General features: G+C 48.9%; 1 protein-coding gene across 2 annotated transcripts; it reads left to right on the top strand.

Annotated features, from left to right (window-relative positions):
• The first annotated feature begins 28,611 nt into the window (after positions 1–28,611).
• On the top strand, positions 28,612–81,975 carry LOC120388736 (butyrophilin subfamily 3 member A2-like). Of its 2 annotated transcripts, XM_039510778.1 has the most exons (18): positions 28,612–28,663; positions 37,680–37,770; positions 38,967–39,314; positions 41,141–41,416; positions 57,391–57,492; positions 57,718–57,774; positions 59,089–59,115; positions 60,960–60,986; positions 61,893–61,919; positions 63,985–64,011; positions 64,748–64,774; positions 67,642–67,668; positions 68,400–68,426; positions 70,649–70,675; positions 72,112–72,147; positions 77,035–77,061; positions 78,492–78,545; positions 81,957–81,975. In XM_039510778.1, the coding sequence occupies exons 2-17, from the start codon at positions 37,701–37,703 to the stop codon at positions 78,518–78,520; spliced, it is 1,161 nt and encodes a 386-aa protein (XP_039366712.1). In that variant the 5' UTR covers positions 28,612–28,663; positions 37,680–37,700; the 3' UTR covers positions 78,521–78,545; positions 81,957–81,975. The 2 variants fall into 2 exon arrangements, with proteins under 2 accessions (XP_039366712.1, XP_039366714.1); XM_039510780.1 differs by lacking the exon at positions 28,612–28,663 and having other exon boundaries at positions 37,677–37,770.
• Positions 81,976–133,920: the final 51,945 nt, after the last annotated feature.

Raw genomic sequence — 133,920 nt, 5'->3', positions numbered from 1 at the left:
CAGTGACCCTGGGCTATTTCACCCAAAGAGCAGAAAAGCCTGGATGGGGCGGGACAGGGAATGAGGGAAAACATCAGAGACACAAGCTGGGAAAAGAGATGTAATTGATCTCACAGAGCATCCCACCCCCTTTTACTTCTGGGCTAGATCCTGCCTTTCTTCCCCTGGCCCAAACCCAGGGCAGCCTGGGCAGAATTAGACCTGTCTCCCCAGCCCTGCAGGGGATATTGATGGAGTCTGATGCTGCAGGACTATAGAGCAACCAGCTGCTGCTTAGAAAAAGGGGAGAGATAGCTCAGTGGTTTGAGCATTGTCCTGCTAAACCCAGGGTTAAGAGTTCAGTCCTTGAGGGGGCCACTTAGGGATCAGGGGCAAAAATTGGTCCTGCTAGTGAAGGCAGGGGGCTGGACTCAATGACCTTTCAAGGTCCCTTCCAGTTCTAGGAGATTGGTATAACTCCTATTGTATATGAGAGAGAAGAATCAGTTCTGTGAGCAGCAGCTCCTGTTCAGCAAGTCTCTGCACACCCAGTCCAGCTGCTCTGTGCACCAGCACAGAGTGGGAACCACAGGAAGAGCTGAGAGCACCCTGTGCATCTGCAGAGTCTCCTGTGCAGACACCTCTTCTCCCTTCTAGCAGTGAGGTCTCCTCAGGCCTGACCCCAAGCTTGAAGCCCAGCAGGCTGGGGGCATATCACATGCTGTGATGTGGGATTGAATAACCCACTCATACAATGTTATTTTTGTCCTCACACGCTAACCTGTCTCATTCTCACTCTCTCTGTTCTCATGAGGTTTCCAGGGCAGTTTATTTTCATAGTTGTACATTTAAAGGTCAGAAGGGACCAATGGGACCATCTAGTCTGTGCATCTGCACAGCCCAGGCCATAGAGCCTCCCCCAGGGATCCCTGCATTGAGCTGCTCACTTCTGGCTGAGCTAGAGCATGTCTGGTAGAAAGAGACGTCCCCTCTGTTTACAGACTCCAGACCGGCTCCCATTTCTAAACCCTAAGGTGACTGTGGCTGATCAGTGCAAGAGGGGAACAGGGATAAGGGAGATTCTGGACTGGGACAGAGCAACTGGAGATGGGCCCTGAGGTTTAGCAGCAGCTGTGAGTCCTAATCTGACCTTCCCCAGAGTTTAGGGGTGTAGATTTGGGGTTCTGGTTTAGGCTTATGATAGACACAGTCCCAGGCAGGGGCGGCTCCAGGCCCCAGCACGTTAAGCGCGTGCTTGGGGCGGCAAGCCGCAGGGGGCACTCTGCCGGCGCAGCGAGGGCGGCAGGCAGGCTGCTTTCGGAGGCTTGTCTGCGGAGGGTCCGCTGGTCCCGCGGCTTCGGAGGACGTCCCGCAGCCGTGGGACCAGCGGACCCTCTGCAGGCAAGCCGCCGAAGGCAGCCTGCCTGCCGTGCTTGGGGCGGCAAAATGCCTAGAGCCACCCCTGGTCCCAGGCCACACAGTTCGGATCTAAACTCCCCCAACACCCGGATTTGGGGACTCTCCCTCTAAGACCAAAACTGCAATAGGTAGCAGAGATGATGAGTCAGAGTCTGACCGAGGAGGGGAAGAAGATTCTCTATCTGGGGTGGCTGAGCCACCTACCGGTGAACGGTCAACAGGGACAAGATGGAGCTGATGGTCTTGACATAGATTTCAGGAAGCTCAATGGAGCATACAAATCTGGTGTGTACCCACAGGCTGACACTGACAGACTGATTGAGTTGCTAGACCAGGCCATAGACCTATCCAGGATCTTTAGCAAGGACAATGGGAGTTTTTAACGCTCCAGTTCAGAGAATAAACCATGGCAGATTGTCAGGAAGGGACTATGCTGTATGATACCTGACAGTACAGCAACATGCAAACCAATGGCACTGAGGAAACAACATTATCATAATGACAATTGCACCAAGGCCCACTGAGAATTTGACATCAAAACATTTTCAATAGAAAGCTAGATTTGTGACTAAATAATTTTCTGATTTTGCTTATTTAGATATTTGTGGAGTCTCTGCTTTCTTTGAAATTTTTTATTTTTTTTTTTGCATCAGCCCCAAAATATTTCAGTTTTTTTAAAGTTTTCAGCTGAATATTTTCAATTCTCTGTTGCCAAAACTGGTATTTCACCCTCATTTTTCAGGTTTTCAGTTTTGACAGTGAAAAGTTAAAATTTTAGTGCTTAAAATTTCAAGGGAAATTCATCTGAATTTTCCACGGAGAACAAAATTCCATTTTACGTCCCGCTCCAGTGTGCACCATGTTTAAGCCCTCACTGGTTGCAGGTGAAATCTGGTAATGTTCTGTTTTGCCCTATGACTTCCCTATGATCTCTTAGAGCAGGGGTAGGCAACGTATGGCACATGTGCCGAAGGCGGCATGCGAGCTGATTGTCAGTGGCACTCACACTGCCTGGGTCCTGGCCACTGGTCCGGAGGGCTCTGTATTTTAATTTAATTTTAAATTAAGCTTCTTAAAAATTTTAGAAACCTTATTGACTTTACATACAATAATCGTTTAGTTATATATTATAGACTTATAGAAAGAGACCTTCTAAAAATTTTAAAATGTATTACTGGCACGCAAAATCAATTTGTCAAGGCATTTTCAATGCTAATACTGTCCTTCAGAGTGCTTGCAAACCCTCCCTGCTTGGTGTCATCTGCAACTTTTGTAAACGTACTTTCCACTTCATTATTCAAGTCATTGATGGTAACATTGAATAATAGAAACCCAGGACACACCTTTGTGGGACCTCACTAGATACACCCTCCCCACTTGACAGACTATTTGAGTACTGTCTTTCAACCAGTTGTGAACCGACCTTAAAATATCTTCATCTGTGTCACATTTCCCTAGTCTGTTTATCGGAATGCCATGTGGGATTGTGTCAAAATTCTTACTAAAATCCAGATGTATCACGTCTACCGTTTCCCTGCCATCCACTAGACCAGTAACTCTGTCAGAAAAGGAAAATTAGGTTGGTTTGACATAATTTCTTCTTGACAAATCCATGCTGGCTATTCCTTATAACCCTGTTATCCTCCAGACGCATATCAACTGATAGTTTAATAATTTGTTCTAGTATCTTTCCAGGTATCTAAGTTATGTTGACTGGTCTATAATTCCCTGGGTCCTGTTTCCCCATTTTAAAGCTAGGTGCTATGTTTGCCCTCCTCCATTGTTTACGACATGCAGGAAAAGAACAAGCACATCTGCCAGTTGCTCTTGGTACCCTTTGAACCCAGGCACGCAGAGCGCAATGAATTAGCAATGCAGCGCCGTCACCACTCAGTCACTTTAGCTGCCAAATAGGCCCTTTTGACTCTAGCTGGTCAGTCAAGGCCAGGCACTTAAGACAGTGTAGAGAAGTCACAGCAGGGGAGGCCTGCAAGCAGACTAGTGGTGTAGAGACTTCATCTATAAGTCACATTATTGAAGGCTGAATTTGAATCCTAGCTGGTGTAGGAAGTGCTCTGGCACCCAATTTGTGGGGAGCTTTTCTTCTTTTGGGGAGTGGGTGGAAGAGGCATGGGAGAAGGAGCCAGTAGGTGCCTCCACCAAAAGGAGAACAGATGGCCAACAACTAAGGTTATTCAAACACACGTGTGCAGCACACAAGAAATTATCACACAACCTTAGCCACTCAACCATTGTGCATGGTACAGCTGTGAGCTTGGTATCCTGGCAGGCCAGGCCTATGTTTTGTTCTCTACATTCACTTGGGTGCTGTGACGTTATTGATATAAATTGGGACCATATAGAACATGGGTTGCAACCAAGATCCTGTGGTGGCACCAAATCTTAGGTAAAGGGGGTCATATAAGGTGTCTACGACCAGGTTATGGGTTGCTGGTTATGATTATGCTGTCTGTGTGCTTGTATTATTTTTAGTTGAAGTTATGAATATTGTCTCTATACTGTCTGTATTTCAAGTTGGTGCTGTGCTTCTGGGAAACATCCCAGACAAGTTGGTGTTAGCTCTGCCTAGCCTGCTTGATGGCCCATTAAGGACCATCAGCTACACAATTGACCCATGGAGAGAAGGCAGACACGCCTTGTGACTCAGCAAAGTATGCAGGGACTGGCCCATGTGACTCCAGACTCCATTTTGCTGTAATTTTCCACAGTAAGGACAAAGAGGTTCTTACACCTTGAAGAGCCTATATAAGGCTGATGCCTCATCTCCATCTTGTCTTCAATCCTGCTTCTTACCTCTGGAGGGACTTTGCTACAAGCTGAAGCTCTGCACAAAGGACTGATGACCCATCCCAGCGGGGGATGTTCCAGAGACTTGATTTGAACCTGCAGTTTATGCCATCACTGCTGCAAGCCTGAACTAAGAACTTTGCCATTACTGTATGTAATTGACTCCATTTAACCAATTGTAGCTCTCATCTCTACCTTTTTTCCCTTTATGAATAAACCTTTAGATTTTGGATTCTAAAGGATTGGCAACAGCATGATTTGTGGGTAAGATCTGATGTGTATATTGACCTGGGTCTGGGGCTTGGTCCTTTGGGATCAAGAGAACCTTTTTCTTTTACTGGGGTGTTGGTTTTCATAACCAAGCATTCCCAGGATGAGTGGGACTGGTGGTGATACTGGGAGACTGGAGTGTCTAAGGAAATTGCTTGTGTGACTTGTGGTTTGCCAGTGGGGTGAAACCAAAGTCCTCTTTGTCTGGCAGGTTTGGTTTGCCTTAGAGGTGGAAAAACCCCAGCCTAGGGCTGTGACTGCCCTGTTTGAGAAATTGGTCCTGAATTGGCACTCTCAGTTGGGTCCTGCCAGAACCGCATTGTCACAGGTGCCTAGTCTCTACTGAGTAAATGACAGCTGATATGAAAGAAACCCCAGAGAGTGAAGAGGCGGCCAAGGCGTTAAGGCTGATCCCTTGTATTCAGCTTGGATACCTTTCAATCCCAATTTTGCTAATAACCAGTCTTTCCTTTCACAGTGTCGGCAACGGGCTTTTTCCTCTTCAGGCCCTCACTACACCACCATGTCTTATTGTAAAAAGAATTGTTCTCTGCAGTGAGTGGTGTCTCTCTCACCAGCAGAAATTGGTGCAATAGAAGGTTTGATCTCACCTGCCTTGTCTGGCTAATAAAAACCAGACACACCCAATAAACTCGAGGCCTTAGCAGTCCCTGGGCCAGCTGGACTCCAGGCCGGCTCACAAAGGTGGGAATTTTGCCTGGTGCCTCTCCAGCGCTGGCGCATCAGCAGGCAGAGCCCATCTCTTCCCCACACTCGCTCGGGCATCTGGCTGCGGCTGAGCAATGCCAGCGTAACCCCCGGGTTTGCGTTTCAGGGCGCGGTGATGTCACTAGGGGAGCAAACAGTCAGGGGCTACGTGGCCCTTTGCTCTGTGGGCTGGAGACTTGCTGGAGCCTGGTGGGGCCCTGCTGGGATGGGCCGAACCCTCCAGCCCTGGGTGCAGCGAGCTTGGGGGATGGGCCGGAGCCACCTGCAGAGACTTGGGAAAGTCCTGTGGGGGCAGAGGCCTGGCGAGCAGAGTCAGTGATGGGTCCGTCAAGGGGGGAACGGCCAACTGCCACCTGGGGGGATGGGGGAGCCCAACTGTCACCTGGGGGAGGATGTCACTAGGCTGGGGGTGGGGGATTGTCAGAAAAAGCCCTCAGATAAGATGGGGCCAGTGAGATGGATGGAGGGGATAGGGGTTGGGCAGAGGGAACCGGGGTAGAAATGGGGAGGAGAAGGAGAAGAAAAGGGGGAGGAAATGGGGAGGGGCAGAAGAAGGGAAGGGGATGGAGACGGGGGAGGAGAAGAGGGGATAGAAACAGGATGGGGGATGGGGGAGGAGCAGGATTGAAACAGGGCGATGGGAGCCCAGACAGGGCCTAGGGGAGTCGCCCCTTTTGTCCCTGGGTGACTGTGAGTGTCCCACACACTCACACATAATTCATGCCCTCATCTTTCCCAGCTCTCCCTGTTGTGGGGCAGGGATCTACTGACAGGGAAGGGGTGGCTCTGTCAGGTGATCCCTCATGTCACACGGGATATGCTGGGACCCCAAATGAACTCAAGAAGCCAGGGGAAGCCACTGGGAGCCATACGGCAGAGACCCCTCCTCACCCACACCCCACTCTGCCTTCAGAGGAAGTGACCCACACCCGAAGGCTTTAGAGCACGTCCTGGAGCTGAGCGGCCGCGCTCGGGTCAGTGTCTGCGGTTTCATCTGTTTCTGACTGGTATATTTTGCAGATGTTGGTGCTGGGTTTACAGGCTTCTGCAAAGTCGCTGCATCTGTGTGTTATTGCAGGTCACTTGTGGGTGGAGCTGGGTGAATAACTGATGTTTGGTCTAGTAGCAAACTGAAAACTCAAAGCAGGTATTCGGGTCAGTTCCCAACGGTTTTGGAATTTGTCAATAAATCAGGAAAGTCTGTTTCAGGTCGTAGAAAACTTTTCACTCAGGGCAGCTTCCTAACAGTGTCTGCTCCTCCCAACCTATCTCTGGGGTGAGGGAACTTGCCAGGGATGTGGGACACCCATATTTGCACCTCCATTTTGGAGCAGAGCCTTGAACTCAGCATGAGCATCCTCACCCCCACGGCACAGGCCACTCTGGGCTGGGCTGCTCTCCTGTGGTTTTTTTCTTTTTTTTCTTCAAGGTTTGTGACTACTGGGGTTCCATTTTGATTTATTTTTGTAGATTCCTCCATGAGCACTCCTGGGATATTTCCATGTGGGATTGTTATTGTAGGGTTGTTAATAAGTACTGAGACTAGTATTATGTTGGGATTGCAGGCTTACAGGTTTGTTATCATTGGGTCTTTTTTGTGAGCTCTGGGAACCACTTCTGCTGCTTAGTTATTGTAGGGTTGCTTGTGAGCACTGGGGCTGGGGTCACACTTGATTATTATTGTATAGTTGCTCATGAATGTTGGGTTTGTTGTTAATAATAAAAAGAGTGAAGTGGAATGAGAATCCCCATTTGTTTTCATATGTAAATTGCTGCCTTGTTCAGAGTGGAACTCCCAAGTGGGGTGGGATCTGAGTTACTACAGAGAATTCTTTCCTGGGTGGTGGCTGGTAAGTCTTGCCCACATGCTCAGGGTTTAGCTGATTGCCATATTTGGGGACAGGAAGGAATTTTTCCCCGAGGCAGATTGGCAGAGGCCCTGGAGTTTTTTCGCCTTCCTTTGCAGCATGGTGCACAGGTCACTTGCTGGAGGAGTCTCTGTACCTTGAAGTCTTTAAACCATGATTTGAGGACTTCAACAGCTCAGACATAGGTTAGGGGTTTGTTACAGGAGTGGGTGAGTGAGATTCTGTGTCCTGCATTGTGCAGGAGGTCGGACTAGACGATCATAATGGTCCCTTCTGACCTTAAAGTCTATGAGTCTATGATTCTAAGTGGGGTGAGGCTGTTCTATGGGGTGGGGGAGGTGACTTCACTGTTGAGGGGAGACATCCCTTATTTCTCTGCTTTGTTTCCCCAACTCTGTTCCAGAACAGAAACTCCTTGTTTCCCTCAAATTCATCCCTCAGGGGGTTGATTTTTTTTTTAAATAAACCCCACTGTTGGGATAAGGTGCAGTCTGTGGGTTTGGGCCTTGCCCCCAAAAGGGCCCTCTGTTTCTCCTACAGCAGAGTGAGTGAGAAGCTCAAGCCACCTATAATGGGGGAGGGAGCAATCCCATTGGGTGCCCCCTCACTTCAAGATCCCCACACTGTGACATGTGACTGAGGGGAGCAGGGGCAGTAACATCAATGGACACATCCTGAATGTGCTTCTGGAGAAAAGGAGGTGGTGCCCAATCCCAGAGTCTGTGCCCTGAGCAGAAGCCTGGGCCCTTGAATGTCAGGGAATGTTGGGGAGTGGCAATCTAGACCCAGGAGCGGGAGCAGACTGGATTTTTAAATCAATTTTTCTATTGGTTTTACACTTGGTGTGTTTGGCAATGTCAGTGCTAGTTTACAAATGTTTTCTTTTTTGCAATAATTTTGCTTCTTCTGTACACCGGCTTGTTTATATTGTGGGTGTCTTTTGGATGCTGGGGCTGCATGCACATGCTGCTTTGTTATTGTAGGGTCAGACACTGGGTCTGTGCACACACTGATGTGTTGTCATTTTCATGTCTGCTTTCAGATTTGCCCTGGTTGCTAACACCCATATGGTATTTGTCCTGGCTTAGAAGGGCAAACTGAGGCACCCAGACAGGAGGGGACTTACCAAAGTTCACACAGTGAGTTAGTGCCACAGCTGGGAATGGGACCCAGGAATCCACCAAGCACTGGGTGTTAGTCCCAAGATCTTTCTTCCCACCATCTGCAATGGGAAGTCTCATGACTTGTCAATTCACAGAACAGATACTGTTGGCAATGGAAACAAAACATAGCCCAGGTCTGGAATCTGTCTAGGTTATGTTTCAGTGGTAGTTACACCACAGCTAGGGTTGTGTTAAAGACATTTGTGTTTTGACAATAACAGGTGTCATAACTATAAAGGGAAGGGAACAGCCCTCCTGTGTACAATACTATACAATCCCTCCTGGCCAGAGACACCAAAATCCTTTTACCTGTAACGGGTTAAGAAACTCAGGTAACCTGGCTGACACCTGACCCAAAGGACCAATAGGGGGACAAGATACTTTCAAATCTTGGTGGGGGGAAGGGTTTTCTTTGTGTGCTCTTTGTTTTGGGATGGTTCGCTCTTGGGACTAAGAGGGACCAGACATCAATTCATGCTCTCCAAATCTTTCTGAACAAGTCTTGCATATTTCAAATTTGTAAGTACCAGCCAGGCAAGGCGTGTTACTTTTATCTTTGTTTTCTCAACTTGTAAATGTTCCTTTTTGCTAAGACGATTTATCTCTGTTTGCTGTAACTTTGAACCTAAGGCTAGAGGGGGTTCCTCTGGGCTCTATGAATCTGATTACCCTGTAAAGTTATTTTCCATCCTGATTTTACAGAGATGATTTTTACCTTTCTTTCTTTAATTAAAAGCCTTCTTTTTAAGAACCTGATTGATTTTTCCTTGTTTTAAGATCCAAGGGGTTTGGATCTGGACTCACCAGGAATTGGTGGGGGAAAAGAGGGGGATGGTAAAATTATCCTTGTGTTAAGATCCAAGGGGTTGGATCGGTGTTCACCAGGAACTTATTGACTCATAGAATCTCAGGGTTGGAAGGGACCTCAGGAGATCATCTAGTCCAGCCCCCTGCTCAAAGCAGGACCAAACCCAACTAAATCATCCCAGCCAGGGCTTTGTCAAGCCTGACCTTAAAAACCTCTAAGGAAGGAGATTCCACCACCTCCCTAGGTTACCCATTCCAGTTCTTCACCACCCTATTAGTGAAAAAGTTTTTCCTAATGTCCAACCTAAACCTCCCCCTCTGCAACTTGAGACCATTACTCCTTGTTCTGTCATCTTCTACCACTGAGAACAGTCTAGATCCATCCTCTTTGGAAACCCCTTTCAGGTAGTTGAAAGCAGCTATCAAATCCCCCCTCATTCTTCTCTTCTGCTGGCGAAACAACCCCAGTTCCCTCAGCCTCTCCTCATAAGTCATGTGCTCCAGCCCCCTAATCATTTTTGTTGCCCTCTGCTGGACTCTCTCCAATTTATCCACATCTTTCTTGTAGGGTGGGGCCCAAAACTGGACACAGTACTCCAAATGAGGCCTCACCAGTGCTGAATAGAGGGTAATGATCACATCCCTCGATCTGCTGGAAATGCCCCTACTTATACAACCCAAAATGCCATTAGCCTTCTTGGCAACAAGGGCACACTGTTGACTCATATTCAGCTTTTCGTCCACCGTAACCCCTAGGTCCTTTTCTGCAGAACTGCTGCCCAGCCATTCAGTCCCTAGTCTGTAGCAGTGCATGGGATTCTTCCGTCCTAAGTGCTTCCTCCACTTGTCCTTGTTGAACCTCATCATATTTCTTTTGGCCCAATCCTCTAATTTGTCTAGGTCCCTCTGTATCCTATCCCTACCATCCAGCGTATCAACCACTCCTCCCAGTTTAGTGTCATCTGCAAACTTGCTAAGGGTGCAGTCCACACCATCCTCCAGATCGTTAATGAAGATATTGAATAAAACCGGCCCCAGAACCAACCCTTGGGGCACTCCACTTGATACTGGCTGCCAACTAGACATGGAACCATTGATCACTACCTGTTGAGCCCGACCTTACCACCTTACCGTCTATCCACCTTACCGTCCATCCATCCAGCCCATACTTCTTTAACTTGCTGGAAAGAATACTGTGGGAGACAGTATCAAAAGCTTTGCTAAAGTTCAGAAATAGCACATCCACTGCTTTCTCCTCATCCACAGAGCTGGTTTTCTCATCATAGAAGGCAATTAGGTTAGTCAGGCATGACTTGCCCTTGGTGAATCCATGCTGACTGTTCCTGATCACTTTCCCCTCCTTTAAGTGGTTCAGAATTGATTCCTTGAGGACCTGTTCCATGATTTTTCCAGGGACTGAGGTGAGACTGACTGGCCTGTAGTTCCCTGGATCTTCCTTCTTCCCTTTTTTAAAGATGGGCACTGCATTAGCTTTTTCCCAGTCATCCGGGACCTCCCCCTATCGCCATGATTTTTCAAAGATAATGGCCAATGGCTCTGCAATCTCATCGGCCAACTCCTTTAGCACCCTCGGATGCAGCGCATCCGGCCCCATGGACTTGTGCTCGTCCAGCTTTTCTAAATAGTCCTGAACTACTTCTTTCTCCACAGAGAGCTGGTCACCTCCTCCCCATACCGTGCTGCAGAATGCAGCTGTCTGGGAGCTGACCTTGCCTGTGAAGACAGAGGCAAAAAGAGCATTGAGTACACTAGCTTTCTTCACATCCTCTGTCACTAGGTTCCCTCCCTCATTCAGCAAGGGGCCCACATTTTCCTTGACTTTCTTCTTGTTGCTAACACACCTGAAGAAACCCTTCTTGTTACTCCTAACATCTCCGGCTAGCTGCAACTCCAAGTGTGATTTGGCCTTCCTAATTTCACTCCTGCATGCCTGAGCAATACTTTTATACTCCTCCCTGGTTATTTGTCCAATCTTCCACGTCTTGTAAGCTGTTTTTTTGTGTTTAAGATGAGCAAGGATTTCACTCTTAAGCCAAGCTGGTCGCCTGCCATATTTACTTTTCTTCCCACACATCGGGATGGTTTGTTCCTGCAAACTCAATAAGGATTCTTTAAAATACAGCCAGCTTTCCTCGACTCCTTTCCCCGTCATGTTATTCTCCTTGGGGATCCTGCCCATCAGTTCCCTGAGGGAGTCGAAGTCCAGGGTCTCTGTTCTACTGCTCTCCTTTCTTCCTTGTGTCAGGATCCTGAACTCGACCATCTCATGGTCACTGCCTCCCAGGTTCCCATCCACTATTGCTTCCTCTACTATTTCTTCCCTGTTTGTGAGCAGCAGGTCAAGAAGAGCTTTTCCCCTAGTTGGTTCCTCCAGCACTTGCACCAGGAAATTGTCCCCTACACTTTCCAGAAACTTCCTGGATTGTCTGTGCACTGCTGTATTGCTCTCCCAGCAGATATCGGGGTGATTAAAGTCACCCATGAGAACCAGGGCCTGTGATCTAGCAACTTCCATTAGTTGCTGGAAGAAAGCCTCGTCCACCTCATCCCCCTGGTCTGGTGGTCTGTAGCAGACTCCCACCACGACATCACCCTTGTTGTTCATACTTCTAAATTTAATCCAGAGACTCTCAGGTTTTTCTGCAGTTTCATACTGGAGCTCTGAGCAGTCATACTGCTCTCTTACATACAACGCAACTCCCCCACCTTTTCTGCCCTGCCTATCTTTCCTGAACAGTTTATATCCATCCATGACAGTACTCCAATCGTGTGAGTTATCCCACCAAGTCTCTGTTATTCCAATTACATCATAATTCCTTGACTGTGCCAGGACTTCTAGTTCTCCCTGCTTGTTCTCCAGGCTTCTTGCTTTTGTGTATAGGCATGTAAGATAACTCACTGATTGTCCTGGTGTCCTAGAATGGGGCAGGAGCCCTCCCCTCTTGCACTCACCTACTTGTGCCTTCTCCCGATATCCCACTTCCCCACTTACCTCGGGGCTTTGGTCTCCTTCCCCCGGTGAACCTAGTTTAAAGCCCTCCTCACTAGGTTAGCCAGCCTGCTTGCAAAGATGCTCTTCCCTCTCTTCATGAGGTGGAGCCCGTCTCTGCCTAGCAATCCTTCTTCTTGGAAGACCATCCCATTGTCAAAGAATCCAAACCCTTCTCTCCAACACCATCTGCGTAGCCATTCATTGATTTCCACGATTCAACGGTCTCTACCCTGGCCTTTTCCTGCCACAGGGAGGATAGACGAGAACACCACTTGCGCCTCAAACTCCTTTATCCTTCTTCCCAGAGCCACGTAGTCTGCAGTGATATGCTCAAGGTCATTCTTGGCAGTATCATTGGTGCCCACGTGGAGAAGCAGGAAGGGGTAGCGATCTGAGGGCTTGATGAGTCTCGGCAGTCTCTCCGTCACATCATGAATCCTAGCCCCTGGCAAGCAGCACACCTAGCGGTTTTCCCGGTCAGGGCAGCAGATAGATGACTCAGTCCCCGTGAGGAGAGAGTCCCCGACCACCACCACCCTCCTCCTCCTCCTGGGAGTGGTGGTTGTGGAACCCCCATCCCTAGGACGGTGCATCTCATGCCTTCCAATCAGTGGAGTCTCCTTCTGCTCTGTTCCCTTGGATGTATCATCCACTCCACTCTCTGCACTAGTACCTGCGGAGAGAACATGAAAACGGTTGCTCACCTGTAGCTGTGTTTCTGGTACATGGACGTTTCTGGTACTTTTTCCTCTTCTGGAAGTCACATGCTGCCATGTGAAGAAGTCTCTCAAGACTATCCAGGGAAGGGAGTAAGTATTTGGGAGTGGTGGCAGCAAAATCAAATCTAAGCTGGTAGTTCAGTTTAGGGGTTCACATGCAAGTCCTAATATCTGTTCTCTAAAGTCCAGAGTGGGGAATGAATCTTAACAGAAGGGATGACACATGTACTGTGGGTTTGAGTGAGATTTAATGAAACAAAACTTGGGTTATAATCTTTAGCTAGTGATGGAATGTTTTGGGTATTGATTGTACAATTTGTGTCTCATTCTATATCCCATTGGGCCAGTCAGTTCCCCCAACCTGGGATTGGATCAGAGCCTGAGTCCCCTCTTCGGCGGCGGGTCCCGGAAGGAAAGGGCCCCCCGCCGCCGAAGACCCCGGGCTCCCGGAATCCTCTGGGCGGCCGTGTCCTCACGATGGAGAAGTTCATGAAACTCTGGTGTAGAGACAAAAACCATGACAAAATTTCATCGTTGCAATTATAGCTTTGGTCAGTAGATGTCGGCATTAATGGGTGACAAAAAATAATAATAATAACAGTGAGCCAAGGTCGGGGAAGTAATATCTTTTATTGGACCAACACAGGTAAGATGGAGATTTCCACTGGGACTGGTGCGAAGTGCCATCTGGTGGATGGGAAAGTGCCTTCACCAGGACAAAGTTGCAGGGGTCAGAGATTAAATATTTCCAGGGATTTCTTGTTATCTCTGTTCCCCTACTTCAAAAATTGTATAGGCAATTGTTGCAGGCAAGTGCATATCGCTGAAGACCTTGTATAGACATGAGAAATCCAAGGAGACGTGCTCTTCCCGTGGTGGGAAACACCCCCACGACCACCCACAGATTAGCCGCCATCACTGTTCTCTGGCCTGTAATCCTGTGATGGGGGCTAATCTGTGGGTTGCCGGTCCCGCGGCTACGGTGGACCTCCTGCAGACGTGCCTGCGGAGGGTCCGCCAGTCCCGCGGCTTCAGCGGAGCATCTGCAGGCACGCCTGCAGGAGGTCCACTGGAGCTGCCTGCCACCCTCCCGGCGACAGGCAGAGCGCCTCCCGCGGCATGCCGCCCCAAGGACGCGCTTGGCGCACTGGGGTCTGGAGCCGGCCCTGCTTCCCTGATGGAAATTTTACACTGATCTGAAAATAAAAACCAAGGAAACTAACAAGAGAAACCCAAATAATTAACTGGAGATGGGACCTTTCACTCAGACATTCTGCACTGTTATGACGTAACATTTCTACTATGGTAGCACCTAGAGACCAGCTGGGCATTGTACGAAGAGAGCAAATGACAGCCCCAGCCCCAAAGAGCTCACAGGCTAATATCTGAATCCCAAGCATTCACTGGAGACAGAAGAATACTCCAGTAGATACTGTTGACCAACATATGCTGTCCAACATTTATATCTCTCATATTAATAACATGTATTATCCTCACTATATATATATATATATATATATATATATATATATATATATATATATATATATATATGTATTTGTATGCATTAAGCACAAATAATATTAAGCACAAATATTAGAGCAATTATGTAGCCTAAGTTGACCTACACCTTTATTATAGTCCTGTTCACTTGTGCCAAGTATCCGATCACATTTTGCATTTGCTGAAGGAAGCTTTGGCTTATAAACAGGAAAACTGTCAGGACCAGTATATACCAATGTTTTATCATAGCATCAGGCAGGGAGTTACTCTTACAGGTCTGTATTCAAATGTCAAAGGAAGGGGACAAGACATATGATTATTTCAGCCTAGTACAGACCTAAGAGGCTCCGGTACGCTCTTTGGTACCATGTGTTCAGAACAAAGAAATAAGGGGTACACCATGGTAAAAAAGAAACAATGTAGAAAACTGATTGGCTAAATCTAGTGTCAGATGACATACACAGCACCTTGTACCTCTAAACAGATAGGGCAGTGGTCCCCAACCTTTTCGTCTGGCGGGCCCTAGACGAAAGACCGTGGCGGCGGTTGAGCATCCGCCGAAATGCCGCCGAATTTTGGTGGCGATGCCTCTCAATGACGCCACTTGTCAGAGGCAAGCGGCATCATCCAGAGGCGTCGCTGCCGAAATGCCACTGAATTTCGGCAGCATTTCAGCGGATGCTCAACTGCCAGCCAGGATGCGAGCGTCCGCGGGCACTGTGTTGGGGACCCCTGAGGTAAGGTATAAAAAGAGGGCTTCAGGGGTGAACTTGGGGAACACGCCTTTTGTATAAGGGGAATGTAACCATGCTGCATGAGATGGCTTCCCAGAGACTGGTATTCTATTGAACCTTTTCCCTATGTTTTATTGTTGTCTTAATGCAATAAACCTGACTGATAATGGCTATTTGGTCTCCTGAATACACTTCATAATGAATCAGAGTGTGGTCAAGCCACTGACTTTACAATTTATCCACAGGACAGAATATCAAATCAGAAACAGAGACCTTGTTCCTTAGCTCCTGTCCACAGAGCCCCCGACTGCAATTTCCTGTGACTATAGACGTTTCAGCAGCCCCTGGAGAATCCAGCCAAGCGCAGGGCCCCTTTGTGGTGGGTGCTGCACAGACACTAATGGGTTCTGCATGGGGAAATTGAGCAGCAGTACTATGCTGGCCTAGCTAAACTGCTACCGCTATCCTGGGATAACCCCCGGTGAGGACTCTCTTAGTATTACTGCAGTGTATGAGTGGCTTTTTCCAGTTTACCTCATGGTGAAAATTGTGTAAATTAACCCTGACCAAGGCTCTCTAATTCCAGAATAAGGGTGTCCCCACAGGGACTTATCCCAAGATGACTGTGGTCATTATTTACAACAGTGGTCCCCAACCTTTTTTGTCTAGCGGGCACCAAACAACGAGCCACGGAGGACCGTGGCAGCAGACGAGCATCCATCGAAATTCCGCCGACAAGTGGCAATGTCAATAGGCATCGCTGTTGAAATGCCGCCGACAAGCAGTGTCATCCAGAGGCATCAGCACTAAAATACCGCCGAAAATCGACGGCATTTAGGCGGCGATGCCTATGGATGACGCAGCTTGTCAGCGGATGCTCATCCGCCAGCCAATAAATGGGTGCACTTAGACGCCCTGGCAGGCGCCATGGCGCCCACGGGCACCACGTTGGGGACCCCTGATTTACAGTATAGTTTTGATGGTCAATTTCCTGTGCAGACAAACCCTTAGTGAGAGACAGTTCCGGAATGGAGGAGTTCACAGACTTGGGAAGAATTTTCAAAAGTACCTGAGGGCCTTGCAAGTACAAGGCAGTGGGCACAGAGCACAGCCATGCATCTGTGCTCCTAAATCTCTGAGGGGCTTTGAAAATTCTCCCCTGAAATAAGGCAGAATTGTTGTCTCCATTTCACAGATGGGGAGCTGAGGCCCAGAGAGAGGAAGTGACAGGTCCAAGGGTTCTATAGCAGAGCTGGGAATTGAACAATCTCTTAGGTGCCTTAACCTTGGTGCCTTAACCATTATCTCATCCACTTCCTCTAAATTAATAGCCCCTCTGCAGGAGGGATTATTTCTACAGAGGAAGGAGCTGGGGTGAGCTGTCTGATTGGGACAGTTCATGACAGAGCTAAGATCTGACAGAGCTCAGTGTGGCCCTGGCCTGGCTGGGAGTGAGCAAAGGTCTGCAGGCTGCAGGGCAGGGGGTTGCCAATGCCAGGTGCTTGGTCCAGATTCTCCAGAATGTCCGGTCAAAAAGGGGACCTATCAGTGTCCAGTCAGGTGTACTGATCGGACCCTGAAGGTCCAGTTACTGAGAGAGGGGGCGAGGCGCCAGGTCATCAACCCACACCACTCGCTGCTTAGTCTGGCTGCCTCCTACCTGCAGAGAGGGTCTGTGTCAGGCTGCAGCAGCTCCCATCCGAGCTCTGGAGCAGAGGGAACCCAGCGGGGCAGGAGACAATCCAGAGAGGAGGAATTGGTGGGAGAGCAGCAAGTGATGTGTGGGGGAGGTGAGGGAGAAGCAAGCACGGAATGGGGCCTGGGAAGAGGTGGCAAAGGGGCAGGGCCTTGGGGGAAGTGGTGGGCAGAGGCAAGGCCTCAGGGGTCCGGTTTTCAGCCAATAGAAAGTTGGCAACCCTAGTCAGTGACTGACAACGTCCCTGATAGGGGAAGGGAGGAGAACTGAAGGAGGCTGGAGGAGTTACCTGGGCAAAAACTGTTCCCACAGGGGCCTATTCTGCAGCAGTGACCAATGGTGTCTCCCCAACACTCTCTCAGAGTTGGTCACTGGTATCTCCCCAGCCCCCTCCTCACCCTCCCTCCTGCTCACAGTTGGTCAATGGGGATCCCCCGTTACCTACCCCCGCAAAATGCTCATGCTCCCCCCATGAATGTCCTCTAGCCCTGCAGGCTGGAGCAGGGCCTGTTTCTCCAGCATGAAGGTGATGACGGGCGCAGACACTAGGAGGAGAAAAACCAGGGTGCAGCGAGTGGCCCAGATGATGATGGACAACATGTCTGGCCCTGCAACATGGAAAGGGACATGGTGAAGGCTGTGTGCAAAGCAGCATCTGAGACTGCAGTGCTAGCACTAGACACAGAGCAGCAGCTCTGTAACAGGGACCCCGTGTGAGCACCCAGAGGCCTAGATCTAAAGGGGGGATCATGCTGCAGGGGGGCATGTTCCCTTGATGGGAGGCCTAAAAAATGGAGATTGTTGGGGAGGCTCCTCCCTTTCCCCCAGCACAGGGTCAGTCTTGCCCCAGTTTGTTCAAGAGGCACCAGGATTCTGTGCAAAGGCCTCACAAGAGGCAGCAACAGATGCAGCAGCCCAGACCCAATCGCCCCTCTCCAGTGTGGCTGGCAGTTCATCAAGGGGGTGACCCTGCCCTGGGCAGAGGGCAGCATGAGGCCTTGGCACCAATTGTACTTAGGACAGGATGGGTTGGTTTGCTGATGCAAATGCTTTGGGGAAGATGAGGCAAAGAATCAGGTTTGGGCTCTGCCAAAGTCAGTTCCTGGGGCACGGTTGTTCCCTGGGAACCACTCAGCTGGACTGAGATTCTTGAACAAGGGGTTTGCCCACATGCTGTTTGTGACATCTCTGTTCTAAGACAGGAGCATGGAGCATGATGATGCCTCTTGTGCCTTCTTTCAGAACAACACCAAATACAGTGAGTGCAGAGGGAGGAAATAATTCACTGACTGCCAGTTTAACAGAGGGAGTGAGTGAACTCCAGATGAAAGTCTTGCCCATCAGAAGGGTTTGGGATTCCCCCATTGACAGAGCCATTTTCCCTCCCTGAAAAGATGTTGCCCAGCTCAGCAATGCTGGTTAAAGCCTGAGAGAGCTGCATGGAGAAAGTGCCACATTGGACTAGCCTGTCACTCTGTTGTGTCATTGTGTGGTTCCTCAACATCCATCGTCATGGCGATCACACTCAGATTGGGAGCTCCCCAGCCCAGGACCCACCTTTCCCTAAATAACGTCCCCCAAATAAAGAAACACTTCACAAGCATTTACCTTGTGGGGAGGAACCCCCAACACCACCGCTGCTGGAGTCATCGCCTAGGCAATAAATACACAAGAGATCAGAGCAGAGCATGGCCCCACTCCAGGCCCATATGCTGCCCTAGCACAATTACACCATGGGCAATACCTGGCTGGTGGCCGTGCTGCTGAAAGGGGCCTGGGGTTAGAGTGGGTCACACACTGAATCTGAGTCAGCAGTGCGAGGTAGGTGTGAAAAGGGCTAGTATTGTATTTAAGACATGGGAGGTCATTGTCCCGCTCAGCTCAGCACTGATGAGGCCTCAGGTGGAGTACAGGGTCCAGTTCTGGGTGTGATACTTTAGGAAAGTTGTGGACAAATTTGGGAGAGTCCAAAGAAGAGCAACAAAAATGACCAAAGATTTTTAGAGAACCTGACCTGGGAGGAAAGGTTAAAAACACTGGGCATGTTTAATCTTTAGAAAAGAAGCCTGAGGGGGAACCTGATAACAGTCTCCAAATATGTTCAGGTCTGTTATAAAGTGGACGATGATCAATTGTTCTCAGTCCCACTGAAGGTAGAACAAGAAGTACTGGGCTTAATCTGCAGCAAGGGAGGATTAGGTTAGATAGTAGGAAAAGCTTTCTAACCATAGGCCTGGTGAAGCTCTGGAATAGGCTTCCAAGGGAGGTTGTGGAATCCTTGTCACTGGAGGTTTATAAAACAGATTGGACAAACTCCTATCAGGGATGGTCCAGATTTACTGGATCCTGCTTCAGTGCAGGGGGCTGGCTGGACTTGATGACATCTTGTGGTCCCTTCCAGCTCAACGTTTCTATGATGTCCCCATCTCCTATCTGTCAGGGTTGGGCTGTCTGAGCTAAGATGGGTGAAAATTGGGGGCGGGGTTCCCTATGTCAAATTTTGAACACAGATATTTTGTTAGAAATTTTTGTTTCAGTTTTTGATGAAATTCATAATTTGGATTTTCAGGTGTTTATTATTTAATTATCGTTCTCGCTCTGCCATTCCCCCTCCCCATTTTGTGTGATGCTGAATTACTGGGCAGGGCTGAGCTGCGATATAGCCTGACACACACATACACACAAACATACATACGCTTTACCAGTTACGATGAGACGCTGGGCAGGGCTGAGCTGGGATCTTGTCACCCGGTTGTCATAGTCCTTGATCTCATACCCACAGGTGTAATTCCCAGAGCTGACTCCAGACACCACATGGTCATAGTCGTAGGTGGGGTTCCTCTTTGTACCCCTCTGGGATGAAACCTCCTCCCCATCCTTGCAGAAGATAATGCGGGTGGCCAGGAACCGGGAGAACACGGAGCATTGGAACCGCATGGAGTCCCCTGGCTGGGCAGATGTCAAGCTCAGGTGGAGAATGGGGGCAGGGAGAGTGCCTGGGAAGGGGAATGGGTCAGAGCTGTCAGTGGGGTGTTGGTGGCATGCAGTGCTGTCATTGGGGCAGGAGGTAAATGGTGGGTGAGTCTGTGCCACATCTCAGATGGAGGCTCTGATTCCAGCCCAGCTGGGCAGACTGGGGAGCAAGCTCTCTCTGGGGACCAGAAGTTTTATTCCCTGGGATCATTTGGGTTATGGAAGAGCCTGGAGGCTCAGCTGGGCTTGGTTCCCACTGTCTGGCACCTCGCTGACCCAGATAGAGCAGTAAGGCCAGGAGTGAAGTGACCCCTCAGTGAGGCCGGCCTCTGGCCATTGAGGGCTGTCTAGGGAACGGCCAACAACTTGGCCTGCAGCCATGGTCCATGCATTGAAGCACAGTCGCTATCCCAAGGAGCTCGGCATCCGACTGCCAAGGAGCTGTGTCAAGTCCTTAAGCCCTCTGGGGTCTTCTCTAGCAGCCTCCCCATCCTTGTGTCCCTCCCACCCCCCAGTTCCCAGCTGGCACAGGGGAAACCGGGAGCAATTCTGGGCCCAGGCTATGGGAAGGCCCTGGAGCAGCAGCAGGGAGTGGATCCCCCTTTCCCGGGAATCACCAGGGAGATGGGTCCCAGCTCTAAACTTGCAGGGGAATTGCTGCTCCCACTGGCTAAGTCGATATCTACCCATCACCTTCCCCACCTCCGTGGTGCCCCCTGCTGCTGCCTTCCGCACGCAGCCAGCAAAGAAACAGCTCTGCCATCCCTTGCTGGGCTGGGCACAGGGTCACTAGGTGTGGCTCCCTGGTACGGGTCATAGGGGAGCTCAGTCTGGGTTATATAATGGTCCTTTCCGCCTGTACCTATTCAAACACCACCTGTCCTCCCAGGGCTGACTATTAACGGTGCTGCTGATTCTCTCCTCCCCAGGGGGTGGGACGGCGTGGATGTGACTCTCTGATCCCCATGTCATAGTGGTCCTGGGTCAGAGCAGAGCACAGCTGGGCCAGCCAGATTCCTGCTCAGATCCCACACAGCCCATTTGCCTTCCCATGCCATAGCCGCTGGCACCGCACTGGGCAGGGACCATCCCAAGGGGTGGTGGCTGGACAACTGGAGAGGGACGGGTAAATGCCAGGAGTAGATTGGGGACAGACAGAGAGACAGACTCACCGGGAGCTGAGCAGATCTCCTGGCTGCTGGAACTCAGTGCTGGGAACAGAAAGGTGCCGTGTGGTTAATGCTGGAGATAAAATCTCCCTATTAGGTCCTGCTTCAGGGTCAAAAACTGCCTTTAATAGGAAAAAAAATCCTGATTTCTGTTTTGATGAAGAAGCGAACCAGGCAGGACGTTAGATCTGGGGCAGGGCAGGTTCCTCGAGCACACAGACCTTGGCTGAGCTGGGACCAACTTTCCCTTCAACTGTCTAGAGGTCCAGATCCTCAAATGGTGTAAATCAGCATTCACTCCAATGGAGCGACACTGATTTACACCAACTGGGGATATGGCCCAGTAACTCTCACACTCAGTGTTTACACTGGTTCCCATTTCTCTCCCACTAAACAAGATTTGCCAACAGTCTGGGCCAGGGGCTGCTCTGGATTCTTTTCCTTCCAACCTGCTACAAATTAGCGCAGGATTCCCAGATACTCACTGGGAAGCAAGAGGCACAGAGACAGGAACATCGAGGTGGTGGCAGGAACAGATCAGGATGGAAATAGCCCATCAGCTTCTGCTCCTGGATGGGGTCGGGAAGGGACAATCCTCAGTCGCTCTCTGCTCCCACCTGCCCTACTGCCCTGTCTGACTTCAGCAAAAGGGAAGCGCCGGTCTCTCTCTCTGTGATCTGATCTGCCTCTGTCTGCTCTCCAGGGTTGGATTGTCCAGACAGCCCCTCTCTCTGCTCCCAGGCCCCTGGGGTCTGCAGGGCTCAGAAAGCAGAGACACTGCAGCCTCTCTCTGATCTGCTCTGTCCCCTTCTCAGGTTTGATATTCATCATTGCTTCCCGTTTCCTGTCCCACGCCATCCCCCTTCCCCACCCTGGCCACAACATCTCTATTTAAGGCTACACGATTGAGAACCAAAGGGGCTTTGTTTGCTTGTTTTAGTCTAAACATATCACTGAGGAAACACCGCTGTCGCATCTCACTGCCTAGGGACCGAGACAGCTCCCTGGCTAAACGCACAGCTGGGCCAGGATGAAATGTCACTAGGTGATTGGGAGGCCTGGGATGTAGGATGAGTCTGAACCTTTTGTTTCCTCCCTGGTGAGAAGGACCCAGCTCCCCCAGGGGCAAATTCACCCTCTTGGCTTAAGAGGGAAATAAATATGGCCTGGGCCTCATGTGGGGCCCTCTACACAGGGCTGAATTTCACCCCCAGAGAACAGTAACCACAGGACTGCACTGGCTTCCCCACCTGCTTAGTCTCCCCCAGCTCTATCCTCGAAACCCAGCTCCAGCCACTTTTGCATGCCCTGCACTGACTGCCCCCACTCCCCATTCTGGTTTCCGGAGGAGTCTGCTGTCCCTGCTGAGAGACGGGTACCAGGTCACTGCCGGATGGGGAAGAACATGAGACAGCTGAGAAAGAGCATCCAGAAGTGACCTCTGAGCAGGTGGGGAGCTGGAATCAGTGTGACTAAGCAAGTGGGGGAACCAGGGCAAAAGATCAGAGAAACATGTCGGAAAGAAAAAAAGTCTTGTGAACTGATGTTAACATCTCTGTAGGAAGCCAAACAATTGAGGTCCTCAAGGGAAATCTGTCAGGAGCACGAGGCAGAGCAGTTTTGCAGAGCAACTTTGCAGAGTAATTGATGCAGAAGTGGATTGTCCTGGGATGGTGGCTGGGCACATTTCACCACTGGGATAGAGTCAGCTCAGCAGAGTAACTGGACAGGAGATGTTTTGGGGAAGCTCAGATGTTCAGGTGAGAATCAGAGGAGCACAGTGTGAGACTCCCTGTTATAAGCAGTGCCCAGAAGCCGACAGAGTTAAAAGGGGTAAATATTTGTTGCAATTAATAAAAAAATATTGTTTAAAAACCTTATGTGAAAAATATTGTTTCCCATTTTTTTCCCCTCTTGTGGTGGCAAAATGGTAAAAATGGAGGGAGGGGAAACCAAAACCTGAAAACTATTAAAAAATTGTCTGAAAAAGCAGGGTTTTTAAATGTACATTTTCATTTTTTTCTTTTAATTTTCCAGTTTTGTTTTTACAAAACCCCCAAAACAGTTTTAATCTTTTTTTTTTAATGGAAACTTTGGAAAAAAGTGAAAATGTTTGACAAAAACTTTCACTTTGAAAAATGTGTCATTTTTAGATCATAACATTCTAGTGGCTCTAGCCCAGAGTGACCCCCCAGGGCTGTGGGTCAGGCTGAGCTGCTGGCACCCTTGGATGGCAGCCGGGCCCTGCTTGTAGCTCAGACAATGCTGCCCAGACAGGGCCTGGTCCAAAGCCCTTTGGTGTCAATGGAAAGACTCCACTGACTTCACTAGTCTAGTTCAAACAGGAATTATCTGGGGGCAGTTCTCTGGCCTGTGCTATACAGATGGTCAGACTATGTGATCACAATGGTCCCTTCTGGCCTTAGAATCTATGAATGAACCTGACAAAGACTCTGATTCCACAATAAGAGTGTCCTGTGGGAGTTATACCAGCAAAGCTAGAGCGGTTTAATTTTACTGGTAAATTTCTGTCTATAGAGAAACCGGGAGATAAAACAGGTATTCCCATCATTGCTCTCCCTCTCCTTCTACATCCCCTGTCATTGGAGTATCGGAGCCTCTCACAGTCATTTTATCCTCACACACACCTGAGAGCTAGGGAACTTCATTCTCATTTCACAGATGAGACACAGAAAGAGACTCAGTGACTGACCCCAGGGCACACGGGAGTCTACAGCTGGGTCAGGGATTGAAGCCTTGGATGTTGAGCACCAGTCCACTGCCCTTGCCACAGGATTGTCCTTCCTCCCTGCTGCCCCCAGCCCAAAAGCCTGGGTGACAATGAGCAACCTGGTACCTGCCTAGACGGCCAATGAGCCTGGGCTATTTCATCCAAAGAGTGGAAGAGCCTGGATGGGACGGGAGTGGGAGTGAGGGAAAACACCAGAGACACAATATATAGGGGCGGCTTCAGGCACCAGCGCACCACGGGCGGCAAGCCATGGGCAGGCGACCTGCTGGCTGCTGTGAGGGTGGCATTCAGGCTGCCTTCAGCGGCATGCCTGCATGAGGTCCCCAGTCCCATGGCTTCAGCAGCAATTCGGCGGTGGGTACGCCGAAGCTGCAGGATCGGCGGACCTCCCACAGGCATGACGACAAATCCACGTTACCAGCGGACCTCCTGCAGGCATGCCACCGAAGGCGGCCTGACTGCCGTGCTTGGGGTGGCAAAATACATAGAGACTTCCCTGACAATATGGGAAATATGCCACAGGGAATTTAATTTATCTCACAGAGTGTCCCACCCCCTATTGCTTCTGGGCTAGATCCTGCTTCTCTCCCACCAGCGCAAACCCCAGGGCAGCCTGGGCAGAATTAAACCCTTCTCCCAGCCCTGCAGAGGACATTGATGGAGTCAGATACTGCAGGAAGAGAGAGCGATTGGCTGCTGCTCAGAAGAGGGAAGGGAGAGGTGTGTTGGTGCCATCAGGGCCAAAAAAAAAAAAACCCTCCGGGAGCACAATTGCTGAAGCAAAAAAAAAAAAAAGGTAGGCAGAATGCTGCCCCTGAAATTGTACCGCCCCAAGCACGTGCTTGGTTTCCTGGTGCCTAGAGCCACCCCTGGGTGCTATGAGCATTAGCTTCTTCTCAGCGATCTTCTGCACACACAGTCCAGCTGCTCCATGCAGCAGTGCAGGGAGGGAACCACAGGATGAGCTGACAGCGCCCTGAGACTCTGGAGAGTCTCTTGTGCAGAAACCTCTTCCTCTGCCTAGCAGTGAGCTCTCCAGGGCCTGATCCCCAGTTAGCAACCCAGCAGGGTGAGAGCGTATCACACGCTAGATGTGGTTTGAATAACCTGCTCACACAATGCTATTTTTGTCCTCACACGCTAACCTGTATCATTCTCACTTTCTCTGTTCTCATGAGGTTTCCAGGGCAGTTTATTTTCATAGTCGTACATTTAAAGACCCGAAGGGACCAATGATTCCATCTAGTCTGAGTGTCTGCACAACACAGGCCAGAGAGCCTCCCCCAGGGATCCCTGCATTGAGCTGCTCACTTCTGGCTGAGCTAGAGCATATTGTGTAGAAAGAGACGTCCCCTCTCGGTTTAAAGACTCCAAACCGGCTCCCATTTCTAAACACTAAGGTGACTGTGGCTGATCAGTGCAAGAGGGGACCAGTGGGAAGGGAGATGCTGGACTGGGGCAGAGCAACTGGAGACAGGGGCGGCTCCAGGCCCCAGCACGCCAAGCACGTGCTTGGGGCGGCATGCCGCGGGTGGCGCTCTGCCGGTCGCCGGGAGGGTGGCAGGCAGGCCGCCTTTGGCGGCATGCCTGCGGAGGGTCCGCTGGTCCCGCGGCTCCGGTGGACCTCCCGCAGGCGTGCCTGCAGAGGGTCCCCTGGTCCCGCGGCTTCGGTTAACGAAATCTGGGTTATAATCTTTAGTCAGAGATGTACTGTTTGGTTTATTGATTGTACAATATGTAGTTCTGGAAAGTTTATGATAAACTGTTGAAAAATAGGTATGTTGGTGATTTGTTCCCCCTTGGAAATATCTCACATTTCTATATACTCCTCTAGCAAAAAGATCCAGTCAGAGATATGGTCCACATCTGTATATATCATGCCTTCTGTAATAGGAATTCCAAAAAAACTAGTTTTAGTTCAACATGTGGCATATTTGTTTTTAAAAAATACTTTCAAATTATAACTTTAAATTTGCGTGCCAGTCTGAAGCTGCCAAATTTTAATACGATGACAACAAATGTGGTGTGACTAAAATAGAGACAGAGATACCCAGGTCTCTAAGATAACTAAACCCCACACTGAGCCACTGGTACGTTACACCACCTTTCAGAGTGACTAACCCAGTTTGAATTAGCCTACTTCTAACCACTATATGCCACACTTCTCTCCCAGAACTAGGGGTAGAAGCCACGATTCCTGATCACCTGGGCCGGCTCCAGACCCCAGCTCGCCAAGTGTGTGCTTGGGGAGGCATGCCGCAGGGGGCACTCTGCCAGTTGCCGGGAGGGCAGCAGGCGGCTCCGGTGGACCTTCCACAGGCGTGCCTGCAGGAGGTCCACCGGAGCCGCGGGACCGGCGACCGCCAGAGTGCCCCCCGCGGTGTGCTGCCGTGCTTGGGGTGACAAAATTCCTAGAGCTGCCCCTGCTGATCACCAATATTCTACAGATGACAAGTGAATACTTGTGTAACCCATTGTGAAGCTGTTTGTCATGTCCTTCTCCATTAGCTGGCCTGGATTAAAAAGGGCCTAAATTGGGCATCTGACACCTAAGTGTTCAAATACTGCTGCTGATCTACCTGGTGGGTGACTGTTTTTATGTTCTGAGATTGTACAGCACCTAGCACAATGGGGTCCTGGTCTGTGACTGGGGTTCTAGGTGCTACTATAATGTAAATAATCAGAGCAGTCTGGGTTTATGTGATTCACAAAGTGAAGAGCCCATTTTAAAACAGGTTTTGTACTTAAATGCTGTGATAATCTGTCAATTATGGTATGAATCACCAAAATACTGCACCTGAATTACTTTGCTGGCTGGATTTGTGTATGGGGCACATTCACAGACAGCTCCTAAAGGGTGTTGTTGCTCCCAGAGGGGACGGCTCCCTCCAGTAAGGAAGTAACCATAAAAGAATGGGGAGGGTGCTTCCTTTGCTGCCTAGGGAAAGTGAAAGTGGTTTTGAAGTCAGCAGCACCAGCCACAGGAGGAGCGGAGCTGCCTCTGTCCCCTCACCCAGCAAGGAACACCTGTGCTGCTGTTACTGAGCTCATTCCAGGCACTCTGCCTGCTTGGGCCATCCCACCAAGCAGGAGACCCACAGTCTTGTAATAATGGGACAGCCCTGGGATCAGCCGCTAGCAGGGAAGGAAAATGGCAGATGACAGCAGGGAAGAGGGAGACGTGCAGCAGGGAGCCCCAGGAGTGGGAAGACTCAGACCAAAATGCCCAGATTTTGTGCCTGAACCATTTCCAGGGGCTGAGGGTGATTGGAGCACTTGGATAGAGCTAAATCAAATTAAGTTGACTTTAATTCTGAATAAGAGCATCCACACAGGTGTTTAATGTGGTTTACTTAAACCCCCAGAGCTTCTCAGCTTGTGATCAGGGACAGCTGAAAATTTTACATCAAGACCTTTTTTGATAGAATAGATTTTGATTTTAAGTGAGAGAGAGAGAGAGAGAGTAAAGTGTCTGCTTTCCTTGGACACTTTCAAGTGTTCATTACAAAACCAACCCTTCTACACACACACACACACACACACTCACACACACACACACACACACACACCTCCAAATATTATATTATTTGGAAGTTTACAGCTGAAGTTTCCCCCCTCTTTTCAGGTGTTCAGTTTTTTAATGAAAAGTTACAATTTTCTTATTGAACGTTTCAATGGAAATTCATCTCAGTTTTCCTTAGGAAAAAAAAACATCTCCACCTGCCCCAGAGTGCATCATGTTTACATCCTCATTATTGGAATCTGTCATCGTCCATCCTGCCCTTTGTCCTGCATGAGGCCCCTATGACCTCTTAGGGGTTAATGCATTGGCCAGCCAGGCTGTGGAGCTTTTCCCCTCCTGCTGGAAGGATGCTATGATTCCCAGGACACTTGGGAGGAACCTTGAATTGTTCTGGGGGCAAATATGAATTGGGGAAGGTGTACATGGGCCCGGCAGGATGCTCACTGTCCAGGCTGTGCGCTGCCCAGACCCCAGAGCCATGGAGATCCCAGTGTTCTTGCTGGCTGAGTCTCAGGGACAGGCGAGTTCCTGCAGGAACCTCACTGGATGGTTCAGATGTTTCATCCCCACCCAGCCTCCCTTCCCAGCAGTGAGCTGGTCACTGGGCCAACACTCTCATTTGCCTGGAGCAGGGTGTGTCTGGATCACAACAAACGCCGAGAATGGCTCAGCCAGCCAGTTCTAAACAGGCTCTCACACAAGATGAGCTGGATCAGGACCCAGGTGTAACTCCTGCTAGCCCAGCTGGGCTCCTATATTTATGAGAACAGAAATTAGGTTTCTGGGGTTGCTACAGGCAGGAAGGTAGCAACTTCTCCCTTTAGCCAGGTGATAGTAACCCAGGTATTTTGCTCTATAGGACTTAGGTTCAATGGATGCAGATAAGAAGTGCTAACAGAGCTCAAGTGCCAGAGGCCTGTGCTATGCCATGGCAGATCTTGAGTTCAAACCCTACTGATGACCCCTATTAAAAGCTCTTGTCCCCTCTGTCACAACAGCTCCTCCTTAGAAATCATTGGGACTGTTCTATCCTTTGCCTCCTGCCCACAATGAAGCCACTGGCATTGCTTTGCACTGAACTTTAGACCCTTGGGCTGCTGTTTTCTGTGCATCCCCCACCCTGCTAATGCCCCCACAGTGCTGCACTGGGACACAGGCTGGGACAGCGAAAGCAGCTTGGTGAGTAAAGGGGATGGGATGAGAGTGAGGAGCAGATTCAGTGCTTAGCTGCCATGGGCCTCCCGAGTGATGGGAGGATGAATGGGAACCCCAGTGGCACATAAATTCCTCGCTGCTCACCATGTCTCCACAGGTAACCGAACACCTGCCCTGGATCCTGGCCAGATAACACCTCTGGCAGGTTAATGTGTAACAGGTGCCCTGGTGCTTTCACTTTCCCTTGGTCAGAGTTCACACACAGCTCCGGGACTTAGTTCCCGTCTCCCCAGAACATCTATTCAGTTCCTTGGGCCCTCTGTGTGGCACCGGGACCCCTGGCTCGCTGCATGGCATCTTCTGGAACATGCTGAATCCTTAAGGTAGGTCCCTCCCTGTTATTATCCCTGTTCCTTCACTTTCAAGGGCTGCTCACATTCCTCCCCCTTGGGAGCACGTCCCCTCTGCCATGGCCTGTTCCCACCTCCCATCAGTGCTGGGCAAACCCCGATGGTGGGTGTGATTCACTGCTCAGCCTGTTACCCTCTCACTGCACAGTGTGGCCATTTGGGGATCCTTGTGGCCTTTCCTGGAGGGTGTGATGGGGCGCACAGGTTAATGGTGCCTCTTCAAAGGGCCTCACAGCCCTTCCTTACAGATGCCCCTAGGAGTGGGGCTGCCAGGCCAGAAGTGTGGCGGGGGCAGGCGGCGGTTATTATTTGGTTCAGAGATCTAAATAGAAGGTGCTTCCTGGTTGTTATTATGTGTAGTACAGGAGAACCGAGAGGCCCCAGCTGAGATCAGGGCCCCCTTGTGCCAGGTGACACATACAGACCGTGAGAGACCGTCCGCGCCCCAAAGAGCTCAGTCTGGCAATCAGGTGTAGCTGAGCCTAGCTGGGTTCAGACCCTTTCAAACCTCATCTCCATGGGACATTACATTGTGTTGGAACATGTGTTAACCCAGCACAGGAGGCTGAACACACAGGCCTTGTCTGTGCTGGAGGGATGTGTGGTGTTAAATAATGTATTAATTGTCAGACCTAGTAGTTCATCAAGTCATCAGCTCACACTCTGCCAACAATAGCATCCTTGAATGTCGGCCTGTCCTCGAGCACCTCCGCACTTTCTCCCACGCTGCCGCCATGCATGGGAACAGCTTCCTGCCAAAGTTCACAAAGCCACCATCTTCCCCTTCTCGAAATCCCCCTTTGGAGCCTACCTCTGCCATGGGGCCTATTGAGCGCTGCCACCTGATGCTGGCTAGGCTAGCAGCCAGTTGGGACTCTGCTTCCCTGCTATGCTTCCTCTTCTGACTTGTTACCTTGTCCTCCCAGCCTATCACCACCGAGGAGTTTGTCTATTTCACCCCCTGGCTCTGTCCTGTCTGACATTTAGAGTCAGATGGTGAGTACTCTGGGGCAGGGACTGTCATTGTTACATGTCTACACAGCACCTGACACAGCGGGACACTGACCCCTGTCTGGGGTTCCTCGTTAATACCATAATGCAAATCATGCACAACAGCAGTAAATAGCCTGGTGTGACGAGCACTGTGCTGAACATGGTTTTGTTCTTGGTGTGGAAAGGACAACCGGGGTCAGTATCATGTCGGCTGGCCACGGTGACCCCAGGAGTCACTCTAGTGTTGTTATTGTGGTGGCACCTGTGTCTTCACTGAGTCTTAAGTCCTGGAGAGACCAATGGGAACACGCCCAATGATTTCAGTATGGCCAGGATTTCACCCTGAGTGGTTAGTGCTGTTAACCCTGAGTGGTTAGTGCTGTTAGTGCTGAGTGGTTAGTGCTCTAGCACCAGGCAATTGTCGTGTGCAGGGAGGCCATAAGGGCCCTGGCTGGGCTACGTTCATCTGGGGAGAGCTGGATTTGCTGATCAGAAGTTGGGAAGCTCTGGGGGTTTGAGAGCTGTCCTGGATGTTGCTGTGTGTTGGTTTCTATTGTGTGTCTGGAGCTCACAGACTATTCATCTGCAGGAAGGTGGTGGGCGGGCGGGGGGGATCCGACTGTGCTGGCTGGTGGTTAACTTCTTCATAACCACTCAAGTGATTTAGGAGTTAGGGCTGGAGTCACAGGGTTGCATGGCCTGACTCCCAGGTGCTCTGCTGCCTAGGGGACTTCACAGCCCTGAGGTGGCACCCAGGCTCCTTGTGCAATGTCTAGGTAGAGCTGGGCAACTACCAAAGGGCCCTGGAAGCCAGCACAGTGAGCCGGCAGCTGCCTAAGCCAGCCAATGAAATGCAGAGGAAAAGGGGCAGGGCTTAGATTCCAGATATACAAAGGGATTTAGGCACCTCACTCCCATTGATCTGAGCCTTGGGTGCTTGACTGACTGGCTGGAGGAAGGTGCCTCCCTCCAGTTGGGATTCTCAGCAGTAAACCCTCACCTGGAGTAAGGCACCTAAACCCAGTCAGCCCTTCCTTGTACAGAGCCAGAGAGATAAACCCCTCCCCCTGCATTACAGCCAATAGCCCAGGGACCAGCTCCAATAGGATAGACTCACTCTGCAGCCTGTTACTAGGGGACTCCCCTGGGCACAAGACCTGGGGTCAAATCCCTGCCCAAAATCAGAGACAGGAAATCAATCCTGGTTCTCCCACAGTCCAGGTGAGTGCTCTAGCCAAGGACTCTTGGGCATTCTGGCCACATGCCCACATCCCTCACCTGATCCCAACTGTATTTAGCAGAGGACCTGAACTGGTAGGTGCTCTCAGAGCAGTTATCCCTTAATCTAGCTGTGTCCATTTGTGGATCTGGCCCTTAACTCCTATTGAAAGCCAATGGGACTTAGGTGCCTTTTCAGTATTTTACCCTGTGTCATTAGGCTGAACAAGAGCCCTGTAAAGAACCTGGAAACTAGAGATGGTCAAGAATGTTTAATGAAAAACGTTTGTAATTAAAAGTGTTTTTCAAAAGAATAGGGACATTTTCAACAAAATATTTCATTTAATTTGAAAATTGTCATTAAAATAATTCAGAATAAAAATGTCCATTTCGAGTCCAGTCTAATGGAATCAATTTTGTTTGTTTGTTTGTTTTTTGGCTTTTAAGAAGAAAAAAAGCTAAGAAGTGAACTTGAAAAAAATCATTCTGATACCATTTGATCTTAATTGAATTTCCAATCTATTTGAAACCATTATTGCTTTGTTTTGAGTCATTTTGTCAGACTATTGGATGATTTCAGGCAAACTTTTGAATGAAAACAAAATTTTCCTAAAAAAAAAAATCCCCATTTTCACCAGCCTCCCAGAATATTTAGTGCCTGCCAGGCCTCAGCTCTGTGGCTCTCTCAGAGCCCCGCTTTGCACAAGGGCAAATAGGTAATAAAATGGCTCAGAAACCTACGCTCGCCCTTTGCTTTGGGGCGGGGCTGGAGATGCAATGATACTAGAGAGCACTCGGCGTGGGGGGGGGTCAAACTCCAATTCCTCCTGACAGGGCCAGCTGGGGCTGGGAGCTTTGCTGAGGGTGGGGCTGGATTAAGGCAATGGCTGGTCTTAGGCTCTCCCTGGCATGCCCCCCATAGACCTGCCCCTACCCACTGGAGTGGCAGTGGCTGGGTCCTGCCTTCCCCTCCTAGAGAGACTGGCCAGCACATGGGCGACTTCTCATCCTCAGAAGGGTGGGAATTAACAAGGATTTTACCCCTCACCTCACTACTTCTCTCAGCACCTAGGTGTCAATTGTAGAGATATATTTGTGCTAGATTATAATGTAGAGAGGCTCCCTCATAAGGGACAGTGTTATGAACACAGAAATGTTGAGCCGTGCCTGGCAGGAGGGTGAAGAACACAGTGTAGCTATGTAGTAGTAGGATTTTATGTTTGTATTTTGTAAAATTTTGTATCTGAGCTGATTTCAAGGCAATAACAGACCTTTTAGGGTCACCATTTGTTGTAGGTTTAGCATTTTAAAATAAGTAAAGGAATGCAATAATTGTTTTCCTTTTCCATTGCAATTTAATGTTCCTGGTCAAAATGTTCTGTGTAAATCAGTTCTGTTTTGTATGTAAATAAACAATCTTTATGTTAAAAAAAATAAAATAAAAGCCATCACTGAACCAAGTGTTCTAAAAACATCCCCAAAACAAACACAAGGGCATCAAAAGGCTGCAACATGCCCCTATTAAAATATCAGAAAAGGGCAAATTATCAAATATAAAAATAAAAATAAAATAAGCACCTATCAATAAAAACCATATAGCTGTAATCAAAACCAGCGTAAAATAACTCCCTAAATAAATTAATAAAAAAAAAGTAAAAAAAACAATTTAAACAAACAAGCACTCATCAAACAACAATTAATTACAGAATAACAATGCAAAACTTGTTGGTTCCAATTAAAAAAAAAACACTATATAAACGGGGCACCTTGCCATAAAACTTTGGGTCCATCCTGCCAAGACTTCCCTGGAGCATCGTGTGGCGACTGACAAAACCCCGCTCCTACCTACTCATGATCAACCTAGCTGGCCACTAGACTCATTCAGACTCTAGTAATTATAACATCAACTGGCAGAACACAGTGTGTGTGTGTCTGTATAATTAAATTAATATGCTAATAGTTGTATCTTCAATAAACGCATTAAAGTCTCATAACAAACAGAACAGAATATTGAAATATTAAATGATCATGAACTACAATTATGTTAAAATTAAAAACTACCTAATAGTCTTTGTGCAGCTGTAGAAGCAGTAGTAATAACAGATGTTCATTCCATTGCCCTGCACCCAATGTTGCCGATTCCCCTAAAAAAAATCACGTGTGCTTCTTATAAGCATAACATTTTTGGTGGAGAATTGTGAAAGGGGGAAGACATGATTGTTGAAAATATTACTGACAGGTATACCATATGTATGAAGTGATCAATCATTCAGGTGTGCACACCCCCAGTTGTAGAAGTGCCGGGCAATAGGGGAAGAATTAGAGTCTGATTTGTGTCCATTTATCCTTTTCCTTAGAGACTGTCCAGTTTGGCCGATGTACATAGCAGAGGGCATTGCTGGCATATGATGGCATATATTACATTGGTGGACGTGCAGGTGAATGAACCGGTGATGGTGTGGCTGATCTGGTTAGGTCCTGTGATGGTGTTGCTGGTGTAGATATGTGGGCAGAGTTGGCATCGAGGTTTGTTGCATGGGTTGGTTCCTGAGCTAGAGTTCAAATCAGACATTAGGAATGGCAATATACAAAAACCTGTAGGAGAACACTTCAACCTCCCTGGCCACACAATAGCAGATGTTAAGGTGGCCATCTTACAACAAAAAAACTTTAGAACCAGACTTCAAAGAGAAACTGCTGAGCTCCAATTCATCTGCAAATTTAACACCATCAGCTTAGGACTAAACAAAGACTGTGAATGGCTTGCCAATTACAGAACCAGTTTATCCTCCCTTGGCTTTCACACCTCAGCTGCTGGAACAGGGCCCCATCCTCCCTGATTGATCTAACCTCGTTATCTCTAGCTTGCTTCTTGCTTGCTTATATATACACACCTGTCCCTGGAAATTTCCACTGCTTGCATCCGAAGAAGTGGGTATTCACCCACGAAAAAACATATAAAAGCAACAAATAAAGAAATGATTAGGAGTTGGGAGCCCTGAGGGGCATAGCTGCAGGAGTATGAAAAGGAGTAAGTACAGGCATGGGAAATTCAGATTTCTGATAAAATCCTTGGAATGGTGATATCTGAACTAATGAAGGTGTCATTTTAGGAAATGAGCAAGTGATTTAAGGAAAGAGAGTGAGAAGTTAACTCTGCAAAGGCTGGAGGGAATTAAGCAATTAAACTTTGTAAACATATTTTTAAAAAGTTATAAAAAAATCTTGGTTTCTTTGCAGCCATTCTGAAGGAAAAATGGGCCCTTTTCCAAAGGAATGTCTGTAAATAAGCTAGGCAAAAAAACAATCAAATTTAAATCATTTGACTATAATCAATTTAGTCAAATTTGCTAAAAAACCGTAAGTGTTTCTATTGGAACTTAACTGCCCGCAAACATATATATATAAATGTAATCTAGGTACAGCTGTGTGAAAATTAAAACAATGTAAAAACATTTTTTTAAATGTGTGTGTAAATATATTGTGTAAATATGTAAGGTTTTAAGAACCTAAATCAACACTCCTGGTTTGTAAAACTCTGTTTTGTATGTTTAAAATATATTTTTTGGTTTGTTTTTAAATAATACCACTAAAATCCATTTGAATCTTTCATTCAAAGTTGCAGAACTAAGAGACACTGTTTGCCAGACACAGGTAACTAGTGTTGTTTGGCTTTGGTATTTAGCATTTAACCCTTAAGGTACCTTAATGCTTTATAGCATTCAATATCTTTTAAAACCAAAGTCATGGCTGCAGTACGGCAATCAAACCCAGAAGACTAGGAAGAAATTCTAAATGTGTTTTTAATAACAAAATAGCAAATAAAAATTATAGTTAAAAAATAAAAGACAAAGCCTCTCTAAAGCAACAGCCAGGGTAAGGTGCATAAAGAAGCAAAGTTAAAAACACTGAGCCTTAAGATGGCTCTGTGTAATCAGACTGTCACTTTGATGAGGGTACATAAAAACTCTGTAAGCACAAAAAACCAGTTACACCTTGTGTAAAAAATAATATAGCTAATATAATGTTATAAAAGTTAAACTATGAAAAAAAAATGTGCATTTTTCCCAGGCCATGTGCAGTTTATATTGTAGAAGGAGTAAAAAAAAAAAAGCAAACAAAACATGCTACTTAATTAAAATCCTATTAGGGCTCCAAAAGGCGCCACAATAGATTGTTTTCTTTTTCAGATCTGTGTGTGTTTTGGAAGCAGGAGTTAAAAGTAAAAAGTAAGCAGAACTCTGTTGAAAGTTAATTGTGTCCCTTTTAAGACAGAGTCTCTGAGCTGCTAATGACTTTGAATCCAAAAGCAAGCCAGAAAGCATCTGTGTTAATGCAAATTGCCTAACTAATAAAAAAAGAAAAAAAATGTCCATAAATGGCAGCACAAAAAAGCTGCCAGTAAAACACATACCTGGTCAGCAAACAAACTACCTAACACCAAAAGGCTCAAATTATAACTGTCCAACAAAAGTTAATGTTAATAAGTACCCTGTAATAATATATAATATATATGATTTAAAAAACAACAACTTTAAAGTCATATGGTAATAATGCTTCTCAGCTATTACCTGTAAATAAACGTAAAGCTTAGCACAGGAAACAAAAAAAAGTGGAATAATTTCCCCTAAACCCTTAAAAGGTAAATGCCATTAAAACCTGGCCTGCCTATAGAACAAAAACACAAAAAAGTATGGGGGTATTGACTTTTCTCCTAAAAAAAAATCCTGTGTGCTTCTTATAAGCATAACAGCTGTGCCCAGTAGTTCACCACAGACACTCTCTAGTTTGTTTTTAACAACGTTTTATTCCTTTATTGTTCACTCGTTTGTTGTTTAATGAACCCCAAGATCATTACAGCAGTACTGGGGGCAGGATCCCCAACGTTCTTCACCTCTGTTACACACACAGTCCCTGCTGAGTGGGGTTGGTAGGACCTGCAGAGCAGCAGAACTGGCAGGAAAACTCCTGCTAGCTGCATGAGGCATTTCCCCTCTCAGAACTCTGCTCCCCAGACCTAGGGTTGCCAGGCGTACAGTTTTTGACTGGAACCCTGATCGAAAAGGACCCTGGCGGCTCTGGTCAGCACTGCCAACCTGGCTGTTAAAAGTCTGCTCAGTGGCAGAGCAGGGGCCCGGAGCTAAGGCAGGTTCACTACGTGCCCTGGCTCCACACAGCTCCCAGAAGCAGCTGCCATGTCCCTGCAGCCCCTGCCTTGAGTGCCAGCTCTGCAGCTCCCCCTGGCTGGGAATCGTGACCAATGGGTGCTGTGGGGAGGCGCCTGCAGGCACGAAGGCGGCACAGGGATGAAGCCTCCCTGGACGCCCATGCGCCTAGTGACCACAAGGACCTGACGGCCACTTCCTGGGAGCCGTGGTAAGTGCCGCTGGGACCCTGCACCCCCAACTCCTATAATGAGGCTTATAATGCTTAGGTTTTAACCCTGCCCTCAGGAACATCATGTCATTCTCAAGTGACCTTGGATGGGCTCAGAAGGGAGGTCTCTTTGTGGGAAGGATGTCCATTGTTATGCTCCCGGCACACACAGAGGAGTTGGATATAAACATAAATCCTCTGGCTGGAAGGTTGCAGCGGAACACGGCTTTAATGCTTAGAATCCAGAATGATAACACACAAGGACCCAAATCAGAGAGAGACAAAGCAGGCTGCTCTCTAAAGCTGAGAGGCCCAGGTCACCCTGTGTTGCTCTAGGCTGCTCTCTGTACAACTGCCTGCTGCTGGACCCAGATCACACACTTCCACACGGGCCCTCCTGCCAGCAGGACCAGGAATACCCCCAGAGCATTTACAGTGACAGTTTACAATTCTAATGCAATTTTTAATGCACCACACACATATACGGACAGTCTTTGAAGGATCTGGAACTGAAACAAAAATAGATTGACAGATGCGAAGGCCAGAAGATCCCATTGTGTCTATCCAGTCTGACCCTGTGTACACAGACCAGAGAATTGGAGATAGGATGCTTGAGGCTGTGAGCAGAGCTGAGACGATCCCTCCTGATCCCCACCGTATATCTTACTGTAATGTCTACTGATGTGATGGTCTCCCATTGACGTCAAGGGAGGAGGAGTAGGTATCTAAGAGTGCCCCCTGGTGTTTGCGATAGCCACTGCCAGCCCCATCCATGTCACTTGGCAGCATCACTTACAGAGGAGGGTGACTTTCGGGCAGGCTGACCTGTAGGAAGGTGCCCAGATGTCACCCAGTGGCCAGGGTGTGAGATGGGCCTGCCTGGGCCTGATCCACACAGCATGTGAGTCTGTCACAGCCCCAGCTGCACAGCCTGGCTCTTTAGCTCATGGTGTAGGGCCTCATGCGGTTAGCTGTGGAGAGCCCCGGTCACACATCTGCTGTGCTGTCCCAGGTGGAGGCAGGCACAGAGCCAGGCCTCTTCTGCAAGGGGGACAGTGATGTGGGTAATACTGGGGTTAGCTCAGAAGTGGCCCTGCTCTGCTGCAGGCTCACCTTGCACTGGAATCGGGGGGACACCTGCACCAATGGATGGTCAGAGAACCGACAAGGGAGGAAATGGGGGTGGATACACGGCACTGCCAGGGGGTGGAAATTCCTAGTGCCAGGCCTGGGCAGGTGGCAGGGCAGCCTGGGAGGGGTGAAATCCTCTCCTGTCCCTGGGAAGCTGTTCTGCCTGGGAGCAGAGTGGATCAGGTCAGACGATGGATGGGGCATGTTCCCTGCACTGCCGACCCCTCACACAGTCTGGGGAGTGTTAACCATCCCTGCTCTCTCCTTACAGATCCCTGCCTGGGGTGTCCCCATGGCGACATGGTGGCGGCTCTGTGTGTGCAGCCTGGGGATCCTCCTCCTGGCGCCATGTTCTCTATCTGGTAAAAACGTTTGAATCCCAATTATTTCCCTCCCTTTCCCCCATGTACACTGCCCCCTGCAGGGCTAGGGTAGGGGCATCAGAGGCCAATGACACCCCCACACACACCGGGGCCTCCTCAGTCCTGCAGTGTAAAAGGGCAAGGCCCAGGAGATTGTGGGCTGGGGATGTTAAGGTGACCAGGGCATGTCCTAGCTCTGGATGCCAGGATTGTTGGATCTTGCAGCAAGTCACTCAGTTACCTCTGCCCTTGAGAGAGGCTTCCAGAACCCTGACCCTGATCCCTTCCTGTCCTGCCAAAGGCACCGTGCTGCTAGACCTGCCCCACTGGGAGCCTGGATTCTCGTGGCATGCAAGGCAGAGATCTTCCCAGCTGCCTGAGGATGGGGTCCCAGGTCCCATTAGGATGAATGGGAGCTCATGAAAATCTCCTTGGTGGCTTTGAAAATCTGCCCCTTATGCCTCCCCACCATTAGCCACACAGTGAGTGTCAGGTGCTGCAGCTCAGTAGTTATTGCTCTATATGCCCCATGGTGGGATGGGCGAGCCTGGAGACCCTTCAGACACAGCTACTGTGCAGACATAAATCACCTTCAGATGCTTACTTTCCCCCAGACACCGACCACCAAAACGGTGAATCCACATCTGAGTTAGTTTCTGTTTTGGGTCTATTGAATCTATGGGAGGGACGTGCATCGGCCCAAAGATCCATCAAAGACTCAATACTTTCACGCCAGGCAGAAGTCTCCTGAGGTGGCCCCTCAGCAGCCATTTTGGCTCCACATGGATCTGAAACTGGTTCATCAAAGAAGTTGCTTGTAGTGGAAAGAGCTCATAACTGGGGCTGTTCAGGGTGCTATGACCTGGCAGGTGGCTTCCAGACGGGGCCACCCTTTGCCAACAGAGTGTAGGTAGGTTGCAAGACAGGCACCTTTGGTTGAGTTTCCGGGGGATTGTAGGACAGGATTGGTGGTATGACTGCACTGCCCTGTGTCCAGACTGAGTAACTCAGTTGAACAACACATGACTCAGCTTTGGGACCTTCTGCTATGAGCTATGCACCACTGAGGAAATTTTGATTAATTCAGTGCTGCCCTCTCCTCTTCACTCACTGTGTCTGTAGGGCTGGGGAAGGGCTCAGAGATGTCCCCTCCTTTTTCTTGGTACTCACTGTGGTCCTGGGGTGTTCTGGTTCAGAGGAGTTCTCCCTGGCTGGCTCCCTGCACCCTGTGGTGGAGGTAGTTGGCCAGGATGTGGTGTTACCCTGCCAGCTCTCACCCCCAACCCGGCTGCCCAACATGGACGTGCACTGGAGGAAAGCTGGACCAGGATTTATCCTAGTTCATGAGTACATGGATGTGGATACCCAGGACCTGCCGGGGGACGGTTACCAGACCCGGACGGAGCTGTTCCTGCAGGAGTTCAGCAGCGGGAACGTCTCCCTGAAGCTGAAACGGCTCCAAGTGGCAGACGCTGGGAAGTACCATTGCTTTGTGAGGAACCTACAGTGGAATCTGGAAGCCGTCACTGAGTTACAGGTTGCAGGTGAGACGGAGCACTAAGGGGTGTACAATGATGAAATGTTGCCTCGGTAACAATGTCCAGGCTGCTGGAGCTGTTCCAGCTGCTCAATGTTTCCATTCTTGGAGCTCCACTGTTATCAGTACTAGCAGTTAGTGCAGCCTGCAAATTCAACAGACTTGATGTTACTCATAAATAACAGCCATCAGAATAGTTTGGTGACAAAGGCACTCGGACAGATTTATTGCCCTCAAGGCACAGTCCTAGTGCCCTGTGTCTGTGGTTACCGGTACATTAACACATGAGTGCTGAGTGCCTCAGTCAGCAGAGGGAGTCCCTGCTGTCCCCTTGACCACACAAAGGGTTAAAGTGAGATACCCCAACATTTATAGACTGAGGCAAACAACTAGGATAAACAACTTACATACCACCTTATGTATTTCAGGACATCTCTTTGTTACCTCCCCTTGTTCCTGATATTTCAGACAGAACATCTCTATACATTGTTCTGTCAAGCCATCTTATCTTGCGCTAGATTCGGGTGTATCCGTACCAGCCTTCTGCAAAGTATTTACATAAATATCTCATGCCTAGTACTTCTTGGGAGTGCCTACGTTTTGGCAAGACTAGCAGCAAATTTGCTAAATTAATGTACTGGACAATGAACTTGGAAGCATCTACCTTAATACATGGCCTGACTTTGGTTTACATCCTCTGGTTCAGGTCTCAGATCTTGCATCAGGTCCAGATCTCCAGGCTCTCCCTCCACTACTGGGGTGACAGTGTCTGGGCATCCAGAGCTTCCTGTACCCATGCTGGTGCCCCTGTACTGAGCCCAGCACAGCAGCAGGGTCCTGTGCTGCAGGGAGCTGTGTGCAGGACTCAGTAGGGGGCGCTGCCCCCTCACACTCAGTGCTGACTCCACTGTGGTGCTAGCAGGGTCAGTGTTGCATTAAACAACCTCTTTTCAATGAGATGTAAAGCTACAGTCCTCAGCTCTCATGCTCATTACGGCACTGTATGAGGGAGTGGGACCTTTACTCCGATGTTCTGCCCAAATCCCAGGTGAGGTCATAAGTACATTTGGCCTCTCTTAAAACTCCCCCTGCAGTTTCCAAGGGCTGGGATATTCCTTTTTATTCCCTGGGCACTGACCCCGCGTTCAATGCTGCTGCACAAGGGCAGTGGAAAGGACGGTTTTTGCCCTTTTCGCTCATGTATCCCCAGATTAATACAATTCAGAAACATCAAGCCCCAAGTGAGGGGCCCTCCTGCGATAATGCAGAGCACTGAGGTTGTTTTAAATCATCTCCAGTCTTTGGTGGGTCCTAGTTCAAAGGCTCCACAGGATACATCTTCTTTTAGGGAGAGATTTAAATGAGGGGTGGGTGGTTGTGTGCAGCACAGGGAGAGGGAAATCCAAGCATGAGGGTGGCTTGGCCTGGGGCACTGCTACCAGTGTGGGAGAAGAACAGTATGTAGAAGGGTGGCACAGGCGGAGTGGGAGCAGAGATGTAGGCGGGGTCACCATCCCTCACTTCCTGCTCTGTATTGAAGTGCAGTGATCCTGACAGCTCCTGGGCTCCACCCCAAAAGTGGCTGAATTTCAGCAACAGGTGCAGAGATCTCTGTATAGCAGTTTCACCCTGCACATTCCTCAGTGAGATTTCAGGGCTCAGTGCTATATTGAAATGCAAGATGGTATTATTTAATTTCCCAAGTTGTCAAGATGAGAGGTCCCAGGGAGTTTTCCAGTCACAGCTCACTATACCCAGTGGAATCTGGGGAATCACATGGTGCTACCAAAGACACGATTTCCTGATACACAGACTCTCTGTCTCTCACTGTAGCTGTGGCTCCAGTATTCATTGACGTGCTGGGCCCCCGGGGTCAGGGGATCGGACTGGCCTGTAGATCTGCAGGCTGGTTCCCCAAACCTGAACTCCGGTGGGTTGGAAAGAACCTGGCAATGGAGATTGTGACCAACATGACTCAGGATGTGGAGAACCTGTATAATGTTGTGAGTCACGTCACTGTCACAGAAGGGGAAGACAATGGAGACATCAGCTGCATAGTGCAGAATGGCCTGCTGGAGACCGAGAGACAATCGGCCATTCACCTCTCAGGTGAGTCCTCACACACAGAAGGGGTCACCATGGGAGTGGGAGAGGGATGGGGTGCTGGGTCACCTGGGAATTGCACTTGACTAGGACCTGTTTCTGGTATCGAGACAGGAAATGTCCTTCTAATCTGATTTGTGGGGCTATTTGGGATGGAGGTTTCTGTGATCTGGATAAACTGCCTGTCAGAAGCTGAGCTGAATCTTGTGAAATGGGCTGAGGAGATGACACATTAAGTTGATAAAGGTACCTGGGCTGACCTAAGAGATGCAGGGTGTGTCTACACTAGAAATGCTACAGAAGCAACACTGTGGTTTAAACACTTGCTACAGGGACAGAAGGGGTTCTTCCATGGTTGTAGTAAATTCACCTCTTTAGGGGGTGGTGTCCTCTGTGATGTATTTAAGACGACCAAACTCTATAGTGTAGCACAGGTGTCAGACTCTGAAAGGGGTTTGACTTAGTGCTCATGAAACACCTATAAAATAATATCAAAATCAATGTAGCCCACATTAAATGGATTAAAAACTGGCTAATTGATAGCTCTCAAAGTAATTATAGTGGGAATCATCCTCCAATAGGGATATTTCTAGCAGTGTCCCACAAGGATCTATTCTGGGCCAATGCTATTCAAAAGCTTTATCAATGAGGGGGAAAGAAATATTAAATCATTGGTGGTAAAATTTGCAGATGACTCAAACATTGGTGGAGATGTAAATAATGATTGTGACAGGTTGGTATTACAGACTGACGTGGAGTGCTTGGTAAGGTGGATTCACCCTAACAACATGCTGTCACAGATCTAGAACCAGTGCAATAGCCCCAGTTTTAGAATAGTCTCTGGGAGGACCTTTCATTGTGACAGACCCTCTAGGGGTCCTACTCCCCCACCCCCCAGGGAAAACCACCTGGCTTCACCACCTCCTTAGATTCAACCCCTGGGCCTTCAGCACCCCTGTTTCCCACTGAGAGCTCCGTTCAGCAAGTCCCACAGAGACAGACCTCTAAAGGAGACTGGTACAATATTGGGGAGCAATGCGTCTCCTCTGTCAGCATTTGTAGTGACACTCAGCCAGTGTTGTAAAACAGAAGAGTTTATTAGTCGATTGACGCACATAGAATATCAGGGTTGGAAGGGACCTCAGGAGGTATCTAGTCCAACCTCAAAGCAGAACCAATTCCCAACTAAATCATCCCTGCCAGGGCTTTGTCAAGCCCGACCTTAAAAACCTCTAAGGAAGGAGATTCCACCTAGGTAACCCATTCCAGTGCTTGACCACCCTCTGTCATAAACAGTTAGTTAAGGGTTAAGGGTTTTTTTTCTACCTGTAAAGGGTTAACAAGCAGTACCTGTGGACACCTGACCAGAGGACCAATCAGGGACAAGATAATTTCAAATCCCTGTGAAGGGAAGTTTTTTTTTTCTGTTCTTTGTTTTTAGAGAGTCTCTCTTGGGAATTAAGGGAGTCCAGACATCTTAATCAAGTCCTCCCAGGTTTCTGCAATAAATTCTTCTATTCAAGCTAGTGAGTATTAGCAAGGAACTAGTATTCTTATACTTTTATTTCTGTATTTGCAATTCTGTGTTTTGCTATAGAATTTCTTTAATTCTGTACTGTTATTGCTTTTACTGAGAAAGAAAGGAGGGGGGATTCTCTCCAGAGATTGATAAGTTTAGACCCTGTATTTTTGCATCTTGGTAATACAGAGATAGTGTACTTTTTTCTTTCTTTAATAAATTCTTTTCTTTGGACTTGGTTAATTCCTTCTCTTGTGGAGATTCAAGGGAAGGGGAGGGGGGAAGAGTGAGTTCCTCCTGATGTTGATTCACAGGGTTGAATCGGTGTGAATCTCTCCAGAGTGGCTAGGAGAGAGGGAGGGGGGAAGTGGGCTGCTTCCCTATGTGTAGAGATTCAGGGAGATTGAATCTGTGTTCCCCAGGGGAAGTTTGGGGAAGGACTGTGTCCCAATACACGTACATTATTGGGTGGTGGCAGCTTTTACCAGATCTAAACTAGGATTTAAGTTTAGATAAATCCATGCAGGTCCCCATATTGGAACCCAACAGCTCCAAGTGGGGGTGAGACCTATGACACCCTCCTACTGAAAAAAGTTTTTCCTAATATCCAACCTAAACCTCCTCCACTGCAAACTCGAGACCATTACTCCAGCGCAGGACCTCCTTGGTTAGCACAGAAAAAAGAAAGTTACAGCACTGTCCATTCTGGACAGCACAGAGCCCAATGCCCTGCTCTCTGACCTCTCTGTCCCATTTCAGTTATGCCCCAGCTGCTTCCTGCAGCGCACATTTAGCTTCCACCTCACACACCCCAGTCCTTTGTTCCCCAGCGGGACAAACACTGCTTGGCTTCCTGCTGAGAGGTGGGCCAGCCATGGTCATTGGATAAATGACCTGGCTGTCCTATTCGGGGGCACTCCTTTGGCCCTTCACCATCTTCATTTTGGCTTTGTTGTCTAGGGTTTGGCTCTCCTGTCCTCTGGGGACCTGGGTCCTCCCCCTCAATGGGGCTGAGGGGTGTAGAGGTTGTGATGGGATGGATCACAGAAACCCCCTTGGGAACTGCCAACCGATGTGCCAAGACTACTTCTGCCCCTGCTTTCCCTGCCAGCCTGGGAATCTAGCACCCTGTCTTGTTAAGCCAGACACGCCAGTCTGCTCCAACACAGACCCAGGGTCTGAACCACATGTCCCAAAGCTGCAGACTTAACTGAAAGAAACTCTCAGAAGAGTTCCTGTCTTTAGCACTGAGATGCCCAACTCCCAATGGGGTCAAAACGCCAAATAAATCCATGTTACCCTGTATAAAGCTTATGCAGGGTAAACTCATAAATTATTTGCCCTCTATATCACTGATAGAGAGATATGCACCGCCGTTTGCTCCCCCCAGGTATTAATACATACTCTGGGTTAATTAATAAGTAAAAAGTGATTTTATTAAATACAGAAAGTAGGATTTAACTGGTTCCAAGTAGTAACAGACAGAACAAAGTGAATTACCAAATAAAATAAAATAAAACACACAAATCTAAGTTTATTACAGTAATAAAACTGAATACAGATAAAACCTCACCAGTTCCAGTAAGCTTCCTTTTACAGATTAGTCTCCTGCTAGTCTGGGTCCAGCAATCACTCACACTCCCTGTAGTTACTGTTCTTTGTTCCAGTTTCTTTCAGGTATCCTTGGGGGTGGAGAGGCTCTCTCTTTAGCCAGCTAAAGACAAAATGGAGGGGTCTAAATAGACTTTAATAGGAGATATACCAATCTCCTAGAACGGGAAGGGACCTTGAAAGGTCATTGAGTCCAGCCCCCTACCTTCACTAGCAGGACCAATTTTTGCCCCAGATCCCTAAGTGGCCCCCTCAAGGATTGAACTCACAATGCTGGGTTTAGCAGGCCAATACTCAAACCACTGAGCTATTGCTCCCCTACTGTCTTTCTCTTGTGGGTGGAGACCCCCTCCTCACTCCTATGCAAATCCAGCTCCAAGATGGAGTTTTGGAGTCACATGGGAAAGTCATCCTCCTCCCAACCAAGAATTTGTTGTCCCGACAAATCACACTCCCTATTATACCAACTCACTGATTCCCTCCAAAGGGCCTCAGATAGCTCACTTTAGCTTCCACAAGCCTGTGTGCTAAATGTATTGGCTCCTCACTAGTCACCTCAGGTGCATCATAAGCTAACCGTTTTACTGGTCTTATTACTCTGTCTTATCTATTGAGAATCTCTGTTGCCATGGTAGGGGGGACATTCTCTTGAGCAACAGATGGAGAGGTGTCCTCTGAGGGTCCCTCGGCTATTGACATAGGCCCCTGCGTTTCTAGTTCTAACAGTGGAGGGTCCAAGGTGCCCAGGACATCCTCCACCTGTATGTCTCCACTGTCCAATAACCTGTGTGTGTCATCACACAGGGGTCCCACCGGCGGCACAGAGGTGTCAGAAATGGGCTGAAATACTTCCGCCATGGGGTTTGGAGCAGAGGAGGGGGAGTCTCTTTTGGTTAAGCTGATCGAGACTGAAATCTTGTCTCCATTTCAGGATACACCATGGTTGTGTCTTCCTCCTCAGACTCACTCTTGGATGTGCTGCATAGGGGTAGGTTAGCTGCAGGGGGCTGGCTGTTCGTGTTGGATGGTGGCTTTGATCTAGCACCTTTGTTCTACCCGGTTACCCTATCGTGGCCCCTCTCATAAGGGGTGCCTACCAATTCCCCCACAAGATTTCAAATGCACTGAAATGCACAGTCTTTGTCTGCCCTGGACCCTCTTCAGGTTTGATCTTGTAGGCCGGCAGGTCTCCCAGCTTTTCCATCACCAAGTAGGGTATTGCCTTCCATCTGTCAGCTATCTTGTGTTTGCCAGCAATACCCAAATTTCGCAGCAGGACTCTGTCCCCCAACTGGAGCTCCTGCAAACGTACCCTAGCATCATATCAATGTTTGTTGCGGTCTGCATTTTTCTGAGCCGCAGATGTAGCTAAGTGATAAGCATCCTGCAGCTTTTTTCTTAGTTGGGATACATATTACTGATGAGTTTCATAGCTATCTCCATCCTCTGATACACCAAAGCACAGGTCTATGGGTAATCTTGGTTCTCACCCAAGCATCAAGAGATATGGGGTGACTCCCTAGCATCATTCTTTGTGGCGTTGTAGGCGTGCACCAGAAATGCGACATGTTGACTCCAGCTTGCCTTCTGCTCTGGTCGCAAAGTCCCCAACATATCTAATAGGGTTCAGTTGAACCTCTCTGGCTGAGGATCACCTAGCGGGTGATAAGGTGTTGTCCTAGACTTTCTAATTCCCGCTATCCTCAGCACCTCCTTCAGAAGGTGACTCTCAAAGTCCTGCCTCTGATCCGAGTGTATCCAGGCTGGGAATCCATAAACTGAGAAATATTTTTCTCACAGTACTCGAGCAACAGTGGTGGCCTCTAATCGCATGTGGGATATGCCTGTGCATACCGCGTAAAATGGTCAGTCATTACTAGAATGTTCCTAACATTCCTCTTATCTACTTCTAAAGACAAGAAATTAATGCATATCAGCTCCAAGGGTTTGTTGCTGGTGATGTTCTTCAGATAGGCAGCCCTCGTGGGCAGAGTTTTCCTTTGAACACATCAAGCGAAAGTCTCACATTTCCTGCGAACATCTTCAGCCATTCAGGGCCAATAGACCCTACTACGAATAAGTTCCAGGGTCCTCTCCATCCCTAAATGTCCAAAGTAATCATGCAGGGCCCTCATGGCCAGGGCTTTGTAATCTTTTGGCAGCACTAGTTGTGCTCGTTGCTTTTGTAAAGGGTCAGTGGTCATTCGGTGTAACAGTCCCTGAATCAATTTTAGTTTGGTCCATTCTCTCAATAGTAGTTTACCCTCCGGGTTAGATGGGACAACCACAGCTGGGCTTTGCCCCTTCCTTTTGACAAGTAGTGTATCACGAATGTCAATATCTTACAGCTGGGCTTCTTGCCAGTCAGCCGCATTGAGCATGGGCAAGGGAGATTGGTCCAATGCAATATAGTTCACTGAAGCAGAAGGCACGCATTCAGGGGGCAGGCCCAAAGCTTCAGCAACACATCCATGAAGACTCTCATGGGCCTCTGGCTCTCGGCGACTCACACTACAAATAGCTCTCATGCCATCCGTGGGTATCATAGCAACTTTGGGTGCCTGCGGACACCTGGACAATGCATCTGCATCTACATTGATTCTCCTGATCAGTATTGAATGCTGAACCCTTAGCTAGCCAAGGTGGCCACCCACCTCTGCCCTGTAGCATCCAACTTAGCACTTGTTAACACATAAGTCAGTGGGTTGTTGTCTGTACACACCTGGAACTGAGCACCATACAAGAAGTCTTGAAATTTCTCAGTGATGGCCCATTTCAAGGCCAAGAACTCCAGCTTGTGGGTGGGATAGCGAGTTTCACTATCAGACAGTCCTCGGCTGGCAAAGGCTATAGGTTAACGTTTGCCTTCCACTTCCTGGTACAGGACTGCTCCCAGACCCTCCAAACTGGCATCAGTATGCAGGATAAACAGCTTGCTTGGGTCAGCAAAGACTAGGACCGGAGCACGAGTTAGGCAAGTAATGATTTCTCAAAAAGCCCTTTCACATCTCTCATCCCACCATGGCCCAAATGGTTCAAAGAGACCATAGTGTCTCTGCACAGGAGACTTTGGGGACCTCCTCTTATTCTTGGTCTTAGATTTGTTCTTGCTGGATTGGTATCTCCTGGTAAGATCATTCAGTGGTTTTACAATCGTAGCATAGTTTTCACAACTCTGCAGTAGTAGCCACTAAACCCAAGAAAGGTCTTGAGTTCTCTGTAGTTACTTGGCCATGACCATGTAGTGAGTGCTTCTATTTTATTGGGATCAGTATTCACACCCTCTTGGGACATGATGTGACCCACATACTTCACTGAGGTTCTGAAGAACTGGCATTTGTCAATTAAAAGCTTCAAACCATAATCCTCCAACCTATCAAGCACTTTAAGAAGTCTTTCTTCATGTTCCTCCAAGGTTCTTCGAGACACAATCAGGTCATCCAAATAAACTAACACTTGAAGTAAATTCATGTCTCCCACAACTTTCTCCATAAGACGCTGAAATGTGGCAGGTGCTCCAGAAATCCCTTGGGGCATGCGTTCAAACTGATAAAACCCTAATGGGAAAATGAAGGCTGTCTTCTCCTTATCTTGTTCTCCCAGAGGAATCTGGTAGTATCCACTCCGAAGATCCAACATAGAGGACCACTGGCTTCCCAACAAACAGTCTAAGGTATCTTGGACTCAGGGCATAGTGTACTGGTCAACCACAGTACGGCAGTTTAGGGTGCGGTAGTCAATACACATCCAGATTTTCCCATTCTTTTTACAGCCCACCACAATGTGTGAGGAATATGGGCTGCGAGACTCCGTAATGATGCCATTTGCAGCCAGCTCCTGAAGATGTTGTCACACATCTTCCATCTCGGAGAGAGCAATCCTCCTAGATCTCTCCCTGAAAGGTCAAGAGTCATGTAGTCTGATGTTGTGCTCTATTCCTTTTGCACATCCCATATCCCACTCATGCAGTGAGAACACCTTGGATCTTTCACAAAGTTTTCTCAGGCGATCTTTCCACTCCTCAGACAATGGTGAATCTCCAAAGTCAAACTTTGCTGGGTCTATTGTCGGAACTTGAGTCTCACACTGGGGTTTTAAAATTGATTCAAGCTCGAAGAAGTCTGCTATCTTTTGCCCTTGCTTCACAACAACATCACGACTTGTTTCATTAGCAATCAGTATAGTCACCTTTTCCTGAGCTTCAGCAGGTAGGGTTATGACTCCACTGGGGACCAGCACTCCTTCCGGGAGCTCTCCTTCAACTGGCTGCCCTACCATTGCTAATGCCCCTTTACGGCCTTTCAGCCAGGTACTAATGACAAGCACTTCTTGCTCCATCCTTGCAGGCACTACTAAGGCGGTTGTGCCCACGTACTTCAGTGCCCCAATTGGTAGCTCAGATGTCTCCTTTTTAGTGCTTTCAATCTTCCTATAGGCTTCAGAACAAAGCATATGGATCATCAAGGTGTTCAGGTATTGGTCCCCAGCCCATTGTCTGCAGTAATTCGCAAGCACCTTGAAGAGACTGGAGTTGGTCCCTATCAGCACAGACACATCAGAGGTCCCTTTAGTGTCAGGGCATATTAAGGCAGCTGTGTCTACCCCTTCTCTTACCCCAGCAACCTCCTCTGAGAATTCCAGGTGCACTATGACATACCCTTGGTAGGGGTATTCATCCATGCTGAGGCCACACAGACCAATGCCAGTCAGTGGCTGTATAGGCAGGTGCCTAAGCATCTGTTGGTAGAATGACTGAAATATAATAGTCACTTGAGAGCCAATGTCAAGCACGGCTTTACACTCTGCCCCTTTAATCCTCACTGTGACCTCTGCTCAAGGTCCTATCAGTCCTACAGGGATCCCAGATGAACAGTCTTTTCTGGGGGGATCTTCAAATCCTGCAGGCCTGGGTGGTCCCCATCCCCAGACCCTCTGGCAGTTACCGGATCTCTACCAACTGATCCTCAGCTTTCCATACACTAAGGAGAGATTTTCTTCATTACGGTACTTGGCAGCACTAGATCAGACGTGATAGTTCGAACTCCGAGAAGTCGAACTCACCGTGTCGACCCGGACGGTAAGTGTAGACTAGCCCTAAGAGGCAATACTTCCCCTCTCACAAGCACGGAGTCTGAGTGTAGCAAAGGTTCAACAAGGACAAGTGCAGAGTCCTGCATTTAGAAGAATACCAGGCACTGTTACAGACTAGGGACCGAATGGCTAGGAAGCAGTTCTGCAGAAAAGGACCTAGGGGTTACAGTGGACGAGAAGCTGGATATGTGTCAACAGTGTGCCCTTGTTGCCAAAAAGGCTAACAGCATTTTGTGCTGTATAAGTAGGGGCATTGCCAACAGATCGAGGGACATGATCATTCCCCTCTATTCAACGTTGGTGACGCCTCATTTGGAGTACTGTGTCCAGTTTTGGGCCCCACACTGCAAGAAGGATGTGGAAAAATTGGAAAGAGTCCAGTGGAGGGCAACAAAAATGTTTAGGGGGCTGGAGCACATGACTTATGAAGAGAGGCTGAGGGAACTGGGACTGTTTAGTCTGCAGAAGAGAAGAATGAGGTGGGGTTTGATAGCTGCTTTCAACTACCTGAAAGGGAGTTTCATAGAGGATGGATCTAGATTGTTCTCAGTAGTACCAGATGACAGAACGAGGACTAATAGTCTCAAGTTGCAGTGGGGGAGGTTTAGGTTGGATATTAGGAAAAAAACTTTTTCACTAGGAGGGTGGTGAAGCACTGGAATGGGTTACGTAGGGAGGTGGTGGAATCTCCTTTCTCAGAGGTTTTTAAGGTCAGGCTCAACAAAGCCCTGGCTGGGATGATTTAGTTGGGAATTGGTCCTGCTTTGAGCAGGGGGTTGGACTAGATGACCTCCTGAGGTCCCTTCCAACCCTGATATTCTACGATTCTATGAAAATCCTTTTAATAAAGGAGGGAAAAAATGTAGCATTATATTGGGGGAACACCACAAACAGGATTCATAACACAAACCATGAGCAAAAGACCCACCCCCCATGTAAGTTTGGCAGTGTCCTTTTCCCCTCAGGGTCTTAAGTCCAGCAACCCAAAAAATCACCCAAAGTCCCAACAGTCCAACACCCCAAAAGTCTCTTGAGTCCAAGAACCCAAAAATCACCCCAAAGTCTCTGTCCCTGGTCAGTGCAGGCCCAGAGTTCAAAAGTTTATCTGCAGAGTTTTACCTCTCCATGTGGGTGGAAATGGGGGTGCCCCCGACGGGGGAGTTAAGGGGCACCTTATGTGGTCTGAGGCCGACTGCCCCACCTGTCCATGGAGTTCTGTTGCAGCCTTCACTGTGACCCACTCCGCTAGCTGTTCCGCTCCACCAGCTGTCCCGTGAGCTGCTCCAGCTATCCTGCAAACTGCTTTGCTCCGCCAGCCACTCAGTCATATATCTTCAGGCCCCCAACTACTTATCACAGCACTCAGTGATTTTAGTTTGTAGTAGGGGAGCCTCAGTGCTGGTGCATCATTGGCCCAAAGTGAATTCAGCTCAGCAGCCTATAACTAGACTCCTAATGGAATCAAAATTAGCTCTGATATTCCACAGTGAAGAGAGGAGGCAGTGCAATTGGTATTTCAGGCCCTCAAAGGGCACCTATACCATCCAATACAAATACCTGTCCCCAGCCTCTCTCCATTCAGTGGGTTTTGGCACCCATGTCCCTTGTCTAGTGAGTGCTACTTCGTTGATGGCAAGTCCCTCTGTCATAAAACAGTTCCACTGTACTTGAGTCATATAATCAGGGCAACAACACTTTATTCTTCCTGCCCCAATAACAGAGAAACTGGGGATTCCACAGCAGCCAAAGTGACCATTTGGGCTGCTGTGGGCTCATGCTAGGTAGGGTCGGTGTGCCTATGCAAACAAGATCAGCCCCTGGAGTTCTTTTGCACAACTCACCACAATTCACCACCAGATGTCAGAGTAGATCTCATCCTGAATCTGCTTACACATCCTAGGGTGCTGAGGGGGCTGGCTGATGTGATTTTAGAGCCATTGGCCATTATCTTTGAAAACTCATGGCAAACAGGGGAGGTCCTGGATGACTGGAAAAAGGTAAATATAGTGCCCATCTTTAAAAAAGGGAACAAGGAGAATCTGTGGAACTACAGATTGGTCAGCCTCACCTCAATCCCTGGAAAAACCATGGAGCAGATCCTCAAGGAATCAATTTTGAAGCACTTGGAGGAGAGGAAGGTGATCAGGAACAGTCAACATGGTTTTACCAAGGGCAAGTCATGCCTGACCAACCTGATTGCCTTCTCTGTGGATATGGGGAAAGCGGTGGACATGATATACCTTGACTTTAGCAAAGCTTTTGATATGGTCTTCCACAGTATTCTTGCCAGCAAGTTGAAAAAGTATGGATTGGATGAATGGACTATAACGTGGACAACAAGCTGGCTAGATTGTCAGGCTCAATGGGTAGTGATCAATGGCTTGATGTCTAGTTGGCAGTTGGTATCAAGCAGAGTGTCCCATGGTTTGTCTTGGGGATAGTTCTGTTCAACATCTTCATTAATGATCTGGATGATGGGATGGATTGCACCCTCAGGAAGTTAGTGGATGACACTAAGCTATGGGGAGAGGTCGATATGCTGGAGGGTAGGGATAGAATAATAGAACCATACAATCATAGACTATCAGGGTTGGAAGGGACCTCAGGAGGTCATCTAGTCCAACCCCCTGCTCAAAGCAGGACCAATTCCCAACAAAATCATCCCAGCCAGGGCTTTGTCAAGCCTGACCTTAAAAACTTCCAAGGAAGGAGATTCCACCACCTCCCTAGGTAACCCATTCCAGTGCTTCACCACTCTCTGAGTGAAAAACTTTTTCCTAATATCCAACCTAAACCTCCACCACTGCAACTTAGGAACATTACTCCTTGTTCTGTCATCTGCTACCACTGAGAACAGTCTAGATCCATCCTCTTTGGAACCCCCTTTCAGGTAGTTGAAAGCAGCTATTAAATCCCCCCTCACTTTTCTCTTCCGCAGACTAAACAATCCCAATTCCCTCAGCCTCTCCTCATAAGTCATGTGCTCCAGCCCCCTAATCATTTTTGTTGCCCTCCACTGGACTCTTTCCAATTTTTCCACATCCTTCTTGTAGTGTGGGGCGCAAAACTGGACACAGTACTCCAGATGAGGCCTTACCAATGTCGAATAGAGGGGAATGATCATATCCCTCAATCTGCTTGCAATGCCCCTACTTATACAGCACAAAATGCTGTTAGCCTTCTTGGGAACAATGGCACACTGTTGACTCATATCCAGCTTCTCGTCCACTGTAACCCCTAGGTCTTTTTCTGCAGAACTGCTGCCTAGCCACTCGGTACCTAGTCTGTAACAGTGAATGGGATTCGTCCGTCCTAAGTGCAGGAAACTGCACTTGTCCTTGTTGAACCTCATCAGGTTTCTTTTGGCCCAGTCCTCTAATTTGTCTAGGTCCCTCTGTATCCTATCCCTACCCTCCAGCGTATCTACTCCTCCTCCCAGTTTAGTGTCATCTGCAAACTTGCTGAGAGTGCAGTCCACACCATCCTCCAGATCATTAATGAACATATTGAACAAAACCAGCCCCAGGACCGACCCTTGGGAAACTCCACTTGAAACTAGCTGCCAACTAGACATGGGGCCATTGATCACTACCCGCTGAGCCTGACAATCTAGCCAGCTTTCTATCCATCTTATAGTCCAATCATCCAGCCTATACTTCTTTAACTTGCTGGCAAGAATACTTTGGGAGACCGTATCAAAAGCTTTGCTAAAGTCAAGGAATAACACATCCACTGCTTTCCCCTCATCCACAGACCCAGTTATCTCCTCATAGAAGGCAATTAGGTTAGTCAGGCATGACTTGCCCTTGGTGAATCCATGCTGACTGTTCCTGATGACTTTCCTCTCCTGTAAGTGCTTCAGAATTGATTCCTTGAAGACCTGCTCCATGATTTTTCCAGGGACTGAGGTGAGGCTGACTGGGCTGTAGTTCCCCGGATCCTCCTCCTTCCCTTTTTTGAAGATGAGCACTACATTAGCCTTTTTCCAGTCATCCGGGACCTCCCCCGTTCGCCATGAGTTTTCAAAGATAACGGCTAATGGCTCTGCAATCACATCCACCAACTCCTTTAGCGTCATTGAATGCAGTGCATCCGGCCCCATGGACTTGTGCTTGTCCAGTTTTTCTAAATAGTCCAGAACCACTTCTTTTTCCACAGAGGGCTGGTCACTTTCTCCCCATACTGTGCTGCCCAGTGCAGCAGTCTGGGAGCTGACCTTGTGTGTGAAGACAGAGGCAAAAAAATCATTGAGTACATTAGCTTTTTCCACATCCTCTGTCACTAGGTTGCCTCCCTCATTCAGTAAGGGGCCCACACTTGCCTTGACTTTCTTCTTGTTGCTAACATACTTAAAGAAACCCTTCTTGTTACTCTTAACATCTCTTGCTAGCTGCAACTTCAAGTGTGATTTGGCCTTCCTGATTTCACTCCTGCATTCCTGAGCAATATTTTTATACTCCTCTCTGGTCATTCGTCCAATCTTCCACTTCTTGTAAGCTTCTTTTTTGCATTTAAGATCAGCAAGGATTTCACTGTTAAGCCAAGCTGGTCACCTGCCATATTTACTATTCTTCCTACACATCGGGATGTTTTTTTCCTGCAACCTTAATAAGGATTCTTTAAAATACAGCCAGCTCTCCTGGACTCCTTTCCCCCTCAGGTTATTTCCCCAGGGGATCCTGCCCATCAGCTCCCTGAGGGAGTCAAAGTCTGCTTTTCTGAAGTCCAGGGTCCGTATTCTGCTGCTCTCCTTTTTTCCCTGTGTAAGGATCCTGAACTGAATCATCTCATGATCACTGTCTCCCAGGTTCCCATCCACTTTTGCTTCCCCTACTAACTCTTCTCTGTTTGTGAGCAGCAGGTCAAGAAGAGCTCTGCCCCTAGTTGTTTCCAGATGGACCTAGACAAATTGAAGGATTGGGCTAAAAGAAATCTGATGAGGTTCAACAAGGACAAGTGCAGAGTCCTGAATTTAGGACGGAAAAATCCCATGCACTGTTACAGGCTGGGGACCAACTAGCTAAGTGGCAGTTCTGCACAAAAAAGGAGCTGGGGATTACAGTGGACGAGAAGCTGGATATGAGTCAGCAGTGTGCTCTTGTTGCCAAGAAGGCTAACGGCATTTTGGTCTGCATGAGTAGGAGCATTACCAGCAGATTGAGGGAAGTCAATATTCCTCTCTATTTGGCACTGGTGAGGCCACATCTGAGTATTGTGTCCAGTTTTGGGCCCTCCAATGCAGAACGGATGTGGACAAATTGGAAAGAATCCAGCAAAGGGCAATGGAAATGATTAGGGAGCTGGAGCACATGACTTATGAGGAGAGGCTGAGGGAACTGGGATTATTTAGAAGAGAAGAGTGAGGGAGGATTTGATAGCAACCTTCAACTACCTGAAAGGGGGTTCCAAAGAGGATGGATCTAAACTGTTCTCAGTGGTAGCAGATGACAGAACAAGGAGGGATGGTCTCAAGTTGCAGTGAGGGAGGTCTAGATTGTATATTAGGAAAAAGTATTTCAAACTAGGAGGGTGGTGAAGCACTGGCATGGGTTACCTAGGAGGTGGTGGAATCTCCATTCCTAGAGGTTTTTAATGCCTGGCTTGACAAAGCCCTGGCTGGGATGATTTAGTTGGGTTTGGTCCTGCTTTGAGCAGGGGGTTGGACTAGATGACCTCCTGAGGTCTCTTCCAACCCTTATCTTCTATAATTCTATGATTCCGTGTTTTCTGTGAGGCTCTGCAAACCCCATGTCCACCAGCCCTCCTGAAACTTCTGTTGGTACTTTTCCACTGACAACCCCATCCTTTCTAGGACAGCCACCTTTACCACATCGTAATCCTTGGCCTGTTCATCACTGAACTCCATATAGGCAGCCTGCGCCTCGCCATCCAGATAGGGGGCCAGTTGCAGGGCCCAAGTTGCCTTGTCCCACCCGGCGCCCACGGCCACCCACTCAAACATACACAGGAAGGTGTCAGGGTCATTGGCGGGTCCCATTTTACATAAGCCCAAGCCTGGCGTGCGACTGCCATCACCTCCCTGGGGACTCACCAACCTGTGCAGGAGCTGCTGTGGTACCTTAGCCTGCTCCCTGAAGAAGTCCTGGAGGCTCTTCTGTTGCTCGGCCTGCCAGGCGAGTAAGGCCTGGCTCTCCAGATCGTGGGATTGCTGGAAGGCCTACAGTGCTTTCTGCATCTCCTCTTGTTGCTTGGCTAGCCATTGCATGGTTCCTCCATCTTCAGGTACCCATGCCCTGGTGGTGGCTGGAGATCCCAGACAAGACCCCATATGTAATGGGGTACATACTGCACCCCTCTGGATTCAGTCCCTTGGCCCCTCTCCTCCATGAATCAGGGACACTTCAGTCTGGTGCCACACCCGTGTTCTTTATTAGTGATCAGTTTCCCACTACCAGTTTCCCACTATATACAGGCTACCACAGGCTGGACCAGAAACAGACTAGGAGGCTCCTACTCCCTCTGTGCCTGATATCCTGCCCTTATTCTCTGCCCCCCCCCGCCGCCTTTCTCTCACTTCCTTCCAGCCTTAGAGCTTCTGCTAATGAGGCTGACAGGTGTGGTCAGTTATCTTAATCCAGCCCCAATCCATTCTCCTGATTGGGGCTGGAGTGGCAGGCGCTAATTAAAGACTTTTCTAGCAGCGCCCTGCTACACAAGTTTACACGTCTATGAACAAAGAGTGTAGGTCACAATTGCAGGATGGGAGACTATCCAAGAAAGCAGTTACTGAAAAGGACTTGAACGTGAGCTCCCAGAGTGATGCTGGAGCTAAGATGGTGAATGCAACCCTTGAATGTATAAAATGAGAATATCTAGCAGGAGAAAGGAGGTGACATCACCCCTGTGTGTGGTGTTAGCCAGACCGCTGCTGGGTACTGTGTCCAGTTCTGGTGTCCACACTTTAAAACAGGATTTTGACAAATTGGAAACTGCTCAGCTACAGGAACAATTAGAGGTCTGGAAACCTGCCTCATAGTCAGAAACGTAGGAGCTCAAGTTATAGAGCTTATCCGAGGGAAGGTTAAAAGGTGACTTGATCACAGTCTGTAAGTACCTACAAGGGAAGGAGATTTCTGACAGTCAACAGGTCTCTAATCTAGCTGACAAAGACAGAACAAGATCTGATGGCTGCAAGTTGAAGCTGGACACATTCAGACTAGAAATAAGGTGCAGATTTTAACAGTGAGGGAATTAACCATTGGAAAACTGCCCTAGGTACGTGGTGGATTCTCCATCACTTGGAATCTTTCAACCCAAACTGGGTGTCTCTTTCTATAACATCCACTTTGGCTGGAACAGAAGTTCTGGACTGGATGCAGAGATCACAGGGGAGGTCTCTGGCCCGGGCTATACAGGAGGTCAGACTAGATTATCATAATGCCCCGTCAGGCCTTAACATCTATGAATCCATGAACTCATAACACACTGGGGCCAGCTAGGGAATTAACTGTTCTCTGCTGAACAGGCAGGTCTGGGTATGGAGCTGTTGGCTTGTAGCGGCGAGAGAGATTTGGGCAGAGCAGAGTGCTGGGTCTTGGAACAGATGATGCGCTAGTGTCTCTGGTTCCAATGTTCCCATTTGTGGCTATGATTAGAGCATGAAGGGGACATTCCCTTCAGTCCTGGGAATTTCTGGGGTCCCTGAGCCAGGACTCAGCTGTCAAGCCAAATGCAAATCCCATTCTCCAGCTCTAGAATGGGACCTTGCTCCTCACACTCCGCGCTCTCTGTTTGCCAGGTGACATCTTCCCCCGGGTTTATCCCTGGCTGGCTGCTTTCTGGGTATTGTTCACTCTGGTTCTCATTGCTGCTGGAGCTTGTGCATATCTTGGATACGCAGGTAATGGGAATGTGTTATTTGTATGTTTAGAGCCCAGCTCTAGAGGGCACTGGGCTGGGGCATGGGAGTGTCTTATTGTTCAGATAGTTACCTTGTTTTTGTTTTAGGAAATAAACCAAACTAACAAACACACCGGGGTCCCCAGCCCCACCTGTATTAGTGCATTGCTCTGTGTTTCCCCTTCCTTCCCTATCACACTGCAATGTCCAATTCTCTGTCTTACAGCGAAGCGAAAAGCCTCTCAGAAGAAACTCTCTAAAGAAGAGGCTCTGTTAACTCTTGGTAGGTCTCCTGCAGTATCTCTTGCTCTGTCTGTTGAGATGTGTGAGCTCTGTGACTGCTTGGTGTTATCTGTGGGCTCAGTGCAATGAAGGGATGGAGCCAGGAGGTCTCTGCCCAGTAGTTCCTCATCTCCCCCACGTTCTCAAACAAGCTGATGGTAACAGGTTGACAAATGTGTATTTTGCAACAGAAACCCAAAGGTTCGTGTTTGTGAGATTCCCTGCACGTGGCTGCGGCAGGAGATGGGCTTGCAGTGACAAATCTGAATCATATTCTGTCCCACTAACCCTGGGAAATTGTTCAGTGGCTAAAGGAAACGACACGGCAAGATCAATGACGCTCTGTGAGATAATTCCATCCCTGTGACTGTTGAATGCACAGGACACAGGGAGGGTGTTTAACCACTAGAGGAAGCTCGTAATCGCAGTGATGAATTCTCGATCTCTTGATGGCATCAGATACAGATCGGGCACCTTTCTATAAGCTGCTGTAGTCAAACCTGAGTTATTGGGCTCAGTGCAGGGAGAACTGGGTGAGATTCTCTGGCCTGTGATATACAGCAGGTCAGAGCAGATAAACTAATGGTTCTGCTTGGCCTGAAACTCTACAAATCGGTGACATTCCTCTCTCATATGGGCCAATAGACGGAGCAACAACATTTTATTAAATGCACACTTCTAATTTATTCCAATGTGAAATTTTCAATATTTAGTAACAATATTGGTTTGCACTGTGATGGTGCTGACCCGTTCTGCTGGGCACTGCACACACATGCAGGGAAATACAGATGAAAGGTGCAGAGAATGGATACAACACGCCAGGATAGTGACTTGCAATCACAACCCGGAAAAGGTCTGAAGATCCTCCTCTTTCATCTTGTCTCTGCCATGCCCTCTCGTGGCCACATTCCTCCAGCTAGGAGGGCTGGATAAGACTCCTTAGCAATCAGTGCTGTTCTGTAACTAGCCACAGGGTCGCTGTGGAGTAACTGACCCTGCCCCATGGTTCTACCAGGCCTGTGCTACACACAGCCCTGAACCAGTTTAACTCAAGGTGCGTTTTGAAACCCAATTAATTAAATTGGTGAAAGTGTGTGTGTAGAAAGGGGCTAAGGAGTGAGATACTTCCCCATGTCTCCTGAGTGCTGGTGCATATCACTAACCACTAGCCCTGCTCCTGTCAAACTGCCAGTTCCTGCACTTGGGGTGGGAGTGTGGGCGTGGGATGTTTGTGACTAATCCCAGTCGTCAGGGAGTGTACAGAACCACCCAGTGTGTGTCTTTGGGTCTGACCCTTTTCTCTTCCCCATTTCAGAGACTGAGAAGAAGACCTTGGACACAGGTAGTTGGCTAAACCCCTAGTAAATGTGTGTCTGCGCTTTCATATTATAATGCAATAGAGATATCATCACATGCATTGTATGGACCTTAGTCATCTTCATGATCATCCCTCCCTGCCCTGGAAATAGTCAATCACTGCACAGTTTACAGCTCAGATTTCAGTGTCATCCTGAACAACAGAGAGTGAATTTAATGCATATAGGATAGCAGGCAGGGCCGGCTCCAGGCACCAGCCTACCAAGCACGTGCTTGGGGCGGCACCTTGGGACGGGGCGGGCACTCGGGGTTTGTTTTGTTTTGTTTTTTTGTTTGGATGGGCGCGCTGAGGAGGCGGGGCTTAGGAGGCGTGGCGCCGTGTTGGGGGCAGCGACTTGGCGGTGCGATGTGACACTCGGAGGACGATGCTCGGGGCGGGGACTTGGGCGATGTGGTGCTCGGGAGGGTGGAGACTTGGGCAGCACAACGCGATGCTCGGAGGGGTGGGGCCTTGGGCGACGCAAAGCGCGGGGGCGGAGACTTGGGCGGGGCGATGCTCGGGTCGGGAGTGGGCGGGATGACACTCGGGGCGGGACTTGGGTGATGCGATGCTCGGGGCGGGACTTGGGTGGGGCGATGCTTGGGTGCGGGAGTGGGCAGGGCGACGCTGGGGCGGGGACTTGGGCGACGCGACGCTCAGGGGTGGGGCGGCGTGACGCTCGGGGCGGCACTCTTGTTTTCGCAGGGTGCCAAAATGTTAGAGCCGGCCCTGATGGCAGGACTCAGGCTATGTCTACACTGCCCAGTGTTCAGATTACAGGAGTGTGAATAGCAACACACACTAATGCGCTGCATTGTAACAACCCTGTTTTGATGCTCTGGGTGTGAACTAAAAGATTCCTAGTTTACATTTCCAATTGTCATATTTGAAGAGGACCAACTAGGTGATGTTTAGACAGTAGTTACAGTGTAGCACTTTAGTGCATGATGCAAATCATATCCCCAAATGCCAATCTATGGAGCTGTGTAAACAAGCCTGAGCCGGGGCTGGGCAAATTTCCTCCATGAAGGTTTGTGGGTATTTCTCAGTTCTGACATGCAAAATGGCTGCTATCCCAATGCCGGGCACCCCACTTACACACAATTCTGGCAGTGCCCCTCTGTGTTCACCCATTGCATCCCGGCTATGGGTTACTTAGGGAGGTGGCGGAATCAATTTCTTTAGAGGTTTTTAAGGTCAGGCTTGACCAAGCCCCGGCTCGGATAATTTAGTTGGGGATTGGTCCTGCTTTGAGCAGGGGGTTGGACTAGATACCTCCTGAGGTCCCTTCCAAGCCTGATATTCTATGATTCTATGGTTCTATATCAGTGCTGGGCTCCCCACAGCACTGCCAGTGCCCCTCAATCCCCATCCACTGCCTCCCTGTAATCCAGACCAGAGCTCCACAATCCTGTCAAATTCTATAACTTCCCCCGCTCTCATATACATCATACATGCAAAGTCAGTGGAAGGGATTCTGGAATTGATTTTTGCAGTGGGTCCTCATGGGACAAACACCGCCCCTGGGCTTCCTTCCTGAGCTCCAGCTCTGTTGGCATCCCACAGTCCCCACCCACAGCTTCCCTACTATTCCAGCCCTTAGCCCTGTCCTGATCCCTCTCTCCTAGTCCAGGCCTGGCCGTCAAATGAATAGAATTTCAAAACCCTACTACGCTCTGGGTGGGCTCTGTGAGGTGCACTCTGATGGGCCCCACCACCCACATTGTTCTGACAAGCTGTTAGACCCAACATTTGGAAAAGCCCCATGTCACTGTTCTTGGAACAACACACACTGAACCCACAATGGTCTCCTTTTCTTCTCTCCCCAGAATGCCAGGATCTGCGTAAGACGATTGGTAAGTTCATCCACCTTCCCTTAGAGAGCCCTGGGCAGAGGCTCCGAGCCATACATGGCTCAGAGCAGATCCAGAAGCACCAACACTGCAAGGCAGGGCTGAGTGAACAGTTTGGGCCAAAATTTGAGTTGCATTAGTCATCTAGGGAGGTTGTGAAATCTCTATCTCTGGAGATATTTAAGAGTAGATTAGATAAATGTCTATCAGGAATGGTCTAGACAGTATTTGATCCTGCCATGAGGGCAGGGGACTGAACTCGATGACCTCTCGAGGTTCCTTCCAGTCCTAGAGTCTATGAATCTATGAATCTCAGTCCCATCACAGCACTATGATTTCTCTGCAGCAGACACAAGGTCACCTGCTCTCAAGTCTGGGTAGACAGACAGGTGTCACCTGGCCTTTGACAATCCAATGCCATCACATTGTTCTGATGCAGCAGAAGGGGGCTGGCCACTCTCTATAGATGGCTGCTGCAGTGCAGGCTATTCTGGGCCCCTCCCAGAACATGGTTCATGTTTCCATGCTTTGTTGCCAAGCCCAGATCCCAGATTTGTGCCCCAAACATCAACACATCCATCCCATAGTTACACCTAGAGTGCATAGCTTTGATGCTACAAAGGGCTGTTAGTAACACAGAAAAGGAATTCCCCTTAGACAGAAGAGTTGTGAATGCCAGAGCTGTAGTTGGATACACACTCACATCTTTCAACAAGGTTAGATGCTTTGCAAATCCCAGGTCTGCTGCATGTTGGTGTGTTTTACAAAACAACAGCCCAGCTCCTATCAAAGCTGCTGGCTCCTGCACTGGGACTGGGAGTGAGGCTGTGGGGGTCTGTTATTAACCCCAATGGTTATGGGGCACACAGCCCCAGGCTGTGTCTAACTCTTTTCTCCTCTCTATTTCAGATGCTGAGAGGAAGGAATTGGAATCAGGTACTTGTGTCTGTGCTTTCACAGTAAACAAGATAGAACCCCCCCCAGCGAACATGTGTCTGTGCTTTCACACTGTAACAAGATAAAAAAATCCCTTATACAACGTAGGGACTTCAGTCACCTTCATGATCATCTCCACAGGCACCAACTTTTATTGGTGTTGGTGGGTGCTCGCACCTCCCCTCCCCTGGCCTGAAGTCCCTGCCCAAACTCCGCCCCTACCTGCCCCTATTGAACACCTCTCCAAATCCCCGCTGTGGCCCTGCCTCCTCCCTGAAGCATGACACATTCCCCCTCCTTCCCTGTCCCTCCCAGGCTTGCCATGTGAAAAAGCTGTTTTGTGGCACAAGTTCTGGGAGAGGGGAGAAGCAGGAGGCAGTGGAGCACTCAGGGGAGGAGGCAGAGGTGGAGCGGGGGTGAGCTGGAGCAGGGCAGGTAGTTGCCAGTGGGTGCTCTGCACCCACCAATTTTTCCCCATGGGTGCTCAAATCCCAGAGCACCCATGGAGTCGGCACCTATGATCATCTCACCCTGCCCTAGGAAGTAACAAACACTGCAGAGTTTGCGGCTCAGATTTCAATATCATCCTTAACAATGGAGAATGAATGTAATGCACATAGACTGGAGGGACTCAGGCTATGTCTACACTGCCCAACAAGTCAGATTACAGGAGTGTGAATAGCAACGCACACCAACATGTTGCACTGTAACAACCCATATGGATGCTGTGGGGATGAATTAGAAGGTTCCTACTGTGCATTTATAAAGTCCTATTTGAAGAGAACTGTGTTAGTACGAACTAGGTACTGTTTAGTGCACATCAGCCGCATCCACACAGGACAGTTACAGAGCAACACTTTTGCGCATGCTACAAATCACAACCCTATATGCTGAACTATGGGACTGTGTAGAGAAGTCCTCAGTCTGGGGCTGAGAAATCTTCCTCCATCCATGTCTGTGGATATATCTCAATTCTGACCTGCAAAATATCTGTGCTCCCAGCATGCTGCTCTGCTAGTGCCCCTCATTCCCCAGCCACAGTCCCTGACCTCTCCAAGCCCTGGGCTCCCCATGGCACCACTGGTGTCTCTAATTCCCCACCCACTACCTCCCTGCTATCCCAGCCCTGAATTCCGCAGTCTAGTCCAGTTGTGTTCGCCTCCTTCGTTCACCCCCCTCCCACTCTAGGCCTGGGCTGCAAATTAACATAAACTCCAAGCCCTTCTACACTCTGTACATGCTCAGTGAGGTACATTCTGAGCCACAACCCACAGTGTTCTCATGAGAGCCAAGACAGAACCTGACCCCATGGCTCGAGGAGTGGACATTAATCCAGTGCCACACAGCCCCATGGACACTTCCCCAGCTAAGCTCCTGCCAACCACTAACCCTACAGTTACATACTTCTGCAAATCAGCACCACAAAGGGATTGCACAGCACAGAAATAGGAGGCCTGAGGCCCAGTGACAGGCTGCAGCAGTGCAGGCCTCTCTCCACCTGATACATGTTCTTATGTGATGCTCCCTCCCCTCATTCCCAGCAGTGCCAGCAGCTAGTGGTGCTGCCTCCCAGGGACATTTGTGGGCTCTTTTAGGGGCTGATCTGAGACTTTTTTTTCCTTCATTAGCAACAGTTTTGTGTGACGTGCTGTCAGTTCTGATGCCCTTGGCTCATTGGGTACATCTACACTGCAGCTGGGAGCGAACGTCCTATCTTGGGTAGCCAGAGACTTGCTAGCTCTGCTTGAACTAGTGCAGTAACAGCAGTGTGGGTGGGGTAACAGGGGCAGCAGCTCAGAGTAGAAGTCCAAGTACGTACCCAGGGGATCCAAGTGAGTTTGTATTTAAGCAGCTAAGCCAAGCTGCTACACATGCTTCCCCCAGCTACATTCCTGCTCTTAGCACTTCCTCTCAAGCAGAACTAATACCTCTCTGCCTGTCCAAACAGGGAAGCTCACTCCCAGCTGCAGTGTAGATGCACCCAAAGTTTGGAACAACCCCATGTCACTGTTCTTGGAACAACCCACACTGAACCCATGATGGTCTCCTTTTTTTCTCTCCCCAGAGTGTGACAAACTGCGTGAGACGATTGGTGAGTTTATCCACCTTCCCTTGGAGAGCCCTGGGCAGAGGCTCCCAGCCACACACAGTGCTGAGCAAATCCAGAAGCACCAACACTGCAAGGCAGGACTAAAAAATCTGGGCCAAAATCTGAGTTGCATTAGTCATCTCAGTCCCATTGCAGCACTATGACCTCTCTGAAGCGGACACAGGTTCTCCTGCTCTCAAGTCTGGGTAAACAGACAGGTGTCACCTGGTCTTTGACAATCCAATGCCAATCACATGGTTCTGATGCAGCAGAAGGGGGCCAGCCACTCTCTATAGATGGCTGCTGCAGTGCAGGCTCTTCTGGGCCCTTCCCAGAACATGGTTCATGTTTCCATGCTTTGTTGCCAAGCCCAGATCCCAGATTTGTGCCCCAAACATCAACACATCCATCCCATAGTTACACCTGGAGTGCATAGCTTTGATGCTACAAAGAGCTGTTAGTAACACAAAAAAGGAATTCCCCTTAGACAGAAGGATTGGGAATGTCAGAGTTGTAGTCGGATCCACACTCATCTTCCATCAAGGTCAAATGCTTTGCAAATCCCAGGTCTGCTGTGTGTTGATGTGTTTCACTAAACGACTGTCCAGCTTCTGTCAAAGCTGCTGGCTCCTGCACTGGGACTGGGAGTGAGGCTGTGTGGGTCTGTTACTAACCTCAGTGGTTATGGGGCACACAGCCCCCGGCTCTGTGTCTAACTCTTTTCTCCTCTCTATTTCAGATGCGCAGAGGAAGGCCTTTGAAACAGGTACTTGGCTAACCCCAGTAAACATGTTTGTGCTTTCACACTGTAACCAAATAGAAAAATCCCCTGTGCAATGTAGGGACTTCAGTCACCTTCATGATCATCTCCTCCTGCCCCGGGAAGTAACAAACACTGCAGAGTTTGCGGCTCAGATTTCAAGCATCATCCTTAACAATGGAGAATGAATGTAATGCATATGGACTGGAGGGTCTCAGGCTATGTCTACGCTGCCCAACAAGTCAGATTATGGGAGTGTGAATTGCAATGCGTACCAAAGTGATGCACTGTAACAACCCATGTGGATGTTGTAGGCATGAATTAAAAGGTTCCTAGTATGCATTTATACAGTCCTCTTTAAAGAGAACTGTGTTAGTGCAAACTATGTTCTGTTTAGTGCATACCAGTCACATCCACACAGGATAGTTACAGAGCAACACTTTCGCGCATGCTACAAATCACAACCCTGTAGGCTGAACTATGGGACTGTGTAGACAAGTACTGAGTCAGATAGAAGTGTCGCTAGAGGAAGTTTTGGAATTAATTGATAAACTCAACATAAACAAGTCACCGGGGCCAGATGGCGTTCACCCAAGAGTTCTGAAAGAACTCAAATGTGAAGTTGCGGAACTATTAACTCTGGTTTCTAACCTGTCCTTTAAACCAACTTCTGTACCCAGTGACTGGAAGATAGTTAATGTAATGCCAATATTTAAAAAGGGCTCTAGAGGTGATCCTGGCAATTACAGACCAGTATGTCAAACCTCAGTACTAGGAAAATTAGTTGAAACAATAGTAAAGAATAAAATTGTCAGGCACATGGAAGAACATAAATTGTTTGGCAGCAGATTTAAAACAAATAAAAGGAAGTTCTTCTTCACACAGCTCACAGTCAACCTGTGGAACTCCTTACCTGAGGAGGTTGTTAAGGCTAGGACTATAATAGGGTTTAAAAGAGAAGTGGATAAATTCATGGAGGTTAAGTCCATTAATGACTATTAGCCAAGATGGGTAAGGAATGGTGTCCCTAGCCTCTGTTTGTCAGAGGGTGGTGATGGATGGCAACTTGATCATTACCTCTTAGGTTCACTCACTCGGGGGCACCTGGCATTGGCCACTGTCGGTAGACAGATTCTGGGCTGGATGGACCTTTGGTCTGACTCAGTATGGCTGTTCTTATATAGGGGCTGAGCAAACTTCATCCATCCATGTCTGTGAATACCGGTATATCTCAGTTCTGACCTGCAAAATATCTGAGCTCCCTGCATGCCACTATGCTGGTGCCCCTCAGTCCCCAGCCACAGTCCCCAACTTATCCAAGCCCTGGGCTCCCCATGGCATCGCTGGTGCCCCTCATTCCCCACCCCTACCTCCCTGCTATCCAAGCCCTGAACTCCACAGTCTAGTCCAGTTGTGTTCTCTTTCTCCATACACCCCCCTCCTACTCTAGGCCTGGGCTGCAAATGAACATAAACTCCAAGCCCTTCTACACTCTGTACATGCTCAGTGAGGTACATTCTGAGCCACAACCCACAGTGTTCTCATGAGAACCAAGACAGAACCGGACCCCACAGGTCTACGAGTGGACATTAATCCAGTGCCACACAGCCCCACAGATCCTTCCCCAGCTAAGCTCCTGCCAGCCACTAACCCTAGAGTTACACAGTTCTGCAACTCAGCACCACAAAGGGATTGCACAGCACAGAAATAGGAGGCCTGAGGCCAGGTGACAGGGTGCAGCCATGCAAGCCTCTCTCTACCTGATGCATTTTCTTATGTGATGCTCCCTCCCCTCATTCCCAGCAGTGCCAGCAGCTGAAGGTGCTGCCTCCTCAGGGCAATTGGTGGGCTCTGTTTAGGGGCTGATCTGAGATCCTTTTTTGCTTCATTACCAACGGTTTTGTCTGACATGTGCGGTCACTTCTGAGACCCTTGGCTCATTGGGTACATCTACACTACAGCTGGGAGCGAACTTCCCAGCTTGAGAAGCCAGACACTTGCTAATTCTCCTTGAACTAGTGAAGTAACAGCAGCAGTGTGGGTGGGGTAACAGGGGCAGTGGCTCATGGTAGCCCTCCAAGTACATACCCAGGGGATCAAAGTGAGTTTATATTTGAGCAGCTAAGCCAAGCTGCTACACATGCTTCCCCCAGCTACATTCCTGCTTTTAGCACTTCCTCTCAAGCAGAACTAATACCTCTCTGCCTGCCCAAACAGGGAAGCTCACTCCCAGCTGCAGTGTAGATGTACCCAAAGTTTGGAACAGCCCCACGTGACTGTTCTTGGAACCAGGGCCGCCCAGAGGATTCCGGGGGCCCGGGGTCTTCGGCGGCGGGGGGCCCTTCCGTTCCTGGACCCGCTGCCGAAATGCCCCGAAGACCCGCGGCGGGGGCCCCCCCGCTGCCGAATTACCGCCAAAGTGGGACCCGCCGCCGAAGCGCAGCCTGGTCTTCGGCGGTAATTCGGCAGAGGGGGGCCCCCGCCGCGGGTCTTCGGGGCACTTCGGCAGCGGGTCCCGGAACGGAAGGGCCCCCCCCCGCCGCCGAACTACCGCCGAAGACCGAGCTAAACTTCGGCGGCGGGTCCCGCTCCGTCTTCGGCGGTAATTCGCCAGCGAGGGGTCCTTCCGCCCCGGAGCGGAAGGACCCCCCGCCGGCGAAGACCGGGAGCGGCAGAAGCTCCTGCGCCTGGCCGCACAAGAGTTTGCCGGGCACCCCGGAGCGAGTGAGAGACCCCGCTCCAGGGGCCCCGAAAAACTCTGGTGGGGGCCCCCGTGGGGCTCGGGGCCTGAGGCAAATTGCCCCTCTTGCCCCCCCCTCTGGGCGGCTCTGCTTGGAACAACCCACACTGATCTCCTTTTCTTCTCTCCCCAGAATGCCAAAAGCTGCGTCATATGCTTGGTGAGTTTATCCACCTTCCTTTAGAGAGCCCTGGACAAAGGCTGCCAGCCACACATGGTGCTGAGCAGATCCAGAAGCACCAGCAACCCAGGGCTGAGTTAATAGCTTGGGCCAAATTCGTTGCCTTAGTCACCCCAGTCTGAATGCAGCACTGTGAGCTCTCTGAAGCAGACACAGGGTTACCTGCTCTTGTGTCTGGTTAGACTGACAGATGTCACCTGGTCTTTGACAATTCAATGCCAATCACATTGTTCTGATGGAGAAGAAGGGGGCCGGCCACTCTCTATAGATGACTGCTGGAAAGCAGCTCTTCTGGGCCACTCCCAGAACTTGGTTCATGTTTCCATGATTTGTTGCCAAGCCCAGATCCCAGATGTGAACCCTAAACATCAGCCCTCCCATCCCCTAGATACACCTGAAATGCACAGCTTGAATGCTCCAAAGGGCTGTTAGTAACACAGAAAAGGAATTCCCCTTAGACAGAAGAGCTACAAATGTCCAAGCTGTAGTCAGATCCAGGCTCACATCTTCTGTCAAGGTTAGATGCTTTGCAAATCACAGGTCTGCTGTGTGTTGGTGTGTTTTACTAAATGACTGTCCGGCTCCTGTCAAAGGTGTTGGCTCCTGTACTGGGACTGGAGTGAGGCTGTGGGGTCTGTTACTAACCCCAATGTTTATGGGGCACACAGCCCCCGGCTCTGTGTCTAACTTTTTTCTCCTCTCTATTTCAGATGCTGAGAGGAAGGCCTTTGAATCAGGTACTTGGCTAACTCCTGTAAATGTGTCTGTGCTTCCACACTGCAACCAGATAGAAAAATCCCCTATACAATGTAGGGACTTCAGTCACTTTCATGATCATCTCTCCCTGCTCTGGGCCGTAAGAAACACTGCAGAATTTGCGGTTCAGATTTCAGTATCATCCTTAACAATGGAGAATAAATTTAATGCACATGGACAGCAGGGACTCAGACCGTAGAGTTGCCCACTTCTGCAAATCAGCACCACAAAGGGATTGCACAGCACAGAAATAGGAAGTCTGAGGCTGGGTGATAGGCCTGCACTGCTGCAGCCTATCTCTACAGGATACATGTTCTGGTGTGACCCTCCCTCCCATCATTCCTGGCAGTGCCATCAGCATGGGATGCTGCTCCCCGCTTCCTCCCATGGGGGGTGGGGGAGGCAATTTCTGTACTCTGTTTAGCAGCTAATATGGAACTTTGTTGTTTGTTTACAACTGTTTAGTTTGACACATGCTGTGAGTTCTGAGACTCTTGGCTCATTGGGTACCTCTACACTGCAGCAGGGAGCGAGCTTCCCAGCTCGGGGAGCCAGACACAGGCTAGCTCTGCTTGAGGATCATGACCCGGATGTGGGGGGTCAGGCCTAGTTTTGGAGCAGGTGTCAGGTGTGATGAGGCAGCAGGATCAGGTTACCAGGAGATCAAGGAGAAGGAGCAGGTAACACAAGGGAAACAGTCATGAGCAGGGAAAACCCCAGTTTCTTTGACAACTTCCTGGGCCTGTGCTTCATTTAAATACAAGCAGAGAACCAATCAGAACCCACAGCATTCCACCAATCAGATAACAGAAAGGGAGTTTTCTGTCAAAGGTGAGATTGTAGGTCTGGTAGCTGTCAGCAAGTCAGTGGCAGGTGGGCTGGTGCATACTGGCTCCTAACAGCCTGTGGACCAGGTTCCAGGACATCTCCCTGGTATCAGTCCTTTGCCATGTGAGGCCCTCTGGGCAGTGCTGGACCGGGCTTTTTTTATTATGCAATGCTCATACTACTGCAGGGGTAGTATATTTTCCACCAGCCCTCTGTTGTGATGGGGGCCGTATCCCTCCCAGATAAGATACCAAAGCCTGCCAAAAGAACAACATAAGAACGGCCCTACTGGGTCAGACCAAAGGTCCATCTAGCCCAGTATCCTGTCTTCCGACAGTGGCCAGTGCCAGGTGCCCCAGAGGAAATGATCAGAACAGGTAATCAAGGGTTTTCCAGGTAGGGTTTCAAAAGTGAGACATGAAACACTGGGTGAAACTCCTGGGAGTGAGTAGTTGATGTTCAGAAATGACTGAGTTAACCTTTGAGTAGGGGGTTGGACTAGATGACCTCCTGAGGTCCCTTCCAACCCTGAGATTCTATGATTCTATGATTATTGCTGAATCCTAAAGGGCCAGGGAACTGAAAGGCCAACTTGTGAGTGGATCTGTCTGTATGGAGATGCTCCATGGGGAGCCATACATTTTGTCACACTGAGTAGGTGAGGCCTTGCTGTCGACAATGGTCTGTGTACCGTTTATAGGCTTCACTTACCTATTCATGCCTCATGGGCCTGATAAATCCACTGTAATAGGGACTGAGGAGGCAGGAGTATGAGAAGACATAGGTAATTGCAGGTGGAATCAGGAGTGGTACCCTTAGTTTGTGGAAAATGGTCTTTGATCCATGGATGAATGGTCTAGATTGTTATATGCAAACTCTGCAGAAGGGAGTAGTGAGGCCTGGTTACTCTGGTGGTGGCTGATGTAACATCACATCTATTGTTCCAGAATCTGGATGGTCTTTTTTTTTTTGGCTACTGGATGTTGGAGAGTATGTGGAAAGAAGACACATGGATCCTGGCAGTCTCCAGTGAGCCATATGCCGTTGTTGGCAGCCTTATCAATAATAATAATACCAATAATAGCCGCGTAGCTAGGAGTGTCGGAGCAGTGGCTCAGGGTAGCTTCCCTACTACGCACCCTGCAGATCTGAACAGGTTTAAAGTTGAGCGGCCACCCCAAGATACTGCATGTGCCACTCTGCTACTTTAGCACACACTGGCTTAAGCAGAACTAACATGTCTCTGCCAGCCCGAACTGGGAAGCACCGTCCGAGCTGCAGTGCAGATGTACCCAAGTCTGGAAGAGCCCTATGTGACTGTGCTCAGAACACCCCACACTGAACCCATGATACTCCCCTTTCCTTCTCTCCCCAGAGCGCCAGGAAGTGCGTAAGACAATTGGTAAGTTCATCCACCTCCCCATTGGAGCCAAGTAATGATGTGCAGACTCACCTGGCGGCGCCTCCTGCAGCTCTCTCAGGGAATTAGCTCTTCCAGCCTCCAGAGCCTGCTATGAAGGCCGGTGTCCCACTTGCCACTGGGCCCGAGTCCCTCCTGGACCCCAGTGCCCCTTTACTCTGGGTTCTGCCCCCTGGCCATAAACCCACACTCTCGGGGTCTCCCCATCCAGGGGAATCCTCCACCCACTATCCCCACCTCGCCTCAGTCTTGGCTACTGCCAGTCATTGCTTAGCCCCACTCCCTGAGCAGACTGCAGTGTATCCGCCACTCATCACAGGCAAGGGGGTTTGGACCTGGGGCCTCTGCCTACCTGTAGGCTGCCCCCTGCAACTCCTGTACCCAGTAGGCCTTAGGCTAGGCCGCAGCCTGGGGGGTTTCCAGACCAGAGCTCCCCAGCTCCCCTTGGCCTTCCCCCACCCCTGCTCCACTCCAGGTATCTTCTCAGCTCCCTGCAGCCAGGTCCCTCCCTCTCAGAAACTAGAGAGAGAATATGTGCCTGAGTATCTGGCTCACAGCCCTTTTATAAGGGCCAGCTGGGTCTGTTTGGGGCATGGCCTCAGCTGAGCCTGCTTCCCCTATCAGCATAGCTGCTTTTCTTTCTGCCACAGCCCCCTCCTGGACAGTTGTAAGCCCCTCAGGGCAGGAGCGGGTAACCACCCCGTTACAAGCCCCCAGGCAGAGGCTCCCAGGTCACACACGGTGCTGAGCAGATCCAGAAGCACCGACACCATATGGCAGGGCTGAGTGAAGAGTTTCAGCCAAAATCAGTCACGTTAGTTACCCCAGTCCCAGTGCAGCACTGTGAGGTCTCTGCAGCAGACTCAGGGGTACATGCTCTCATGTCTGGTTAGACAGACAGGTGTCACCTGGCCTGTGTCAATCCAATGCCAATCACATTGTTCTGATGCAGCAGGTGGGGCCAGCCATTTTCTATAGATGACTGCTGGAGTGCAGCTCTTCTGGGCCACTCCCCAGAACGTGGCTCAGGTTTCCATGCTTTGTTGCCAAGGCCAGATCCCAGATGTGAGCTCCTATCAGCTGCACGTCCATCCCCTAGTTACACCTGGAGCATGTAGCTTTGATGTTCCAAAGGGCTGTTAGTAACGCAGAAAAGGAATTCCCCTTGGACAGAAGGGTTGTGAAGGTCAGAGCTGTATCGGGATCCAGACCCATGTCTTCTATCAAGGTGTGATGCTTTGCAAATCCCAAGGGTCCTGCGTATTGATATCTATCACTAACCATGAGCTCTGCTCCTATCAAAGCTGCTGGCTCCTGGAGCTGGGAGTGTGGCTGTGGGTGTGTGTTACTAACCCCAGTTGTTCTGGGGCACACAGCTTCTGTCTCTGTATCTAACTCTTTTCTCTTTCCCATTTTAGCATCTAAGGAAGAGAAGATCAAGGAACTGGAATCAGGTACTTGGATAATCCCTAGTAACTGTGTGTCTCCGCTTTTACGTTCTAACGTGATATGAAAATCACCACACTCAAAAGTATGGACTTCAGTCACATTCATGATTATCTCCCCCCTCCCGTGGAAATATTCAAACACTGCAGAATTTGCAGATCACATTTAAATATCATCCTTAATGACAGAGCATGAATTTAGTGCCTATGAACTAACAGGATTTAACCAGGGATGGGCAAACTTCCTCCCAGCAATTCTATGCATATATCTCAGTTCTGACTTGCTCTGCTGGTTCCCCAGTGCCCACAGACAGCTCTCTGCTATCCTTGCCCTGGATTCCCATGGACAAAGCTCTGCTGGTGCCACTCAATCTTGACCTGCATCCCCCTGCTATCTCAGCCCTGGACTCTCCAGTCCCACAGCTCTGCGGTGACCCTCGATCTCAATGTGCAGTTAGTGGTGGCATTACATTCCTGCAAGCCGTACAATTCCAGGGAACCCCAAGGCAGTGAGGGGCCCCCTGAAAGCCAGAGCTGGTCCACCAGGAGTCAGCTGCTCCATCTTACTCAGTGCTGCCCAGCGTCCTGAATTGTGTCCTCCACACAGGGTGACCTCACACACACTATACATGCCAGGTCACTGGTAAGGGCCCCAGAAATGAGCTGTGCAGCGAGGTCCCCATGGGATAAACACCACCCCTGCCTGCAGCCCTCAGTGATCCCAGCCCTGGGTTTCCTCCCTCAGCCCCAACTCTGTTGCCATCCCTCAGTGCCCATCCACCGTTTCCCTGCTATCCCAACCCTCAGCTCCTCAGTCCTGTCCAGTTTCCTCACATCCTAGTCTAGGCCTGGGCCTTGAATGAACAGAGTATCCAAAACCTACTATGCTTTATATGGGCTCCATGAGGTGCACTTTAATGGGCCCCACCACCCACCTTGTTCCACTAGGAGCCGAGACAGGACCTGACCCCATGTCTCTAGGGATGAACTGTAACTCCAGTGCCACACAGCCCCATGGACCCTTCCCCAGCTAAGCTCCTGCCAACCGCTAACCCTAGAGTCACACAAATCAGCACCACAAAGGGATTGCTGGACACAGAAATACCAGGTCTAAGGCCAGGTGACAGGCTACAGGACTACAGGCCTCTCTCTATGCAATACATGTTCGGGTATGACACTCCCTCCCCTCATTCCCAGCAGGGCCATCAGCTGGAAGTGCTGCCCCCAGGGGCAAGTTTTTTAAAGATGATCTGGGACTTTGTCTGTTGTTCATTAACAACAATTTTGTCTGACGCATCCTGTCAGTTCTGAGAACCTTGACTTGAATGAGCGTTCCAGCTCGGATATCTGACTCATGCTAGCTCTGCTCGAGTATTATGAGTGGTCAGCCTAGTAGTCGGAGCAGGAGCAGGAGTCAGGTGTGAACATTCAGCAGAGTCAGGTTCCCAGGAGATCAGAGTCAGGGAGAAGGAGCAGGTGGGAGAAGGGAACCAGTCCTGAGCAAGAAATACCCCAGTTGCATGGAAAAAATTCCTGGTCCTGTGCTTCATTTAAATAGAAGCAAAGAACCAATCAGGACCCACAGTGTTCCACCGATCAGATACCCGAAATGGAGTCCTCTGTTACAGTTGAGGTTGTAGGTCTGGTCAGCAGGTCAGTGGGAGGTGAGTTGGAACTTACTGGCTGAGAAGAGCCCTGTGGGCCAGGCTTCAAGACATCTCCCTGGTATCAGTCCCTTGGACCAGGACTTTTGGGGTGATTCTTATGGAATGCTCATACTACCGCAGGAGTGTGTATATTTTCCACCGTCTCTCAGGTGTTCTCAGGGCCGTATCCCTCCCAGATAAGGTAGCACAGCCGGCCAAAAGGGTTTCCCATGTAGGGTTTCAAAATTGAGACATGAAACACCGGGTGAATCTCCAGAGAATGGGGTAATTGATGTTCAAAAGTGCCTGCGTTAACCTGTTGCTGTATCCTAAAGGGTCCAAGAAACTGAAAGTCCAGCTTGTGAAAGGGTCTGTCTGTTCAGAGATTCTTCATGGAGAGCCATACTTTCCCCTCCACTGAGTAATCCACTGTACTAGGTCTGAGGTGGCTGGGATGGGAGAGGACATTAGTAATTGCAGTTGGAATCAGGAGTGGTACCTTTAGTTAGTGGAAAACGGTCTTTGATCCACAGATGTATGGTCTGTGTTGTTATATGGAAACTGTGCACAAGGGAGAAGCGAGGACCAGTCACCCTGGTGGTGGCTGGTGTAACATCACAGCTACTGTTCAAGGATCTGGTTGGTCCTTTTTTTTGGCCACTGGATGTTGGAGAGCATGTGGAGAGAAGACCTGTGTGGACCCTCATCAGGCAAAGGGCACCAGAGGCCATGAACTGAGGCCACTGATCAGAGATGATGGGTTCTGGAAAGTCATGGAGGCGGACACAGTTTATATATAGTTAGACCATCCCTTCAGTGGAGGGTACGCCCGTGCAGGAGACAAATGGGGCCATTTTAGGAAAGTGTTCCGCTACTGTCCATATTACTGTGAATTTGTTGGACTCTGGTAATTCTACAATAAAGTTCACACAATAGCTGCACGGTTGAGATAGGATGTCCAAGGAATGGAGGAGACCTCTGGGTGTGTGTCTGCTTGGCATAGGCACAAATATCACAGGAGGCAATGAATGGGTTGCATCCGGGGCCACCAAAAGAGACGGGATATTAACCATTAGGACTTACAGTTCCCCATGTGTTCCACTAAAAAAAATCATGGCAGACCACAACTGTTGCTGGGCCTTGAAAAACACAAAAAGGTTCCCCCCTGTTCCTGATCCATTTCTGGGAGTTGTGCTGCTGTTTGTTGACAATGATTTGTTCATCAGGTGGAATTCCTGAGGCAGAGGTAGAGCGTATCAATATGAGTGTATCCCGGTGAGGAGCTGTGCTGTGAATATTATGGGATAGGGCTTCGGCCTTGCTGTTTTTGGTTCTGGGACAATATGTGATGATGCAATCAAACCTTGAGAAGAAATAGGGTCCAAGGGAGGTGCAGTTGGTTTAAGACTTTTGCCCTTCATAGGTACTCACAGGTATAATCAGTGAATACCTCATACCAACCTGTATCAGCAGAGAGGTGGTGGAAATGAACTGCAGAGAAGGTTGTGGTGCCCTGCCCCTGTGGGATCTTCCCTAGGACAGCCTGAACAGTTCAAACTTGGTGCAGATCATCCAATAGAAGTGACGTGGCTCAGAGGAAGACTTCCCAGTTTGACAAAACCAGGATGTTGCCCTCCAGAAAAGAGAGGCCCAAGTCTTCGGCTTCCCCTGATACCAGGCTGATAACCACCTTTGCACAATTGGTAGGTTAGGACTGAGGACACATCATGAACCAAAAGTAACATTGGTTATAAACCCCTGGAATTGCTAGCAGTTACATCTGCCTGAATGGTTAGATGGTATCAGAAAACAGGGCTCCATGGGCCATGGCTGGAGAGTGGTATTTTCCATTCACAGCTGTCTTACTCACTCCTGCAATATTTGGTTCTGCAAAGTCAGGTGGGTAGCCCGAGCCTGCAGGGCTTGGTGTCTGCCTGAAGGCAGGCAGCCCACTCTAGCATGTCTGGTGCTCCAGAGGGCAGAAGTTGGGTAGCTGAATCCATTCTGTCAGCACCAGGCCCACTCCTGTAGCCTATGTAGTCTGTGCAGACGGTCACAACTGGGACATGGGTGGTCAGGCCTAGTGGTCAGAACAGAGGTCAGAAGCCAGGAGCCAGGCCAGGCTACCAGAAGAACAGACACCGAGATAGTGCAGAAGGGCAGCCGGAAGGTCAGGAGGCAGCAGGTCATGTTACTGGGAGATCAGAGTCAGGCAGCAGAAGCAGGTAGCACAAGGGAGGCAGCACTAAGCAGGGGAAGCCCAGTGGCACAGGTGACTTCCTTGTCCTGTGCTTAGTTTAAATAGAAGCAGGGAACCAGTCAGGACTCCCGGAGATCCACCAATCAGCTTCCAGGACTGGAATCCTCTGTCAGAGCTGAGCTTCGCATTCTGCGGGGGTGCCTGGAAGACACTGGCTCCTGCTAGTCCTGTAGACAAGTGTACCACACTCGAGGGCTCTGCTGTTCATAGACTCATAGACTCACAGAGTTTAAGGTCAGATTGGACCATCATGAGTATCTACTCTGACATCCTGCACATCGCAGGCCACTGAACCTCACCCACCCACTCCTGTAGCAGACCCCTAACCTCTGGGTGAGTTACTGAAGTCCTCAAATCATGATTTAAAGATTTCAAGTTACAGAGAATTCACCATTTGCACTAGTTTAAACTGGTAAGTGACCCATGCTGCAGAGGAAGGTGAAAAAAACTCCAGAGTCTCGGCCAATCTGACCAGGAGGAAAATTCCTTTCCAACCCCAAATATGGTGATCAGTTAGACCCTGAGCGTGTGGGCAAGAATCACCAGCCAGACACCTGGGAAAGAATCCTCCATAGTAATTGAGATGGTGAACCATCTAGTGTCCCATCTCCAGCAGTTGGGGATTTTTCCTCTGGGCAGTCTCCAGTGAGCCACATGCTGTTGTTGGCAGCCCCATCAATAATAATAATATCAATAATAGCCATAATGCTAGAAGTATCAGGGGCGGTGGCTCAGGGTAGCTGCCTTACTACGCACCCTGCAGATCTGAACAGGTTTGAAGTTGAGCGGCCACCCCAAGATACTGCATGTGCCACTCTGCTACTTTAGCACACTGGCTTAAGCAGAACTAACATGTCTCTGCCAGCCCGAACTGGGAAGCACAGTCCGAGCTGCAGTGCAGATGTACCCAAGTCTGGAAGAGCCCCTTGTGACTGTGCTCAGAATGCCCCACACTGATCCCATGATGGTCTCCTTTTCTTCTCTCCCCAGAGCGCCAGAAGCTGCGTGAGACAATTGGTAAGTTCATCCACTTCCTCATTAGAGCCCTGTAACGGTGTGCAGACTCACCCGGCGGCGCCTCCTGCTGCTTTCTCAAGGAATTCGCTCTTCCAGCCTCCGGAGTGCGCTCTGCAGGCCAGTGTCCCACTTGCCGCTGGGCCCGATTCTCTCCTGGACTCCGGTACCCCTTTACTCTGGGTCATGCCCCCCTGGCCATAAACCCACAGTCTCTAGGTCTCCCCACCCAGGGAAACCCCTCACCCACTATCCCCACCTCGCCTCAGTCTTAGCTACTGCCAGTCATTACTTAGCCCCACTCCCTGAGGAGACTGCAGTGTATCAGCCACTCATCACAGGCAAGGGGGTTTGGACCTGGGGCCTCTGCCTACCCATGGGCTACCACGTGCAACCCCGTACCCAGTAGGCCGTAGGCTAGGCCGCAGCCTGGGGGGTTTCCAGGCTGGAGCTCCCCTTGGCCTTCCCCCAGCCCTGTTCCACTCCAGGTACCTTCTCAGCTCTCTGCAGCCAGGTCCCTCCCTCTCAGAAGCTAGAGAGAGAATATGTGTCTGAGCATCTGGCTCACAGCCCTTTTATAAGGGCCAGCTGGGTCTGTTTGGGGTGTGGCCCCAGCTGAGCCTGCTTCCCCTATCAGCATAGCTGCTTTTCCTTCTGCCACAGCCCCCTCCTGGACTATTGTAAGCCCCTCAGGGCAGGAGCGGGTAACCACCCCGCTACAAGCCCCCAGGCAGAGGCTCCCAGGTCACACACGGTGCTGAGCAGATCCAGAAGCACCAACACCACGGGGCAGGGCTGAGTGAAGAGTTTCAGCCAAAATCAGTCACGTTAGTTACCCCAGTCCAAGTGAGCACTGTGAGCTCTCTGCAGCAGATGCATGGGTACCTGCTCTCATGTCTGGTTAGACGGACCGGTGTCACCTTGCCTGTGTCAAGTCAATGCCAATCACATTGTTCTGATGCAGCAGGTGGGGCTATCCGTTTTCTATCAATGACTGCTGGAGAGCAGCTCTTCTGGGCCTCTCCCCAGAACATGGCTCACGTTTCCATGCTTTGTTGCCAAGGCCAGATCCCAGATGTGAGCTCCTATCAGCTGCACGTCCATTCCCTAGTTACAACTGGAGCATGTAGCAGTTCCAAAGGACCGTTAGTAACACAGAAAAGGAATTCTCCTTAGACAGAAGGGTTGAGAACGTCAGAGCTGTATCAGGATCCAGACCCACGTCCTCCCTCAAGGTTAGATGCCTTGCAAATCCCAGGGGTCCTGCGTATTGGTACCTATCACTAACCATGAGCTCTGCTCCTATCAAAGCTGCTGGCTCCTGGAGCTGGGAGTGTGGCTGTGGGTGTCTGTAACTAACCCCAGTTGTTATGGGTCACACAGCATCACACAGCATGTCTCTGTGTCTAACTCTTTTCTCTTTCCCATTTCAGCATCTCAGAAGAAGGGTTGGTTCGGTTAATGTCCCTGCAGGAGCTCCACTCCAGGTGAGCTAGTGCCCCCTGTGCCTTTGATTGGAGATTTCTCCTAGCAGTGTCCGTTCAGCCCCTGTGTGTGTGCTAGTCGTCTCATGCCCCCTGCCTTTCCTCCTTAGCAGTTTTACAAAGTTCAACTGCTGTTCCCTCCAGCAACTATAGAGTGAACTTCTCACTTCTTCCTTAAATCACTTGCTTGTCTCCCAATAGCCACTTTTATCAACTCAAATCACCATTTCAAGTATTGTCCTGGGTATTTTAAATCCCCATGCTTATACTTACTTACTTACTCCTTCCTTCCACTATGCCCTCAAATTTTCCAACCTGTTTTCCAACCTCTCTATCTGTTGCCTGCCCGCTTGGGCCCAATCCTGCTTTTCTCACTGAATCGTCCCTTCCATGAGCACCGGCTTTGTTCCACTACCAGTTTACCTAGAAGGGTGGGCTTCTCAACTAGCCCCACCGTTCCTGGTCTCTTCCCTTAAACATTCTTACTCACCAGGCTACCCAAGTCCTCCCCCATGAGTCTTGCGACCTGGGCAAAAATGTATGGCCCATTGGCGTTTAACTATTTAATTTCCTCTTGTGGCAAACACACTGCTGTTACGGCATATGCTGAGCACAAATGGTTAAATTTTGACAAGTCCCTGAAGGACCGATACTTGCTTAGCCAGGGCTTCCTTTTCTACCTGGAAGTCCTGTCTCAAGGCCTGCAACTTGCCCTGGGCATAGGTTTGAGTTGCTGCCTCGTTCATGATCTATGCTCTTAATTTGCTCAATTCTAGTTATCAAGTACACATCTCTTCCCTTTTCTCCAACTTCTCTATTGCCCAGTCCTGCTATGACTAGGGGTAGATCCACCTGCCACCCTTCCTGGTCAACCACGGTGGAGAGAGGAATGCTAAACCGCTCTCCAGTTCTCAGACTCACTGTGGCTGAATGGGCACACCTTTAATCATGCAATCCTCAACATATAACACCAACAGTACCAAGCAAAGCAAACATAAAAATAACAAGGCAAAACAAATAGATGGTGTGAATTCTGCAGGGCTCCCCACTTTTCAATTGCCCACCAAACTGTGACAAATTTCTGTTACCAATCTATCCCTCATGTCAGGTGAACAGGCAGACACTGCAGGATCGTTGGAGGAAGATAAAGAAAACACACCATATGACTGAATTTTAAAGCTTCATTAATAAAATAATAAAACAACAGAGAGTGTTGGGAACGCTCCCACATCACTCAGGGGAAAAAAAACATTAATACCCCAAGCCCTAAGCCACTTTCATACTCACGCACGTACGTCCAGACTGGCCACATCTGTGTATAACATCCAGAGAAGGCACTGTGCGATCTCCAACTTGCTTCCGCTCTTGGGAGGGCTGTTCTTTTACGCCCTGGGATCTCCTGGGGCATCTCTTTCAGAGATTTCAGTCCAGACCGGCTGTCTGTGGCTTCTTCAGTGTCACCAAGCCACACCGGCTCCAGGATTGAAAAGGCATACTATTGGATCTCACCGGACAGTTAAGCTTTGCAAATGTAATCTCAGACCTGTAACTTGTATTGCCTTTGGTTTCCTCTGTCTATGTTTTTTCACAGCCAGCTGGGGCCGAAAGCAGTCTTTCTTTGCACTTAGCATGGTCTGCGTTGATTCTTGACCTTGAACACAAAGCGACTTTCTCTTTATCTCTGGGCAAAGCTGAATTTCAAATTATCCCGTTCCTTTCCTCAATAGACAAATTGCTCCCACTGTGTGTCAGAGGCTTTTTTGTGATTAAAAGCGCCTCTGAGATGTATGATCTTATCTAGATTGAAGATACATTCTAGTGGGCATTGTTTAGATGGATTTTCACACGTGCAAAGATTCCAATTGTCTAAATACCTGCAGGTTTTAGGACCATAAAGTACATACATGTAATATGCTGGGGTACCCTTAGGGGGTGAGAGGGAATACTTAGACTGTCCCCCACCCATTTTCCAATCACACACAGGGAGAACACCCTATTCGCTAGTGGCTGATAAACTAAGGATCTCACCCTACAGGGCACTCACACAGGAGAGACACACAGAGAGAAGAAGGGGGAGGGAAGATGGGTTGGATCTTCTACAGATTCTCTAGGTGGAGTTACCGGGCTTGCTTTAGAATAATTCTGGTCACGAGCTTACACTTCACAGAATACTCTGGGCATCTTCCGGCAACTCTCATTCACACTGGTGTACACACACATACACACCAAGGCCTCTATTTCTAAATACCACGATGCATCTATACCTTACGTCCAGACGCAATACACTTTCCCTTATGAGGCAGTAACAACCCCTCCTGAGGCGGTAAAAACCCCTCAGCACCGGTGCATACCTAATGCATTTCCCTTATGCATCAACCTTATTAGGGGCGGCCAAACTAACAGTTTCCCAGCACCGGATACAACTACCTTATTGGGGGTGGCAAAACTAAGTCCCCAGCACCACATAAATTAACCTTATCGGGGCCAGCGAAACAGTTCCCCAACACCGCTCTGCATCTGATTGTGCTGCACAGTCAATAAGTTCAGATGGCATAAGCCCAACAGGGACAGACGGCCCCACGGACAGTCCTCCTCTGATACCCCAATAGAGATTTCAAAAGGTCTCATATCTCTCTTGTGGTGCCATGGAGTTCGAAGTGGAACGATCCATAGCAGCTCCCTGTGTCTCAGTAGGCGTTGCCATCCCGGACGAGCCCCCAAATTGTCGGAGAAAAGCTTAGTTCTCACTCTTTGGTTGGGTGCAGCAAAATCAGATACTTTATTATTCTCAAGCAATTGCAAAGAGGGAGGGAGTGCGCTAGGACACAGGGTTTCCCCCTCCTAGGCAGGTCTCTCTACAGGTAAACAATTACAGCGAGCATTTATACTCTTTGTTACATACAATATAAGCAACAGCTGCATTTTGTTTATACGTAGGCCATCTTGATATCTTATTTTTCTCACTTCTATTTAGACGCTAGTCTACATTCCTCATTATCGACACAATGTTGCAACCACTTCTCACACAGTTCTTTCCCATTCGCCGCACACAATCCTTGCTTCTACAAATCTTGTGTTATTAGGGTTACAGCTAGCCTGACTCTTGCTCACAGAGGTGAATGTTTGCATTGCAATCCCTGTCAGTTCTTGCTCTACTTCCACAACAGGGACAGTACCAATTTTGGGGTCTTTTTCTTATATAGGCTCCTATTACCTCCCACCTCTGTCCCGATTTTTCACATTTGCTGTCTGGTCACCCTACCTGTCTCACAGTTCAAAGAGCCGGGACATTTCTCCTTCAGCAGCGAGGGCCCATGAACTATGTGTAAAGTGATCACACGGTCACAGAGCAGCCCCCAGAACTGAGTCCTCTGCCTAAATGAGAGGAAATAACTCCATCTCTTTCCATTTCAGGCAGGGCGGTCACAGTGCTAGGTAAGAGAACGTGTTTTCGTGTCACATTTCAAATCACTTGGTCTCTTTCTATTTGCCAATGACCTCTCTCCCAGAACAGCACCTCCCATGGGAGCAAGTTCCCTGTGTTTGCTGTGGCCCTGACCATGTTTGTTTCTCTTCCCTTGCAGATTTCAGGAGGGCTTGGAGCTACATGGGTGAGTGGGGCTGCGAGGGGCTGAGCAGATGCTGCACTGGGGTTAGTGGTGTTGGCATTACGTAGCTGAGCTGTCAGAGGTGTGGGGTCCCCGTGGGGCAGCCAGGGCAGGGCAGGGCAGGGCAGGGCAGGGCAGGGCAGGGCAGGGCAGGACTGGCTGCAGAGCCATGGGGCTGGATGTTGCGAATGGTCCTGAACATGCTGCCCTGAGCTGTAAATCTCACCTCTGGGCAGTTCCCTTGCAATCCCCCCCTCAGCTAGTCCTGACACCCCCCCACATCTCCACTGGCCCTTCAGTGATGATCCATCCCTACCCCATCAGCTCCCCCAACAGCCCCACTCAGCCCTCCCTCCACAGCCTGCAGAGTCTTCACTCCCTGGGCATCTTCCATGGACTCCCAGAGCCCTAGTGCCTCTCAGGGACTGATCCTGTGCAGGGGGGGCGTGAGAGGAAGCAAGGAGCCCAATCCCCATTCCAACTCCCCCCACCTCCCCACCAGCTCAGTGACTTGGCCCAGGCTAGCGGTGCCAGTCCCACTAGTCACCCCCAACTTAATACTCTGTTCTTCACTCTGGCTATGTTGGCTGGAATCTCTCCTGTTGGATCATGGGGTCCATGATGGGCCCGTGGCTAATGGGAATATTTTGGATTTTCTCCCCAGTCTGCATCACCCTGGAGCCAATTTGGAAACACCCTGAAATCACCGTCTCTGGAGATGGCAGAAGAGTCCAACATGACCCCCAATCTCCATGGCCGGATGGCCTACCTGGAGCCCTGATAGCCCTGGGGAAGGAGGGGTTTGTGTCCAGGAATCATTATGCTTTAGGCCTTGTCTACACTGCCACTTTACAGTGCTGCAACGTTCTTGCTCAGGAGTGTGGAACACCATCACCACCCCCAGCAAGTTTCAGCGCTGTAAAGCATCAGTGTAGACAGTGCACCAGCACTGGGAGCTATGCCCATCCTGGGGTTGGGTATTTTACAGCGCTGGGGGAGCTCTCTCCTAGAGCTGGTACCACAACTACACATCCATGTTAAAGTGCTGCTGCAGCAGCACTTTAACATTGTTAGTGAAGACATACCTTTAAAGATGGCGTTTGCAGGGGATACTGGGAGGTGGAGGTGGGGGACAGCCTGGACTGGGAGCTGGGGATGCTGAGTGAGACTGTGAGGGGCAGAGTGAGACAGGAGAGGCTGGAGAGACTCCATGAGGGGGGGGTGCTGGGCACTGGGGAGATCTGGGGGGTGCAGTATCACCCCAGGGAGGCCGACACTGTGATCTGGAACTGTGGTGTGACATCGACAGTAGTTGGGGTGTATCTGGATCTAGAAGGGGGGAGTCTCTCATTCTATAGTGTCAGTTCAATTGCCCTTATCCTGGAGATTCCTGTGGAAGGTTCTGAGAGATTGTTCCCGTTCCTCAGCCCTGGTCATGCTGCAGGGAGGGACCAGGGAAAACCCCTCAGCATCTCTTCCCCCCACCCCCCCAGCGACTGGGATTTCCACAGTAATTAGGAGTTAGTGGATCTGTTATTCAGGGAGATCCCACAGCCTCTGCACAACCCCCTGCCCTTAGGGACAGGGAGGGCCAGGAAAAAACACAGGGACACCTGCAACCTGAGAAATAGTCTCAGCACCTGGACAGCACTTGGCCCTGGAGACAAGGAAGTGAAAGAAAACAGCTCATGGGATACAATAAATCCAAAAGCATCTACCCACCAACCTGCGTCCCAAGTTGAGGATGGGGAATAAAACTGAGCAGGAGCCTCCACAACTGCAAACAGCCCCAGAGAGAAGGGGGGAAAGAAACACCAATATCCTGAGTTCTGAACCCCTCCTGTGGGGCAAAGGGAATCACACAGAGAGAAACACTCAGAACTTGACTCCCAAGGGGTCTCTGGAGCTGACTCTTGTTCCTGGGATACCAGAGCCAGGAAATATGATGGGAGGAATCAGACACAAATGCCAACACCTGGGAAAGAACCTCGCCCCACAGGGAACATGGGGAAATGGCAACGTCAGAAGTTTTCTGCCCCCTGAACTCAAAAGGAAACTGCAGCGATTTGTGACAATGTTTTGACCCAACCCACAGTTACATCGGAATGTGCTGATTGGAGGGAACTACAGTAACAACTGTTAAATGTAGGACATTCAGTACACACCAGTCGGGGGATGCAGAAGGGAAGGGTCTTGCAGTGGCACTGACTCACTCCCATTGCAGACACACGCACAATGCTCCTGCCAGCCTCAGGCCATGTGAATGGGTGACAGGATAGGGCCCTCTGTGTATCAGATTGGACTGTGAAAGCCTCACACTGAGCAGCACCCTGAGTGCTGAACCTGCCCCCCAACCACCAGAGCCCTCCCCTGGGCTCTAGCAGGGCTGGCTGGACTCAAGGTTCAGATGCTGTTGGAAATTGTAGTGAGGGGGCTGGAGTGCAGGAGGGGAACAGGCTGCCAGCTGCAGCATTGTCAAGTCTCATGGTGACACAGAGTGAGAATTTTTCATAATATTTTGGATAAATATGGTGTGTGCCTCATTTTCCCCATGAGATACATGGTTAACTAGGTGTGGGCAGGGAGGGTGTTTGGTCTTTGCAGAGGCCCAGAGACACAGGTGTGACTGATGCCCAGCTGCCTGGGCCTGGAGCCCCTGGAGACTCTTTGAAGACAATGGCCACTGCAATTGCCCAGATATTCGGCACCTAGCAACATGACCATGGATGGCCCCACCCACTTTGGGAAGCCAGCTGGATATGACCAGCTGGAGGACAAAGGATGGGGGAGGGGCCAGGTGGGGTTGTTAAATTTGGACTATTGAAGGCAGAGAGAAGCTCCTGGATTGGGACTAAAGAAGGGTCTGATGTCTCTGGACTAGGGTGACCAGACAGAAAATTTGAAAAATAGGGACGGGGGTGGGGGGTAATAGGAGTCTATATAAGAAAAAGACCAAAAAGCTGGACTGTCCCTATAAAATCGGGACATCTGGTCACCCTACTCTGGACTGACCCAGATGGATTATGCTGGAACTTTTGATTCTCTGTGTTAACTAACAACTTCCTACACTGTGTTCTAAACACCCAATAAACCCTCCTGCTGTTACAGTGCTGGCTGAGAGTCACTCCAGAGTCGGGGGTGCACTTCTCCCTTTGGGTGTGCAAGTCTCCCCCAGGTGTCCAGCTCAGACAGACTCACTGAGGGGAGCTCACAGCATGAAGCGGGGGGCTAAAAGCTCTGAGATTTGGTCCCAGGAGGTGGTGAAGCCAAGTGGCTTACCCTACAGAAAGTGTGACCCTATATGAGCCGACACACAGAAGGGGACCTCCTAGGGACTGTTCCAGAGCACCAGACCTGTGGATCCATGACACATGGTATTTGCTATTTTCTTTAAAGCCCCAGCTCCTGGGATTGTGGGAGAATCTCAGTTTTGGCTTAAAGCAAATAAAAAGTAAGTTTCTAGCCCATGGCTGTGGTGAGGATCTGTAAAGTGTGACCCCAATACCCTGTGCTCCATGTCTGTCTTACTGCTGGGTGTGCTGCATTTAAACTCTAGGGCCTGGCTGTTGGTTAATGCAGGTCGTGATAGGACCCAGCAGTGAATGGGGGGTGGGGAGCCCTGGGCAGTGCCACGCACAAATGCTGGGTCCGCGCTGGGTAAAAGGTGTGAATACGATGATCTGGCTGGGCCCAGACAGTGCTCTCAGCGTCAGATTCCAGTGGAGACAAGGCCGCCTGTGCCATGGGCTTTTTAACTCTCTGTAGCTGGTGGAGGTGAACCCCAGGGAGGTGTTATGGTGTGAGAACACTGTTTTCAAGGCGTAACCAGCGCCCAAAGCAGCCATTTCCACCCTGGCGCTGGGAGTTAGGGGAACAAATGAGGGTCACTGGGTGTGACGGGTTGGAGCTGCCCTATAATAACCTCTGAACATTGTCTGCTCTGTTTGTCTGTTCTGCGGGGTCACTGCATGAACTCAAGGGGTTAAGGGGTTAATTGAAGCTGGGGTTGGCTGCCCCCCCCACCTCCTGGCAAACACTGCAAGGGATCAGAGACACTGCAGGGCCATCCGCTGTGACATCCCCTTTGCCCCCCTGCTGAGCCACCCGCGGTGAACCAGGCTCAGGACTCAAGAAAGGACAGAGACCTTGTGCTGCACTGACACACACCTGGAAGGACGGGGAGGGGAGGCAGAGAGTGTGGGGATCAGATGGCCCCAAAGGGAAGGGCCTGGGGTAGGACAGGCTGCCTAGGTGTAGGGATGAGATAGACCTGCAAGGAGCCCTGTTATTGTGTTAAACCCTGTTCTCTGGCTGTGCCTGGCTCCTGCTGTGGAGATCAAACAAGACTTTGTAAGAAGCTGTTTGAGTCACTGCTGTCATGGCTGGTCACCGCTCCAGTAGGTGGAGCTGCAGGTATGAAGTCCAGACCTGCTGGGGGTCAGCACGGCCAGTCCATGGGGGGCTGTAGCCCAGGGCTGGTCTGAGAGAGGAAGGCCTGAAGAGTCACCCAGTGAGGGAACAGAGGAGCAGCCGCCCTGGAACTAACACAATATTTGTGCATTAGCCCGGCTAGAGCTGCCGGGAAAGGAGGATTCTTCTCCAAGTGATGCCCATACGCATTCCACTCTACGGATGTGCGAACCCCATGCATGGTCACCAGAAATATTTCCTTCAGTGGGACCTGTCAGGGCAGCTCGAGCACCCTCTGCTGCTGCACGCTGTTAGCACTGATATAAAGCGCCCAGCCGACTCCACGCCCCTCAGCTCCTTCTTACCATCTGAGACATTTGCCGGAACTGCTCTCCTTGCATCTGCCATTTCTCTCAGAGGACTTTCTTGTTATTGTACATAGTAAGTCATAGTTTGTTTTAGCTCATGTGAGTTAATTTTAGTGACATTTAGTAAATTAGTTATCGTGATTTAGCTTTAAGCCCTGCACCTTCTGCCACAAACTGTGCCCCTGAGGAACCCGCACTCCAGGTGCTTGAGATGCCTAGGAGAAGTTCATATTGGGGACCACTGACAGATCTGCAGGAGTTTAAGCCTCACACAAAGGACTGAGAGGCCAGGCTCAAGTTCCTGCTCATGGAGGTGGCACTGAGACCTGCATCTGAGCCAGGCTGGTCAGACTTGGCACCAAGTGCCTCAGCTTTGGTAAGGAGAGCTGCTATGTACCAGAGTCCTGGCACCAATCACCATCCCCAGTGCCTAGAAACAGGTATAAGAAACAGCCAGCCAAAAGAGGGTGATCCCTGGCACTGAAGACAGCCAGGCACGGGGTTCAGAGTAGAATGAGTTCTGAGCCAAAGCACTCCTCTGCCTCGGTACTGCAGCAGTCAGCACCTTTCACTCCGGCATCTAGACAACCACCATCAACTCTGGCACCAGAAGAGCCTTCTATATCTGCAGCCTTGTGCAGTACCTCTACTATCTCAGTACCAACCACACTGAAGGCATTTGCTACTGCCAGGGACCTTCTCTTGCTGTCAGTACCGGTATTGTCAGCAGTCCAGGAGTCAGCATTATTGGTGCTGGTGGAGAGGACTGAACCCACTGGGTCATTTCAATATTCAGTACCGCACCTTTCGGTACTGTCAAAGGGGGAATCAGCTATGTTTGCCACTGTGCGAATCTCTCCACCATTGCAGCAGTCTCTAGCACTGGCAGGAATGGCACCCCGGTGGTCACCGGACAGAGTCGCGTCCTCTTCCAAGTCGGAGATCAGGTCATATTCCTCCCATCCGAGGAGCTGCTTTCACTGCTGCTCCTGGCATTTCCATCCTTCCATGGACTCGGGCACAGGAGTAACATCGAGTGACCAGGAGGTCACTGGGGATCTACGACGGTGCAGTGGCCCATTTGGAACCCGTGGGTTTTCCCCCAGTTTCCAGGTGCTCCTATTTGGTTGCCTCGGAAAGAAGGCGGCACCTGGTCCGTACTCCGGTACTGAGCCTGGTACCAAACTACTGGAGCTGGCTAAAGATCGTGCTTGTGCAGAAAGGAAGCAAGAACATCCACAGCTGGTGCTGGCCTCCTCTTCCACTTCCCCGATGAGGCAGCCTCGGGAGATGGGGGATGTCGCTTCCCCCGGAAGACTATAACGTGCACCAGGAGTTGTTAAAGAATCATAGAATCATAGGACTGGAAGGGACTTCAAGAGGTCATCTAGGGCAGCCCCCTGCATGCATGGCAGGACTAAGTATTAGACCATCCCTGCCAGGTGTTTCTCTAACCTGCTTTTAAAAAGCTCCAGCGATGGAGATTCCACAAACTCCCTAGGCAAGTTATTCTAGTACTTAACCACCCTGACAGGAATTTTTTCCTAATGTCCAACCTAAACCTCCCTTGCTGAAATTTAAGCCCATTACTTCTTGTCCTATCCTCAGAGGTTAAGAAGAACAAATTTTCCCTTCTCCTTGTAACAACATTTTATGTACTTGAAAACTGTTATCATGTCCCCTCCCAGTCTTCTCTTCTCCACACTAAACAAACTCAATTTTTTTCAATCTTCCCTCATGGGTCATGTTTTCTAGACCTTTAATCACTTTTGTTGCTCTTCTCTGGACTTTCTCCAATTTGACCACATCTTTCCTAAAATGTGGCACTCAGAACTGGACACACTACTCCAGCTGAGGCCTAATCAGCGCAGAGTAGAGCAGAAGAATTACTTCTTGTGCCTTGCTTACAATACTCCTGCTAATACATCCCAGAATGATGTTTGCTTTTTTTGCAAGTGTTATACTGTTGACTCATATTGTGATTCACTATGATGCCCAGATCCCTTTCCACAGCACTCCTTCCTAGGCAGTCATTTCCCATTTTGTATGTGTGCAACTGATTGTTCCTTCCTAAGTGGAGTACTTTGTATTTCTCCTTATTGAATTTCATCCTATTTACTTCAGACCATTTTTCCAGTTTGTCCAGATCATTTTGAATTTTAATCCTATCCTCCAAAGCACTTGCAACCAGTCCCATCTTGGTATCATCCACAAACTTTATAAATGTACTCTCTATGCCATTATCTAAATCATTGATGAAGATATTGAACAGAACCAGAACCAGAACTGATCCTTGCGGGACCCCATTCAATATGCCCTTCCAGTTTGACTGTGAACAACAGATAACTACTCTATGGGGATGGTTTTCCAACCAATTTTGCACCCACTTTATAGTAGCTCCATCTAGGTTGTATTTCCCTAGTTTGTTTATGAGAAGCTCATAAGAAGAGGGTGACCTTAAATCTAGGCATATAGAAGGAGGTAGTGAAGGAGTCCTCCCACAGCCTAGTCGATACTTGAGCCACTGCAGGCCCTTCAAAAGTTCCCCTGCCTCTCAGTGACACCATTATGGACCCAGTTAAGACTTTGAAGGAGCTCTCCATGTCCCTTCCTCGGACTTCAAATACTTTGTTTCTGCCTGGGGTTATGAGTTCCTTTACACCCCCTTTTCTCCCTCCAGGATACCTGGTGGTATTCATTGCCCATGAGAGAGAAAGAAAGGCTCTTCCCTGTGCAACCCCAAAATCAATGGCCTCAAATAAATTAGACTCGTTCAGTAGGACACAAAGTGGGCGCTTTATACCAGTGCTATGAGCGCGCAGCAGCAGAGGGCGTTCGAGCTGCCCCACCAGGTGCCATTGAGGGCAAATTTTCCAGCAACTGTGTGTGGGGTGTGTACACACCTGGAGTGGAATGGAGACGTGCAACACATCTCGAAGAACAGCAGTTACAAGTGGTAGCTAACTTGTATTCGGGGTCTGGGGCACAGGCCAGGCTGGGGGATGGGTTTACTTTCCTAAAGTCCACAAACCACCTCATGGTTTTATCCTTTCTAGGAGCCATCACAACAGGCAACATCCAGGGGATTTTGGTCTGAGCACGGTGAGACTCTCCCACTTTCCCGCACTCTATGAGGGCTGCTCTGTCACTGCTCAGATCCCCAGCTCTTGGACTTCAGAGCCAGACTCCCCTGGAGAATGTCAGAGACAGAGAGAACGAACAACAGAGACACCGGCTGGGCCAGAAATATCACAGTGTGAGAGCGGGTTCTTCCATCCCACATCACAGCCTGTGACTCACCCCCGCCCCGCTGGGCTGCAAGCTTGTGGTCAGGCCAGGGTGAGCTCACTGCAGAGCCAGGGAAGAGGTGTCTGCACAGGATACTCTGTAGATGCTCAGGGTGCTGATGGCTCATCCTGCAAGTACAGCCAGACTGTGTGTGCAGAGAGTCACTGCTTGTGGCACCGACTCTCCTCTCCCTTCCCTCTTCTGAGCAGCAGCGGGTCGCTCTCTAGTCCCACAATATTTGGGTCCATCAATATCCCCTGCAGGGCAGGGAGATGGGTCTAATTCTGCCCTCACTGCCCGGGGGGTTGGGCTGGAGAAGGGAGGCAGGATTCAGCCCAGGGTCCAGGCGCAGGAGGGGGTGGGCCACCTGTGAGATCAAAGAAGCCCCTGCAGCCTATTTCCCAGCCTGTGTCTCTGACACTTGTTCTGTGTTTTCAGGCCCATCCCAGCCAGGCTCTCTCCACCATGGGACACAAACAGCCCCTGTGCGTTGGCTTCCAGGGCTAGAAGGGACGTTAGCTCAGCCAGTCTGACCTGGACAGCCCAGAGACTCCCCCAGCCCCCTGCATTGAGCCAATAGCTCATGTGGGACCAAAGCCTCTCCCAGGAAGGCCTCCAGCCTGGCTCTGACACCGTCAGGGATGGAGAATCCCCCCTGCCCTGGATGATCTGTCCCAGAGTTAATCAACTGCCTGGACAGAAATTGGCCTCTCAGTTCTCACTGGGACTTGTCTTGCGTCAGCTGGGCCCAGGATTCCCAAGGCTCAGCCTGTTCCCAGCGTTAGAGGGGGAGGGACATGATAAGGAGGGTTTGTGGGAGGCGGGAGCTTTGGGTGAATAGCCCCAAGTCATTGGAGCCCTGGGCTGTGGGCTCAGCTCTGACGTAGCATTGTCAGCCCTGGAGCTCAGAGCCCGTCGCCAAGGGGGGCTGGACAGGTGGGGATTGGCTGCCCCAAGCACTCCCGCAAGGGAGCAGTGTGGGGGATGGAGCCCAGCTTCCCTATCGCCTGGGGACTGCATGGCGCAGCATCCCCACAGTCAGCAGCGTGTGGCCCTGAGGTGAGGGCTGAGAGCTCCTCAGGTGACACACAGCCACAGCTGCAGTCCCAACAGTGACCTCCCAGCACCCCTGCAGGGCACAGCTCACACACGAGGGCAGGCGGCTTAGGGGCTGCCTGGCCCCACTCTGCACAGAGAAGGAGCTGCCCTTTTTCAACTGCTTCGGGTCCTTCATCACCTGGGGCCAGATTCAGGAGCCCAGCGATGCAGACAGGTGCCTCGTGCGACTGACAGAGTGTCCAGGGGAGTGACGTGCCTAACTTTCATTGGCTGCCAACAGGAGTCGTGCACCCAGACTGCCCAGGAGCGCTAGTGAATACCACTAGGCACCTGGCTGCAGCACTAGGTGCCTAAATACCTTTATCACGCTGGCCCTGGGGTAAAGAGAGGCAGTGTGGCCTAGTGGACAGAGCACTGGCCTTGAAATCAGGAGTCCTGGCTTCTGTTCCTGGTTCTGCCCTCCTGGGTGACCTCAGGCCATTCATGTCCCCATCTTCCTGTGCCTCAGTTTCTGCATCTGTTTCCCTCCTGCCTAAAGCACTTGGAGCTCTATGGATGGGCGAGGTGTGGTTAATGTTAAACACTCCAGCCAGGCTAGGCCTGTGCTCCCCTCTGTTACTAAATCAGAGGAGGGTTTTTAAAGATGCAGTTGATGTGTGTTTAATTCTCAGGCTTCCGGCGTTAAATAAAGATACTGTGGGTGGCCAGGAAACGGGGAGCGGTGACGCTCAGATGTGAGGACAGGACGGGGCAGAGCAGAGAGGGGCTGTGGTGTCCCTGCTGCCTCAGTCATGTGGCCCTGATGGGGGCTCAGAGCAGCGACAGCATCTGGGTTCACAATTTAACCCTGAGAGGCTGGCAGAGATGCTGAACAGGGAGAGGGTCCTTCCACCCTGAGCCCTGGGGGAGAGGGGGGCAGGGGCAGGTCGGAGCAGGGAACGACTGCAGACTGTCCCCACCCGACCCTATCAGGAGCAGTCATTGCTGGGCCATTTCCATCTATCTTGGCTCCGCTACCGCCCCGATGATCCTGTCTCTGTGCCTCTTGCTGCCCGGTGAGTATGTGGGAAGTCGGTGCTAATTCATAGCAGGTTGGGAGGAAACAGAACTGAGAGCAGCCCCCAGCCCAGTGAGTTGGCAAATCCCCTTCAGTGGCAGAGAGGTTTGTGCTATTGCGATGTTCGAGGGAGTGGGATGTCCCAAACCAGCACAGGGCCAGCGCTCGGTGCTGGGGACAGGCCGGGGCTAGCAGTCGGCCCACGCTGGGGTTACAGTCACAGCTTCACAGAGTTTAAGGCCAGAAGGGACCATTCACCCATCCAGTCTGACCCCCGATAGCCCAGAGCAGAGAACTTCCCCCAGCAACCCTGCACTGAGCCCAGTCACTTGTGCTTGACTAAAGCATCTTCCAGAAGGGCCTCTGGCCTGGCTGTGACTCCCCCACTTCCCTGGGGAGCTGGAGCCGGGGGTTAATCCCCAGCACGGTGAGAAACTGCTGCCTCCTTTCTCACTGGAGTTTGCCCAGATTCAGCATCCAACCCTTGGGTCTTGTTCTGCCTGTCTCTGCTGCACTGAAGAGCCCATTGAACACCGTGACCAGCCCAGCTATCTGACCAGCTACACACAGTTCTGGATTCCTCCAGAATTCAGGGGTTCTAGGTCTGGGGCTCAGGTCTGACTCATTATAGGACCAAGCCCAAGTCACACAGCTTGGATCTAACCCCCGATCTGTGTTTTCAGGACAGGTTGGGATCAGGGGTTCTGCTTTGGGCCCGTGTCTCAAACGTCCCTATCAAGTCTGGGCCCAATTCTCTGTCTGTCCATAGCGTGTTTCCTGCTGCAGGCTCATCTGGGGAAGTGAGCTCAGTTATCAGGGCTGGGGATGAAAGTTGGTGCTGCTGGGCTGTTAGCAGATCCCTGTACAGAGACACTCAGTGCTGATCCCTGGGGGCATGGGAACCCTCCAGAGGGACCTTGGGGCGGGGGGGGGGGGTCAGGGCTCTGCATAGTGCCTGGCACAGACTCAAGGAGTGTGGGGGAGGGTGCCCCTGATGGGATGGGACGGGTCGGGCAGAAACAGGGGCCTGTGCTCATGCAGGGAGCAGAGACCTCATCAGCTATTTGGGGCGTCTCACAGCAGGGGAGATTCTAGCCCGGCACTGAACACACGTCACCTTTCTGTTCCCAGCGCTAAGTCCCAGCAGCGAGGAGATCTGCTCAGCTCCCGGTGAGTCTGTCTGTCTGTCCCCAATCTACTGAGGGCCTTTACTCCTCCATCTCCAGGCCTCCAGCCACCACCCCTTGGGCTGCACCCTGCTCAGTGCAGTGCCAGCGGCAATGGCAGAGGAAGGTGGATGGGGCTGTGTGAGATCTGAGTGGGGCGCAGGTCTCCTGGCTGACCCCTTCTTGCCCTGATGCCTCTCTCCTGTGACCGGGCCAGTGTGACACATAGGTAAGAAGAGAGTCACATCCAGGCACTGGGCCTGGGAAGCAGAGAACACCACGGCTCTGACCCCAAGGGATTTACCTTCCCCTGGTACCGGCTCCCAGCCCCTCCTGGCTGCAGGACTGTCTCTGGAGCCCCCTCCCTACCCCCTCTCCCCAACACATGGAGACAGCCTGTGCCTTGTCCTTAAATATCAGCAGCACCATTAACAGTCAGCACTAGGTGGGCAGGCAGCATTCAAGAGGGAACGACCAGAAGGAACCATTAGGTCACCTAGACTGAGCTCCCATATGACCCGGGCCAGTGAGCTGTGCCCAGCAGGGTCTGGCTGAGCTGGGATGTGGTTTTTTGGTCATGGCCGAGTTTCTTTGCTGGGTGCCTGGGCAGTAGGGGCAGAGGATGCCAGCCAAGGCAGCAGCAGGGAGCACTGCAGGGGTGGGGAAGGTGGTGGGCAGATATTGACCTGCCCAGCGGCAGCAGCAGCAATTCTCCTGCGAGTTCAGAGCTGAGTCCCATCGCCCTGGTGATTCCCAGGAAAGGGGGACCTGCTCCCTGCTGCTGCTCCAGGACCTTCCCTTAGCCTGGGCCTGGAATTGCTCCCGGTGCCCCTGTGCCAGCTGGGGATTGTGGGGCAGGAGGGGCACCAGGACAAGAAGGATGTTACAGCAGATGTCAGAGGGGTTAGGGACTGGACACAGCTCCTTGGCAGTTGGCTGATGAGCTCCATGGGGCAGTGACTGTTCTTCACTGCATGGGCTATGGGGGTGGGCTGAGGTCTTGGCCAGGCCCTAGACAATCCCCAGCAGCCAGGAGCCGGTCTCACTTAGGGGTCACCTCTCTCCCGGCTGTACTGCCCCAGCTGGGTCAGCGGGGGTGCCAGTGCTTGGGTCCCTTGTACTAGGAGAATGTGCAGTGCCAGACGATGGGAGCCCAGCCTGGCTGAGCTCTTAGGCTCTTGCACAACTTAAATGATCCCGGGGAATGAAACCAGAGAGAGCTGGTCCCCGTCTGCCCAGCTGGGCTGGAATCAGAGCCACTATCCAAGACGTGGCACAAACCCAGAAGCCATTTACTTCCTGCCCCACCCACAGTGTCGGGCACCACCGACAATCCCACTGACAGTTCTGACCCATTCCCCTTCCCAGGCGCTCTCCCTGCCCCCATCCTCTACCAGAGACGGACGTTCGCCCGGCCAGGGGACTCCGTGCGGCTCACGTGCTCCGTGTTCTCCCGGACGCCAGCCACCCGCGTCATCTTCTGTAAGGACAGGGAGGAAGTTTCATCTCAGACAGGCTTAGTGGGGAAACTCACCTATGACTGTGACCTTGTGGTGTCTGGGCACAGCTCCGGGAATTACTCCTGTGGGTACGAGATCAAGGACAGCGACAGCCGGATGACCAAATCCCAGCTCAGCCCTGCCAAGCACCTCAGCGTCACTGGTAAGGTGTGTGTGTGTGTGTGTGTGTGTGTGTGTGTGTGAGTGTGTCTCTGTGTGTAACCATATCAGCTCAGCCCTGCTCATCCCGGGAAAGTGAGTGGGGGTCAATGGCAGAGCAAAGATAGGGCTTTCGAAAGGGTATGGTCAGAAGGGAAAATTAGATCACGCAGACTGAGCTCCCATATGACCCGGGCCAGGAAGCCGCGCCCAGCAACCCGGTGTCCAGCCCTGCAGGGGCTGGCCAAGCCAGGAGGCAGCTTTTCAGTTGTGGCTGCCTGTCTTTTCTGGCTGCCTGAGCCGCAGGGGCAGGGGATGCTGCCAGCCAGGGCAGTAGCATTGGGGTGGGGAAGGTGTTGGGAAGACATTGACCTGCCCAGCAGCAGCAGCAATTCCCCTGCGAGTTCAGAGCTGGGTCCCATCGCCCTGGTGATTCCTGGGAAAGGGGAATTCGCTCCCTGCTGCTGCTCCTTAGCCTGGGCCTGGAATTGCCCTTGGTGCCCCCTGTGCCAGCTGGGGGGCGGGAGGGGCACAAGGACAGGAAGGATGTTAGAGCAGATGTCAGAGGGGATAGGGACTGGACACAGCTCCTTGGCTGTTGGCTGACGAGCTCCATGAAGCAACAACTGGCCTTCACTCCATGGGCTATCGGGGCAGGCCAAGGTGTGGACCATGCCCTAGACAGCCCCCAATGGACAGTGGCCACCCTTCCTGAGGGGTCACCTCTCTCCTGGCCGTACTGCCCCAGCTGGGTCAATGGGGTGCCTGTGCCAGGGCCCTTGGTTCTAGGAGAGGGCACAGTGCCAAACAATAGGAGCCCAGCCCAGCCGAGCCCTTAGGCTCTTATGTAACCCAAAAGATACCGAGTAATAAACGTCCTGGGCACTGGAGAGAGCTCGTCCTCCCATCTACCCAGCTGGGCTGGAATCAGATCCTCCATCCCAGACGTGGCACAGACTCACCCACCATTGACTTCCAGTGCCACTAACAACACCGGGTGCCACCATTGGCTCCATTCTCCTTCCCAGGTGCTCTTCGTGCCCCCACCCTCTACCTGAGCCAGACGTCTGCCCAGCCTGGGGACTCTGTGCAGCTCCAGTGCTCCGTGTTGTCCCAGACCCCAGCCACACAGGTCGTCTTCTATAAGGATGGGGAGGAGGTTTCATCCCAGATGGGTTCGGAGGAGAAGGTCACCTATGACTATTACCATGTGGTGTCCAGAGACGGCACCGGGAATTACTCCTGTGGGTACGAGATCAAGGACAGCGACAACCAGGTGATCAGATCCCAGCTCAGCCCTGCCCAGCAACTCAGCGTCACTGGTAAGGGGTGTGTGTGTGCATGTGACCGTATCCCAGCTCGGCCCTGCCCAGCAACTCAGCATGGTGGGAAAGGGGTGGTGAACAGACAATTAAATAACAAACACCTGAAAATCTTAAAGCTAAAAATCATCCATTTTCAAAATCTGAAATGAAAAATTTCCAACAAAGCATCTTTGTTCAAAATTTGTCACAGGGAACCCCTCTCCCCTCCCTACTTTTCACTCAGCTCAGCTCAGATGGCCCAGTACAGATAGGTTGGGGACAAAGACATCATAGAAATGTCAGTCTGGAAGGGACTTCAAGATGTCATCAAGTCCAGCCCCTGCCCTGAGACAGGACCAAATAAACCTAGACTGTCCCTGACAGGGGGTTTGTCCAACCTTTTGTTAATAACCTCTGAAGACGGGGTTATTGGAAGCTGTTCCAGTGATTAACTACCATTATTGTTAGAAAGTTTTCCCCAACATCTAATCTAAATTTCCCTTGCTTCAGATTAAGCCCTTTACTTCCTGTCCTACCTTCAGTGGACATGGAGACCAACTGATCCCTGTCCTCTTTATGGGCCTGTAGTGGGGCCATGGTCTGGTTCTGGTCTCTTACATATTTATTGCCTAGGTAGTGAATCCAGCAGTGTCATAGAGTCATAGAGTCATAGACTTTAAGGTCAGAAGGGACCATTATGATCGTCTAGTCTGACCTCCTGCACAACGCCGGTCACAGAATCTCACCCATCCACTCCTGTAACAAACCCCTAACCTGTGTCTGAGTTATTGAAGTCCTCAAATCGTGGTTTAAAGACCTCAAGGTGCAGAGAATCCTCCAGCAAATGACCCGTGCCCCATGCTGCAGAGGAAGGCAAAACCCCCCAGGGCCTCTGCCAATCTGCCCTGGAGGAAAATCCTTACCTAACCCCAAATATGGCGATCAGCTAAACCCTGAGCATGTGGGCAAGACTCACCAGCCAGACACCCAGGAAAGAATTCTCTGTAGTAACTCAGATCCCAACCCATCTAACATCCCATTGCAGGCCATTGGGCCTATTTACCTGCTAATAATCAAAGATCAATTAATTGCCAAAATTAGGCTATCCCATCATACCATCCCCTCCATAAACTTATCAAGCTCAGTCTTGAAGCCAGATATGTCTTTTGCCCCCACTACTCCCCTTGGAAGGCTGTTCCAGTGGTGATATCAGGGTTCCCCCCCTCCCCCAAGGTAACTGATTCTGAAGCATTTCTTTATCCGGTAGATTCTATTTGGGGAACCTTGAGTCCTGGGCTGGGCAACCCTAGTCTGAGTGCAATCGCTGTGACGATTGATGTAGAGGAAACACCCAACAGGCGTCATGCATCTTTGCAGGGCAGGAAAATGTCTCTTTCAAAGGGGGAATCCCAAACCCTTCTGATGGGCAAGTTTCATCTGGAGTTCACAGACCCCCTCTGTTAAATTGGCAGTCAGTCAATTATTTCCTCCCTTTCCACTCACTGTATTTGTTGTTGCTCTGGCAGGAGGCACTATATGCATCATCACACCTGGGCTCACATATTCTTTTTCTCCATGTAATTAGTTATTTACGCTCTGTGCTTGAGTCCTAGAACAGAGGTGTCACAAACAGCATGTGGGCAAAACCCTCTTTCAGGAATCTCGGCCTAGCACCAGTGCCCTGTTCCCAGGGAGCAACAGAGCCCCAGGAACTGATGTTAGCAGAGTCCAAACCTGGCTATTTGCACCAACTCCCCCCAAAGCATCTGCATCAGCAAACCAATACCTACACAATATGTTTGCAAAGGCTGTGTGGACCCCTCCCATTGCAAGGAAAATATTGTGTCAAACTTTGTGTAACATCGCCACCTAGTGACTCCTGCCAGGAATTTCATTCAACACTTAGGAAAATTCCAATGTTTTGATGAAAATGTATTCATGAAATTCAAGAAAAAAAAATCATGTGGCCTCATTTCAACTAGACATTTTCCTTTGTTTTGGGTTTTCAGAACAAAAATGAGACAAAACTGTCAGTTAGAAACACAGAGAGTTTTGTTTTGTTTCCTTTCAAAAGAACATTTTCTTTCCATTTATGGCTTTTGAAAACCAAAATGAAAAAAAAAAGTCAATTCAGAACTAAAGAAAACATTGTTTTTAATTTCATAATTATTTTTCTGGAAAGACTAAAAAGGTCCTTGCATGTGAATTGTCTAGGGAAAAGTTTTTGATTTCAGTTAAACAGTGTTTGGATTAAAATAATGTTGGGTCAAAAAAAAATTGTGGAAAAATTTCAACCAACTCTACTACCAAAGAATAGCCACTAATGTCGCCTTGAAGATAACTGTGGGGTGAGCTCCGTGGTATGCTCATGAGGATATTAGGGGTCACCACTTACCACAGGACTCAGTCAGCTCCAGCCAGTGGGGACTTGCCGGTGGCTGCTTGGAGAGGCCATTCACATTGAGGTTCTTTCCTAGGGCCGGATCTAAAGCTCCTGTTGGGAATTACAATCCCTGCTATCCTGGTTCTGGCTGTGGTGCTTTATCTGCTGGGAAAGAAAGGTGGGTATGACAGTGAGGCCAAGCTGTGTTAGCAAATGTACAGACAGATGTGGCAGAGACAACCCCTGAGATCCCCTGTACCAAGTGTGTCCAGGATGGGGGGAGAGAGATGAACAGAGACACAATGAAATCAATCATTCGTTTTTGGGAGGATAGGTGGGTAGAAAGATCAAAGAGATGATGAACTGGATTATCATTGTGATTAATTATTTATATTATGGTAGCACCTTGGAGACCCAGTCAGGGATCAGAGCCCCACTGTGCTAGGCACTGCACAGATCAGTAATGAAGGAGACAGCCCCTGCTTCACAGATGGTCCCAACCTAAGACTCAGTCAAGGGCGTGTGTCTGGATGGAATATCGACACACAGGTACCTAAGGCTGCAGTTCAGGAAGGCATGCCCTAGTCAGGAAGGGCCCTTACGCCTGTGCCCGTGTGTAAGTGCTTTTCTGAATCAGGGCCTAAGAACTCTGAAAACAGAGCTCTGGACACAGCTCTGTCCTGCCAACCTTTCCTCACACAGCATCCCCAGCCTCAAGCTTTCACAGCACTCGAGTCACCCCAACAATCTCGAGACTGGCTTAAAACTCATGGGATTTCCAACAAGTCATCAGTGTGAGTTCTTTGTATTTGCCTGGGGGATTTGATCTCTGGGGGCCTTTGGGTCACATCTTCAGGCTTTTCTCCCCAAACAGGAGGGTTATAAAATTATTTGTTTTTTTTAATGAAAGCCAAGATTCTCACTGAATCCCCTGACTCTCAGACCTGAGGCTTTACATAGAATATCAAATGCCATGGGACCAGAACTAAAGTTCTGATGGAGGAGAGCGCTGGGCTGGGCCGGGCCATGTGGACGGGGCTCTGCTTCAATACCATGATGAATTGGGGCCATGTCACTTAGTTTCCCTCTCTCTCTGTCTTTTTCTGCCCACAATGAATCGAGTCTACAATCGCATTGTTTCACTGCCTTCCAGTTGTGTCTCTACCAAGGGATCAAAGGTAGGAGGAGATTATTCCATCTCCAATCTCATTTCCATTCTGGTTCCTTTCTCTCTGTCTCATGGAAGGGCTGGCAGCCACTCCACCTTCTAAGTGGAGCTCAGCTCTGCTGCTGCAGGGGGTTTCAGTCTGCTTGTTGTGCAGGAATTTTTGAAAAGTCCAGGCCAGGATGAACTCCCTGGTCGGAATGGGATCCAGGGGTTACGAGGAGATGCTTTAAAGAATGGGTTTGCCAAAGTGGCATGTTCCCATCGAATTTTTGGGCAGCAGAGTGAGTGTGTTGGAAAAGGGTCTCTACGTGTGTGAAAGAATGAAAGTCACCCTGTTTTACATTCAGGGAATGTTGGGGCTGGTCGGCCACCAACTGACCCCACCAGTTCCCTAGAACTGGGTCTGTTCTTCTGCGGTGGGGCTGGGAGTGGCCGGGCCTGGCTGGGATCCAAAAGTCTCCAATCCATCCAGCTGCAGTGGGTAACACCCAACATTAGCTCCATTGGCTGAAGCTGGTTTAGTGCCACGCTCAGCGCGTCCACACACGAACTTACCCCGAAACACCAACAGCAAGTTTCCTCAGAGTGGCTGTGATTTCTCTGCTGGGGAGAGCCAGGCAGCAGGGACGCCCGTGGGGATTCAGAGTGCGCTGTACACATACGCTCCCCCTGCCCACCACACACAGAGACTCTGCAGGGGCCCTGCAGAAGGTGTCTAAGGGTCACTCCCTATTGCTCTGAAGCCAGCTCCTGCCACTCAGGGCTCCCCCCAACTCCTGCTCCCCTCTCCCTCTAAGTTCCCAGTCACCTTCTGTAGCCCATCAGGCCTGCTGCAGCCCTTCTGAGGGCCACAGGGCCGATATGCTCGTTCTAAGCCCTGCCTGGTCCATGCCGGCCTCACAGCCCCGGAGCTCAGAGCAGATTTATCAGCTGCGCATTGCCCCAAGAGGGACTCCAGTAAATCCTAATGGCCCCAGCCCAGGTGGACATGACGGGGGGAGCAACCAGCCCTGGTTCAACATTTTCACAGAAATTGTGGGTGGGGTTTGACAAAAAACTCAAAGTGAAACAAAACAAAATGTCCATTAGAAAGAAAACAAAATAAACACTGTCTCTTTAAGATATTTTTATTGAAAAGTTAATTTAAAATCCAACTGTTTTTGGCTAAACATTAGATTTGGGTCAAACTATTGTGAAAATCATTTCTGTTGAAAAATGTCACCCAGTTCTAACTTTGTGAAAATGACAGTGTTCTTTTCAACTTCTGTCCTGAGATATCAGAGATTTTCAGTTCCCTCCAAGCTTAATTCCATGCTGGCTAGTGAGGTTTTGGTTAGTTGGTTTCTTGGCCATTTTGCTGAAGTAGAACAAGATGTTCAAGTCTCAGCTTTATTAGACTTTCCCTGCGTAAATGGCGAAGCTACCATGTTCCCTGATTACCCAGACATAGGGTTTGCTGAGCGTGAGCTGAATGGAGACGTAAGGTTCTAGCAGCAGAACCAGCCATAGGAAGAAACCTACTTACATAAGCTGGATCTCTGAAAACAGACTCAGTGTCACCAAGGTGACAGAGAGAGAGCACATGGCATTACTAATACCCCCTGATCTTATTACTCCCCACAGGGAACGAGTCCAGCATAACACCAGCAACACTCATGTATATCATATTGAAAGTAAGAACTTTTGGAGAGTATTGGGGTTACCAGCTTCACCTACACATGAGGGAGAAATGCGGGGACTGGGAGTAAATGTGCTAATTGGTGGAGGATGGAGACATCCTAGATCAGACTGTCTGACCAAGAATTAGACCAACAAACTGCCTCTGATAAAAGTGAATGTGGCAAAAGAGTTCTCAGGGTCCCAGGGCTCATGCATCTGAGTCCTTGAGATTCCTTCATCCCTCTCTTTCCCTGTTATACGCAGTTGTGCATTGTAATGGATTAGGGGATTGAGCCAAAGCGTTACCACTTCCCTTCCTTCATTGAAAGGGCACATCCTGGGGAAAGCTCCCCTTGGAAAGTGTTCCACCCCCTTCACTGGGAGCTGGCTCTGCCCATGCTGACCAGTCCTTCCTGCTCTGTGCAAATGTGGACCAGGATGTGACAACACAGCAATAAGTCCCAACAGACTGTGCCTTGTCTGGCAATTGGTGCCCACCCGTTGGCTGTATTGTGAGGCCCAAGGCTGAAGGCCAAGATAAGTATGTGCGGGATATTCTTATCTCAGAGTGTGTGAGGTTCAAAGTATAAATAGAGAAAAATATTGTTTAAAAAATCCATAAATGCTCAAGGTGTTTGGAAGCCCTGAGGAGTGTCACTTCCCAGAGGGAGCTTTAGCCCCCTGAGAAGTACAGTCACACACAACCTTTGTTCCACTTACAGTCTGGCTTGTTAATTTTATATTTTCAATTAAAATATTAAAATTAATCTGGGGATCATTAAGTCTTCGACCTGGTTGGAAAATAGGGTTTTTCTCCTGTGGAACATAAAGATAAACATGAATTTGTTTTATTTTTCACAAAATTTCTGTGGGAAATTTCAACCTTTCAGTGAAGTATCAAAAATCAAAATACTTGAGCTTTAAAAGAAAAAAAATCAATTCAAATTGGTGCAAGAGTGCCTCATGGGAGCTGTAGTTCATGTGCCTCATGCTCCTGGTCTCTTTGATCATAGAATCATAGAATCATAGAATATCAGGGTTGGAAGGGACTTCAGGAGGTCATCTAGTCCAACCCCCTGCTCAAAGCAGGACCAATTCCCAACTAAATCATCCCAGCCAGGGCTTTGTCAAGCCTGACCTTAAAAACCTCTAAGGAAGGAGATTCCACCACCTCCCTAGGTAACCCATTCCAGTGCTTCACCACCCTCCTAGTGAAAAAGTTTTTTCCTAATATCCAACCTAAATCTCCCCCTCTGCAACTTGAAACCATTACTCCTTGTTCTGTCATCTGCTACCACTGAGAACAGTCTAGATCCATCCTCTTTGGAGCCCCCTTTCAAGTAGTTGAAAGCAGCTATCAAATCCCCCTCATTCTTCTCTTCTGCAGACTAAATAATCCCAGTTCCCTCAGCCTCTCCTCATAAGTCATGTGCTCCAGCCCCCTAATCCTTTTTGTTGCCCTCTGCTGGACTCTTTCCAATTTTGCCACATTTTTTTTCTCTGGCTCTCCCATGATGTTCCACATTCTCCCCTCTTGCTGACAGGAAATAGTACGTCATAGGACTCCCTGGTTGCAGTGCATCATGGGAGATGAAGCCCAGTAAGGCAGACCAACCTGTAGTGGAAAACATCAGCACAAGGCAACTGAACTACAATTCCCATGTGGCACCATGCTGGTATTTTGATTCAGAAGATATCTGGTTTTGACCAGATAGTTCAGTTTGGGGGCACTCCTTTTTTGAACAAAATGTTGAAACTTTCTGCCAAAAGCCACATCAGTGTGTGACACAATAGCTCTTATTGAAACCCCGACAGACAGTTTCCACTGAACATCTCCTGCAGTCATATTAAATCCTTCTGCTTCGGTATCACCTAGCGACCCTGCTCAGGATCAGGCCCCATTGTGCTCAGTGCTGCCCACGGGGGAGCCCTGCCCTGGCTGGGGGAGAGGTGGGAGCTGTGGGGTTATAATTCATGCTCAGTGAGGTGCCTTCCCTTAAGGACATTTACAGCCACGTTACCATGTGTAACTGTCATTCTCTCCCCAGATGCCTCAGTGGATTGTCTGGTAAGCACCAGGGTGAGTCACAGCTTTTATTAATGATAAAATGAAGTGATAGAAAAGGGTGATTTGTTTGCCTGTTCCAGCTCAGCAGTGACTCGTGGGCTTGGGACATGGATTTACTCAGGATTCCCAGGCTCTGATTGTGTCTGTAACCCTGGTCTCACTGCTGCTGCCCCAGATCTCCACCCAGGAGCAGGTAGTTTCCTTCCATAAGTGCTGTTAGCCTGACCAGTCAGGTCCTGTTCCCCACAGACACACATCCAGGTGAGAGGAAAACATTCTTCCCAAACTCCTCACCACAGCGATTAGGGGAGAATCCCCCATGGCCTGAAAATCTATCCTGCTGCAGAGAGGCTTTCCCCACCAGCCTCTACAGTCAAACAAACAACCAAGGCAGAGATGTTCAAGGTTTCAAAGTTCCCATTAAAACTCCTGGGAACTAGATGGTGAAATCCCCCAGGCAAGTTTGAATACCTCCTTCAAAATGTTACCCAAGTGAGAATCAGCTCTAGTGAGACAGATCCTATTAGTGAAGCCCCAGCACCACACGCTTGTAACCCCCCCTCCCCCATGGACCTCTCAAAGGGGAAGGAAGACAGGCAAGGGGTGAAATCCTGGGAGTTTCCCATTGACTTCAGAATTTCCACCAATGGGTTTGTATGCGATATATGTGTCAGTGGGGCATGCATGGTCTCACAATGCACACACCCTGGGTATCATATATAGGCACTGACTTACACAGATCGCAGGGGTTGCTCGATCCCTCTCCACTCCAGGCCCTGCCCCCACTCCATCCCTTCCTCCAAGCTCCCACTCCAAGAGTTTGGGTCACTGAAGTTCTGTCCTAGTATTATTGTTATTTTTAGTATGTAACATTTTACTGAGCCTTTAAAGCATTTCCACAAAGGGAAGAGTTGTGCACTGCTATTATGGAGCGATAGCTGGTCTCCTCAAAGTTACGGTTGAAGTTAGCATCCCATTACCAGCCTGATTTTCACACACACCCCTACAAATCCATTCCAGTAGATATGACATTTGATAACCATGTCTCATCACCGGGGAGATCTTTTCCTGAAAGCTGGAGGCAAAGAACTCAAGTGATCTCAGAGAGTTGGAGTCTCATTCACTTTTCAGAGATTTTCCTAGTATTACTTTGGCTGTTTTTATACTGACAAACACTGATTTATCCCTTAGAGCTTTTAGTAAATGACTGTAGGACAAGTTACTACTTACAGGGATATTTATGACTCCTGTGTATTCAGAAGCTGGTTTAACCCTATGAAAATTACATATATAGGTTTCTCTTTGACCCAAGTAATGAGCCATTATTCCGGGTCTTCTGCATAGCTACACTGAGAGGAGAATGTGATGACAGCGTCAGGTATGTTTGCTGATGCAATCCCATTTATTTACATAACATCTACAAAGTCCTGTTTCCCTGAACAGAACAGGAACCAGACAACACAAGGCACTTTGGGAATTGGTTTCCCATTGCTTCAGCTGAAACTACATAAACGGGCATTTAATGATTCCCTTGTTTAGCCTGAATGGAAGGTTGATATCATAGACACCAACTTCAGCAAGGTGCTGCCATTGCCCATAGATAAAAGACATATTTGTTGGGAGCCACCCAATCTCCAGCATAACAACAGTTTAAAAAATGTGCATAGAAACGTAATAATAAATATCGGCATTAATAACAGCAGCGATTAAAATACAAAACTAGACAGGAAAAAACAACACTACCTGCAGCATAAAAGAATCCTTGTTTCAGATAAGATAAACAATGAAAAAGGCTAATGCGGTCCTAGGATGTGTTATTACCGTTGTACAGAGTTACTGCCATTATTAAATTGAACAGTGTTATTACCATTGTACATTGGACGTGTATAACAGGGAAGTGTTATTACCATCATACAAGGCACTGGTGAGACCTCATCTGGAATGCTGGGTGCAGTTCTGGTCTCCCATGTTTAAGAAGGATGAATTCAGACTGGATCAGGTGCAGAGAAGGGCTACTAGGATGATCCAAGAAATGGAGAACTCAGCTTATGAGAGGAGACTCAAAGAGCTTGGCTTGTTTAGCCTAACCAAATGAAGGCTGAGGGGAGATATGATTGCTCTCTATAAATACATCAGCAGGATAAGTACTGGGGAGGGAGAGGAGTTATTAAAGTTAAGTACCAATGTGGATCCCAGAACAAATGGATATAAACTGGCCATCAACAGGGTTAGGCTAGAAATTAGATGAAAGTTTCTAACCATCAGAGGAGTGAAGTTCTGGAACAACCTCCCAAGGGGAGCAGTTGGGGCAAAAAAATGAACTGGCGTGATAAGTTTATGGAGGGGATGGTATGATGAGACTGCCTACAATGGCATGTAGTTGATATGCACTTGCTAGCAGCAAATATCTCCAGCGGTTGGTGATGGGACACCATCATAGGTCGGGCTCTGACTTACTACAGAGAATTCATTGCCAGGTGTCGCTGGTGGGTCTTGCCCACAAGCTCAAGATCAAACTGAGTGACATATTTGGGGTTGGGAAGGAATTTTCCCCCATATCAGATTGGCAGAGACCATGGGGTGTTGTTGTCTTCCTCTGCAGCATGGGGCACGGGTCACTTTCAGGTTTAAAATAGTGTAATAATTGTGGAGTCTCTGTAACTTGAAGTCTTTAAATCATGATTTGAGGACTCCAGTGACTCAGCGAGAAGTTAGGGGTCTTTTACAGGAGTGGGTGAGTGAGGTTCTGTGGCCTGCACTGTGCAGGAGATCAGACTAGATAATCATGGTGGTCCCTTCTGACCTTAAAGTCTATGAATCTTTAATAACAGCCCATCACAGAGAGAATCTGGCACTACCTCAATGGGGCAGCTGGCATGGAGAGAGGGAGAAGGGCTCCTCTGCTGCAGGTGTCAGGGCAAACCCCAGATGTCTGTGGGGCAGAAAAGGGCCAGACTAAGGCTGGGGAGGGAGAAATCTGAGCTGTCTGCCTCAGAGGAGTTTATGTAGGAAGTTGGTGTTTCCCAGCCTAGATTCCCATTAGAACTGCTCCTGATGTATGGAGAGCGGTGCTGTCAGATGAACATTGTCTGGCTTTAGGCTTGTTTAGCAGAAAAGTAACACTACCATGTTTTATCTTAAAGGATCCACCACCCCACAGAGAAGAGACACCGATATATGAGAACATCGCTGTGCAGCGGGACAGACGTCATTAATGCTCCACTTGCTGAAATGTAGAACTCGTCAATGCGCAGCCGCATCACAGAACCTCCCAAACTCAGAGGGAATTGTAGAGTGCATGTGTCAAGGAAGTGGGTGACCTTCTCCAGGGCCACAGCTGGACAATGCACAGCACCCAAAGTGCTGTAGGACAGTGGAATATTCTCAGGGCACATGCAGCCTCTTTGCCTTTTGAGAAAAAAAATGTTTCTTCTGAATAAAATTGGGAAAAATACGCAAACTCTGTATTCCTACCCTCTGACTCTTTATATCAACAGCTCAGCTCCCAAGTCCTCTTAGCTCCATTTACAGATTCCATTGCCAACCCAAAGTGTACAGAAATCATGAGGCAGACCCCCAAAATCTCAAGGTTCCCTTAAGAATTCGTGTTCTTTTTAATTATGCATATTATTTGCTTTTATTTGACTTCTGGTGTTTGACTGTATGGAGATCAGGTTTTCCAGGTGTTCTTCACAATCAGGAGGGTTAGAAATGTACACATTTCAACAAAATCCAAGATTCTCACGTAATCCCAGCACCTCAGCTGCTGGTCCTTAAGAAAAGCAGTGAATATTATGAGATGTGCTGTGAAATCAGTAGAACTGACAACACTATCAGGGTCACCTTTGAATGTGCAGGTCTGTTTAATGTCATCTGGGTTTGTAGGGATGTGATTAAATATAAATGTCAAGCAAAAAGTATTAGTTACAAGACTAATTAGTCCAGAGAGTGCAGCCACGTGGATGCAAGAGAACATCATGCCAGTATTTGACTCCCTGGAAAGCAGTCACTGCATGAAGCAATTACTATGCTTTGGTGCATGGTTTTGAGCTGATATTTGGCAGGAATTTTAGACTGATGGCCAGGTTTCTAAGTGCCAGCACCCAGCAGCTGATAAAAACTCTCATTTGAGAACAATGATTGACAGCTGTTGGGTCCAGAGTGCTTTGGAAAATCTAAACACTGCACTAGGTGCCTGAGAGACAAACTCTGCAAATTCTGGCTGTGTTGTGAGCTTTTAAATGAGCGACAGAGTCCCTGTTCCTGGTATAATCAGCACCTGAGCAATGTCGCTGGATCATGCTGCAGACACTGGTGGATTTGGGAATCGTTCTTCCCCTCTTGTACCTTTGTTTTGTGTTGCTAGTGGCACATTTCCACAGTGATAACTCTTAGAGTGGTTTTGTCAGGGTTAGTTTACACCACTTTCAAAGAGACAAACTAAACTGGATAAAGCCCCTTGTACACTGGAATAAGAGTGTCCCCATGGAGAGTTATCCCAGGATAGCTGTAGTGAGTTAGTAAGACCACTATAGTTCTGCTGGTCAATTTCCCCCTGCAGACCAACCCTTAGGCCTGGTCTACACTTGGACTTTAAGTCGAATTTAGCAGCGTTATTTCGAACTAACCGCTCAACCGTCCACACCAGGAAGCCATTTAATTCGAACTAGAGGGCTCTTTAGTTCGAATTTGGTACTCCACCCCGACAGGTGGAGTAACGCTAAATTCGACATGGCTAGCTCGAATTAGGCTTGGTGTGGATGCTAATCAAACTTAGTAGCTCCGGGAGCTATCCCACACTGCACCAATCTGTTGACGCTCTGGACAGCAGTCCGAGCTTGGATTCTCTGGCCAGCCACACAGGAAATGACCCGCGAAAATTTGAATTCATTTTCCTGTCTGGGCACTTTGAATCTGACGTCCTGGTTGGACATCGAGGCGAGCTCCGCAGCACCTGCAACGATGCAGAGCTCTCCAGCAGAGGAGTCCGGGCAATCCCAGATTAGAAAGAGGTCCCCAGCATGGACTGACCGGGAAGTCATGGATCTGATCGCTGTGTGGGGCGAGGAGTCTGTGCTCTCGGAGCTGCGCTCCAGCAAGCGTAATGCAAAGACCTTCGAGAAGGTCTCGAAAGCCATGAAAGACAAAGGATACAGCCGGGATGCGATGCAGTGCCACGTGAAAGTCAAGGACCTAAGACAAGGGTATCAAAAAGTCAGAGCGGCAAACGGACGCTCCGGAGCCAAGCCCCAGACATGCCGCTTCTACGAGGCACTGCATGCCATTCTAGGTGGGTCTGCCACCACTGCCCCACCAGTGACAGTGGACTCCGAGGACGGAATAGTGTACCGGGACAGTTCCTCCTCGATGTTCGCCGATGGGGAAGATGAGGAATGGTCTTTGGAGGACGGCGCAGGCGACAGCGAACCCACTCCCGCTTTCCCTGACAGCCAGGATCTCTTCCTCACCCTCACAGAGATCCCCTACCAACCCTCCCCTGCCGTTAACACGGACTCAGAATCAGGGGAAGGATCAGGCGGTAAGTGCTATAGACGTGTAAACATTTTTTTTTATAAAATAGGTATAGAAAAAATAGAAATACTATATAAAAATTTTTCAATGTAAAACTATATAAAAAGTAGGTCCACACATATAGGGATTGAACAATAATCCTCTTGGGACAGTTCAACAAAGCTCTCAAAGAGGTGCTCGAAAAGCCTCCGCAGGAGGTTCCTGGGGAGAGGTGCCTTGTTGGGTGCTCCGTGGAAGCACACTCTTCCGCGCCAGGACATCCTAATGTACATAGGAACCATCGCCTCCACCAGCATTGCTGCATATGGTCCTGGTCTGTGCAGGGCTTCTCTTAGCATCCGCTCTCTCTGACTCCGAGTGACACGCCTCACGGTAATGTCGTTCTGGAAGTGCTGCATCTAATTAGGGCAATTAGTGTACTGTTACTATTGTGAATGGTAGACTTTTACTTTGCATAAGAATGACCCTCGCTTAACAGCCACGTGTTGGAGGCCACAGAGGAAAAGCATACAGTGATCTTTCCCGTGCACTGCCGGGAGGGGCTGGAAAAGGCTCAGACTTTATGCTTTCCAGATTGCCTTTAGCGGGAGGGCACAGCTATCCATTAACTGTTAAGCAGACTCTACTGTAAGGCTTACCAGGACTGGCTGCTAGACGGATTCAGCTGTCCCTCCCCGCTTGGCGTCTCTCCTGTGCAAGACTGCAACCACTGAAAGCGTATTCCGAAATCTCGAACTTGTCCTGAGATCTCGTGAGACTAGGTGCCCTGTATGGTCTTGTTCACAGAAACTGACTAGACTGTGTTCACTGTTCGCAAACATGTATCTGTTCAAGGAAATCACTTACTTTTTCGCATCACACAGCTTCGGCTCTTTCCCGGACTGCCCCAGCATCCCCCTCGCAGAGGCTTGCTCAGATTAGACGGTGAAAGAAAAAGACTAGGGACGACATGTTCGCGGAACTGATGGCCTGCTCCACAGCCGAGGCGGCAGAGCAGAGACAGTGGAGGGAGACCCTGTGTCAGCAGCATCGCACACACATCGAACGGGAGGATAGGTGGCGGCAGGAAGACCAGCAGGCGACTCAAACGCTGCTTGGTCTAATGAGGGAGCAAACGGACACGCTCCGGTGCCTTGTAGATGTTCTGCAGGACCGCAGGCAGGAGGAGAGAGCCCCCCTGCACTGCATCTGCAACCGCCCTCCAACGCCAAGAAGTCCTGTCCCCCCCTCACCCAAAGTTACAAGAAGGAGGGGCGGTAGGGGCCGTGAGAACTGTCACTGCACCGCAGCAGAGCGCTAATGTACAAGACACCTCTCGCGCTCTAAATTTGTAGAAGTTCTTCCCTTACAGGATCACCCAGTCCCAAATCCAAGTTTCAACCCCCCACTGTGTATAACATTATTAAAAGCGGTTTGCTGTTACTCTCTGTTTCCGTCACGTTTCTCGTGTCAGAAGACTTTGTGTGTGTGGGGGGGGGGGATTTTCAATTGCAGTGCATAGCCCACATTACCAGGGTAGAGACTTGGGGGCAGGGTCAACTGCAGGGCACACACAGACTGCAGTCACTAGGCACCAGGGTCAGTCTGTGTGGTGTATGCTGCCCCGGGTCATTCGTTGATGTGTATGCTTGTCCAGGGTCCTGGCGCCTGCCATCCCCGAATGTAAAGGCAGACTTCCCTTACCATGCACTTTGACCGTAGCCACGAGCCTCTCCGCTGCCCTGAGCCCCAAAAAGAGCCCTCATCCAGGGACAGATACTCACCCTTCCCCCACACCCCTCACCCCTTCCAACGCCCAAACCCACAGCCCACAGCCATCATGCAAACCCCTATCCAAAGACGGCACCCTCGCCTTCCTGCAAACCCACCCATTCCTGCAAACCCACCCCTACATGCACAATCACTGTAAACCGTCCCCCACCCCACAGACCTATGTAGGAGCAGGAGGCTGTCCGTCCTGTATTGGACAAGCGGTCTGTACATCAGTGCACACCGAACCCAGCACAGTATGCTTCCATGTTTCAACCCAGGAACAGAAATGCAAAGTCAACGAAAGATTTATTATTAATTACTGTTACATTTCATTAGTTTTAAAACATGCTTTGGAAGTGGAGGAAACTTGGAGAACCGGGTTTGTGAGCTCAGATCTAACTCGACACATACAGACACAGGCCCATGATCAGGCTCTCTTAAAATCAAGTGGACAGTCACAGGTTACCCTGCTCTGCGAGGAAACTAGCTTTCAAAGCCTCCCGGATGCACAGCACTTCCCGTTGGGATATTCTCTCGGCACGGGTGTCTGGCTGATCGTAAACAGCAGCCAGGCGATTTGCCTCAACCTCCCATCCGGCCAAAAAGGTCTCGCCCTTGCTCTCACAGAGATTGTGGAGCACACAGCAAGCAGCAATAACTACGGGGATATTCTTTTCGCTGATGTCCGAGCGAGTCAGTAAGCTCCGCCATCTCCCCTTGAGACGTCCAAAAGCACACTCCACGACCATTCTGCACTTGCTCAGCCGGTAGTTGAAGAGTTCCTTCTCACTGTCCAAGGCGCCTGTATAGGGCTTCATGAGCCAGGGCATTAGCGGGTAGGCCGGGTCCCCGAGGATCACTGTAGGCATCTGCACATCCCCAACCGTTATTTTGTGGTCCGGGAAGAAAGTTCCTGCCTGGAGGCGTCTAAACAGACCAGAGTTCCTGAACACACGCGCGTCATGAACCTTGCCCGCCCACCCGACGAAGATGTTGGTAAAACGTCCCCTATGGTCCACCAGTGCTTGCAGCACCATTGAAAAGTAGCCCTTTCGGTTAATGTACTCGCTGGCCTGGTGGGCTGGTGCCAGGATAGGGATGTGAGTCCCATCTATAGCCCCACCGCAGTTTGGGAATCCCATCGCGGCGAAGCCATCTATGACGACCTGGACGTTTCCGAGAGTCACTACCTTTGAGAGCAGTTGCTCAACGATTGCGTGGGCTACTTGAATCACAGCAACCCCCACGGTAGATTTGCCCACGCCAAAGTGGTTCGCTACTGACCGGTAGCTGTCTGGCGTGGCAAGTTTCCAGAGGGCTATGGCCACTCGCTTCTGCACACTCAGGGCTGCTCGCATCCGTGTGTCCTGGCACTTCAGGGCAGGGGCCAGCAAGTCACAGAGTTCAAGGAAAGTGCCCTTACGCATCCTGAAGTTTCGCAGCCACTCTGTTTCATCCCAGACCTGCAGCACTATGCGGTCCCACCAGTCCGTGCTTGTTTCCCGGGCCCAGAATCGCCGTTCCACACCATGAACTTGACCCATTGCCACCATGATCTCCACGGCGCGGCGTACCCTGCTTTGTGAGAGGCCTGCGCCACTCTCCTCACCGCGCTGCCGGAGCCTCCTCGCCCGATTTCTCAGCAGCTGACTGTGGAAGAGGTGGACGATAAGGTGCGAGGAGTTGACAACGGCCATAAGTGCAGCGATGATCGCAGCGGGCTCCATGCTCGCAGTGCTGTGGCGTCCGCGCTGTAACCGACCAGAGAAGGGCGCGATCAGATTTCCCGCCGGCGCTTTCAGGGAGGGAGGGCGTGATTGACGGTTCAATGACGACAGTATCCCAAAACCGCCCTCGACACATTTTTTCCCCCAGCAGGCATTGCGAGCTCTACCCAGCATTCCAATGGGCAGCGGGGACTGCGGGAACTGTGGGATAGCTTCCCACAGTGCACCGCTTCGAAAGTCGACGCCGGACCCATTAATGTGGACTCAGAAGTTTGAATTAGTGTATTTAGTGTGGATACACAAATTCGACTTCATAAGGTCGAATCCACAAATTCGACTTAAGTAGATTCGAAATAGTCTTGTAGTGTAGACAAGGCCTTAGTGTCTGCGCAGCACCCAGTGCAAAGGGGCCCTGACCTTAACTGGGGTCACTGGAGGGTCCTATTATATAAATAATAGTGTCGAAATCAGCCGGGGCTCAGTGGCAAGGTGCTGGACAAGGAGCCAAGGAACGAGGTCTCTCTTCCTGCTTCAATATTCCGTACCCTATCTGGATATTCTTCTGTCTCCAGTGGAGCCTTGAAATTCAGATGTTAGACTGTGAGTGTAACCCACGTGCCTAATAGGGGGATAGCTTTGTAAAAAATCTAGAGAGAAGAGGAGTGTGTCATTATTGACATGAATGTGACCATATAGATCATTGTTGCGACCACTGTTATATATTTGTAGCAAATATTGTACAAAGGTTGTCGAGTGAGGTGTCTATGAAAAGGTCATGATTTGCTGGTTATGATTATGCTATTTGTATGCATGTATCATTTTTGTATTTGACGTTATAAGTATTGGCTATGTACTTGTATCTCAATGTGTTTGATTCTAAGTTGCACCAGTGAATCATTTGGCCAGTTTATTGAGAAGGGACTCCTCAGATTAAGTGCCCAGTCAAGAAACACACACACAGATCTAGCCAGCACAGTAACTTGGTTACAGTATTTTGGAGATTTACACCATAATTTACAGATTATCATCATTTTAAGTACAAAACCTATTTTTAAGTGGGCTCCTTATGTATGAATCCCACAAAGCCAGATTGCAATTATTATTATTAGCTCTGTGGTTGCATCTAGAACACCAGTCATGGACTAGGATCCCATTGTGCTAGATGCTGTACAAACCCAGAACATGAAGACACTCACCCCAATGTCGATCAGCAACATGGCTTGAACCTTTCAGTGTCCAATACTCACTTTAGGCCCTTTTTATCTGAACCACACGTGCAATTGCTGGCTTCTTTTTAGACCAGCTACTGGAGAAGGACGTGACAAACCCTTTCTTGACAGCTTACTCAAATATTCACTTGTCAGCAGTAGAATATGGTTGATTAAGAATCGTGGCTTTTACTCCAGCTCTGGGAGAGGGTTTGGCTTATGTTGAATAGAAATGTGATAACCTAGCCTGTGTTAGTCACTCTGAAAGATAGTGTGTGTGATGCAGTAAATGATCAGAATAAGGTTTGTCATCTTAGAGACCTGGGTCCTAGGCAGAGCCATAATTAGGACTTTTAGCACCTGGGGTGAGTGTGCCCTCCCTCCCCCAATTTTTGAGTTGTGCCCTCCCTACAACCTAGACAGGCTGGATGGCCTACTGAGGTGAGTCAGGGGGTGGAGGTGGTGCATCCTCCCCGAGCCTGGCCACGTGGGGCTGGCCCAAACAACCCCCGATGAACAGGTCTTTATGTGTCACCTCTGTTCCTATCCCATTTTTCCACCCCAGTGATTTTATGCCATAGGCAACTGACCCGCTTGACCCGCCCTGGCTGTAGCCCTAGATCTCTCTCTCTCTCTCTCTCTCTCTCTCTCATTTTTTAGTCCTTATGGACATGGAAATGACATCACATCAGTATGTGCACAGATGCAGGGTCTGACTCCACAAAGACAACCACAAAATAAACAAGCCACTGTACAGAAGAAGTAACATCATTGCAAAAAGCAATGTAAACCAGCTCTGACATTGCCAAAGACACGTGTAAAAACCAATACAAAATGACTTAATCCAGTGCGCTCACATCGCTGCCTCTGCTCCTACTTGCTGCATTCTCATGGATCTGGGCTGCCGCTCCTCGACATTCCCTGACATCTTGGGTTCAAGGGTTGCTTCTGCTCCAGGGCACAGACACAGGGATGGAGCACGGCCTCATTTCCTCCAGCAGCACATTCAGGGTGTGGTCACTGCTGTGACTGCCCCCGCTCCCCTCAGTCACATGCCACATGGTGTGTGGGGTAGGGTGACCAGATGTCCTGATTTTATAGGGACAGTCCCAAGATTTGGGGCTTTTTCTTATATAGATGCCCATTACCCCCCACCCTCTATCCTGATTTTTCACACTTGATATCTGGTCACTCTAGTGGGAGGACGGGTCTTGATGTGAGGGGGCACTCACTAGGATTGCTCTTCCCAGCTATGCGTGGGTTCAGCTGCTCACTCACACAGGGGGACTTTTTGTGGGGCTGGGCCCAAATCCACAGACCTGCCCTTATCCCAGCACCAGGGTTTCTAAAAGAAACCAACCCTGCAAGGGATGACTTTGGGGGAGACAGGGAGTTTCTGCTTTGGGGCAGAGTTGGGGAAACAAAGCAGAGAAATACAGGGAGATCTCCCCTCAACAGTGAAGTCACCTCCCCTGCCCATAGTACAGCCTCACCCCAGGTGGGAGTTTCTCCTCCCTTGGTTTTCACACCTCAACTGCTTCACTCTAACCAGGGTGGCAATTTAGAAGTGGAAACAACTGTGGATTCTCATTTCACTTCACTGTTATTAACAACGAACCCAATTCAAGGCCCTGCTCCAAAGCGGGGGTTCCAAATGTGGGTCTTCCACATCCCAGACAAGTTCCCTCCTCCCCGGAGAAAGGTTGGGAGGAGCAGGCTCTTTTAAGAAGCTGCCCGGAATGAAATGCTTTCTACGACCCGAAACAGACTTTCCAGATTTACTGACAAATTCCAAACTCTTTTGGAACCGACCCGAATACCTGCTCTGAGTTTCCAGTTTGCTGCCAGCCCAAAACATTAGTTATTCACCAAGTGACTTTGCAATAACACACAGATGCAGTGACATCATAGAATCATAGAATCATAGAACTTAAGATCAGAAGGGACCATTATGATCATCTAGTCTGACCTCCCGCAAGATACAGGCCACAAAAGCTGACCCACCCACTCCTGAAATAATTCTCTCCCTTGACACAGCTGTTGAAGTCCCCAAATCCTGATTTAAAGACTTCAAGTAGCAGATAATCCTCCAGCAAGCGACCCCTGCCCCATGCTGCGGAGGAAGGCGAAAAACCTCCAGGGACACTGCCAATCTACCCTGGAGGAAAATTCCTTCCCAACCCCAAATATGGCGATCAGCTGAACCCCGAGCATGCGGGCAAGACTCTGCAGCCAGACACTCAGGAAAAAGACTTTCAATATCCCAACATTGACCTTCGGTACTAATTACCAGTGGTCGCACGCTATTGACCTATTGACTAAATCACGTTATCCTATCAAACCATTCCCTCCATAAACTTATCAAGCTTAATCTTAAAGCCAGAGAGGCCCTTCCCCCCCCCCCCCGTTTCCCTTGGTAGGCTGTTCCAGAATTTCACTCCCCTGATGTTTAGAAACCTTTGTCTAATTTCAAGCCTAAACTTCCCGACTGCCAATTTATATCCATTTGTTCTCGTGTCCACATTAGTACTGAGCTGAAATAATTCTTCTCCCTCCCTGGTATTTATCCCTCTGAACCTGTAAACCCAGCAGCAACATCCACGAAACACACCCATCAGAAATGGATGAAAACCCCAGATGCTGACCCTGGGGCAGACATCCAGCTCCAGGATGTGCCTTACAGCCTCAGGGTGGGGGTCATTGTTGTGTATTTGGCTATCATGGTTGTTGTTCCTATGGCAACTGAGTTACATTATTAGGGGATAGCCCGGCCAGCTTTGGCTGGTTAGGTGAGCTCCATGTCTGTAAATAAATGGTTGCTTTGTAAGCTTGCTGCTTTCTGATCTCAAGTGATTTCTTCCTAAACTGGCTGCCCCCAAGAATATAACAAGTGGCGACGAGGGAAGGGATGCCTGTGCTGCCCCAGCAACAGAAGGAAGTAGAAGTCAAGGTAAAGAAAAAAAAAACAAACAAAAAACTGCTTGTTGGCACTGACTGTGAAACTGAAACTAAAACCATGGCTACACTTACCGAGCCACTGGAAACTTTTGATGAGAATATAGTGCAGCATTTTGAGCTTTTTGTTATTGCAAATGACATTACAGAAGAGAAGAAGGTGCCAATATTCTTAAGTGTTATAGGGGCTAAAACCTACTCCCTGCTACGCAGCTTACTACACCCTGTTAATCCTGAGACCAAATCTTACAGTGACATTGTGGAAATCCTGGGGCCCCATTTTCCCCCAAACCACTGGTAATTGCTGAAAGATATAGGTTTCACAGAAGAAATAAAAAAGAAGATGAAACAGTTGTACAATTTGTAGCAACATTAAAAAAGCTAGCAGGACACTGTGAATTTAAGGAGATGTTAAATGAGGCCCTGCGTGACAGGTCAATGTGTGGCCTGTACAGTGAAGCTATACGGAAGTGCCTGTTGACAGAGGCTCAGCTTACATTACAGAAGGCTTTTGATATTGCAGTCTCCATGGAACTGGCTACAAAGGAGGTGCAATACATCGGTGCATCCCCTAGGGTGGATAAAGTGTCACAAGAACCTACCCACAAAACTGTGGGAAGTCAGGAATGTTACCGCTCTGGTAAGCTGGGTCACCAGGCATTAGAATGCTGGTGTAAGGACCTGTTGTGTTGACACTATGGCAAAAAGGGACACATTGAGTGTGCCTGTAAACAAAAGAAAAAGAGGCCTGTGGTCTGGCTGACCAAAAGAGGAACCCTGCATACCCTAGAGCAGACCCAGGATGACCAAGGTGACACCTCTTCACAAGAAGAAATGCCACTGCATGTTTTGTCTTTGGCAGTGGGCTCACATGACTACTGGGTAACCCCACTGTTGGATGGCAAACCTATATGCATGGAACTGGACACTGATGTAGCCGTCTTGCTGGTCTCCGAGACTGTGTATAAAGAAAATCTACAGCATCTTCTGCTTAAGGCAAAAAAAAACCTGTTCTGAAGATATATACGGGAGAAGCTGTGCCCATGTTGGGCACTACTGTTGTTAAGGTGGAGCTCAGTGGACAGGCTGCTAAATTTCCACTGTTTGTGATGAGAGGTAACTACCCAGCCTTAATGGGTAGGTCTTGGCTTGGGAAGATTCAACTGAACTGGACAGAAGTGCACGAATGACTAAAGAAGAAACCAGTCTGACCCCTATACAAGGAAACATGCTGTTGTTTTTGGAGAAGATCTGGGAAGTATGAAGAGAATCACTGTGACATTGAACATTAAACCTGACAGTCCACCAAAATATCTGAAAGCCCGAACTGTGCCATATGCCATCAGGCCAAAAGGTGAAGCAGACCTGGCGTGCCTGGTTACCAATGTTGTCCTAATGCCAGTTACCCATAGCCCATGGGCCACTCCTGTCATTCCAATAGTGAAGAAAGATGGCTCCCTCCGGATTTGCAGTAATTTTAAAGTCACTGTCAACCCAGTGTTATGTACAGAGCAATACCCGCTTCCCCGCATCAATGACCTCTTCGCGGGCCTGGCTGGGGGATAAAAGTTCAGTAAGATTGATCTGAGTCAAGTGTATTTACAGATGCACGTCAATGAGAAGTCCCAAAGCTTTTGACTATTGTGACTCATAAGGGGCTTTATCGATACTGTCGCCTACCCTTCAGAATAACGTCTGCTCCCGCCCTGTTCCAGAGGGCTACAGACCATATCTTGTGTGGCTTGTCAGGAGTTCAGTGCTATCTGGATGACATCCTGGTCACTGGAAGGAATGAAGAGGATCACTTAAAGAATTTAGAGGGTACCCTACAAAGACTGGAAGAGTATGGCCTACGAGTCCGCAAAGACACATATGAATTCTTCCAGCCCTCTGTTGAATATTTGGGATACATCATTGATTCTGCAGGTCTTCATAAGGCTCCTGCAAAAGTTAAAGCTATTGTGGAGGCTCCCCCACCTCGAAATGTAAGCCAGCTGCGCTCGTTTCTAGGACTACTGAACTATTATGGAAAGTTCATGTCACAGTTAGCTACACTGCTAAAACCACTTCATGAGCTCCTTGGGCAGAACAAGGCCTGGAAGTGGACTGAAGTCTGTGATGTTGCATTTAACAAAGCTAAGGATGCATTGCTAAATTCTGAAGTTCTAACGCACTTTGATCCATCCTTACCCCTACAATTGGCCTGTGATGCCTCCCCTTATGGAGTGGGAGCAGTCGTATCACACCTTATGCCTTCGGGAGAAGAGAGACCTATTGCTTTTGCTTCATGCACTCTAAGCAAAGCAGAAACTAACTATGCCCAAATCGAACGTGAGGCATTAGGAATTGTTTTTGGAATTCGGAAGTTTCATCAGTACCTGTTTGGGCGAAAGTTTACTCTTCTCACAGACCATCGACCTCTGACGTCAATTTTTGGACCCTACACAGGCATTCCCCCATTAGCTGCTAGTCGTATGCAACGTTGGGCATTGTTACTTTCAGCACACACATATGACATCAAATATCGGAAATCCACTCTGCACGGCAATGCAGATGGCCTCTCAAGGTTGCCTTTGCCGGTCAAACATCAAGATAGTGCCCAAAAGGAAATCTTCTACTTTGAACAGGTAGAGAATATACCCATCACTGCTACTCAGATAAAGAAGGCAACTTGCGTTGACCCAGTATTGTCCCAAGTTATGGACCTGGTGATGCATGGAAAATCTCAACAAACCTCTCCGGTTTCACCCGATCTTGTTACCTACTTGTCCAGGAGGATGGATTTATCGGTCCAATCTGGTTGTTTGTTGTGGGGGAGACGTGTCATTATTCCACCACCACTGAGATCACAGATGTTAGAACAGCTCCATTCCGGTCACTGTGGAATAGTGTGCATGAAGGAAATTGCACGAAGCTATTTTTGGTGGCCTGGATTGGACAGTGCTATTGAAGAGAAGGCAAAAGCTTCTATGTCATGTCAGGGTGTGAGGAATGCACCCCAGTGGGCACCCCTACACCCATGGGACTGGCCTGAAAACCCGTGGCAACGTATTCACGTTGACTTTGCTGGCCCCCTTGAAGGAAGCATGTTCTTGGTGGCAGTAGATGCCCATTCTAAATGGCCAGAAGTCTCTATAATGCAGTCCACTACTGCAGAGAGTACTATCCAAAAACTACGAGGACTCTTTAATCGTTTTGGTCTGCCAGAACAACTTGTGAGTGACAACGGACCGCAGTTCGTCTCTCAGGAGTTTCAAAATGTTATGAAGGCAAATGGGATACACCACATCACGTCAGCACCATATCATCCATCCACCAACGGATTAGCTGAAAGTTTTGTGCAGACAATGAAAAACGCTTTGAAATCAGCAAGGGGACAACACTCCATTCAAAAGCGTCTGGATACCTTCTTACTTTCCTACAGAAACACACCTCATGCTACGACCCAGGCATCCCCGGCCTTTCTAATGATGGGACAACAGCTGCACACTTGCTTTGATTTGCTGAAACCTTCTGAACCCTGACAAACTGTGCAACATCAGCAGCAATATCAAGTCATCAGATGGGCACCCAGAGCAAAAGACCGAACCTTTAGCCCGGGACAGCCAGTTTTGGCTCGGAATTATACTTCCAGAGCTAAATGGGTCCCTGCCACAATCATCACTCAAACAGGCCTGTTTCCTACACAGTCTGGACTGCAGAGAATCTTACCTGGCGGCGACATGTAGATCAGCTGTTACCAGGTCATGCCAGTGCTCAGGACACATCTGCAGTTGAGGGGTCTGACTTCACTTCTTCTGGTGAGACACTGAATCATGAATTACTTGTTCCTGACTGTTCTCCTCCATTACTGCCGGTGGCTGAGATACCCCTTTGCCCAGCACGAGCTGATACCACCTCCTCACCTGTTCGTGCTGCGGACCCTGAGCCCATGGTACTTTCGGGTGCAACAACACCAGAAGTTTGCCGTAATCCACCTAGAGACAGAAGGCCTCCTCATCGGCTGGATCTTTATCTAGGGCGAACCCACGGTTATGGAGCAAAATAATCCCCAGGGTTTAGCCGGGAATGGAGGCAGTCTACCCTCCTTCTCTAGTCTAGTGTGTGTTTTATTTAGGGGATGTTCTTATTAGAGGGGGAGGAATATGTTGTGTATTTGGTTGTCATGGTTTTTGGTTCCTATGGCAACTGAGTTAGATTATTAGGGGATAGCCCGGCTGGCTTTGGCCGGTTGGGTGAGCTCTGTATCTGTAAATAAAATGGTAGTTTTGTTAGCTGTCTGCTCTCTGGCCTCAAGTGATTTCTTCCTAAACCGACTGCCCCCAAGGATATAACAGTAAACATCTGCATTATCCTCCTTCAAAACCCTCCTTAAAACTCTTTTGCAATGGCTACAAAACACTTGACGACATTTAAGCAGCTCATGTGCTGAGAGTGAGGCCACTGTTTATTATGCTAACCAATTTTTTCTCATTGTTTCCTTGTGTCCTCATGCCTGCAGGTCTGTATTCCCTTGTTACCTCTTGTCTTATCCTTAGATTGTAGGATGTTTGGGTCAGGGACAGTCATTTTGTTCTGGGTTTGTACAACATTTAGCACAATAGGGATCTTGTCCATGATGGAGGCTTCTAGGAACAACTGCGGGACACATGCTAAATAATTAAATAATAAGAATCACTGCTTTTGAGGCTACATTGCCTCATACTTTCAATATGGTCGTCGCCCTTTGATCCTAGATGTGCAGCCTTGTTATTTCAATACACCCAGTTTATCAAGCAATATAGATCACTCTCTGTATAAGCAGCAAAGAATCCCGTGGCACCTTATAGACTAACAGACGTTTTGGAGCATGAGCTTTCATGGGTGAATACCCATTTCATCGGATGCAAGTAGTGGAAATTTCCAGGGGCAGGTTTATAGATGCAAGCAAGAAGCAAGCTAGAGATAATGAGGTTAGTTCAATCAGGGAGGATGAGGCCCTGTTCTAGCAGTTGAGGTGTGAAAACCAAGGGAGGAGAAACTGGTTCTGTAGTTGGCAAGCCATTCACAATCTTTGTTTAATCCTGAGCTGATGGTGTCAAATTTGCAGATGAGCTGAAGCTCAGCAGTTTCTCTCTGAAGTCTGGTCCTGAAGTTTTTTTGCAGCAAGATGGCCACCTTAAGATCTGCTATTGTGTGGCCAGGGAGGTTGAAGTGTTCTCCTACAGGTTTTTTTATATTGCCATTCCTAATATCTGATTTGTGTCCATTTATCCTTTTCCGTAGAGATTGTCCAGTTTGGCTGATGTACATAGCAGAGGGGCATTGCTGGCATATGATGGCGTATATTACATTGGTGGAAGTGCAGGTGAATGAACCGGTGATGGTGTGGCTGATCTGGTTAGGTCCTGTGATGGTGTCGCTGGTGTAGATATGTGGGCAGAGTTGGCATTGAGGTTTGTTGCATGGGTTGGTTCTTGAGCTAGAGTTACTATGGTGCGGTGTGCAGTTACTGGTGAGAATATGCTTCAGGTTGGCAGGTTGTCTGTGGGTGAGGACTGGCCTGCCACCCAAGGCCTGTGAAAGTGTGGGATCATTGTCCAGGATGGGTTGTAGATCCCTGATGATGCATTGGAGGGGTTTTAGCTGGGGACTGTATGTGATGGCCAGTGGAGTCCTGTTGGTTTTTTTCTTGGGTTTGTCTTGCAGTAGGAGGCTTCTGGGTACACGTCTGGCTCTGTTAATCTGTTTCCTTATTTCCTTGTGCGGGTACTGTAGTTTTGAGAATGCTTGGTGGAGATTTTGTAGATGTTGGCCTCTGTCTGAGGGGTTAGAGCAGATGCGGTTGTACCTCAGTGCTTGGCTGTAGACAATGGATCTTGTGGTGTGCCCGGGATGGAAGCTGGAGGCATGAAGGTAGGCATAGCGGTCGGTAGGTTTTCGGTATAGGGTGGTGTTAATGTGACCATCACTTATTTGCACCGTGGTGTCTAGGAAGTAGACCTCCCGTGTAGATAGGTCCAGGCTGAGGTTGATGGTGGGGTGGAAGCTGTTGAAATCTTAGTGGAATTTTTCCAGAGTCTCCTTCCCAGGGGTCCAGATGATGAAGATGTCATCAATGTAGCGTAGGTAGAGAAGGGGCATGAGTGGATGGGAGCTGAGGAAGCGTTGTTCCAGGTCGGCCATAAAAATATTGGCATATTGTGGGGCCATGCGGGTGCCCATAGCGGTGCCACTGATCTGGAGATATATATTGTCATCAAATTTGAAATAGTTGTGTGTGAGGATAAAGGCACAGAGCTCAGCAACCAGTTGTGCTGTGGCATCATCAGGGATACTGTTCCTGACAGCTTGTATTCCTTCAGTGTGTGGGATGTTTGTGTAGAGAGCCTCTACATCCATGGTGGCTAGGATTGTGTTTTCTGGAAGGTCACCAATGCATTGTAGTTTCCTCAGGAAATCAGTGGTGTCACGGAGATAGCTGGGAGTGCTGGTGGCATAGGGTCTGAGTAGAGAGTCCACATACCCAGACAGTCCTTCAGTGAGAGTCCCAATGCCCGAGATGATGGGGTGTCCACGATTTCTGGGTTTGTAGATCTTGGATAGTAGATAGAATAACCCTGGTCAGGGCTCTAAGGGTATTTTGATTTGTTCCGGTGTTAGTGTAGGGAGTATCTGTATAAGTGCCCATTCCTTATTTTTATTTACTATCATACCAAACTTTACTAAACTTTGGCAAACTTTATCATCAGTTATTTTGAATTTTCTCCCAGATAATTGGAAAAACGTGTTGACCTGTGTTAGGCTGGAAATCAATCCCTTGGAGACTGTTCAGCAAACCATTTTATGATCATTCCTCATTTACAAATATGTTTTGGGATCTGTCAATTAGCCAGGTTTTAATCAATTCAATATGTGCCACATTAATTTTGGGAAGTTCTACTTTAAAAAAAAATCATATTAGCATAAGTCACAAGCCTCGCAGGTGTCTAAGTATAGTATATCAACACAGTTACCTTTATCAATCTAATCTATAATATCATCAAAAAACAATAGCTGTCTAATTTGATAAAACCTAGTTCTTAAGAGACCATGTTTATTGGTATTGATTTCTATTCCTTAATTCTTTGTTAACTGAATCCCATAACATTTTCCCCCCATCATTTTCCCTGGAATTGATGTCAGGCAAAGAGGGCTTATAATTATCCATTTAGCCTTTTAAGATATTGGCATGTTATTGGCTTTTCTCCTGGTCCTCTGGAACTTCCCCAGAATTTGAAGATTTATTTAAAAATTAACATTGATGCCCACAGAGCTCCTTGGCCTTCTCTTTTAAAATTCTTGGGTGGATGTTATCCAGACCTTCTGATTTTAACAATACTGTAAGCTGTTTAACATCCACCTTAGTTACTGTTGGAATAGAAAGGAATTTACTGTTGATATATGATATGAATATGTCATTCAACTTCTTTGCAAACAGAGTATATTAAATACTCATTCTGGGTCTGTATCATGCTGACAATTTTTTCAGTTGCTAGGCTTGCTTTTGTTCCTAATATATTTTTTAAATTCTCACTTATTGTCCTCAATCCTGCTGCACAGAGATGTTCACTTATACTTCTAGTTTGCCTTACCAATTGTCTGTATTTCTTAATTTCTACTTCACTATTGAAGGTAATCTGATTACAAATATTTTTAGTATAGAAATCTGAGCTTATCTAATATTAATCTTACTCAAAATTTATCAGAAATATTCCTTGCTAATTCATCCTCTTCTTATGAAATGATCTAGACATCAGACATTTCACTTTACATTTTGCTTACTATTCAATGGTCAATAAACATATTATGGAGAGGATAGGGTAAACCAGTAAGATATCACTTCAAGAGTATTATTCTGCTTGAATATAAGCAGTATTTCCCCTGCTCCCACCCCCAAAAACTATGTTGAATTGGAGTTAAGAAAAAAAGTAGATATATCAGTGTTTTAACACATTACAGGAATGCCATAATACCCAAAACAAGCACTGCAAACCCAAGAAATAAAGAGTTTAGGTTTAATTTAAGAGAAATCCAAATATTGTAAGAGATGAAAACCAAAAACCTTAACTCTATCCTGTAGTGATGTTGCTATGGGACATTCATACATATCTATAGTTTCACAGTAGTGTTGGCAGTCCCAGATTAAATCAATCTGATCAGTAGCTGAATCCCTGCTTTAGGTACAAAACTCATATCAGTCCTTGCTATGGAACCAGAGCAGAGCAGATCTTTTAGAACAAAATATCCACTCTTGATTTAAAGGTAGCCAAAGATGGATAATCCACCATGACCCTTGGTAAATTATTTCAGCGATTAACTGATTTTTCTCTATTCATAGAATCATAGAAGATTAGGGTAGGAAGAGACCTCAGGAGGTTATCTACTCCAACCCCCGCTCAAAGCAAGACCAACCCCAACTAAATCATTCCAGCTGGGCCTTAGAAACTCTAAGGAAGGAGATTCCACCACCTCCTTAGGTAACCCATTCCAGTGCCTCACCACCCTCCTAGTAAAATAGTTTTTCCTAATATCCAACCTAGACCTCCCCAACTGCAACTTGAGACCATTACTCCTTGTTCTGTCATCTGGCACCACTGGGAACAGTCGAGCTCCATCCTCTTTGGAACCACTCTTCAGGTAGTTGAAGGCTGCTATCAAATCCCCTCTCACTCTTCTCTTCTGCAGACTAAATAACCCCAGTTCCCTCAGCCTCTCCTTACAAGTCAAGTTCCCCAGTCCCCTAATAATTTCCATTGCCCTCCCATGGACTCTCTCCAATTTGTCCACAACCCTTTTGCAGTGGGGGTCCAAAACAATGCAATACTCCAGTTGTGGCCTCACCAGTGCTGAATAAAGAGGAATTATCACTTCCCTTGATCTGCTGGCAATGCTCCTACTAATGCAGCCCAATATGTTGGCAACAAGGGCACACTGTTGACTCATATCCAGCTTCTCGTCCACTGTAATCCCCAGGTCCTTTTCTGCAGAACTGCCTCTCAGCCAGTCAGTCCCCAGCCTGTAGCAGTGCGTGGGATTCTTCCGTCCTAAGTGAAGGACTCTTGTTGAATCTCATAAGATTTATTTTGTGCCAATCCTCCAATTTGTCTAGGTCACTCTGGACCCTATCCCTACCCTCCAGAGAATCTACCTCTCCCCCCAGCTTAGTGTCATCTGCGAGCTTACTGAGGGTGCAGTCCAACCCATCATCCAGATCATTAATGAAGATGTTGAACAAAACCGTTCCCACGACCAACCCCTGGATCACTCCACTTGATACTGGCTGCCAACTAGACATTGAGCCATTTAGCCCGACGATCTAGCCATCTTTCTATCCACCTTATAGTTCATTCATCCAATTCATACTGACAAGAATACTGTGGGAGACCGCATCAAAAGCTTTGCTAAAGTCAGTGTATATCATGTCCACCCCATATCCACAGAGCCAGTTATCTCATCATAGAAGGCTATCCGATTGGTCAGGCATGATTTGCCCTTGGTGAATCTACGTTGACTATTCATAGAATCATAGAATCATAGAATCTCAGGGTTGGAAGGGACCTCAGGAGGTCATCTAGTCCAACCCCCTGCTCAAAGCAGGACCAAACCCAACTAAATCATCCCAGCCAGGGCTTTGTCAAGCCTGACCTTAAAAACCTCTAAGGAAGGAGATTCCACCACCACCCTAGGTAACCCATTCCAGTTCTTCACCACCCTACTAGTGAAAAAGTTTTTCCTAATATCCAACCTAAACCTCCCCTTCTGCAACTTGAGACCATTACTTCTTGTTCTGTCATCTTCTACCACTGAGAACAGTCTAGATCCATCCTCTTTGGAACCCCCTTTCAGGTAGTTGAAAGCAGCTATCAAATCCCCCCTCATTCTTCTCTTCTGCAGACTAAACTTTCCCAGTTCCCTCAGCCTCTCCTCATAAGTCATGTGCTCCAGCCCCCTAATCATTTTTGTTGCCCTCCGCTGGACTCTCTCCAGTTTATCCACATCCTTCTTGTAGTGTGGGGCCCAAAACTGGACACAGTACTCCAGATGAGGCCTTACCAGTGCTGAGTAGAGGGGAATGATCACATCCCTTGATCTGCTGGAAATGCCCCTACTTATACAGTTATACAATTCCTGATCACCTTCCTCTCCTCCAAGTGCTTCAAAATGGATTCCTTGAGGACCTGCTCCATGATTTTTCTCTCTCTTTTAATTTGGCTTCTATCTAACAGACTCTGGAATTAACACAATATCTTTAACATGTATGTGCAGGACTATTTGCCCTTGTACACACTGGAAAAATGTATCATGTTAATAACTATATGGTGCCCCAGTGCACTCATATCACACATCACATCCAGCTATATGTGCACATGGTTTCTGCGCATCAAATACCATCTAGATTTGATTTGCTTTAAGGAAAGCTAAATACTGTTTTAAAATCATAAGCATTTAAGTTGCAGTTTGTATGGCATTACAATGGTTCAGAGTGAAATAGTTCAGATAGGTCTCCTTGGACACAGTGCAAAACTTGCCATTCATAATCTCTCAGTTTGCTTATCGCAGGTGGTTTGGGAACTGTATGACAAGTGATGAGAGAATTGCAGCTGAAATGGTTTAAAGCAGAGCTGGTATGGTATGAATATGTGGCAAACCTGCAATGATTCATTAGGAAAAACTACCTGTAATTCTGATTGTTCTTTTTAAGCAGTGTAGAGGGAAAATGGCAGAAAGCAGATACAATTTTGCAGCCTGAGAGCATCACAGAAACATATCACAGGGAAGAAATGAGAGCGGTCAACAGAAGTAAAGGAAATCCTAAGAACAAAAAAAAAAAAAACCCTTCTTTGAGTGAGGGACAGCTAGGCTGCCCTTACTCAAAAACAGGTTTCGTAGATTAGAGACTTCAGAACAGGATTCCCCTCTAGAAGCCTAATCTGAACAATAATGCTTTGTAAAGGTGACAGAGGGGTCCATGATTCTACTTTGCAAAGGTCAGCAAGAGAGACATACTTAAGGCAGACAGAATCCAGCAAGTCCATCAGGGAGCTCTGTGAGCTTGCCATCAGGACAGGCAGAGGAGAGGAGCATGACCTAAGCTCCACTCCTAAAAGGGACTTAGCCACCAGTCTCCATTTGGGATTCACAGCCATGTACAAACAGTGATTGGAGTAGTAGCTAGATAGGGGTTATGCTTAGGGACGGGGCTGTACCTAATCTGGCTAGAAAACGTTGGAGAGGTCTGATAGAATCAACTGAAATGTTTGTTCATGAATGCAAGAAATCTGGGCAGCCAAGTGGAGGAAGTAGAGTTACTGGTGTAGGAGATCAAACTGGTTATTATAGGGGTTACAGAAACATGATGGAATAGCGCTCATGGCTGGAATGCAGGTATTGAAGGGTAAGTGCTGTCTAGGAAAGATAGGAATAAAAATAGAGCTGGTGGAGTAGCACTGAACATCAGTGACGTGGTAAACTGTAAAGAAATAAGTGGCAAGAAAAAAAAGGATTTATTTGGGTCAAAATCACTTTGGAGGAGGATTGTAAAAACTGTTCTATGGGGATAGTGTTTGGGTCAGTTTCAGATATGGATAGAGATCTCAGTAATATTATTAGAAAGGAAAATACTTTGGGGAATTATGTCATAATGGGATTTTTTTACTTCCTGGATACAGATTGGAGAATAAATGCTACTAAAACTGTTAGGGTTCAGTTATTCCAGTGTGTGATAGATGACAGATTTCTTCATCAAATTGTCACTGAACCAACAAGAGCTGATGCAATTTTAGACTTGGTGTTGGTAAGTAGTAAAGACATCATATCTGAGCTGGCCCTAGGAAATAGCCTTGGACCGAGTGATCACAAATTGATCAATTTAAATTAAATCCAGATCCAGAATGATGGGAACTGGGGAGAGAAACTGGAATAGTCCCCTGGTTAGTAAGGAGTGAATCAGGGACACTCAGTGTAACAAGAAGAGGCAGGGAATAAACCAGGGGAGAAATGAATTTTCAAATGTCAAATTCATATAAACATCAACATAAGTGGTAACATATGACAGTAAATTTACATACTCTGCAGGCAAAGTCCAGCCCTGGTGCAGGGCGAGGGCATGGGGAGCTCTTCCCATTCTTGCACTCCACCCCTGACAGAGTTAGGTCAAAGGAAGCTGCCTTAAGCTGACCTGCTAATGTATGTGTTTACACTACTGGGTGGGTCCTTTACGCTGACCCAAGTCGTCTCTAATATCGACTTCTGTAATCCACCTCTGTAAGAGGCATAGTGCTTAATTCAATTTTCATGGGTCGACTGCGAGGTGGTGCAGACACAGCATTGTGTAATTAGACTTAATTAGCCTCCAGGTGGTTCTCACAATACTCATCTGTGACTGCTCTGGAGATCATTCTCAACTCTGCTGCACTGCAGCCAGGTAAACAGGAAACAGTCCCTCCCCTGCTAAAGCCTCAGGAACTTTTGAATGTCAATGCAATCTTCCCATTCTCCCCTGAGACAATGTTTTGGTCCTATGAGGCATTGCACAAACTTCCCAAAGCACATTATGGCAAGATGCACTTTGGGATAGCTATCAGTGCTTTGTGCACTGATGCAGGCATTTATAGTGAGGACACACTCCATCAAGACAATGAGCATGGTGTGGTCATGCAAAATCTATTTCATTAATCTGGAGACTCAAGGTCGAATTAGATAAAGTCCATTTAATTTTGTAATGTAGACAAGTCCTGAGTGTGAGTGTGTTAAGGGGAGGATTTGAGGGGGTTATGGACAGGCAGGAAACAAGTTTCTTCACTGGTTCTCATGCACTTTTTTTTTACTCTAACCACATCCTGTGGTTTTGTGACCACATCTCTGCATGTGGATTATTATGAAATAAATTTTGTCCATAGTTAGACATAATTACAGCATTACATCAGCTTAAGCTCAGCTCATACCTATTTACTGTTGTGCTGTGTTGTGTGCTTTGCCACGAGACAAAAATATCCATCAAGCAAATCATCCCAACAGCAATGGTTCTTGTCTGTGTGGTCAGGCCAGCGAGGAGAATGTTCAGTGTCTCATAATGTGGAAGTTAATGTGTCCACCCCTGAAAGATCAAGAATCAGACCCCGAAGAGTTCATGAGAATGGCCCAAAAAACAAGAGATGTTTTATAAAGAGATTAAATTGTGATTTGGAGGGTGTCTTCAGATTTTTTTAATTCCCTCTCCTCACCTCCAATGCTTGTGTGACTACTGCAATGTTGCCAACTTTCACAAATGTATAGAGTAAGATGGTTTTTGTCCTTTGTATAGGAGCTCTTGGTAGAGGATCCAACTGAGATAAAAATCACACATTTGCACAAAGCATTGAATGCTGGTGCACAGCATTCTGCTTCTCCCCAACCCCCCACCCCAATATCAATTAATTAATTTTGTTCCCTCCCCAGCCATATGTAAATTTCCTTCCCACTGCTCCCACATCTGCCTCAGACTCACATGAGTTCTGCACCCACACACGCTCCTTGCCCCCCAGGCCCAGGTCTGTTCCTGCTGCACCTGTGAAGTCTCTACTGCTCCCTTTCCAAACTTGGGGGAGGGGCAGTTGCAAGGTCTCTGCACCCCTTCCCAGGCCTAGTGTTGTGGAATAGAGAAGAGGGAGGGGGAAAGGGAGAAGGGAGTAGAGTTGCCTTGAGCTGCTGGGCATCTTCTGCTACTTCCTCCCCCCATCCCTCCTGTTTTGGATGCACAATCTCCATCATCCCCTGCTCAAAAAGTGCTCTAGCTCCTGCGGGAAGGAGAGCTCTGCCAAGATGTGGGGAAGTCAGAGGGGGTTTTCCCATGGCACGTGTCATAGCATTGGATTTCTTATGAGACAGTGTGCTCACACAGCGACTGAGGCTGAAGCCTGCGAGAGATGCTGAGCTAAGAAAGTCCTGCGGGAGGTCTCTATATAGATTCCCTGGGGTCTGGAATAGCACTGGCTGATTTCCCCTGCTCTGAGAGACCTGGGGAGCTGAGAGACAGCAGGGGCCTTACGCCTTGGTACAAGGGTGGTTGAGGGAACCCTGATGGAAGGAGGATGAGTATTTCTACAAGGCTGTAGCCCACACAGAATACTGTGAATGGGTGTGGAAATTGTTGGCACTTGCACTTCCTTAGGGGCCCTGTCTGGGATTTCCAGTGAACCAGGGAGGAAGTCCCCCATTTATTTTCCTGTGGCAACAGAGCAAATGGCCAAACAAATTAAATGCACAGCTGGCCTGACAGGCCTGAGTGTGACTGAAAATCAGGGACAGAGTCATGGCAGTGGCAGTTTTGTTGCCAGTGGGATGAGGATGGGGTGAGGAGAGAGTTTGAGGTCTTGGGATTGTGGCCACATGGAAACTGAAGTTTCCATTAGGCCATTCTGGCTACACAAAGGACCTTCAAGTGGTTAAGAATGTCCCTCCTCCTCCCCACCCCGAGATATCCCGCTCTGTAGGGGACATCCCTAACAGACTCATAATACAGAGGGCACTTCGTCCCCTGGCCTTCCTGCCCCCAAGCACAGAGTAGCTGGGATATTGACCATCTTCCTCACACAGATGGACGTTGCTGCTTAAAAGAGATTTATAAGTGAAATTTTTTTTGGTGCTCTGGCTAAAATATTTTGTTTGGCATTTTCCTCTCACTTTTCAGACCATACGGAGGAATCCTTGGCCCTAACTCCTTGTACACTGAGCTAGGATGAGGGCTGATTAAAAATTCTCTGTGAAAAATGATTTTTGATGGAAAATTGGATGTTCAACAAAAGAGGGTTTTTTGTTTTTTTTCCACAAAGAGTATTCCACTTTCTCTGGAAAATGTTGATGTTTTGTCAAAATATGGAAAACTGAAATATTTTTATTCCAAATGGTGCAATGGTGCCGCATTGGAATTGTAGTCTTTGTGCCTCCCCCATGCCTTATCATCTATGGACCAGGCTCCTTTCAAGACTAAATCTCCTGAGAAGCACCATGGTCTCTGCTCTCGGTGAGGGAAGGTGTTTGATCATAGGAGTCCCTGTTGCATCATTGGAGATGTAGTGTGGACAGAGTCCAGCCCATAGACGATAATGGGAGTATAATGTATTCAGAGGGTAACTCGCATGAGACATCATAGTGCTATTTGGAATAAAAATATTTTAGTTTTTGTCTGTTAAATCAACTCTATTTATTTTCTTCAAGAAACTTGAGTCTCATACACCACAGCAGACAGATGCAATTATCACTTATAATACAATAAATTTAAATACATATTAAACCTGTAAACATGATCTTCCTGACCTATGAAATGGCTGCTTCTGGCTTCCTGACTCAAGGGCCAATCCTGTACCCACTGAAGTCAACGGCAAAGCTTCCTTTGACTTCACTGAGAGCAGAGATGGGCTCTTTGTCAAACTCTAGTCCCTCTTCTAGGGCTCCTAATCCAATAAATGAATGCATTCTTCGTAGATAAGATGCTAATACACATGTTCAGTTTACAAAATTAAGAAACCAAATTTAAGGACATTTTAGTATTCAATAGCCTTATCTGACAGAGCTATAGTATTTTTTAAAAACAGAAAATCTCATATGGCCATTAAAGTATTTTAAAATAGGGCCAAACTATCCAACAGCCAGTTCCGATGCAATGCTCATTGAAGTCAATGGAAGTCTTTCTAGTGACTTCACTGGGCACTGGATTCAGCCTTAAATACACACATTTGCTGTAATGCCTGTTTCCCTATATATTGGTTTTGTTGGGACTCATTGCATTCAATGAGACAGAAGCTGTTATTTCCATGAAGTCCCTTGTGTCAGTTACAGTCCCTTCTGGGCAAAATTGAGAGACCCAGAACAGCATAACTCGGACAATTCTCTCTCCAGTCCCTGGTGAAATGCTGGTATCTGATTAGAGCACACTGAGTCAGACAAACATACAGGGCATGGGATCTACTGCTCCCCTCATATGGTATCCCTAGGGTGGGGTCTTATTTTCAATGCTCTTTCCCTTTCAGGACCGTGCCTGATGAATCCTACCTACCCTGATGGCTCCATGGTAGCTCTGTGGCAACTTTCTGGGAATTCTCCTCCTGCTGACCCATTCTGTTTCCAGTAAAACCACTCTAAATCCACTTTCCTCCCTTTAAATTATTTATTTGGGCTTTCACAAACTGAAATCATAAAGACCACCCCTCCATTGCCCTGGACACCCTGGGCAATGGTTTTAAAAATACTTTAAGTAAATTAATGTCAGCACCAAGTGCACATCAGCATAAAGTGAAACAATCCAGAAACAACATAACTTGAGCAAGAACTGTCCAACCTCCGCATACAATCCCCACCAGTGTCCCACAACACCAGTACCCTGCCCCCATGGGGTGGGATTTGGAGACTCTGGAGTCTTAGGCCCCATGAACTTCCTGGAGCACTTTGACAGAGTGGAATGCTTCAGAAAGAGGCGGTTCTGGGGAGGGGACAGAGATGGAATTAAATGACCAGATGGGAAAATGTATACATCTAGGAATGAAGACCGCAGACTGTACTTAGAGGATGGCAGCAAAGATTCTGAAAAAGATTCAGGGTTCTTGGTCAACAATTAGCTGAAACATGAGTTCCAAGTGTGACTTCAACTTGGACTGCTCACAACCAGCCACCTGCATGAATTCAGGCTACTCCCACCTGTGTCTGTGTACCTGAAGCCTGCCAGTCACACACTGGGTCTCATCAGACTGGGTTATATTGCTGGGTGACTCCAACAGATTCCCAGTTACCAACTTTCCTCCAGAAATGTCTGTCTTGCACTGTCCAGCCCTCTCCCAGACAGTCCAGGTTTATTAGATTCGTTTTTCCTTTAAGGGAATAATACACACCAGCTTGTCATGATAAATGGAGTTACCCAGACACCTAACTCAAACACACCGGATTAGATGAAACTATAAAACTAGTGTATTAACTATAAATAGAGAGATTTTCAGTGAGTACAAGTAATGAGGCA

The sequence above is a fragment of the Mauremys reevesii genome, linkage group 22 (assembly GCF_016161935.1).
Source record: "Mauremys reevesii isolate NIE-2019 linkage group 22, ASM1616193v1, whole genome shotgun sequence".
Classification (NCBI taxonomy): Eukaryota; Metazoa; Chordata; order Testudines; family Geoemydidae; genus Mauremys; species Mauremys reevesii.
This window is presented reverse-complemented; position numbering and strand designations above follow the sequence as displayed.

What these genes read in the sequence shown, in the direction of transcription:
- LOC120388736 (XM_039510778.1), top strand. Translation starts at nt 37,701, where the DNA reads ATGGCGACATGGTGGCGGCTCTGTGTGTGCAGCCTGGGGATCCTCCTC. An exon ending in TGCATATCTTGGATACGCAG is followed by an intron (nt 57,493 to 57,717) that starts GTAATGGGAATG and finishes TCTGTCTTACAG; the next exon opens with CGAAGCGAAAAGCCTCTCAG. An exon ending in CAAACTGCGTGAGACGATTG is followed by an intron (nt 64,012 to 64,747) that starts GTGAGTTTATCC and finishes TCTCTATTTCAG; the next exon opens with ATGCGCAGAGGAAGGCCTTT.